At 43.4% G+C, this 144,179-nt stretch overlaps 6 protein-coding genes across 7 annotated transcripts; 1 reads left to right on the forward strand and 5 right to left on the reverse strand.

The window, feature by feature from the left end:
* Nucleotides 1-592: 592 nt before the first annotated feature.
* On the reverse strand, nucleotides 593-25,694 carry LOC311098941 (protein wntless homolog). Its single transcript, XM_084139496.1, has 12 exons — nucleotides 25,308-25,694; nucleotides 22,612-22,884; nucleotides 16,559-16,683; nucleotides 16,142-16,303; nucleotides 15,793-15,929; nucleotides 11,173-11,341; nucleotides 10,308-10,405; nucleotides 10,111-10,174; nucleotides 7,576-7,719; nucleotides 5,614-5,697; nucleotides 5,245-5,398; nucleotides 593-1,825 (listed from the first exon to the last, which is right to left on the reverse strand). Exons 1-12 carry the CDS (start codon nucleotides 25,411-25,413, stop codon nucleotides 1,719-1,721), a joined length of 1,623 nt encoding a protein of 540 aa, XP_083995622.1. The 5' UTR covers nucleotides 25,414-25,694; the 3' UTR covers nucleotides 593-1,718.
* A 1,610-nt stretch (nucleotides 25,695-27,304) lies between these two features.
* On the reverse strand, nucleotides 27,305-56,418 carry LOC311099000 (gelsolin-like). The gene is made up of 17 exons (XM_084139590.1): nucleotides 56,328-56,418; nucleotides 52,198-52,385; nucleotides 50,341-50,495; nucleotides 36,661-36,822; nucleotides 36,137-36,286; nucleotides 35,561-35,650; nucleotides 35,141-35,273; nucleotides 34,771-34,859; nucleotides 34,279-34,494; nucleotides 33,801-33,934; nucleotides 33,363-33,453; nucleotides 32,647-32,817; nucleotides 29,802-29,976; nucleotides 29,329-29,444; nucleotides 29,044-29,121; nucleotides 28,862-28,922; nucleotides 27,305-28,462 (listed from the first exon to the last, which is right to left on the reverse strand). Exons 2-17 carry the CDS (start codon nucleotides 52,376-52,378, stop codon nucleotides 28,302-28,304), a joined length of 2,163 nt encoding a protein of 720 aa, XP_083995716.1. The 5' UTR covers nucleotides 52,379-52,385; nucleotides 56,328-56,418; the 3' UTR covers nucleotides 27,305-28,301.
* A 14,313-nt stretch (nucleotides 56,419-70,731) lies between these two features.
* On the reverse strand, nucleotides 70,732-96,535 carry LOC311150495 (uncharacterized protein; the record flags this gene model as incomplete). Its single annotated transcript, XM_084187990.1, is given in 28 exon segments — nucleotides 70,732-70,776; nucleotides 71,853-72,593; nucleotides 73,631-73,843; nucleotides 76,317-76,454; nucleotides 76,607-76,768; nucleotides 77,173-77,241; nucleotides 77,399-77,515; nucleotides 77,650-77,749; nucleotides 79,459-79,672; nucleotides 79,872-80,035; nucleotides 81,246-81,388; nucleotides 82,243-82,410; nucleotides 82,591-82,707; nucleotides 83,022-83,099; nucleotides 83,329-83,463; nucleotides 83,805-83,936; nucleotides 84,076-84,186; nucleotides 84,753-84,970; nucleotides 85,300-85,387; nucleotides 85,540-85,545; nucleotides 85,548-85,866; nucleotides 94,577-94,698; nucleotides 94,788-94,884; nucleotides 95,142-95,270; nucleotides 95,423-95,532; nucleotides 95,622-95,777; nucleotides 96,015-96,216; nucleotides 96,432-96,535. Coding segments are annotated over 28 exon segments (4,398 nt in total).
* A 14,942-nt stretch (nucleotides 96,536-111,477) lies between these two features.
* On the reverse strand, nucleotides 111,478-119,395 carry LOC311098753 (metal-response element-binding transcription factor 2-like). 2 transcript variants are annotated; one of them, XM_084139305.1, is made up of 15 exons: nucleotides 119,198-119,395; nucleotides 117,470-117,683; nucleotides 117,260-117,341; nucleotides 115,502-115,597; nucleotides 115,198-115,298; nucleotides 114,806-114,942; nucleotides 114,635-114,730; nucleotides 114,451-114,519; nucleotides 114,177-114,300; nucleotides 113,213-113,280; nucleotides 112,883-113,056; nucleotides 112,600-112,708; nucleotides 112,462-112,511; nucleotides 112,250-112,354; nucleotides 111,478-112,083 (listed from the first exon to the last, which is right to left on the reverse strand). In XM_084139305.1, the coding sequence occupies exons 1-15, from the start codon at nucleotides 119,200-119,202 to the stop codon at nucleotides 111,759-111,761; spliced, it is 1,755 nt and encodes a 584-aa protein (XP_083995431.1). In that variant the 5' UTR covers nucleotides 119,203-119,395; the 3' UTR covers nucleotides 111,478-111,758. The 2 variants fall into 2 exon arrangements, with proteins under 2 accessions (XP_083995431.1, XP_083995430.1); XM_084139304.1 differs by having other exon boundaries at nucleotides 111,684-112,083; nucleotides 112,250-112,357; nucleotides 119,198-119,393.
* An 8,369-nt stretch (nucleotides 119,396-127,764) lies between these two features.
* Nucleotides 127,765-136,460, forward strand: LOC311099026 (divergent protein kinase domain 1A-like; the record flags this gene model as incomplete). Its single annotated transcript, XM_084139624.1, has 5 exons — nucleotides 127,765-127,818; nucleotides 133,673-133,807; nucleotides 134,170-134,277; nucleotides 134,886-135,062; nucleotides 135,284-136,460. 5 exons carry the CDS (start codon nucleotides 127,765-127,767, stop codon nucleotides 136,094-136,096), a joined length of 1,287 nt encoding a protein of 428 aa, XP_083995750.1. The 3' UTR covers nucleotides 136,097-136,460.
* A 2,332-nt stretch (nucleotides 136,461-138,792) lies between these two features.
* LOC311150829 (large ribosomal subunit protein uL18-like) lies at nucleotides 138,793-143,752 on the reverse strand. Its single transcript, XM_084188375.1, has 8 exons — nucleotides 143,649-143,752; nucleotides 141,967-142,036; nucleotides 141,476-141,591; nucleotides 141,218-141,352; nucleotides 140,146-140,348; nucleotides 139,619-139,796; nucleotides 139,212-139,300; nucleotides 138,793-138,937 (listed from the first exon to the last, which is right to left on the reverse strand). Exons 1-8 carry the CDS (start codon nucleotides 143,649-143,651, stop codon nucleotides 138,835-138,837), a joined length of 897 nt encoding a protein of 298 aa, XP_084044501.1. The 5' UTR covers nucleotides 143,652-143,752; the 3' UTR covers nucleotides 138,793-138,834.
* Between the last annotated feature and the right edge of the window lie 427 nt (nucleotides 143,753-144,179).

Raw genomic sequence — 144,179 nt, forward strand, 5'->3', positions numbered from 1 at the left:
CAGAAAACATCTGGGGTCCCACCCCCCATCTCCACCAGAGAGCTGCCAGTGAGCTCTGTGGCCCCTCAGGATGGCATGCTTCTGCCTGAGGCCCCAGTGCAGCAGCCTATAGTGATAAGGTGCTGACCACTGGTGGAAACATACACTCCTTCGAAGCAGCCTTGTAGCAGGGGAGATCAAGGTAGCAGAGAAAGAACTGTCCTCCACCAGATTCTCCACTGCTACAGCTGGGAGTTAGAATAAGAAGAACTGGCTGCTTCCAGGGACTTACTATCGCTCTCTTGTACTTTTACTCCGTATTTCATTTCTCTAATATTGTAGCATCACATCCTGTCAACACAGACTATTGAAATGACAAAGTTGTGAATAACAGTTTTTTCCTTCTTTGTCTTTCTCAGGCTCATTGAGTTGCTAAGGCAGAGGATAAACTACTGCAAGCACAAGAGGAATCATTTCCATTTAGGAACAGAAAAATGTTGAGTAAGCTTCTGTAATTTCTTTGCAGAAGTGTTTGTTTTTCATTGAAACTATAAGTAATGTCTGATAACAGTAAGAACATAATCAAGAAAATAAAAAAACGGACAAAAGAAAATTCAATACAAATACTTTATTGAATATACTTAGAAATTATTCAAAGACCAGGCATAAAGTAAAAGTTCTATTTAAAATAGCATAAAAAGCACAAAACTACACTCCCATGTGTAATACAATCTTCAAATCTATTTATTCTGCCAACAGACAGTAAGTGATACAGCATGTCAATCTGTCATACAGTTGAAAATAAGCACTTTATAAAAAATATATATAGATTGTAACAATGAACTTGGTGTTTCCCAAAAAGGCCTTGTGGTTGGTACATTTTCCCCACAATCCAAAAAGGCAAACCCCACTTGTAAGAGTGATAGACAAGTGAATCCAGTAGTCTAGAACTTTGCATGGATGTGTACAGGTGAGAGTGAGTGCTGACAGAAGAGACAAAAAAGCTTGCGTCATTACTGATATTACTGACTACTTGCGGAGATCTGCTTTCTTTTGACAGATCTTCCAAAAGTGGCCATGTTGGACCTTGTACGATGAGGCATATCAACTCTTGTATATCCTAAAGGTTATTCTAATGTAAAACCGCTGAGGTGAAGAGTCAAAAACAGCATCCATACAATATTTGTTCCCTCTAAATAACCAAGTAATGTTGTCTTCAGTGAGGCAACCAGTTACGCCTCAGAATGCCTTGAAAGCCCACAGTGTTTTTCCTGGAGTTGGATGCAGTTACCCCTGGACACTGATTTAAGGTCAGATTTGTACTCCCTCCGCCTAATGGATACATTTTGGATTTGGGGATGATAAACTGATCCTAGATCTGTGCCTGACGGCAACATCCCTCTCATGACCACCAGATGGTGTGCTACATCCTTCTACTCAGTTTCCATTTCAGAGCAGCTTGTCCACAACCTGGACTTCATAAGAAAGAGTACAGTTGTGCAACAACAATATTACAAACACTGATAGTTAACAGACTCTGTCAAATGTCAAAGATGCATATACAATCCGGCCCCATGTCTGCAATGAAATGAAAGGACCGTACAGAAAAGTTGCTTTTTAACTTTTGGGACAGTGACGGGACGGGGGACATTGGGATTTGGTTAAAAAAAGCACAGTCAGGGTTCGAGGGAGAGGCTTTTGTAGGGGAGGAATTAGGTTGGAGGTCCAGGGGAAGGGGGCTACTCTTGGGCCTCTTTGCCCGTCAACTTGTAGATCTCGGTGGGTCCGTCCACGTGGGTGATGGTGGTGGTCAGCTGGATGTCCTCTCCACTGGCTCCTGCATCTCCTGAACAGAGCACAGTGACCAACACACACATCAGTATACAGACAGCAGTACATCTGGGTCATCTGCATTGTGCTCATTAGGCACCAGTGTTTTTGTCTTCTGTTGAAAAAATATATATATTTTTTTTATGTCTATGCTGAGAGCCCTAATGGTTCTGAGCATACCTGTGCTGTTGTGGTTTCCATTTCACTCACATTGTATAAAACTGACTTATTTTGTTCCCTGATGCAGGCTTTAACACCGCAATGTGTTTAAAAAAAAAGACACAGCTTTCATTAAACCTTTTCCTCCTCAATTTGCTCTTTATGTCATGCCATCTGGTTAGACACTATCATTTATTACTTTGTCTTTTGAAACAGTGACCTGATTAAATAAAGAGAGCGAGAAAGACAAGGCAAGAAACCACTCCAGAAAGAGGGAGACAAAAACCATGCCAGGCTAATGCATTTCAGGGAACCCTTCCAGAACTTAAACATGTCTTCTCTCTCCCGGCCTGAGTGACATCAGTGGTACTAGCTAGTTAGTTGGATGGTTTTCATGTTGATATGACAGTAATATTGTAAAATGTCCGCTTTTAACAACCATGAGAATTGGTTAAAAAGAAAAAGGTTATGCACCCTCCGCTTGCCCGTGCCCCCCCCGCTTCTCCTTCACACAAATCCAGACAGCTGATGTTCTGAAAGAGCTGCAAAATCTGGACCCCTACAAATCATCTGGGCTAGACAATCTGGACCCTTTCTTTCTAAAACTAGCCGCCGAAATTGTCGCAACCCCTATTACTAGCCTGTTCAACCTCTCTTTCGTAACGTCTGAGATCCCCAGAGATTGGAAAGCTGCCGCGGTCATCCCCCTCTTCAAAGGGGGTGACACTCTAGATCCAAACTGTTACAGACCCATATCCATCCTGCCCTGCCTTTCAAAAGTTTTTGAAAGTCAACAAACAGATCACCGACCATTTCGAATCCCACCGTACCTTCTCCGCTATGCAATCCGGTTTCCGAGCTGGTCATGGGTGCACTTCAGCCACGCTCAAGGTCCTAAACGATATTATAACCGCGATCGATAATAGACAGTACTGTGCAGCCGTTTTCATTGACCTGGCCAAGGCTTTCGACTGTCAACCACCGCATTCTTATTGGCAGACTAAATAGCCTTGGTTTCTCAAATGACTGCCTCGCCTGGTTCACCAACTACTTCTCAGATCGAGTTCAATGTGTCAAATCGGAGGGCCTGTTGTCTGGACCTATGGCGGTCTCTATGGGGGTGCCACAGGGTTCAATTCTTGGGCCGACTCTTTTCTCTGTGTATATCAATGACGTCGCTCTTGCTGCTGGTGACTCTCAGATCCACCTCTACGCAGACAACACCATTTTGTATACATCTGGCCCTTCATTGGACACTGTGTTAACAAACCTCCAAACGAGCTTCAATGCCATACAACACTCCTTCAGTAGCCTCCAACTGCTCTTAAACACTAGTAAAACTAAATGCATGCTCTTCAACCGAACGCTGCTTGCACCCACCCACCCGACTAGAATCACTACTCTCGACGGGTCTGACCTAGAGTATGTGGACAACTACAAATATCTAGGTGTCTGGTTAGACTGTAAACTCTCCTTCCAGACTCACATTAAGAATCTCCAATCCAAAGTTAAATCTAGAATCGGTTTATTTCGCAACAAAGCCTCCTTCACTCATGCTGCCAAACATGCCCTCGTAAAACTGACTATCCTACCGATCCTTGACTTCGGCAATGTCATTTACAAAATAGCCTCCAACACTCTACTCAGCAAATTGGATGTAGTCTATCACAGTGCCATCCGTTTTGTCTCCAAAGCCCCATATACTACCCACCACTGTGACCTGTACGCTCTTGTTGGCTGGTCCTCACTACATATTCGTCGCCAAACCCACTGGCTCCAGGCCATCTATAAATCACTGCTAGGCAAATCCCCGCCTTATCTTAGCTCATTGGTCACCATAGCAACACCCACCCGTAGTCTGCGCTCCAGCAGGTATATCTCACTGGTCATCCCCAAAGCCAACACCTCCTTTGGCCGCCATTCCTTCCAGTTCTCTGCTGCCAATGACTGGAACAAATTGCAAAAATCTCTGAAGCTGGAGACACTTATCTCCCTCACTAACTTTAAGCATCAGTTGTCAGAGCACCTTACTGATCACTGCACCTGTACACAGCCCATCTGAAATTAGCCCGCCCAACTACCTCATCCCTATATTGTTATTTATTTTGCTCATTTGTACCCAAGTATCTCTATTTGCACATAATCTCTTGCACATCTTCATTCCAGTGTTAATACTAATTGTAATTATTTTCCACTATAGCCTATTTATTGCCTTACCTCCATAACTTGCTACATTTGCACACACTGTATATATATTTATTTCTGTTGTATTTTTGACTTTGTTTTGTTTTACCCCATATGTAACTCTGTGTTGTTGTTTTTAATCGCACTGCTTTGCTTTATCTTGGCCAGGTCGCAGTTGTAAATGAGAACCTGTTCTCAACTGGTTTACCTGGTTAAATAAAGGTGAAATAAAAAAATAAAATAAAAAATATTAGGCAATAACTAAGAGTAGGCAAAGTGATCGTGTCAGGCGAAAGTGAAACGTTTTACCATTGCAACATTTGATGTACAGTCACATTCACCGTGGTTGTCTGAAGCGTGCTATAGATTTCACAGCTGGCGATGCCTCATCGAGATTGTTGCAAATGATGGGGAATAACCAATGTCAATGAGCGTCATCACCATCTTTCCTTTGCGGTACCTCACGGTCGTGATTACCAGCTGAGAAACTTTTATGAGTTGATTTTACTCCTGGCTCAGATTGTCTGGGCAGTGTCTTAACATCATCCTATAAAAAGGGGTAGGCAACCCTGCCGCAGGTACTGCAGGATTTTGTTCCATCAGGACACCTAACCAACGGAGCTAATTGATCAGTCCAACTGAGCTAATTGATCAGTCCAACTGAGCTAATTGATCAGTCCAACTGAGCTAATTGATTAGTTCAGGCCTAAATTCAATTAATTAAATAAAAAACATTCTGTGCCTGCAGCACTCCAGGACCAGGGTTGCCTACCCCTGTCCTATAACCTACTCTGAGCTGGGAGTTTCTTTAGTTTTAAAAACAGGTTTTAAACAGGATTCCAAGGACCGTTTCTGAAATTCTTTGTGGATACGGGACCTGGTGTCCATTAGACACAACCTCCTGAAATGTTCACAAGAAACACACGTCTGAAAGTAACGTTATTCCCACAAAAGGAGACACTGTTGCGTGTCAATATTTGCTCACCACAGTGAAGTGTATTGGGACTCTTATGATGCACTTGAAATAACATTTGACTTCACTTTTGACCTACTGACAGTTGACCATTAGAGGCAGGTGTTAGCTGGACTCACCCCTGGACTGCTCGTCTCCGTAGCGTTTGTGTGAGGGAGCATACAGGAACATGATGGCAAACACGTAGAGGTTCCACATTCCGTAGATCCCTGTGAAGAAGGCACTGTTCACCTGCACCGTGTAGTCTCCCCAGTGCCAGTGGCCCTCGTTCACCTAGACACACACACAATATTGGTTGTATTCAGTAGGTACAAAATGTAAGAAAACACCACGAAACCATCTGAACTTGTCCAATAATAAACAGTTGTTTTCGTTTTCCGGTACAAAACATTTAGCTATGGAGTGACCTAATTAGCATGACCCTGCTTAAATACCTAACCCTCTCCAGAGGATTCTGGGAAACCCCTGGAGGCACACACAGAACTCACCTGACTGATGATGAAGAAGATGACAGTCATTGCAGCGCAGGTCAGAGTGACCAACATGAGGAACTTGAACCGGAAGATGAGCCCCTGAGAGAGGAAGATTAGAGTTACTACTATCCATGAAAAAAGAAAACAAACACCAAATTCATTGAGAAGACACATTTAGGTCAGTGGAGGCTGCTGAGGAGAGGACTGCTCATAATTGCTGGAACGGAGCGAATTAAATGGCATCAAACGTATGGAAACCATGTGTTTGATACCATTCCACTTACTACACTCCAGCCATTACCACAAGCCCGTCCTCCCCAATTAAGCTGCCACCAACCTCCTGTGATTTAGGTACATACGGTACACACATTTAGACAGGGACTTACAGTGCCCTCAGGAAGCATTCATGCCCCTTGATTTATTCCATATTTTCTTGTTACAGCCGGAATTCGAAATGGATTAATTGTTTCTCTCACCCATCTACACACAATACCCCATAATGACAAAGTGAAAACATGTTTTTAGTAATGTTTGCAACTTTATTGAAAATGAAATATATACACATCTCATTTACATAAGTATTCACACGAGTCAATACTTTGAAGAAGCACCTTTTGCGGTGATTACAGTTTTGAGTCGTCTTGGGTCTGTCTGTCTATCGGCTTTGCACACTTTCTCCCATTCTTCCTTGCATATTTTCTCAAGCTCTGTTAAGTTAGATGGAGAGTGGCGTGAACAGCAATCTTCAAGTCTTTCCACAGATTTTCAATGGGATTCAAGTCTGGGCTTTTGCTGCACCTCAAGGACTTTCACATTCTTGTTCTGAAGCCATTGCAGCATTGCTTTGGCTGTACGCTTGAGGTCATTGTCCTGTTAGAACGTAAATCTTCTCCCCAGTCTAAGGTCATTTGCACTCTGAAGCAGGTTCTCATTAAGGATTTGCCTGTATTTGGCTCCATTCATTGTTCCCTCTATCCTTACCAGTCTCCCAGTCCCTGCCGCCGAAAAGCTTCCCCATAGCATGATGCTGCCACCACCATGCTTCACGGTAGGGATGGTGTTAAACGGGTGATGAGCTGTGCCTGGTTTTCTCCAGACATAGCGCTTTGCATTCAGGCCAAAAAGTTACATTTTTGTCTCATCAGACCACAGAATCTTTTGCCTTTTGCTCTGAGTCTTTCGCATGTCTTTTCGCAAACTCCAGGTGTGCTGTCATGTGCCTTTCTCTCAGGAGTGGCTTCCATCTGGCCACTCTCCTATAACGCCCAGATTGGTGAAGTGCTGTAGAGACTTGTCCTTCTGGCAGGTTCTCCCATCTCAGCCAAGGAACTCTGTAGTTCTGTCAGAGTGGTCATTGGGTTCTCGGTCACTTCCTTGACCAAGATCATTCTTGCCCGGTTGCTCAGTTTGGTCGGACGGCCAGCTCTAGGCAGAGTCTGGGTAGTTCCAAATGTTTTATATATTTCCTACTGATGGAGACCACTGTGCTCTTGGAAAAGTTCAACACTCTAGAAATTGTTTTCTACCCTTCCCCAGATATATGCCTCATCACAATTCTGTCTCGGAGATCTACAGACAGTTCCTTGGACAACTGTGGGACCTTGTATAGACAGGTGTGTTTTCTAAATCATGTCCAAACAATTAAATTGGCCACCAATCAAGTTGTAGTGATGTCTCAAGGATGACCAAAGGTCATTGAATGCACCCGAGCACAATTTGGAGTGTCATAGCAAAGGGCTGTGAATACTTATGTAAATTAATATTTCTGTATTGCGTTTTCAATACATTTGCAAAAAAATCTAAAAACATGTTTTCACTTGGGTATTGTGTGTAGATGGTGAGAGAAAAAAAACAATTGAATCCATTTTGAATTCAGGCTGTAACAACAAAATGTGGAATAAGTCAAGGGGTATGAATACTTTCTGAAAGCACTGCATGTACCTTTACACACACATTTATGTACACACAAACACACACCTCATAGTGCAGCCGTCTGGCCTTGGACATGGCGGGCAGGGAGGACCTCTTCCCGCTGATGTTGCGGAACACTTGGAACACCATGAAGCACAGGAAGAGGAAGTAGAGACAGGCACAGATCCCCGCCACGATGATGAACGCCATCTTATCAACCTTAGTCAAGGAGCTAACGTGCATGGAGATGCTAATAAAACATAGCTTAATAAATCGTTACATTACTCAAACAGAGAGGTTAGACTCTTACTCTAACTGTTAGAGAGACAGGACTGACCATAATGGAAGGACTGCCCTTACTTTATATATAGACCCCCAGCTCTAGCTACAGTACAGTAGCAGTAAAAGTACATTTTCCAACAGACTGATAGAAACCCATGGCTGTTTTCAGACATTCCGCTTAATTCTAGGAACACTAAATAGCCCCCACCTCGGCTAAAAGGTTCCAGGCTTGATAGAGATGGCCATCTTTTTACAGGGCTTTTTTTCTCCAACTGGATTGGAGTGCGAGCAAAAACAAGAGCGAAGGAGAGAGAGGGACTGCTAGAGAGGGAGAGCGCAACAGATGAAGCAAAAGACTCTTGCTGCTACTAAACTCAGCAAAAAAAGAAACGTCCCCTTTTCAGGACCCTGTCTTTCAAAGATAATTCGTAAACATCCAAATAACTTCACAGATCTTAAAATCGTAAAGGGTTTAAACACTGTTTCCCATGCTTGTTCAATGAACAATAACAATTATTGAACATGCACCTGTGGAACGGTCGTTAAGACACTAACAGCTTACAGACGGTAGGCAATTAAGGTCACAGTTATGAAAACTTAGGACACTAAAGAGACCTTTCTACTGACTCTGAAAAACAACAAAAGAAAGATGCCCAGGATCCCTGCTCATCTGCGTGAACGTGCCTTAGGCATGCTGCAAGGAGGCATGAGGACTGCAGATATGGCAAGGGCAATAAATTGCAATGTCCGTACTGTGAGACGCCTAAGACAGCGCTACAGAGAGACAGGACAGACAGCTGTACGTCCTCGTAGTGGCAGACCACGTGTAACAACACCTGCACAGGATTGGTACATCCGAACATCACACCTGCGGGACAGGTACAGGATGGCAACAACAACTGCCTGAGTTACACCAGGAACGCACAATCCCTGCACAATCCATCCATCGGTGCTCAGACTGTCCGCAATAGGCTGAAAGAGGCCAGACTGAGGGCTTGTAGGCCTGTTGTAAGGCAGGTCCTCACCAGACATCACCGGCAACAATGTCACCTATGGGCACAAACACACCGTTGCTGGACAAGACAGGACTGGCAAAAAGTGCTCTTCACTGACGAGTCGTGGTTTTGTCTCACCAGGGGTGATGGTCGGATTCGCGTTTATCGTTGAAGGAATGAGCGTTACACTGAGGCCTGTACTCTGGAGGGGGATCGATTTGGAGGTGGAGGGTCCGTCATGGTTTGGGGCGGTGTGTCACAGCATAATCGGACTGAGCTGGTTGTCATTGCAGGCAATCTCAACGCTGTGCATTACAGGGAAGACATCCTCCTCCCTCATGTGGTACCCGTCCTGTAGGCTCCTCCTGACATGACCCTCCAGCATGACAATGCCACCAGCCATACTGCTCGTTCTGTGCGTGATTTCCTGCAAGACAGCAATGTCAGTGTTCTGCCATGGCCAGCGAAGAGCCCGGATCTCAATCCCATTGAGCACGTCTGGGACCTGTTGGATCGGAGGGTGAGGGCTAGGGCCATTCCCCCCAGAAATGTCCAGGAACTTGCAGGTGCCTTGGTGGAAGAGTGGGGTAACATCTCACAGCAAGAACTGGCAAATCTGGTGCAGTCCATGAGGAGGAGATGCACTGCAGTACTTAATGCAGCTGGTGGCCACACTGACTGTTACTTTTGATTTTGACCCCCCCTTTGTTCAGGGACACATTATTCCATTTCTGTTAGTCACATGTCTGTGGAACTTGTTCAGTTTATGTCTCAGTTGTTGAATCTTGTTATGTTCATACAAATATTGACACATGTTAAGTTTGCTGAAAATAAACGCAGTTGACAGAGAGAGGACGTTTCTTTTTTTTGCTGAGTTTAGTTTCTGATGGGGGGGGGGATGTACTGTTGAATCTTGCATCACCTAGACCTGGCTGGGAGAGGGGAAATAAGGAGGAGAGATGGCCCAAGGCAGGAGTAGGCACTGCCAGCACCACTGAATTATTCCTCACTTCAGCACAGAACACAGTGATGAGAGTACCTTGGAGACTGCCTGTGACTGTGCAACTAACAGAGGAGACGTGCTCTGATTAATGTTAGTATGTCGATGTCAAATATTGACACAATCTGGCCCTGTTGCAATGAAATGGAAAAGAATGATAATATAAATTATAATTCCAGGATACACTGGGAACTTGTATGGGGATATACTGTGAAATTGCATGGACACATTCTTTTTCAGACAAGAGGCAATTCATCCCTAATTTAGTCTCCTTTGGTCCGTCAACTTTTAAGGCAAGAAGTCATCAACGTAGTCAAAGGATACAGCCAACTCAGTCCCCACGTCGGAAGCCCAAATACTGTAGAAAGGGTTCTTCAACTGGACTCCCCTGGTGGTAAAAAAAAAAAAAGAAATCATCAGAAATGATCCCTGCAAAACTGTGGTGGTAACCTTTAAGTAGCTCTGAGCATTGTTTTGACAGTGTGGTGAAGTGTGTGTGTGTGTGTGTTTTTCAGCCTCACCTCTCACACATGTCGAAGATGAAGAGGCAGAAGGAACCGAAGACGATGGGTCCCACCTGCTTCCAGTAGATTGAGAAATGGTTCCTCTCCATCTGGTCCTGGGGGAGGGGGAATTATAAAGGTGGGACAGAACAGTAAGACGAGAGAAGTGGATAAAATAATAAAATGAAGTTAAAAATAAATGTATCCACCAGGGATACATTTATATTTTAGTAATTTAGCAGACGCTATTATCCAGACCAAGACCAATTAGGGTTAAGAGCCTTGCTCAAGGGCACAGACAGATTTTTCACCTGGGTTCGAACCAGCAACCTTTGGGGTACTTGACCAAACACGCTTATCCGCTAGAGTAACTGCCGCCCTAATTAAATGAATACGTAGTCATAGTAAGTCAACGGATACTTAGTCGCACCAAGTCAATGGATACTAAAGGTAGATTTATGGAATTGATCAAGAGAGAAAGAAAGACTAAGAGAGAGTGCCCGTGAGCGCACTGATTTAAAGCAATGATATTACTGTAGCCTATAGGCAATGCTGCAGCAAATGTACCTGTCACAAGAAAAAATAAAGTTAGCAGCTGATGAGATACATGCATAGTGAACTGCGCTCCATTTCAAGATGCGCTGTGTCCTGATTTGCTAGTGTCAAACAGACGAGACCATCAGATTCTCCGGGAGAATGTCAACCAACGCCCTCCAACGCACTCGAGACATGCTCCAGATTTGTATTCACGGTACTTAAATCTTCCGAGTTGCCTTAATCTAAATGAATCTTAAGTCAATGGATACTTAGCCATATTAACTCAATAGATAGATACTAAGTCGACATAAGATTACTTGGAGAGGTGAAAAGACCAGCGACAAACCATGAGGTGCTCTCCACAGAAGATGATCCAGAAGGAGAGCAGCATCGCGTAGAAGATGCCCTGCCGGATGTCCCCGAACAGCAGCATCCATGTCCAGTTGAAGCCCACAGAGAACCACTCCACCGGTATGTTGATGAAGGTCATGCACAAGCCCAGGGCAAAGATCACCCTAGAGAGACACAGCAGCATCATCAGCAGCAGCAGTACCACCATTATGTTAATCAACAAATTAAAATACCAATAATCATCATCACCATAATGCACTGTATTAATATAATGCTCATAATCAATATCATCATCATATCAATTAGTTTTATATAATGGTTAGAATTGTTTTTAAAAAATGTTGGACAATAATCTCCTTTGTCATTCAAATCAAATGTTATTCGTCACATGCTTCGTAAACAACAGGTGTAGACTAACAGTGAAACACTTACTTACGGGCCATTCCCAACAATACAGAGAGATAAAATAGAAAAGTATAACACGTAATAATAAATACAACGATAACTTGGCTATATACACGGGGTACCAGTACCGAGTCGAGGTAATGGAGGTAGATATGTACATAACTAGGAATAAAGTGACTAGGCATGAGGATAGATAAACAGTACCAGCAGCGTATGTGATGAGTGAAAAAAGATAATGCAGATAGTTAACCAAATAACTCCTTGGACTGACTATTTAGCAGTCTTATGGCTTGGGGGTAGAAGCTTTACAGAGTCGTGTTGGTTCCAGACTTGCCGTGCGGTAGCAGAGAGAACAGTCTATGACGACTGGCTGGAGTCTGAAAATTTTTGGGGCCTTCCTCTTACACCGCCTGATATAGAGGTCCTGGATGTCAGGGAGCTCGGACCCAGTGATGTACTGGGCCGTATGCACTACCCTCTGTAGCGCTTTGCGGAAGGATGCCAAGCAGTTTTCATACCAAGCGGTGATGCAGCAAGTCAAGATGCTCAATGGTGCCGCTGTATTTGGCCCATGCCAAATCTCCACTAAAGTCCCGTCGATTTGAATGGAGGTGTGCTTGGCCCTCCTTTTCCTGTAGTCCACGATCAGCTAATTTTTCTTGCTGATGTTGAGTGAGAGGTTGCTGTCCTGGCACCATATTACCAGGTCGCTCACCTCCACTCAATATGCGGTCTCATCGTCGTCAGTGATCAGGCCTACCACCGTCGTCAGCAAACTTAAATGATGGTGTTGGAGTCGTGCACGGCCATTCATTCAGTAATAGATTACTTCCATTGAAAAAGCATTGGCTCCATCAGAAATACTCAGACACAAAATCCCAGTGTAGAACAGGATAACGTATACCAAGGGGGTGCAATTGACTCTAAAAACATGAATCACATTCCAGAAGAGTCGGCAGCGAGATCCGTTCCATTGGGCTGGTATGAAGTGAATGTCCTGCGCTCTGCGAATATACAGACGGGAGAGATAGGTGTGCGTTTGTGCGTGTATATAAAGAGCAATTAAACTAAACAAGCTGCAGAGCTAGCTCCATAACTCTTAAGAGAGCCAGATAAGAGGCCTCAACCTACAATCTGGGGAAATAAAAGCACCAACTACAGTATAAAGGAATAGCTTTGGTGGAAACAGACTTCAGACATACACTGCGTGTACAAAACATCAGGAACGCCTGCTCTTTCCATGACAGACTGACCAGGTGAATCAGGTGAAAGCTATGATCCCTTTGATGTCACCTGTTAAATCCACTTCAATCAGTGTAGATGAAGGGGCAGAGAGAGGTTAAATAAGGATTTTTAAGCCTTTAGACAATTGAGACAAGGACTGGATACATCGCATTCGAAAGGTATTCAGACCCCTTGACTTTTTCACATTGTTACGTTACAGCCTTTTTCCCCTCAATCTACACACAATACCCCATAATGACAATGCAAAAACAGGTTTATAGAATTTGTTGCAAATGTACTAACAAGAAAACTGAAATATCGCATTTACATAAGTATTCAGACCCTTTACTCAGTACTTTGTTGAAGCATCTTTGGCAGCGATTACAGCCTCAAGTCTTCTTGGGTAGGCCGTAACAAGCTGGCACACCTGTATTTGGAGAGTTTCTCCCATTCTTCTTTGCAGATCCTCTCAAGCTCTGTCAGGTTGGATGGGGAGCGTCGCTGCACAGCTATTTTCAGGTCTCTCCAGAGATGTTCGATCGGGTTCAAGTCCGGGCTCTGGCTGGGCAAATCAAGGACATTCAGAGACTTCAGAGTCCCGAAGCTACTCCTGTGTTGTCTTGGCTGTGTGCTTAGGGTTGTTGTCCTGTTAGAAGGTGAACCTTTGCCCCAGTCTGAGGTCCTGAGCGCTCTGGAGCAGGTTTTCATCAAGGATCTCTCTGTACTTTGCTCCGTTCATATTTCCCTCAATCATATTTCCCACAGCATGATGCTGCCACCACCTTGCTTCACCGTAGGGATGGTGCCATGTTTCCTCCAGGCATGACACTTGGCATTCAGTCCAAAGAGTTCAATCTTGGTTTTCACCAGAACAGAGAATCTTGTTTCTCATGGTCTGAGAGTCTTTAGGTGCCTTTTGGCAAACTCCAAGCGGGCTGTCATGTGACTTTTACTGAGGAGTGGCTTCAGTCTGTCCACTCTACCATAAAGGCCTGATTGGTGGAGTGCTGCAGAGATGGTTGTCCTTCTGGAAGGTTCTCCCATCTCCACAGAGGAACTCTGCAGCGCTGTCAGAGTGACCATCGGGTTCTCCCTGACCAAGGCTCTTCTCCCCGGATTGCTCAGTTTGGCCGGGCGGCCAGCTCTAGGAAGAGTCCAAACTTCTTCAATTTAAGAATGATGGAGGCCACTGTGTTCTTGAGCACCTTCAATGATGCAGAAATGTTTTGGTCCCCTTCCCCAGATCTGTGCCTCGACACAATCTTGTCTCGGAGCTCTACGGACAATTCCTTCGGCCTCATGGCTTGGTTTTTACTCTGACATGCACTGTCAACTGTGGGACCTTAAATAGGCAGGTGTGTGCCTTTCCAAATCATGTCTAATCAACTGAATTTACCACAGGTGGACTCCTATCAAGTTGTAGAAACATCTCAAGGATGATCAATGGAAACAGGATGCAGCTGAGCTCAATTTATAGTCTCAAAGCAAAGGGTCTGAATACTTACGTAAATGTGATAGTTTGTTTTTGTAAATACATTTGCAAAAAATTCTATAAACCTGAGGTATTGTGTGTAAATTGATGAGGATTTTTATTTTTAGAATAAGGCTGTAAAGTAACAAAATGTGGAAAAAGTCAAGGAGACTGAATATTTTCCGAATGCACTGTATGTGTGCCATTCAGAGGGTGAATGGGCAAGACAAAAGATGTAAGTGCCTTTGAAAAGGGTATGGTAGTAGGGGCTAGGCACACCGGTTTGAGTGTGTCGTCACGAACTGCAACGCTGCTGGGTTTTTCACACTCAGTTTCCCGTGTGTATCAAGAATGGTCAACCACCCAAAGGACATCCAGCCAACTTGACAACTGTGGGAAGCATTAGAGTCAACATGGGCCAGCATCCCTGTGGAACACTTTCAACACCTTGTAGTCCATGACCCGATGAATTTAGGCTGTTCTGAGGCCAAAAGGGGGTGCAACTCAATATCAGGAAGGTGTTCCTAATGTGTTGTACACTCACTTATTATTTCAGTGTGAACTACTGCCATTGATAAATTGATTCTTCCAGTGCCTTATATTCTTCCAGGAAACCTTGCGAAATAGTCCACCAGAAATTAATAAGGCTAATGACTGATAATGACCTTAATGTACTTTCCACAAATAGAGTTTGAGTGCCATTTCCTGAGAGCTGTGCGGTAGAGATGACAGGGAAGATGGAGAGAGGGAGGAAAGGTTGGGGTAGAAGTATTAGTTGAGTGCTAGAAGATTGTGTAACGCGTTTCACACTTGGACGAACGTTCCTGTGGTGTTGAACGCAGCAATGTACTGATATGCTCTCCCAGCACTGCAGGGGATAAACTAAACTGAAGACTTAGCTCTCGGCACAGGGTATCATTCTACATTACATTGGTACATCATTTAAATCTGGCGTTAGTTATTGTTTGAATTAAGTTGTCACCACTACAGGTCTTGAAAAAGCTACATCTGGTTCTCATTTAACAGCGTAGCTGCCCAACTGCTGCTCTAGGATCAGTTTTATCTTTTTAGATCATAATGAATAAGGTTACATGATGCACAGATGGGACCTGATCCTAGCTCAGCACTCCTACTCTGAGACACTTTATGAATACGGGTCCAGGACAGTGCACTGAGAACATCTGACCTCGATGCACAGTTAATTCACAGTTAATCTAATGACACGTCTCCTCCTGTCCTTGCTAATGTTGCCATAAGCACAAGGCCTAACTGGTATCCACTGGAGTTACTGAGTTTTACCCTGGCTGAAGGCCTTACTTGTGTGTATATGAAGCTAGGACAAGGATATCCATGCATTTTGGATTAGAGATCAGTTCTCAATTCACATCTACATGGAACATCAGCTCACGAAGCAACCAATGTCAATGGATGACTGAACTCCATTTTGACACCAAATGTAATATACAACAAAGAAACATCCCATTCACAGTCCAATAAACAATATGGCGGCCTTACTTTTCCAACAGCACAGGGGGTCGCATCATGAGGGTGATGCGTCTCCAGTACCACACCAAGATGATGAGGATGCTGGGTGTGAGGAAGGTCTTCATGGCAAACCACACCTTGGTGAAACCACCGTTCTGATGGATACCCTGATAGGATAGGAAACGAAACATCAGCCAGTCTTTCACACAGTTCACCTCAACATCTCGTTTGGCCATTTTGGCAATCAGTTAGGACGTGAAAAACTAAAAGCATCTCCACACATTAAGACAAAAGTAAAGGACATTCAATGATGGCAGATATTTTACGATTTTACTTTATTGAGTCTCTCTTCCAACACCCACTCACACACACTACTAACCACCAGGCGGATGTCCTTGATCTCTCCAATGCCCACGTTGATCTTCTTGCGTTCGCTGACGGGCAGGCGGATGTTGAGCAGGTAGTACTTGTGGGCCACGTTGCCCAGCTCCATGAAGGGCAGCAGGTCACACTCGTAGTAGCGGCCCTCGTTCTCATATGTCTATAGGACACAGGGAGAGATGAGTTATACACATCTGATGGGACACCAACTATATGGACTTTTTCTAACATAAAAATAAATTTGATCAGCTGAAACCATGGAACTTTGGGAGACTGATTAAAACCTGAATGATCATGTGTGGACTAACCAATACTATAATAACAAAAGCCAGTAGCACAACAACCCTTGAGGACTGGAAGTGTTTACCCCAGAGGGAAGTGAATGGTTGAGCAGTTCACAAAGTCCTGTGTTTACCTTTGTGGTGGTGAAGTTGCAGCTAAGCTTCCTCTGCTCTATGGAGTGGGCCATCTCTGTCCACTCACCGAGCGTGTCATCCCTGTAGGCCAGACCTACGTCGATGGTGGCCAGTGCTCCATCATCTGTAGGAGGAAAATGTCAATACGTCACACTTTAGGGTGATTCTAAAGGTTCAAAGGTTCTCATATTTACCAACTACCAAACTTTATATAGATTCCACATAACAGTTGGGGTGACTTCATTACAATGGCATATATATATATATATATATATATATATATATATATATATATATATATATATATATATATATATATCCTGTTTTGCTCTACGCATGTCTTAACAAGCAGATCAGCATTGAAGGAGGAATTTGCAATTAAATCAAATTATCCACCTGCAATTCCCTATTGCATAGCTATGACATCAATACTTCTGTGTAAACCAGCGGTGACTGGGGTGAAATAAGTCTCTGATGACAGACAGACAGTTATGGCCTTTTGGGAAAAGACCAGAGGGCGCAACGTCTGGAGCTATGAAAAGGATGCATTCACCGCTGCAAATGCACCATCTGGACTGCGACACACCATGTGGTCCTCTGTAGCTCAATTGGTAGAGCATGGCGCTTGTAACGCCAGGGTAGTGGGTTCGATCCCCGGGACCACCCATATGTAAAAATGTATGCACACATGACTAAGTCGCTTTGGATAAAAGCGTCTGCTAAATGGCATATTATTATTAAGATCTGTGCTAAGAGCAACACTGGGTCATTTTCAGGCCGTCAAATGAGCGGACACGTCATTTGCTTTCACTTAGCATGAAATGTTATACATTTCCTACACAATGCATCCACTATAGACAATGAGTGCAATTTTAAACTTTTCCAAAGGCTACGAATGTGGCACTGGGCTCATTAAAGGGATAGTTCAACCCACAAAAAGTTTGTCAGTTAATATCTTTAAATGTGTCCTAAAAAGGTGACTCATCTGGACTTTGAGACTATGTTTGAGGTATGAAAACGTTGGAGAAACTTTCAAGTTGGGGTGAACTATCCCTTTAACTTTCAAACTATGCAGGTAGCTTAGTGGTTAAGAGCATTGTGCCAGTAACCGAAAGGTCGCTGGTTCTAATCCCAGAGCCGAATAGGTGAAAAATCTGTCGATGTGCCCTTGAGCAAGGCACTTTACCCTAATTTCTCCTGTAAGTCGCTCTGGATAAGAGCGTCTGCTAAATGACTAAAATGTAAATATGAAAGAATGCACGTCATGAAAAATACTATCAAGAGAGAACAGATGCACCAAAATCTCACATCTGGGTGCCATGTTGATCCCAAAATAGTCCAAGGATGATTCATGATCTGAAACATTTCCCCGTTGAAGGGCTTAAAGCTAATTTACGTACAGTGGGGAGAACAAGTATTTGATACACTGCCGATTTTGCAGGTTTTCCTACTTACAAAGCATGTAGAGGTCTGTAATTTTTATCATAGGTACACTTCAACTGTGAGAGACGGAATCTAAAACAAAAATCCAGAAAATCACATTGTATGATTTTTAAGTAATTAATTTGCATTTTATTGCATGAAATAAGTATTTGATACATTAGAAAAGCAGAACTTAATATTTGGTACAGAAACCTTTGTTTGCAATGACAGAGATCATATGTTTCCTGTAGGTCTTGACCAGGTTTGCACACACTGCAGCAGGGATTTTGGCCCACTCCTCCATACAGACCTTCTCCAGATCCTTCAGGTTTCGGGGCTGTCGCTGGGCAATACGGACTTTCAGCTCCCTCCAAAGATTTTCTATTGGGTTCAGGTCTGGAGACTGGCTAGGCCACTCCAGGACCTTGAGATGCTTCTTACGGAGCCACTCCTTACTTGCCCTGGCTGTGTGTTTCGGGTCGTTGTCATGCTGGAAGACCCAGCCACGACCCATCTTCAATCCTCTTACTGAGGGAAGGAGGTTGTTGGCCATGATCTCGCGATACATGGCCCCATCCATCCTCCCCTCAATACGGTGCAGTCGTCCTGTCCCCTTTGCAGAAAAGCATCCCCAAAGAATGATGTTTCCACCTCCATGCTTCACGGTTGGGATGGTGTTCTTGGGGTTGTACTCATCCTTCTTCTTCCTCCAAACACGGCGAGTGGAGTTTAGACCAAAAAGCTCTATTTTTGTCTCATCAGACCACATTACCTTCTCCCATTCCTCGTCTGGATCATCCAGATGGTCATTGGCAAACTTCAGACGGGCCTGGACATGCGCTGGCTTGAGCAGGGGGACCTTGCGTGCGCTGCAGGATTTTAATCCATGATGGCGTAGTGTGTTACTAATGTTTTTTTTGAGACTGTGGTACCAGCTCTCTTCAGGTCGTTGACCAGGTCCTGCCGTGTAGTTCTGGGCTGATCCCTCACCTTCCTCATGATCATTGATGCCCCACGAGGTGAGATCTTGCATGGAGCCCCAGACCGAGGGTGATTGACCGTCATCTTGAACTTCTTCCATTTTCTAATAAATGCGGCAACAGTTGTTGCCTTCTCACAAAGCTGCTTGCCTATTGTCCTGTAGCCCATCCCAGCCTTGTGCAGGTCTACAATTTTGTCCCTGATGTCCTTACACAGCTCTCTGGTCTTGGCCATTGTGGAGAGGTTGGAGTCTGTTTGATTGAGTGTGTGGACAGGTGTCTTTTATATAGGTAACGAGTTCAAACAGGTGCAGTTAATACAGGTAATGAGTGGAGAACAGGAGGGCTTCTTAAAGAAAAACTAACAGGTCTGTGAGAGCCGGAATTCTTACTGGTTGGTAGGTGATCAAATACTTATGTCATGCAATAAAATGCAAATTAATTACTTAAAAATCATACAATGTCATTTTCTGGATTTTTGTTTTAGATTCCGTCTCTCGCAGTTGAAGTGTACCTATGATAAAAATGACAGACCTCTACATGCTTTGTAAGTAGGAAAACCTGCAAAATTGGCAGTGTATCAAATACTTGTTCTCCCCACTGTACATGTATGTAAGGCCTTGAATTCGGTCTACTACGCAGTGGGTAATGATACAATAGTGCTGACTTGAAGGTGCAAAACTTTGAGCTGAACCTGGTTTTAAGTGCTTTGAGAAACAAAAGGCCGTCAGAATGCCAACACAGGCTTTAGATCTGTGCTTCACCTTTCCAAAGAGACTTGTGTGGTTATGAAACAAGCTGGAGAACCCTGAAAGAAACCCGGTGGCCTGACCGGGAGAGGGGGAAGAGAGGAAAAGGAGGGGGGGGGGGGTTATTGGCAGTCCTCTCTCCTCTACTGTCTCAACGAACCCCTCTTTCCCTTCCCTCTCAAGCCAACACTGCCAAAGATCCTGAATGTCAGCTTACCGCACACAAACATTCCACCCCAGTGCAGCGCCCATCACCACCGCTACTAAGCCTTCTCAACAGCTGTGTTATTGCTGGACCCCTGCCAGGGGTGGCTGTTGCCTGGGTGGAGTGGGGTGGGGGAGAAAGAAATGGGGACAATTAATCTCAGGGACCAGCTTTAACACCAAGAGGGCAACGTAGTATGCATTCCGCAACGGTCATATGACTGAGGGGTAAAATCCGCCAACCTTTGGCATGGTAACTGTCTAAAGAAAGTGGTTCTGGTTGAGTTATAGACAGGCCGACGCCATTTTGTCACACGGAGGGTTCTGGTTTTCATTGCTTACCTCTCAGAGAGATTTGGATGCTGTGAGAAAGTAAATCACGTCGAGCTCTGTCAATAGTTTGCTGGAACTTCTCTTCTTTGAACAAACTGGAATAAACTAGCACTCTGCTCCTTGTTAATGTTACAGAGGTAGTTTGCAGGGCTAGCCTCAAATGAAGAATATTCCTGCCTGAGACCATCTGACCTCTGTTGAGACCAAAAAGAGACCTACAGCTCAGCGAGCTAATGTGGTCTTGAGTTGCAAGGACAACCTGGATTTGATTTGCGATCGGTTACATTACAGCTACATGTTTCAGCACTGAAGCTGAATGCGGCATTTGATATGCAGCTGCATGCCATTTCTGTGCATGGTGACTCTTAAAAACGTCCAGGTAATCTGTCCATTTCTCCTCCGCGGCTCGGTCATAGACAGCTGTTGACATCAGGGCGATCCTCAGGGCCCGGGGCTACACACAGTAAAACTGATCAGAGGCAGTCTGCCTGGCCCGGTGGCTTAGAGTGGGGTGGATAACAGTCCCATTCCACAGCATCTAGGTGGGTGGAATTCTGGGACGGAGTGGTGAGTCGCTGACTAGTCTGGCAGCGCAAGCTGTAAACAATCCCAACAACGTCCTGCTTGGGACAGGAGTTTTTTTTTATGACTCGACATATAGTTTATATTGGAGTATACAGTATAAACTACACTCAAACAATATCAAACTTAACTTTTAGCTTTTCTATTGTGGTAAAATGTAGCTTCACTGCACTTTGCAACATATCTTTGGTGAGAGGAGGATGTGACAGAGTTCCTCATGCCCTGCTGTACATGCCGTACACCCTGCCCTAGGTTAGCTATAAATCTGTTACACAACAGAAGAAGTTGGTCCCATCTCTGCCCCCTCCGTTCCCGAGGGGCGAGGACTCCTGCAGCTTGAAGGAGCACGTGTTCTGATCACTTTCCCAGGCCGGCACGCAGATCCCCCTACATTAGTCCTCTGTTATCTCTCTAATCCTTTCTTTCACAGCCCCAGACCTGGCGCGGCACCAAGCGCCGATCCGCCTAGTCAGTGCCCTCTCCTTAACAACCATGCACACAGAGATATTCCACTTGCTATCAAGGAAGTCAAGGAAGGGAGAAGCAAGCTCAAGCTTCCATATTACCCCACCCTTAATCCCAGATCAGAAGAGGGTTACCATGTCTGAATCCTTGTCTGAACATAATAACTTCCAAAACAAACCCTCGTCCCTACACCTAGGCTCTTCTGGGAGAAAGGATTGGATTGGTGTAAGAAAGATGGTGACATTTTCCTATGTCTATTACCATAGGTACACAGGAAGTATAATGGTTTCAGATTGGAATTGGGCACAGATCTGACTGATACCATGTTCAGATAAGGACCATGGCAAACCCTTCCTGGTCTGAACATAAAAGATTGTTTAGATGATAGAGGGATATGTGGGATGTCTGCTTTGATGAGCAAATTAAAGGGGGGGAAATGTAGCTTTTATCAGATCAGGTGACAGTTAATTGAGCGAACACCAGCTGTCGAAAATGACTATTTCAGGGCTTTTATTTTCTCATTTTACATTGACCTCAAGGATAAACTACCTTACAATGGAGAGTGAGAAACTCATCCCGAACACGCCGAGTGATGTACCATATTACAATTCGTCTTAGGGATAGCATGGAGAAAGCATGAAGAATTTGCCCAGTAGAGTGTTATTCCACTCCATATTAGGGAATTGCAAAGCTATTGGTGTCCAATTTGAGACAGCCCACCACAGTTCGAGCCTCCCCCAGCTACCTGTTCTATAGAGAATACAAGCCTCTGACATGGAGCCCTGAGCCTTGCATCACTATGGAGAATCAGCAGCACATCCATCATTGTTAGGCCTTTCTCTCAGTGTGAGAAGATCCAATCTACCGAGGAGAGAAAAGGCACATTCCTCTGGGTGCTTATGCATTCCCCACAATAAGCAGGACAAAAGCAGGCAATACCCTGAGGTGACAGAGGGATACTAATATTAACAGCATCTATATATACACACACACACACTTGAATACTTTATCATTGGATCCACAAGGAGTAAGGGCAAAGGACCCAAATATTTCAGCGGTCATACAGATGCTTGTACGAGTGAGTCCTCATGAATCATTGACACAAAGACAGAAAATACATAAAAGCAATTCCCCCTCCCCCAAAAGAAAAAAAAAAAACATTTGAAAGACAGAATAAACACAAAACACAACATAACACAAAAAAAGACTGACACAAAGATCAAAGCTAAAATGTCTTGACACTAAAATAACACTAAATCTAAAATGAAAGACAATGAACGCCAACCCTATTGAGCACAAGCCAGCAGTTTCCCTTACCTATCTGGTTGTACATCTTGAAGGCGATGTCAAACTGCAAGATGACCAGCATGAACTGGAACCAGGGGCTCATCTCCTTGTTGGGCAGGGGGATGTGGACGGCAAACACAATGTTGTTGGCCTCGATCTTCTTGGACATAGCCTCGTCAAAGTCCCGGATCTTGTCGCACTGGTTAGGGCCCCAGGGCATGAACCACTTGGTACTCTGGTGGTGTTTGACCGTGTCCACACATTTGGTAGCCAGGTAGTGGACTGCAGTGGTGGGGCTGGGAGCTACAGGAGAGGGGAGTTTCTAAGTTACTGCCCGATCACTATGGTAGTTCACCTAGATCCATAAGATGTCCTAGTCATCGGTCCTGAGGATGAGACCTTTTGTGTAGAAATAGAAATTCTCATCTAATGCTATGTTTGATGGAATAAGCTATAGAATAATGGAATAAGCGTTTTGGGGGAATCTTTCGTTGCGGACCACATCGTTTGACAATTTTGTTGCGGTTCTCATTTCAATGCTGTATGTGTAACTTTTTATTATTGTTCTGAAATATAATGCCCATGTGCAATCATCTGGAAAAAAATGTAAAGCCCATTGTATTCTTCAATTACAGAATACACTACAGTTAGTTAATTCATAGAGTTAGGCTAATGGTGAAGTTTTAAACATTAATACATTTCCAAACTCATAATCAAAGCGTTGTTCTGGAGTTTAATATGTGTCAGACGGCTATCAAGCTCAACAAAGTAGGCACACATGAAGAAGTTCAGTTTAAGATCAAACCTAGCCAAATCCTGGTTAAACAAAGTGGCAATTCATTCTAACCATGTTGACAGAACACCCTGTAGTAAGGCCCAATCCCTTTGAAGCTGGCTGCTGGGAAAGCCCCCAGCACTTAAGTCATAATACTGTAACCTTATAGAGATTCATGAGCAAGATGAGGTTGGCCACTCTCTAACAGGATTTCACTAGTCGTTGGGAAAGGTACAAAACATTAGCATTAGAAAGCTGAGGATATGGTTGAGGTAAAAACATGGAGGATGCTGTGTGGATAGAGTGAGGTGGCTGACTAGAAAGGGGTATTGACAGGGTAAAAAAGGTCAGGAGTGAGAAAGGGGTTATGTGATTAGACAGTAGTTAGTTTACAGACTCTCTGGGTCACTCAGGGCACCTTTAGTCCATAAAGAACCAGGATGTATTGGTAATAGGTATCAACAAGAGCCAGACCACGCCCTCAGGGCCAGATACCGACATCAGCCATGAACAAAAGAACATGAGGGACTTCAAAACCCTACTATGTATCAGAACCACTACCATTAACTTGTTCACTTATGTTCCCTTTATCTAATATTAGGTTTTGGTTGAAGATCTGATAACATTCAGTATCACAAATATGCAAAAGTAGAGAAAATTAGAAAGGGGGCAAATACTTTTTCATAGCACTGTATCTCTCTGTGTGAGGGTGTCTTCTTAGCTAGGTGCGCCAGTGTCACCTCACAATGGACTTGGGCCTACTCAGGAATAAGCACAGACACACCAAATTGAATTAAACCAGCTCTACGGAACCCCTCAGAGTTCAATTATCCTGGGACCCTGAGATTCTGGGAGCACACCGCTCTTCCAGTCTCCACCCCAGTGTGTCGGCAATAATGGCCGCCTCTCGGCCCAGTGACCTCATGCCGTGTCGGGGTTGTCCAATAACAGGGGGAGACGAACGCCTTTCTACTCAATTACCCTGTCTGGCCCCGGCCACCGAACAAATACAAAGGCATCCAGCTTCATTAAAACTATCTTGGGCAGGAGTAGCCCAAACAAGCTAATTTATCAGCAGACACCCAGCTCTGGAGAGGAGACAGACTGACGGGAGGGTTTTGCCCAAACTAACCAGAGATTGGGATCTGTAACAGGCCTCAAAATACTCAACTATTGAGGCATTGAGTTTGTGTGTGAGTATGTATGTGCGTGAGTTGTGTGTCAGTGGGAAGCAGAATCATGCAAATGTAACCAGCAGAAGGCAAAATATGCAACGCTGAGAGGGGTTTGTGATTTAAGGAGAGGGAGCTGCAAGTGGGAGAGAAAGAGATGGTGCCTGCCTGGGGCTACGGAGCAGACATACATAATGAGGGGAAGGAAGAGAGTAGTGGGGCAGACAACATTCTGTGTTGGATCAGAGTGAAGTTAGACATCAATTCCTATGGTGTTTTACAGTAAAATATGTAATTATTATAGGGAAAACAAAATTATATGCCAATTAAGTGAATTCACTCAATACTTTACAATAATAGTATTATGAAATATAGTAAAGGTGTTTTGTTGTAGTATTAGTAAAGGAAAATGTTACAAAAACCACAGCGTCAATACAGAGGGAAATATTTTGAGTAGGAGGCATGCGATACCAGTACGTTCTTTTTCTTTCAACTTTGATGAGCTCAGAGAGCGTTTGACACATTGTAACTTCGTTAAAGGCTACATTGTTAATAGTTACATAGACAAACATTTTACATTACAATTCCTAAGTGGTTTATAAACGTTCCGTCCTCTCTAGAATGATATTGACTAAATAATTAAATTGTTTTCATTATTTGATAGGCCTACATAGATTATTCAATATACTCGACAAATTGTGGATATTCAACCGTGGATATCGCATAACAAAGCCAAAGGTTGCAACAAAAGAGAATACAATTGGGAAAACCATGCTTACCAATCAAGCCACCGACCATAAAAGAAAACGCTTGGAACACAAGCAGAATCACTCCCACGATCACCAACTTTTTGGTGCTCATGTTTTCAATAATTGCCCCGGCCATCTTAAAAAGTTGGTGAAAACTACGCCGACTGAGAAAAATAAGGTGAGTCGGGACGAAAATCACCGCATCTAGTTAGTACTCCAGCTGCCGAGATTGAGGAAGGCTGGCACGGCACTGTCTCGCTTGCATTTCAACTTCGAAGGAGGACGATACGTGGAAAAAAGGAGAATCACATGACCGAATAGCACCCCTGCCTATCCCTTCCGAACACTACACTGCAGAGTGATCTGTGGAGCGCCGCAGTATAGCAATAGTGGTTCGAAATGCCAGGTTACCTTGTCATTGAATGCCGGAACAATAACAGCCTCTATTATGCCAGCCAAGGGCTATGCAAAGGAACGTTTTCAGTGAAGCTTGAAGTGTTTTGATCTTGACGTGATTTTCCCCTCATTGGCAATGTTAAAAACTCCATAAAACTCCATAAATGTCCAAAGCCTGAATATGTGTGATATTTATGGATCAGCCTATACAAAATGTATTCTATCACGTTTCTTTATTTAGAGAAATGAGTGTGAAGGAGGAAGGGATTTCATGCAAATTAATTGAATGGAAATTATGGACTCAAATATTAAAGCCTACGCACACTTTAGCCTACTGTTTTGTTGTGTGATCTCATCTCTGTCTGCGGTGCCCAAGATAGCCTACTATTTAGAGGCTACAACGAACTATAAGCCACTCAATCAATTTTTTAGATAGTGTTGGAGGGAGGCGAGCTGGAGCACGCGCGCAATGAGTGGGCGTATTTGGCACGTGCACAAGCGGTTACAGGACAAATGTTTCATTTACTTGGTGAAAAGAGAAGGAAGCCTAGTCAAAGAAACAGGTCAAATTATGATATATAGTGACTGCCATGTTCACAGTGACAAGCTTGCAAGGATAATCTATGTTGTTGTTGTTTTTTCACTTTAGCATGTGGATTTTGGGAGGTCTAAACTGTAAGGAGTCCTAGGCCTAGCTACAGAAGCCTACACCTGTAGTAGAATACATTCTACATGCAGTTCTAATATATTATTTTGATGTAGCCTACTGAAGATTAAAAGCCTAGCTACAATATCAAATACGTATTAGTCTGAGGCCTAACCAAAAGATTTCAACCTATTAAAAGGCATATCTTACCAGAATGTCTTCCCTACACAGGCCTGCCATGTGGGTCACTCACTCACATGGGGCATATAGGCCTACCCTATAGACTTATTCCTCTCTTGCAGAAAAACAGAAAGCTTTCAGCTCTTTGTTTCTCTATAAACCTTTCTCAGTTTCAAATGAAGTCCCTGTAGGCCTGTACAGCTGTGAAAGCTAATGTAGAAGAAGCTTTCACGTCATTTCTTCGAGCAATGGCAAGCAACAAACCGTTTTCACTTCAGAAGAGTGGCGGGAAAGAGCTGCCCACCCGGGGTGACGTGAGAGAACTTGGGAAGGTTGAACACCAGACGGGCTGCGGCATTCTGGATGAGTTGTAGGGGTTTAATGGCACAGGCAGGGAGCCCAGCCAACAGCAAGTTGCAGTAATCCAGACGGGAGATGACAAGTGCCTGGATTAGGACCTGTGCCGCTTCCTGTGTAAGGCAGGGTCGTACTCTCCGAATGTTGTAGAGCATGAACCTACAGGATCGGGTCACCGCCTTGATGTTAGCGGAGAACGACAGGGTGTTGTCCAGGGTCACGCCAAGGCTCTTCGCACTCTGGGAGGAGGACACAATGGAGTTGTCAACCGTGATGGCGAGATCATGGAACAGGCAGGAAGAAAGAGGTTGTGCTGATGTTAGAAGTGTGATACACTGGTCTGCTGACATTCCTATCCATGTGGCCTCCTGTCAACATAGAAAATGGAGGCTACCAACATATCCTAATTTCTAGAGTTGTTCTACCACAGTCCACAGAAGAAACACAATCCTTTAAAACACTAGGAATTTATTTAAAATCCATCTGTACTAGCATTTCAGAATCATCAAAAATCATGTAAAAAAGAGATGACATATTTATTCAGCTAGATGCACTACATATACAACAGTATGTGGACACCCCATCAAATGAGTGGATTTGGCTATTTCAGCCACACCCATTGCTGACAGGTGTATAAAATCGAGCACACCGCCATGCAATCTCCATAGACAAACAGTGGCAGTAGAATGGCCTTACTGAAGAGATTAGTGACTTTCAACGTGGCACCGTCATAGGATGCCCCTGCCACCTTACGTCAAATTTCTGCCCTGCTAGAGCTGCCCCGGTCAACTGTAAGTGCTGTTATTTTGAAGTGGAAACGTCTAAGAGCAACAACGGCTCAGCCGTGAAGTGGTAGGCCACACAATTGGGATGAATTGGAAAGCCGACTGCGAGCCAGGCCTAATCGCCCAACATCAGTGCCCGACCTCACTAATGCTCTTGTGGCTGAATGGAAGCAAGTCCCTGCAGCAATGTTCCAACATCTAGTGGAAAGCCTTCCCAGAAGAGTGGAGGCTGTTATAGCAGCAAAGGGGGGACCAAATCCATATTAATGCCCATGATTTTGGAATGAGATGTTCGATGAGCTGGTGTCCACATACTTTTGGCCATGTATTGTATCTTGTTAAAATGCAGCATGCATCACATACCAAGACGAAGTGCAAAAAATACATTTTGGATTCAATACACTAGGCCTACTGGAGTGAGAAAGCTCCCAAATATATGCTCTAACAGGAAATTAAAAAAAACATGCTAGGCAGACGTTTCATACAGCTCTAAAAACGACAACATTATGGCATTTTTTCAAGCTAGAGTTACAGAGCAGTGTACTGCACTGCACTGGTACATAATAGAGGCAGAAACTCCCAAACAGCAGTGCAGGGGAGTGGCAAGGGAATGGGTATGGGCAAGTGGCAGATAGGTAAGGGGGTGGTGGAGTTTGGCATTTAGAAGAGGGCATGGATTCTCCCCAGAGGGTCTGTTTCCCACATTTTAGGGTCCCAAGCCTGGAACCAGCCAGTGAAGGTTGGGGGTTCAGCACCCTGTTTGATGGTGGCGATGGACAGCCCTCTGCGTCCAGAGGGGTCTGAGTCCACATAGTCCTTAGCTAGAGAGGGAGATGGAGGGAGGGAGCATAAACATTATTCCTATATATTGACAGTCCAAGTCTCTAGCTAAAGAGAGAGACCAGAAATACAGTACTGTTATGTTATTAACTCACAAAAGGCACTCATATGGTTTGATGCAGAACATATTTGTATGAAGGCCACAGAAAGTGGAGCTTTAACCATAGGCTGAAACCAATGTCCAAGTTCAACTGTATACAATGGTGAGCGTCGGAGGGAGAAAACAACCTTTTACAAATATAAAGGTCATCCTTTGATTATATAGCTAGATACAGTGGGAGTCATAAGGTAACTTATGTTCTTCTTAATCAGTTGTGACCCCTGTCTGGGTCCTGAGTAGGGACCACTGTAAAAGTTTGTTTCCCTGCGTGTTCTCGTACCTATTTTGGGTGCTCCAGTCCTCTCTTCCGCATTCGCATCATTGCCGATCCAGAGGAAGATCTGGTGGGAGGCCACACATGCTGTTAGCTTATAGACTTTCAGATTCACTCTGCATTGTTTTTTGAGAGCAGAAGATGAACAAGCTTGTGAATTATGATGATGATGGGGGAGCTTCACTCACCTGGTCCCAGGTGTCCAGCAACATGACATCATCAGTGGCCAGGTCAGACTGTTGGAAGTCTCCAGGAACCTCTTCCACCTGATGATTGGAGGATTACAATACAGCACTGTGGAACATGGGCACATTGGACTTTTGCTTTGTAGTATTCTACTTTGTATTACCTATGCAATTTTCTCTCCTTCTGAGTGACACTGAATTTCTGATTGGGGTTGAATTAAGTAGTCATCAATCTATCCAAGAGTGACACGCTATGTAAGACACACTCAACAACACTCCATCACTTACGCTGAGGCATCCGGTCTTGTTGGAGCAGCCAAACAGGCGTGGAGGTTTGACCATGTTCTGCAGACTTTTGGAGGTCTGGTACTCCTTCTTTCCTCCAAGGGCAGACCAGAAACCAGCTAGCACAGGAAAGACCAGCATAGATTCATTTCACTAGTTCTTTGGAACTGTAGTGTTTTGTTGTGATATATTAGGATGTGGGATGTTATCTATTTCCTGTGTTATTTAGGGGCACATTTCAATTGTCTAAAGTTGTTTCCTCTCATTGTAACCTTTCCTTCATCAACACTGATCTGAAAAAGGTAGATTGTCAAGCAAATACATGAGAGGAAGCCACCACCAAATAGCCTTTACCTATCCTGTGATTTCAGCCTAGTGTAGATGAAGGAGATAAGGCAAGAAGAGGAAGACACGTTGGACTATTGAGATGCACCCCACTAATACAATAAAGATGGAACACTTCATGAAATCCTTACCTGGCTCCTTGCCCTCGGACACATCACTGGCACTGCCACCCAGGATGCCCACCACATGCTTGGCGGCGGCCATTTCCTCCTCGCTGGCGCCCACCCCCCTCCACACAAACATGGCATCAGGAGATTTGAGCACAAACACGTCATTGGCATTCAGGAAGGAAGCGGACGGCTCTACCTGACAGGGAGAAAAGACAAGAGGTGATCAGAAGTGGTCTGGTAAAAGTAGAATCGTACTTCTTATACTACACTGTTTCTACACTTCTACTATATTACACTCTTAGATGTTCTTCTAAGGGCCTGTCCAGCCTCCACCCACACCGATGGTTATTATCTCCCATCTTTTTTTTGTGACCAACTGTCATAAAATTCTGTCAGCCGGTTATTGTCATGCAAAAGTAGGCCGGTCTCACAGTAATTGACCGTTAATTAACATAAACACGTTTAGCATCTCCAGGCCTCCACACATACAAGCCACTGATGCGCTCCTTTGGAACATCTACATTGAAAAAAGTCTAATAAATCAATTTAATATACACCATAACAATAAATCCATTATTTATTTTAGGCAGGTCTAAAGAAACATTATGATATGAAGAAAATGTATTCCAGAGGAACAGAATATGAGTTGGCCTACTGTAGGCCGTAATCTTGTTCATTTAGCAGACAAGATATGCTTATAAATCCCATGCCATTATTTTATATTATATGACTTTATAGTAAGCTGAATAAAATAGAAAGGATATTTTTCCCATTCCATTGTGAGTGTGCATATGAAGTGGCTATGTTGAGCATAAAAGTGATCATTTGAAACAGGTCCTATACACTAGATTTAGAGTTATTTGGTAACTTTAGTTGTGAATGATAAAAACCTTAGAATGTCTTAGAAATCAAAACATATATGGGCTGCATGATGTGACTATTGGCTATTTGTCACGTCTCCTCCCGTTGCTCCCCTCCGGCGCTCTGATTCGCCGGTCTACTGAGCCACCGGTCTGAGCGCACCACCTCGGCAACACCGGAATGGAAACCCAACGCACCCTAATCACCTCCAGCGCACCTGCACCTGCAAAAGCTTGCACTCTGTTTCTTGCCTCAAAGCTGTGCATGTTGTTCTCTCATCAAGTGATCATATTTTCACCCATCAGACTATTTTCAATTTAATCTTGTCTTTACTAACTCACTCGAATAGCGAATGGAGGCCGCTTTCATGCCTGTTCGTTTTTCAATCGTGCCAGGTAGGCTACTCCGGTTATTTCACTCCATTCATCAAACACTGTTTGAGGAGCATGCAGCCTCTCGCTGCGCGACAGGTGATATTCCGTACAAACTCTGTATGCCATGGAGACTCCAACATTGTTCCTGAAGGTACCCAGTGCTTAATTTGGGAAACCAAGTGAAATCTGTTTTGGAACATCAATAATAACATGTTTTCACAATGAAACATATTTCATTAAACTTGACAGCCCTTCTCTCTGCGCACTCGAGAAAGGAATGAAGGAGAGAGGGGATGAGATGGAAATGCACGGTGGTGAGATATTCTGTAGCTAAAGGTAATGTCAGCCTATTAATTAATAAAAAATATAAAAAATTCCCTATTACTAGGCTATTCCAAATCAAATACAAATTCACTATACTTGTAGGATAACTCTATAAGCCGCCCTGCACAATCAATGAACCAACAGCATCGCCTAGGCCTATACAGTATGTTCTCTCCCAGACTCATGGATATAACTTTTGGAGCATAGCATAAGGTAACCAGTCCATCCAGTATGCATAATAATATAGTCCACACTCAAAGGCGATTACTCAAATTTGTTTAATTTTGGAGTATAGGCTAGACCAATTATGTACCAAGGACATCTTAAATCTGTTTTTTAAATGTTTTCCTGACATGCATAATATGCGGTAGGCTATTTATTGTACAATGGCACAATCAATATTTTAAATCAGGTATTTTTCCAGGCTTGGGCTCATATATAGGCCTATGCGTATGCATAAGCTCTAATATGCGTTTGGATGTTTTGAATTAATCATCACCTTAGAAAGTGCTGTCCATTTCGTTGTGTTAGGCTTTGAAACAACATCCACAATGACCATGTTTTCCACTCAGTTTCAACCTGTTTTTGAACTTCTTTCTTCAAATTGATCAAAAGCATGATACTGTTTTGCTGATAAGTGTTTGATGTGATTTTTAATTGAATTTGCATTGATGTCAGAGTGGTTAGAGGGACAATAGAGCCCTAAGTACCAGGCCATTAGCAACCTGATGGTCGTTAGCTGGTTGGGTACTACCAAGCATGTCCAGAGTGCATAAGAGGAGATTACCGTTACTCAACTGTCACATGGAATTTTACTGCAGTCATGACTCATGACTGCTGGTGTGGCAGTAATATGATTAACCCAACAGCCCTAGTTACAGCCCTAGTTACGGGTACAGGTATAACATTCAAAGTCATATTAATTCAGATATATTCATATATTCAGTTATCATATTTGCATTTCATATTTTCACATATTTTCTTGTACCCGTGGGCTGCCGCTCAAATTATTATTTTTTAAATAAGGAGAAATGCATACAAAGATAAAGAACAGTATCAACAGTTTTGTAATATTTTGCATGCAAGGAAAATAAACAAAAAAGGCTCCCCCTTCCCAACCCATTCCCCCCAACCCCCTCAGTCCCCATCCTCCCTCCCCACCCGGAAACCATGTTTCCCACCCCTTCCCACCCCGCCAAGCCCCCCTCTTCCATCTTAATAGGTAATGGTATCATAATATACCCCTGTTGAACCCGACCTGACTTATCTTTCCCTCTCCCTCACACATAGACACACTGAGAACTCACCTCTACAGCTCGTGTAGCACGGGTGGAGGACTGGCGAATGTGGAAGAGGCGTGTGCTGCCAGTTCCTGTCTGTCCCCCTTTACGGGACGTCCCTCCAATGTGGACCATCATGGGCTTGTCCTGGAACAGGCTCATCAGGTGGGGGGGTTCCTGGCCCTGGGTCACACGCACCTGTAGGGGGAAGTAGATGAACATGGACACTTAATGATAATGATGTAGATTAACAAAACCCATTCTAAAGTGATGGGTCATTCTGTTGATTTCATGAAAATTGAGGCAAAGATTGCTTTCCTTAATATACTGAACTGTCATGATGTAACATTTAGTGCTAATATGGTGGTACCCATTAAAATGTTTAACACAAAACTGCTTGAAAAACCCAACTGGAAGCAAAACAAAGAGTGACTGCCCTCTGCTGGTCAGTATCAAAACCTTTCCACACAATTATTCAGTCTATAAAAACAGGACAAAATGCACAAGAGGTTCAATAATATGACCTCATTTGTTAGAGACTTAAATGACTGGATACCAACGCAGCAGCTGCCCTTGCCCTTTATGAACCACAATAAATGCAACGGCTTGACAACCTTTGGTCTATTAACGTACAGTGCTTTGTCCTGTGCCCTTTCGAATAAGAACTTCACACCGCCATAGCTATTGACTGTGCGTGGGAGTGTTGGGGACAGGAAGATGAGCTGGAGAGGATAGAGACCCACCTGAACAGGGGCTCCTCCCATAGAGTCATCCAGCTTCACTGTCATGAAGGCAGAAGCAGCCAGCTCATCCTGGGTGCACTTCAGCCCCTGCCTGATATATACACACACACACACACACACACACGGATACAGATAAAAAAAACACACACAAACCAACAAACATGTTAACCACACCTTTTTTGTCATGCTCATTTCAGATACATCTTTCTTTATGAACTAGATCAAGGTGGACACGTGGAAGTGTTTCAGAATAGGGTTAGGTAAAATGCCCCCTTTGTGTAATTAATTTGTTGTACACAAACCTGGTGTCGATGTCATTTGCACTGACCAGGTGCACAGTAGATAATTAGGTGTAGGTGATGTCATTTGCACTAACTAGGTGTAAATAAATGACGTCATGTTTACAGCATAGTTGTGGATGATGTTTAATGTACTGACCAGGTGTAGATGATGTGCTGCTCCCTGCCTCCCAGTCTGTAGCTGTAGAGGATGAGGTAACAGTCTCCTCCATAGAACTGGCCGTAGGAGGAGGGATCCACAGCCACTTTATCACCATCCTCAACACGCCAGATCTGAAACCAAAGCAATAGTTAGGGGTGCTCACTCACAATATAATTTTCAACGTTTATGTTTCTGCCCTGATTTGTTATGAAAGTGCCCAGCACCCTGACTGCCACTTCAAAACGTTGTATTTTCCTGGACGTTCCCAAATTTAAGATGATAGAAACACAGTAAAGTCCAAAGACTTAGTTCAGGGGTCTGAAACATACGGGTGGTGGGCCACATCTGGCCCGCAAGTCGATTTAATACGGCCTACAATTGTCTTTGTAAAGATAAACAGCCAGACCCTGGGCAAAATGAGTTTGAGACCCTTGACTTAGTTATTTCCATTGTAGTCCAGTATTATGTGTTTTACCTGGACTTTGCCTTTGCCATCATCCACCATGCCATGCTGGGCGGCCATGTTGTTGTTGGAGTGGAGGGAGGAGGCGTCGAAGGGCACCTGCTCCACCTTGGCAATGCGGCCGATGCTGTAGGCCTTACTGGGGCCCGTGGTCTGGTCCTTGTCCTTCCAGTCACTGAAGAACTGCTTGAACAGAGTGGTCTCGCCTCCTGCTGGAAGTACCTGGATCTGCAGGGCCAAAGAAGAAATAAGAGTTTTGTTCACCATAAACCACAATTTCATCTCACGTTCGTTCCAATAGCCGAGTGATAAATGACATTTGGAAGTATGGTTACGTGAGACTATCAATCTTTTTTTATATTCATTATTTATTTTTTTAAGTGGACATGGCTAACAAAATTTTGAGCATTGCCTGGTAGTGCCTGAGCAAGACCTGGCAATGGTCAAAATGTTTTAGTCCATGCTCATTTCAAAATTAAACTTCACGTTATTCCATCAGTGTACCTGTGTCTTATTGGAGTAGCCTTTCTCTTTGATGAACTGCTGGGCTGCTGACATGGCTGCTTTACGCTCCGATGTGTTGGCCTTGGGTCCTGTGATGGGGGGACAGATAGGGATGCTAAATTATCAACACAACTCAACAGACAATCGCTAAAACAAATACGTAAAGAGAGAACTCTGAAAAGAATGTTGTGAAACATTACATGTTGAGGTAGCCATATATGCCCCAAAACTATTTTTGACCAGATGGAGCTGTTTCCAGAAGTTGCATCTTTTCCGACAAACGACTTGCTTTGTCGAAGTGCGTCACATGATGATCAATATCCTGGCAAATGTTTTCAAAAGCAGAGTGGAGAGGAGAGGAGTAGCCTACCTTTCCATATAAAGACGTTCTTGTCCACTCCGTTGTCCAGGATGTAGCACTCCTCAGCGGTCAGCATGGCCTGTTTGAAAGGGCTGGAGGAGGCCACCACTGATGACTTCATAGAGCCAGAGGCATTGGAGATCTACAAAACACAGGGATTAGATATCAATAGATACATACATTTATCCTGTACATATATTGACAGTTCTCCCTTGAAAAATAATGTATTCTTCTCTATGAATTCCCATGTATAAATAAGGGATCAATATGGAATCAACAAATAGATACAACATCAGAGATCAACAATATGTGAGAACTGAAATGGACAACACCATTATCAAGAGAAGAGAACAATGAGATAGGAACAACAACAACGATAACAAATCATGATGCTGATGCTAAACAACAAAGTGCAGTAAAATCAGTTACCATGTAGAGGGCACCCTTCTTCCTGTTGGAGGTGTCCACCTTCTCATCATCGGGTGTGCCAGGGGGGATACTGGGTTTGGGCCCCAGAGCCTAGGAGGATCCAACATGGAGGATTAGCTTCATACAGAAACACAGAGCAGCCCTGTTCCAGGCCCCATACACATGCATGGCCAGTCTCTCTTTTCTCTTCTTATTCACTTTCTCACTTTATCTTTCTATTTTTTCTCTCTCATTAGTCTGATTAGAGACATTGCCATATACTTGTTTGGGGGGGCCCAGTTTAGCAAAAGGCTATGGCACAGAAGTGGTACAGGGCACAAAAAAGGCATTTGTACCCATCTGCATTCCCACGGTGAGGGCGATTTCAATAACCAGGAAACTCCTCAAAAATGTATAGCACCATTTTATGATATGTTATACAGTAATTCCCACATCCAATGATGAATATTTGAATGCTGTTTGAATGTTACTGTACGTGTATAAGTATGTGTGTGTGTGTGTGTGTGTGTGTGTATGTGTGTGTGTGTGTGTGTACGTTGGTACATGCATGTGTGTGTGTGTATCCCTATCTTTCACCTCAGTAAGTGCCTGTGGCTCAGCCCCTTCCTCCACCATGTGGAGTTTGGCCCTGCCGTTCCTCTCATTGTCCCTGATGTCAATGGCCACCTGGGAGGCCTTCAGACGCTCAAAGCGGTTACACTCACTGCCACACCACTGGTAGATATCCTGGGGAAGAGGTAGAGTGGAGAAGATTCAGCTATGTGATTTCTGGTGTACATCATTTTTGCTTCTCATGTTACTTAGCTATAGCCCTTCAGGCGTGAACTCCTATTTTGAGATGCCTAACTTGAAATGTTATGCAAATAATAATTGACATCAATGCATGATTTACACAGAAATGTGAGGTGCTGTAAATATGAGTTCATGTTAATGATGATCATTTCACCAATTCTACAGACTACAGAGTCCCTTCAATGGTGTAGCCACATCATTTTGCTCATCATATAACTTAGCTAATAGCTCTGACTCCAGCTTTCAAATCCCTATATCTATATACACAGGTGTACATTTCACGAAGGCTGTACTGTGTAGAGTCTTACCTTTCCCAGGTCCACGATGAAGCAGTCTCCCTGGTTGAAGCTAGCCCAGGACAGGGCCACCTCTGTGGCTCGGATGGCCCGCCTCCCCTTGATGTGCAACAGGCGCTTCACACTCACGTCATTGGTCACAACGTGCTGGAAGCCGGAGGCCACGCCCCCTTGCTGTGATGGGAGGGGTCAAATTAGGGGAACGAGTAAAGAGGAGATCAGAGGCTTTTTTTTTGGTGTTGGGTCTTTCTATAAACTAGGGTACCAGTGAACTGTTTGGAGCTGTTACAAAGTCATTAGTGATAATGTACCTTTTTTTTCTCATGTGAATACATTAAGATATAAAGGGGGAACATAGATACATTCAATATAATTCATGAGTTGAATAAAAACCTATGTTTAAACACTACCTTTCTTTCCTTACATTTATGATACTGCTGTTTGTCGTTCTATCATATACTAAGCATTTAACAATTGAATTACATATTGCACTTGATCCTGTAAAATTCCTGGATATTGCTGTTGGACTCCTTTTTGTATGGAGATCTCGGAAGTGCACTGTAACGTGTAACATTTCGTATATCCCTATGTTAAGGTGTGAAAACAGTTTTCATGGGCACACATATCCCAAATAATGTATGGGTTGCAAAATAAAATGCTTCTAACAGAAAGAGTACTGTAACTTTAACAAGATGAATCATACAAAACTCAATACTGTCATTATAGGGGTTCTTTAATAATTATGCATAACAGTTGTTTGATGCGCTTTTGATGTCTAGCTGTTTAGTTATGTGGGGAAATTATCGTGCAACATCAGCTGATTCAAGAAAGGATTTTCTGAATGACAGTCAAGTGATAAAGAGCTGGTGTGATACTGCAGGCGATTGATGTTGATTAATGTTGACCTGGAGAATTGACAGAAGATTTTGGTGTCTATGTTGTTAAGGCAGTCAAGATAATTAGCCTATGTTGTGGACAACATTTTGTCAAGATTCCTGAGGTAAGATTACGGTCCGTGTACATTTTGATAGTTTGCATATAAAACCAAAAAACTTGATGTTTCGTTTTTCACATGGGTGGGTTTAAATATGGAATTCCTGTCATTGGTTAAGTGCACAGCCAACAGTTCCTGTCCTTTCAAAGTAGGATGTCACCCTTCTAACGCCATTCTATTAATCTATTATCTATAAATTATTTGATTAATAGCTGCCCATACCGTGCCACAGTGCCAAGATAAGGTATGATTTTTACATTTCTGCAGAAGATTTAGTGTGTATTGACTTCTTAATTAACTGTTGTTACTGTAAATGGTTAGCTGACTGATATAGCCTATCTACCTAGCTAACCATTGGTAATCTTATTCAATGATGCTATACAGCCAAAACAACAGTATCTATTGCTAGACTAGAGATATTCCCCTAGCTATAGTTAGTCAGTGGTTGCACATCTAACTAGCTGGAATGAAGCAAGGGTGTGAATAGTACACATGTAAATATATCCTTTCACTGTTTACAGCAGGTCTCCAACTACCCGAATTACCGCCACACCGGCAGTCATGAGTCATGACTGCAGTAAAATTCCATGTGACCATTGAGTCATGATAATCTCCTCTTATGCACTCTGGACATGCGTTGGTAGTACCCAACTCAATAATGATCATCAGGTCGCTAATGGTACTCAGGGCTCTATTGTCCCTCTAACCACTCTGACATCAATGCAAATGCAATTAAAAATCACATCAAACACTTATCAGCAAAACAGTATCATGCTTTTGATCAATTTGAAGAAAGAAGTTCAACAACAGGTTGAAACTGAGTGGAAAACATGGTCATTGTGGATGTTGTTTCAAAGCCTAACACAACAAAATGGACAGCACTTTCTAAGGTGATAATTAATTCAAAACATCCATAGGCCTTTATAATATATAGGCCTATGCATAAGCTCTAATATGCCTATGAGCCCAAGGCCGGAAAAAACTATACATAGCCTACCGCATATTATGCACAGCAGAAAAACATTTCAAAAACGGATTTAACCCCCTAGAGCAAATCTAAGTTACATAACAAAAATATCCCCATCAAAATCTGTCAGTTTAAGATAGAGAGCTAGAGCTGTGTTTGTCAGACCATGAGACATCCCTAAAATCGGTCTTCTCACAAAAACGCCTGTAGTGTCCGAACGATTAGTATCAGGAGACTCGTCTAAAGTTGGTACCGTCGATGTGCCAACTTCTGTTTGGTAGCGTCCAAACCGTTTGGGCTACAAACTAATGGAGCCCCACTGTGGAAAGGGGAGATTCTCACGTTTTGCTCTACGACCCCCCACAAGTGTCACGGGTCTGAAGGTAACCGGTACCGGTTTTAAAAAACAAACGGAAGTATGAAGGTACTTTTGTGCCTACCCAAAAAAAGGGGTTAAATACTGTATGTGTAAAAAATATATATATATATATATTTCCAGAGTTTTTTATATGTCCTATATATATTTTATATATTATTTTATACCTAAAGGGGTCCTACATTTCCAAATCAAATTGCTAAATTATCCATAGTATGACCATCTAAAAACAATTATATATGTCAAGCTTTATCTCTTTGTTCAATTAATTAATCAGTAGTAAGACTCACCACTCTGGACGTTGTGTCACGTTCGCTTAAGGAGGAGGACCAATGCGCAGCGTTGAATGCGTACATATTATTTATTAAACAGATCACCCGATCAAAACAACGAACGAAACGTGAAGTCCTTCGATACACACCAACCAAAAGGAACAAGAAACCACAACACAAAGTGAAAAGACCGATAGTTAAATATGGCTCCCAATCAGAGACAACCAGCTGACACTCGTTGCCTCTGATTGGGAGTCACTCAGGCCAACATAGATATACAAAACATAGACTTACACACCCTGGCTCAACATAACATAGTCCCCAGAGCCAGGGCGTGACAGTACCCCCCCCCAAAGGCGCGGACTCCGGCCGCGCCAAACAACCACAACAGGGGAGGGACCGGGTGGGCACTCCGCCTCGGCGGCGGATCCGGCTCCGGACATGACCCAGGCACGGGTTGTGCTGGACTGACGACACACACCCCTGGCTTGATGCGTGGAGGAGGAACGGGCCGGACCGGGCTGACGAAGCGCACCCCTGACTTGGTGCGGGGAGCAGGAATGAGCCGGACCGGGCTGACGACGCGCACCACTGACCTGGTGCGGGGAGCTTGGATGGGCCGGACTGGGCTGGCGACGCGCACCACAGACTTGGTGCGGAGAGCAGGAATGGGCCGGACAGGGCTGACGAAACGCACCATAGACTTGGTGCGGAGAGCAGGCACGGGCCGTGCCGGACTGACGACGCACACCACTGGCTTGGTGCGGGAAGCTTGGATGGGCCGGACTGGGCTGGCGACGCGCACCACAGACTTGGTGCGGAGAGCAGGAACGGGCCGTGCCGGACTGACGACGCACACCACTGGCTTGGTGCGGGAAGCTTGGATGGGCCGGACTGGGCTGGCGACGCGCACCACCGACTTGGTACGGAGAGCAGGAACGGGCCGGACAGGGCTGACGACGCGCACCACAGGCTCGGTGCGAGAGGCAGGAACAGGCCGAACCGTACTGGGGACACACGCCACTGGCCCTATGCAGGGATCAGGAACGGGCCGGACCGGACTGGTAACACACCCCAGTACCTCTCGCCGTGCCTCCACACTTTCCCTCTCCTCTGTGACCAGTGGCCCCCTTAACCTGGCGGCCTCCTCTTCACACCCGCTGGACCGCTCCATCGCGGCCTCCGGCTGCCCCGTCGTCCACGTCGTGAGCCCCCCCCTAAAAATCTTCTGGGGTTCTCTCCTCCCCGTGGACCAGGCCTCCCTAGCTCTCGCCAGACTCTCGATCCATTGCTTCATAGACCAGCCTCTCTCCTCTTCACTTAGCGTGGCCCAGCCGAAACTCCTACTCCCCTGATCCAAGGTCCTTCCTCTCTCCTCTTCACGCTGCTTGGTCCTGTCTTGGTGGTTTCTTCTGTCACGTTCGCTTAAGGAGGAGGACCAATGCGCAGCGTTGAATGCGTACATATTATTTATTAAACAGATCACCCGATCAAAACGTGAAGTCCTTCGATACACACCAACCAAAAGGAACAAGAAACCACAACACAAAGTGAAAAGACCGATAGTTAAATATGGCTCCCAATCAGAGACAACCAGCTGACACTCGTTGCCTCTGATTGGGAGTCACTCAGGCCAACATAGATATACAAAACATAGACTTACACACCCTGGCTCAACATAACATAGTCCCCAGAGCCAGGGCGTGACACGTTGGTTAATTTTAACAGTGAATTTGAACAGTGAAATGTTTTGACTAGGGATTATCTATGCATCCAACAACAAACAAAACAACAGGATATTATTTCAAGAATATGAAGAAGAGATTAATAGAGTTAAAGGTGTATTTCAGGATATCAAAAGGATCTTAGGTGGAGATTTTAATTCTGTATCTAATTTGATGATTGACAGATATCCCCCTCCTAACAGATCCAGCATTGTTAATCCTGAGTTTAATAATCTATGTCTTGGTCTTGGATTATTCGATATTTGGAGATCTAAATATCCTGATGAAAAGGACTTCACTTGGTATAACAAGGACATGTCCAGACAGTCAAGAATTGACTTCTGGTTGATTTCTAATCATTAGATAACACTGTAGTCAAGGTATCCATTGAACCATCAATTCTTACTGATCATAAAGCTATATTCTTATCTTTAAATATTAATGGCTCTGAAGTTAATCAACCGAATCGGAGTTATTGGAAATGCAATAGTAGACTGTTGGAAGATGATAATTTCAAGATGGATGCCAAAGATATTATACAAGAAAATTGGAGGAAAGCCCAGCTATTTAAGTCTTAAGGGAAATATTAGGAATTAATGAAGTATGAAATAAGTCAAACAGCCATGAAGAGAGGTAAAGAAATTGCTGAATTTAAAAGATTGAGGGAAGAGAAACTTGTTAAGGAAATACTTTCTCTAATCTTTATGGAGGACCTTGATGAAGAAGGAAAGGGTCAGTTATTTTCTTTACAACTAGAAATGGACTGAATGTATGAAGAGAGAGAAAATTGAGCATTTGTAAGATCAAGAAGGAAATGGTTGGAGGAAGGTGAAAAAAACACAAAATACTTTTACAATTTAGAGAGAAAGAATTCTGAATTTACCTCTGTTCATAAGCTTAATATACCCAAAGATATTTCAAAATATGTTTCAGAATTCTATGGTAATCTTTACACCAGTAATGTCTGTCCTACTAGTGACATGTCTGCCTTTCTAGACTCTGTCAAAGACTATGCAAAATTCATAGATGAAGACTTCCAAAAGTCTTGTGATGAATTTATTTATATTAATGAAATAAAACAAATGTATCAGCAAGTTAAAAGAGAACAAATCTCCAGGGAATGATAGCCTTACTAGTGAATTCTATAAATATTTTCAGGAGGATATTGTTGAATTTATATTTAATGTTTTTAAGGAGGCAATTGATTTAGGGGTCCTGCCTGTTTCTTTATGACATAAGGCCTCATTTCTGTAATCCCCAAATCAAACAAAGATCCTGTGATGTTAGAAAATTGGAGACCAATCACATGAATGAACACTGATGGAAAGCTACTTGCATCCATCTTTGCTGAAAGACTTAAAAAGGTCTTGACCAAATCATTGATGATACCCAGTCTGGTTTTATGAAGGGCAGACATACAGTGGGGAAAAAAAGTTTTTAGTCAGCCACCAATTGTGCAAATTCTCCCACTTAAAAAGATGAGAGAGGCCTGTAATTTTCATCATAGGTACACGTCAACTATGACAGACAATTTGAGGAAAAAAAATCCAGAAAATCACATTGTAGGATTTTTAATGAATTTATTTGCAAATTATGGTGGAAAATAAGTATTCGGTCACCTACAAACAAGCAAGATTTCTGGCTCTCACAGACCTGTAACTTCTTCTTTAAGAGGCTCCTCTGTCCTCCACTCGTTACCTGTATTAATGGCACCTGTTTGAACTTGTTATCAGTATAAAAGACACCTGTCCACAACCTCAAACAGTCACACTCCAAACTCCACTATGGCCAAGACCAAAGAGCTGTCAAAGGACACCAGAAACACAATTGTAGACCTGCACCAGGCTGGGAAGACTGAATCTGCAATAGGTAAGCAGCTTGGTTTGAAGAAATCAACTGTGGGAGCAATTATTAGGAAATGGAAGACATAAAAGACCACTGATAATCTCCCTCGATCTGGGGCTCCACGCAAGATCTCACCCCGTGGGGTCAAAATGATCACAAGAACGGTGAGCAAAAATCCCAGAACCACACGGGGGGACCTAGTGAATGACCTGCAGAGAGCTGGGACCAAAGTAACAAAGCCTACCATCAGTAACACACTACGCCGCCAGGGACTCAAATCCTGCAGTGCAAGACGTGTCCCCCTGCTTAAGCCAGTACATGTCCAGGCCCGTCTGAAGTTTGCTAGAGTGCATTTGGATGATCCAGAAGAGGATTGGGAGAATGTCATATGGTCAGATGAAACCAAAATAGAACTTTTTGGTAAAAACTCAACTTGTCGTGTTTGGAGGACAAAGAATGCTGAGTTGCATCCAAAGAACACCATACCTACTGTGAAGCATGGGGGTGGAAACATCATGCTTTGGGGCTGTTTTTCTGCAAAGGGACCAGGACGACTGATCCGTGTAAAGGAAAGAATGAATGGGGCCATGTATCGTGAGATTTTGAGTGAAAACCTCCTTCCATCAGCAAAGGCATTGAAGATGAAATGTGGCTGGGTCTTTCAGCATGACAATGATCCCAAACACACCGCCTGGGCAACGAAGAAGTGGCTTCGTAAGAAGCATTTCAAGGTCCTGGAGTGGCCTAGCCAGTCTCCAGATCTCAACCCCATAGAAAATCTTTGGAGGGAGTTGAAAGTCCGTATTGCCCAGCGACAGCCCCAAAACATCACTGCTCTAGAGGAGATCTGCATGGAGGAATGGGCCAAAATACCAGCAACAGTGTGTGAAAACCTTGTGAAGACTTACAGAAAATGTTTGACATGTGTCATTGCCAACAAAGGGTATATAACAAAGTATTGAGAAACTTTTGTTATTGACCAAATACTTATTTTCCACCATAATTTGCAAATAAATTCATTAAAAATCCTACAATGGGATTTTCTGGATTTTTTTTCCTCGTTTTGTCTGTCATAGTTGACGTGTACCTATGATGAAAATTACAGGTCTCTCTCATCTTTTTAAGTGGGAGAACTTGCACAATTGGTGGCTGACTAAATACTTTTTTTCCCCACTGTACAGTACCAGTCAAAACTTTGGACACACCTATTTATTCAAGGGTTTTTCTTTAATTTGACTATTTTCTACCTTGTAGAATAATAGTGAAGACATCAAAACTATGAAATAATACATATGGAATCATGTAGTAACCAAAAAAACGGTTTAAAAAACAAACATATATTTTAGATTCTTCAAAGTAGCCACCCTTTGCCTTGATGACAGCTTTGCACACTCTTGGTATTCTCTCAACCAGCTTCACCTGTAATGCTTTTCCAACAGTCTTGAAGGAGTTCCCACATATGCTGAGCTCTTGTTGGCTGCTTTTCCTTCACTCTGAGGTCCAACTCATCCCAAACCATCTCAATTGGTTAGAGGTTGGGTGATTGTGGAGGCCAAGTCATCTGATGCTACTTTGAAGAAACTCAAATATAAAATATATTTTGATTTGATATGAATCCTGTCCCAGCGGTTCCTCACGGATGGTAAGACTCACCCCTGCGCGTTTTTCTCACGACGGCTGTCCTCGGCGGAGCGGAATTACGACGTGGGGAACTGTGAGCTGCTAGCGGTCAAGCTCGCCCTGGGGGAGTGGAGGCATTGGCTAGATGGGGCCGCCCATCCATTCGTCATATGGACTGACCTTAAGAACTTAGCCTACATTCAGGAGGCCAAGAGGCTCAACTCGAACCAGGCCAGGTGGGCGTTGTTCTTCCCCAGGTTCCGGTTCAAGATCTCATACCATCCGGGGTCGAGAGGAACGACCCCATTGTCCCCAAAACCCTGATTCGTGGGGAATCAATAGGCTGGTCAGAGCAGCGCTACGGCGGGAGCCCGATCCGGGTGGAGGTCCATCAGGGAGGATGTACGTACCTAAGGCTGCGCGCTCACGACTGCTTCAGTGGGCGCACGCATCCGACCTCACCAGCCATCCGGGGGGCGCCAGGACGTTGGAGTTCCTGCGTAGGAGGTTCTGGTGGCCATCAGCTGAGGGGGATACGCGCGTCTTTGTGGCTGCTTGCCCGGTGTGCGCACGCACGAAGAGCTCACGTCAGCCCGCGGCAGGGCTGCTCCGACCCCTGCCTATCCCCAAGCACCCCTGGTCCCACATCTCGCTGGATTTCATTTCTGCCCTACCACCCTCTGATGGATACACAGTCATCCTGGTCGTTGTGGACCGGTTTTCGAAGGCTGCCCACTTCATTCCCCTTCTCAAACTCCCGTCGGCCCGGGAGACAGCTAAGTTGGTGGTGCAGCACGTTTCCCGGGTCCATGGCCTTCCCCAATATGTGGTGTCGGATCGGGGCCCTCAGTTCGCCTCCAGGTTCTGGAAGGCGTTCGCCATGTGCCTCGGCTCCTCCGTCAGCTTGTCTTCCGGCTTCCTTCCCAAGTCGAACGGGCAGACGGAGCGCGTCAACGAGGATCTGGAGGGGGTGCTGAGGTGCTATGCCTCCAGCAACCCAGCTACATGGAGTCAGCGACTGGCATGGGCGGAGTACACCCACAACACCCTTCTCTGCTCATCCACCAGCCTGTCCACCTTCCAGTGCCAATACGGGTACCAACCCCCCCTATTCCCAGAGCAAGAGGAGAAGGCGGCAGTCCCCTCAGTCCAGGCCCACATCAGTCGCTTTTGCCGCACCTGGAGGCAGGTACGGGCGGCGCTTAAGCGGGCCTCGGTCAGGTCTCAACATCAGGCCAACCGCAGGTGTCGCCCGGCCCCGGTTTTTCACCCGGGACAGAGGGTGTGGCACTCCACGCGGGATCTTCCCCTTCGCGTGGAGTCCCCCCGGTTTGACGGGCCATTCAGAGTGGTCCGGCGAGTCAACCCAGTGGCCTACCGCCTGCAACTTCACCCCACCATGCGGGTGCATCCCACGTTCCATGTGTCCCTCCTCAGCCCGTCGCCACCTGTCCCCTGACTCCCCCTCCTTGTCCTGTTCCCCCACTGCGCCTTCGTTGGAGGGCAGCCGGCTTTTACTGTGGACAGGATCCTGGACTGCCGGCGGGTGGGGAGGGGTCTCCAATTTCTGGTGGACTGGGAGGGTTATGGGCCGGAGGAGCGCTCCTAGGTGCCCAGGAGGGACATGCTGGACCCATGGCTGATAACAACATTCCGTCGCCTCCACACAGAGGCGCCGAGGTGAATGGATGGGGCCGTTCGTCGGGGGGGGGGACACTGTTACAGGAGGGGTTCGCAGTTCCGGAGCGACCCACTTGGTGTCATCCTCCAACAAACTTAGGCACCTCCTCACTCACAGTCTGGACTAATCGTGACTAATCCTATTGGTGTAACCTGTGTCTACCTGTTCACCTGTGTATTTATGCCCTCACTTCCCTGTGTTCCCTTGCTCAGTTTTCTCTGCTAGTTTCTCGATGCCAAGCAGTACGAATCAGTGTCTGATCGCGAGACGAATGTACAGGTACTATTTTATCGTGACAAGTCCGTTATTTTGTCACCTGGCTTTGGGACCACCAGTAAAGATCCTTGTTTCACCATCTCTGCCTACTGCCTACTGTCTATCCTGCACCGCACCTGGGTCACACCTCACACCAACCCTTACATTTTTCATGGAAGATTCTTTATCTATAAAATGAAGTGGGCGGAGAACAAACCCCTCTTCACATTGTTTAAGATAGAATTAAAATATTATTTTGAAATTATCATTAAGTGTAAAAACAAAAAAAGGAATAAAACGTTTTGACAAATTGAAAATGTATCTTGATATGTAATACCCCTGTCTGTTAAGTTTATGTACAGTTGAAGTCGGAAGTTTACATACACCTTAGCCAAATACATTTAAACAATTCCTGACATTTAATCCTAGTAACAATTATCTGTCTTAGGTCAGTTATGATCACCACTTTATTTTAAGAATGTGAAATGTCAGAATAATAGTAGAGAGAATTATTTATTTCAGCTTTTATTTACTTCATCACATTCCCAGTGGGTCAGAAGTTTACATACACTCAATTAGCATTTGGTAGCATTGCCTTTAAATTGTTTAACTTGGGTCAAACGTTTTGGGTAGCCTTCCACAAGCTTCCCACAATAAGTTGGTTGAATTTTGGCCCATTCCTCCTGACAGAGCTGGTGTAACTGAGTCAGGTTTGTAGGCCTCCTTGCTCGCACACGCTTTTTCAGTTCTGCCCACAAATTTTCTATAGGATTGAGGTCAGGGCTTTGTGATGGCCACTCCATTACCTTGACTTTGTTGTCCTTAAGCCATTTTGCCACAACTTTGGAAGTATGCTTGGGGTCATTGTCCATTTAGAAGACCTATTTGCGACCAAGCTTTAACTTCCTGACTGATGTCTTGAGATGTTGCTTCAATATATCCACATAATTTTCCTTCCTCATGATGCCATCTATTTTGTGAAATGCACCAGTCCCTCCTGCAGCAAAGCACCCCCACAGCATGATGCTGCCACCCCTGTGCTTCACGGTTGGGATGGTGTTCTTCGGCTTGCAAGCATCCCTCTTTTTCCTCCAAACATAACGATGGTCATTATGGCCAAACAGTTCTATTTATGTTTCATCAGACTAGAGGACATTTCTCCAAAAAGTACGATCTTTGTCCCCATGTGCAGTTGCAAACCGTAGTCTGGCTTTTTTATGGCGGTTTTGGAGCAGTGGCTTCTTCCTTGCTGAGCAGCCTTTCAGGTTATGTCGATATAGGACTTGTTTTACTGTGAATATAGATACTTTTGTACCTGTTTCCTCCAGCATCTTCACAAGGTCCTTTGCTGTTGTTCTGGGATTGATTTGCACTTTTCGCACCAAAGTACATTCATCTCTAGGAGACAGAACGCGTCTCCTTCCTGAGCGGTATGATGGCTGCGTGGTCCCATGGTGTTTATACTTGCGTACTATTGTTTGTACAGATGAATGTGGTACCTTCAGGTGTTTGGAAATTGCTCCCAAGGATGAACCAGACTTGTGGAGTTCTACAAAAAAAATTCTGAGGTCTTGGTTGATTTATTTTGATTTTCCCATGATGTCAAGCAAAGAGGCACTGAGTTTGAAGGTAGGCCTTGAAATACATCCACAGGTACACCTCCAATTGACTCAAATTATGTAAATTAGCCTATCAGAAGCTTCTAAAGCCATGACATCTTTTTCTGGAATTTTCCAAGCTGTTTAAAGGCACAATCAACTTAGTGTATGTAAACTTCTGACCCACTGGAATTGTGATACAGTGAATTATAAGTGAAATAATCTGTCTGTAAACAACTGTTGGAAAAATTACTTGTGTCATGCACAAAGAAAATGTCCTAACCGACTTGCCAAAACTATAGTTTGTTAACAAGAAATTTGTGGAGTGGTTGACTCCAACCTAAGTGTATGTCAACTTCCAACTTCAACTGTACTCTTATTTGTATATTTCTGTTTTTGTATTTGTTTTGTTCATAATAATAAAATAAAAATATTTATTTAAAAAATAAGATACTAACGAGTATCGCGATACTGGTATCATCCCAGCCTTACTATGAGGTCGAAATAACACTCAGAAATAGTGAAAATTATGTCCTTTTGTGTAAGAGCTGTTTGAAAAAGAAATCTGGAATATCAGCCTGTTCAGGTGGGATGGAACTTCTGGCCCACATCATGACATCACAATGTGATCTGATTATAATAGACCAATGACTGTTCATCTGGGTAAGGGGGTGGGCTCTAGACCATCTTATCAGCCAATCAGGGCTGTGTATGTAAATACTCTTAACAATTGTTTCCTAACGCCCACACGATCAAACTGAGCATTTCAAGGCCCAAAGGAGGCTCTGGGAAATAAATGATAAAAAATATATTTTGGCATTATTTTCATTAAATAAACACGCACAGTGATTTATTAGACATACAGCGATGATTTAAAAAATGTTTTACAAAGACTGCATGGGGGCTGTAATAGCTGTCCTTGGGAGAACCTCAATTGCATTTCCTTGATTCAACGCATCCTCTCTCCTCTCCATTGGATGAGAAGGTCAGAGGTCCTTCCCTTGTTTCCCCCATTCCTCACCTCCCTCTGAAAGCACATTGGGGGAGAGGAGTAAAGGTCCCTCCCCTCAGACTGCAATGCACTTTGAAGGAGAGGCAAGGAGTGGAGGAAACAAGGACAGAGGAAGCAATACATTTTTGTTTTTAGACACAGACTTTGCCAGATATGAATATGAAACCAGATTTCCATTTGCAAACCAGAGATATCACTGTCCAAACTACAATTGAACTCAAATAATTTTAGGTTTCCACCATTGATAATTCCTGGTTTTACTTTTCCTCTAAAGCTTGTTGTTACGTTATGTGGCTATTTATGAAATTCCCAAAATGAGAAACAGATCCACTCTCAGGAAGAGAGGTTATCCTGAGAAAAACAGAGAACTTTCCATGGCAGAGAAGCAGCAGTGTTTATTTTCATGGAAGGAATGTTTTATGACTAACAAAGGCTCGCTCTCTCTCTCTCTCTCTCTCTCTCTCTCTCTCTCTCTCTCTCTCTCTCTCTCTCTCTCTCTCTCTCTCTCTCTCTCTCTCTCTCTCGCTCTCTCTCGCTCTCTCTCTCTCTCTCTCTCTCTCTCTCTCTCTCTAGTGTGCAACTCTAAAATAGAAGGAAGACAGTTTCCAGTTTCCAATGGCAAACAGAACTGGGTTAATTACTGTGATCTTTACTGTGGCTTTTGTGGAAACATAAAACAGATGGTGAAAGGAACAACAAGGGGCAAAACTCTCAAACCCCATGGTTGTAGTATTTATGGAGATTTCAAAATGGCTGCCATTGACATGTTAGTTGCAGTGATTACAGTGGCTGTCACGTCTTTAGATGTAAATGAGAAAGGGGCTTCTGATTTGAAGCATTGGAGGAAACCGCATCCAGTTTTTCTATCCACCTGTCCTGTTCAATCTTAATCTCTGATCAATAATGACCCAGTAGCAATAGATGGGTTAGCTGACATCATCACAAAAACGATGCGCACGCTTCAATGGAGCAGAAGTCAGAGTTGTTGTGATTCTGGATGGCCAGATACAGTAGCTACCAGCAATGACAAGAAACTGCCATGTGGGGAATCGTAGGGGACTCGTTTCAGCTAGTTTAATCTTGTTCTTGATACCATGTCTTGTTTTGAGGCATTTTGGCTGATTTAATGCTAATATGGCTCAAATTCGCTAGCTAGCTAACCAACAAGTGTTATGACCAACCCCTCTTGCCCTAACCCTTACCTTTCTAAAACTACTTCCTTATCATCAACTGACTGCTCTCTTTCAAATGACTGCTCTCATTCAAAATGTCTTTAGTGGACCATAAATTGAAAAATAGTTGCTCTCCCAACTCATATCTTTCTGTTTGTTAGTTGAAAGCGACTGACCTGGTACTTGATGCCAGACTTGAAGTAGCCCATGAAGGTGATGGACTCATTGTTCTGGACCTCTCTGAACTGGACCGGCCCTCCGCCCAGGAAGTCATCCAGCTGGGTGGCAAAGATGGCCGCCGCTCCGCTCTCATCCTGAGAACACTCATCACCTGGAGGGAAGAAAGAGAAGAGAGGAGAAAGTGACATCATCCACAGAGAAAGTGACATCCTCCACAGAGAAAGTGACATCATCCACAGAGAATCCTGCATATACGAAAGACTTGCTCCCAAGCATTTGTTAAAAGTGTTCTCATTTGAAATGTGGAGTACAATTCTTTAGCAATTGCTCCAAGCTAACGGAATGAGACTTCATCCCAAGGTTTACATACAAATAATGAGTACAAGAAAATTATTATATTAGAACTGGTTTGATCAGATCCACCAAACACTCCACCAAGAACCAGTCAATCCTCTTGATTAAGGGTAAACATTGCTGTAGTTGGGCCCTAAGGCTCCAACATGGGGTTAAACATGGTTAAACCGTGGTGGGTGGAGTTGTTTGCAATTTTACATTGATCAGATCTGGATCGGGGATGATAGAGCATGTTAGATCTGTAAGGCCGCCGCCACAATAGAGAACTTAAGCCTTGTTAGCAAGGCACCACATAAACATGTCCAGACCAGGCTTGTCTGTCTATTGTGGGTGGGTAAAAACTACCCCAGAACTGGTATGCCATGTGTGTGAGCACAGCTCAGCACGCACATTGGGTTCACTCAAGTTTGTCTTGTTGTAAAGTCAAACTGACAAACTAGAAGTTTATAGAGAGGAGAGATGGAGGGAAGTGAATACAGAAAGAGAAAAAAGAGACAGAGAGAGAGAAGGAAGGAAATGAGAGGAGAGAGTCTTCTAATTTGGTGTTGGCTTTCTTTGAAGATAAGTGCACTTGTATGTAGCCTACCATGCCCAGAAAGATCTTTAGCCAATTGAATTAAGCTAATAGACTAGACAAAAAAAAGGGGGCAAATAGAGTTACACAAATACATTTCAGTAAGGTACCAGGAAGGGGAGTTTCAACATCACTGTTATCATTGCCAAAGCATCATAGTGATGTGTGTTGCTGGAAACGCTTTCTCATGTGGTCTCTTCACTTCAAACCAAGTGTGAGAAAACGGAACATTCTCTGCGCAAGCAATACCTGCTATATATAGATTTACCACAGTGTCTACGTGTAGATTGACAACAGCTATAGGGTGTTAGTGTTTACACACATACACACTCTGAAAAAGTAATGTTTTCTATAAGTGAGTATAACTGATGATTGGGAAAGAATGCAACTTCCACTCTTGTTGAAATTAATAAGGGTGTATTTCAGAGGAGGCTGGTGGGAGGAGCTATAGGAGGACGGGCTCATTGTAATGTCTGGAATGGAATCAATGGAATGGTACCAAACACATCTAACACATGGAAACAACGTGTTTGACTCCGTTCCATTGATCCCATTCCAGCCATTACAATGAGTCTGTCCTCCTATAGCTCCTCCCACCAGCCTCCTTTGGTGTATTTGTCTGTGGGCGTATCTCTACCTCATCCATATGTCCATACTAGTCTGTCTATGTAATGTCTGCCAGTGACCCAGATCCAATATAACCAAATAACTCCTCTCTTTCTCAAAGTAAACATTGATCTAAGATGACTGGATGAAAGCAAGGTCTCCACTACATAGCTTTCTCAAATCCAGTCCATGTCTGATCAGTGGTTACTTTCAGGAATGTGAGTATTATCAAAGCATTTGAATGGGAGTCAATGACATTTCTTCAACATGTAAAGAAATGGCTGTCAAGAGCCTAGTGTATGTAGTGTGTGTGTCTTACCCATCCACATGTGTATGTAGTGGGATGGGGCTGCGGTGGTGTAGAGGAGGATGTATGCGTCTCCTGTGAAGAAGTTGCCGTGTAGGGCCTTGGGGACTGGCTTCAGGTCCATGTTCTCAATACGCCACACCTGCAGCCCTGGCTCCTTCCCCGCAGCCTCAAACTCCTTGTGGGACACCATGATGGCTCTGAGAGAGAGAGAGAGAGAGAGAGAGAGAGAGAGAGAGAGAGAGAGAGAGAGAGAGAGAGAGAGAGAGAGAGAGAGAGAGAGAGAGAGAGAGAGAGAGAGAGAGAGGGGGGGGGGAAGAGAGAGAGGGAGAGGAGGGACGGAATAAAGGAAAGAAAAGAGAGAGGAAGAGAGAACATGATCATATCTCAATGTTCCTCAAAAATTGTGACAGTTTCTAATTTCTAACCTTTATCGTCACTGTATTCGTCATTGTATTGTCTGTTGTAATTTGACTGCATCTGCCATCTTTTAAATTAAAAAGACAGGCTGTAAGAGAGAAATGGACAGAGAACGAGAATGAGAGTGAGAGAGAGAAAGAAAGAGAGGCAGACCTGTCATAAATTTTGTATGGGGAAGCAAAGCTATCGCCTATCTCAACAGGGCCGCGGATAGGGTTTGTTAGTCTAGGGTTGTAGTAGTCGACTAACTAGGTTATAACTGAGGTTATAAATACCCATGTTATCTTGACCAGAGGACCATACCTCTAATCTAGGTGATCACTTTGTGAGAAGCGATTATATTTGAAGCACTAGATACCGAAATCATGAACATACTGTAGCTCTGTATGTGAAAATGTGCTACTTCCTCTGAAAGTAGTGGTGGCCTACTACAATGAAATTAGATTTGGCCCACAGGACAAGATTGTGGTGACATAAACCCATGACTGTGTTTGTTAGTGACAGAGACATGGTTGTTGCATTTAATAACTTATATTCCTGAAGCCTTCATCAAGTGACTCCCTAAGTGAATGTGTTTCAATTAAAAGTAAACCTTTTATGACCACATATTATACGTTTCATAAGGTCTTTAGTTATGGCCTAGTTATCCTCGACATTGTGGTCTGAAAATCCTGGCTCATGGGCCACATCAGACCTGGTTTGTGAAGTGATTATTAATTCCTATCGGAATCCACCCAGAGGGAGGATAGCCAACAATTAGAATATTTTATCACTCAGAATGAATGCTATGGTGAAGGACTTAACAAACAAGACTACCTAAACCATCTAAACTGGAACAACCATCTCAGTAACAGGTGCAATAAGTCCAACTACTAACAGATTGGATTAGTTTAGAAAAAAGTAAGTTATTCATCTTTGTATAATGTATAGTATAAGATAAATTAATCAATCAATGTGCATGAGGAAACATAGATATTAAAACAAACTATTTTTTTAAATCTACCTGCAACAAAGCATGCTAGGAAATATGAGAGGCCCCTCCCACATGTTTTTTACTCTGAGAGAGTTAACGGAAATGAACTCAACACAGTCGAGTAACAACAACACTACGCGATTGAAAATATTTCTTCAATCAAATGTCCTGTTCAGTTGTGCTGAAATATAGGTAAGGTGACAGACATTCCTAACACTGATCTGAATAAAAGGCATGGAAAGTCACATCAATTTCTAATGACTAAATACACTCTAGACAGGACGATGGGAAAGCAAACACTAGTGTTTAAAATCGGAACACTTCCTGGTTGGAAACTATCTAGAAAAAGCTGACTGTCATGTTTAATCTTGCATTCTCAACACCTGTGTTTAAGATGAGAACACTTATTGGCAAATATAAAATGCCTAATATTTAAATTTTAAAGACTGAGATTTAGGTTATAAACATGTCACGTTTCATGGTTTTATAGTGTAGAAATAGTGCACTCCTCTACCAGTAACCTCAGCTAACTGTACTTGCCTATGTATGAACTAGCTGTCTGTTTCTGCTCTGACTGAGATAGATGAGAAACTATCTTTGCACTCAATCAACAACACCTTGGGATGATGCAAATGTGTTAGGTGAGATAGTTATCATACACTCTAAAAAAGTAGGTGTTCTACAAGGGTTCTTCTAAGATCTTCAAAGTTCTTTGAAGAACGTTAGGGTTCTTGGCACTGAAAATTGCACCCAAAAGGTTCTTCCAAGAACCCCATAGGAGGTGGGGTTCATCGAGGAACCTCCTTAGTTGGTGGGGGTTCTTGCAGGAACCTAACTGCCCAACTGAAACATTTGGATTTGAATTTGAAAGGACAGCAGGTGCAGGCACTCAACTGAAAAATGTAAAGATCTCCTCAATTTAAGGTAAGGTTTGTCCCTTGTATGATCTAAATTGATATTGTTTTCTGATGACACTATCAATCTTTTCCTATTTGTGCAAATCTTTCTAAAACAGAAAATGGACACAATTCAATGGATATCAATCAACAAAGAGTTAAGAATATGTATGCTATAAGAATATGTTAAAGGCTAGCTGTATTGGGTGCAGATGACTGAACTGCTCACTTTTGTGTCTGTGTCTGCAGGTATACATATGAGGAGGCATAAAAAGGTATATCAATTGGTATTGGTATGTTATGCAGATCAGATTTACCATGCTCCTCCCTTACCTCTACAATGAATATCCCAAGGTATGTGTATGAAAACCATTATTAAAACAGTTTTTTCATTCACATTTACCACAAAACCAAGGTATGAATACTGTTGTGTGAATGTTTTGTCAATCATCTGTATAACTACAATTTTTTGGATTCACAGACTTCACCCTCCCTACACCTCTGATGAATATAACAGGAAACCTGCTCGATCACCATGCACTGCAAAATCACTCTGGCTATGGATATGGAGAACATCAACACATTAGTAGTTAAAAAATTTACCCCAAAAGGTTATTCAAAAGGTTATTTGAGGATCCTTTAAAAGGGGTTCTTTGAAGAACCCTTTTAAATAGTTATTCGAAGAACATATAGGGGTTCCCCCACTGTTTCAGTTTGAAGAACCCCTAAAGGATCCTCCAGGAACCTTTACTTTTTAGAGTGTATCTACTGAATATAAATTTGGTTGTCACTGTGCATGACCAAATATTAAAATACCTTTCTCTCTCACACAGACAGAAAGGCAGACACACACGCACACACAGGCACACAACTCAATGATGACATTTTTCTCTTCGCAGGGAATGTGTTACATAACAGAAGTAGCCTATGCCTGGAAATGTTATCAAGCCTAGTAACAACTTGTCCCTGCACGACTCTCTTCCACTATGATCGGCCTATTTACACTTAATTGACACAGCTGGTAAAATAAAGGCATTAGTTTGGCTTTTAGACAAAGTAAGCAGCTGAAGAGATCATGTTTCAGTCGATTTCGGTTCAAACTTGGGCTACACTCACCCTCCCTACAGACTTCACCCTCCCTACACCTCTGATGAATATAACAGGAAACATGTTCGATCACCATGCACTGCAAAATCATTCTGGCTATGGATACAGAGAACATCAACCCATTAACATCAACACGACAGAGGATGTACCCATTGGACTTGGGGCTCTGCTGGGAGTTTACCTCATATTTAGATTTTTTTATTCTGCGTTGCCGCTAAAATCATAATAAACACTGACAACTAAAATATTGTGTTATTGTAGTTATTGTTATGCATATTATTATTATTAATAATAATAATGGGGGGGGGGGGGGGTAGTTCAGAAACGTACCCCAAAAGGGTCTTCGAGGATCCATTAAAAGGGGTTCTTCGAAGAACTTATTTGGGTTCCCCCACAGTTTAAATGTGAAGATCCCTAAAGGATACTCCAGGAACCTTTTCTTTTTAGAGTATACAAGAGAGGAATAGAGCGAATGCACTGTAAGTCACACATACGAAGTCACGTGAAACTTTGAGCAAAACTGTTGAAGAATAAACGCCAAACTTCAACAGGTCTACAATATATATTGCGCACGACAATTTTGACAAAGCTCGATATAAATGTAGGCGTAATAAAGTTTCCATAGGGACTATTGCAGGATCAAACAACAAGGTCTCGCAACAATAATAAAAATGTATTGCAACAACGAATGAAAGTCAACCAAATTATAATGCAAAATTCATTAATGAATATCAAAAGTAACTCACAGCTTGACAGATGTGTAACAGAGGATAAGATAATGTGTGTTGAGCGAGCAGAAGCAGATGTGGACGCGAATGCGACTTCTCTTTCAGATGCAGAGTGCCTTGATGAGGAACTTCTCTTTCAGATGCAAAGTGCCTTGATTGTGGGAGGGTTCAGCAGTTTATGGGAGCACCCTACTGATTGTTCAACAATCAAAGCCACGACATAAATGACTTGTACTATTCTATAAATGTAAATGTATAGTAGGCTCCACACAATAACCAGTTCAGTTCGTTAAACAAACAAGCAGAAACCATTCCCCCAAATCAAGTTACCAGCTCTCACCCACTGACCTCTCTCTCTCTGTGCACACCCTTAGAACAAAGGGTTCTAAAAGGGTTATTCTGCTCTTCCCATAGGATAACCCTTTTTGGTTCCATGTAGAACCTTTTTTGGTTCCAGATATAACCCTTTTGGGTTCCATGTAGAACCCTCTGTAGAAAGGGCTATACATGGAACCCAAAAGGGTTCTACCTTGAACTAAAAAGGGTTATTCAAAAGGTTCTCCTATGGGGACAGCCGAAGAACCCTTAAAGCACCTTTTTTTCTAAGAGTGTAAAGAGATGTTTACACACTGTAAGATTCCCCAAGTTCACACTAGAAGTGAATAATAGGAGAGATATGTGCCTTGCACTGGTTGGGAAGTGCTATATAGCATGTGTTCTTGTGAATGAGGGTACACAACCCACAGGAGGAACAAACTCATACTAAGGCATGGTAAACTAAAACAGATGCTATGGGAAAGTAACATGGCCAATGCCAGTTTCAGTGCCCTGCCTTAACCAAAATACATTCCTTTCAAAATGGCCTCTGATGATGCTAAAAACTCAAGGAGCTGAAGGCTTCACTGTGAGAGGATGACTCACCTAATTTAGCACCAAATTCAATTTAACTTTTATTTCTGAGAACTGACTGTTCACTTCTTAAAGACTCCCTCATGATCTGCAGTGATTACAGTCAGTCTGGTAGAAACCACCTCTGAAGTAAAAAATGGACCAGTTGATTTGACAACTCTGCAAAATAGTCAACATCTGCTTTTACCAGGGTAATTTCAGGACCATTGGATTGCATTCCTATTCAGAAATTCGATGTCCAATTCAACAGACAGGAATTGTGGTAGAATTGACCCAAACTGTTAGTGATAAGAGATGTACTGTACAGAAGTTTGATGGACTGATAACGGGTACGTATGCAAATCCTATTGTTTCAGTGAAACCACAGAAAAACTAAAGTCCCAAAACAACCCAAAACATGAAAGACCCAGGAGTTTGTGAATTGTATCTACATAGCAGCCAGCAATAGGGAAAACATCTGTTCTACTGTCGTTGTGTTTGATATCCAATTGCAAGAGGAAGTACTCTTGTCTCTCACGATAGTCTCACTATGACAGTGATGGCTGTGGAGCTATCACAGTGAAAGCTCACAGTCTTTGAAGCCTGAGGGAAAAGTGATGTCACCGCAGGACTGGATGGCAGTCGTCTGCCTGATGAGAATGTAGCGTGCCACACATTGATAGGACTTGCGTCCCAAATAGCACCCTAGTCCAAAAATAGTGCCCATAGGACTCTGGTCAAAAGAAGTGTTTTATATAGGGAATAGGGAGTCATTTGGGATGCACCCAGGGAGTTGATACAGAGTATTACAGACCCTGAGGGCCAATGCAACCACCTCACCACTCTAGCTTTAGGGAACCCACCCACTGTCTGTCATAATATGGTCTGATCGAAAACATGCTCACACTCAATAAAGATGTTATTACACATCACTTCACAAACAGTACTGAAGTATGTGCTTATTTGTAATCCTTGAAGTTTTGTTTGTAATAGAATACAGTTAAGTAGCTAAAGCCTCCTGAATATGATTTATATACTCAAAATGAACATTGTGATGAGTCCAATGAACCCAATGAACTTGAAAACCAGGAGTAAAATGCTGAGTTGTCTGAGGTTTAAGACTAGGAACCATGGGTAGCATAATGACACAGTAATGAATATTCTGCATTCTCTTCAGGCCTCGACTGCTCAGACAGCAATGTGGCTGCACCACAAGCACAACCGGATAAGCGTCCTCTTCATCCAAAGACCACGCCGTGGAAGTGTCCAAAACAAGGGCAAACGACCATGATAAGGCTTTTTAGATAGAGGGTCAATGGGGTCAACGACAATACTAAGGGAACACAGAGCAGGCGCACTCGCACACGCACACGCACACACACACACACACACACACACACACACACACACACACACACACACACACACACACACACACACACACACACACACACACACACACACACACACACACACACACACACACACACACAGTGACCCCTGATGGCCTTCCCTTTTGAAAAGTCACTTTAATGAGAAGTGTGTTTAAAGACCTGAGTGCTGTAGCTAGGAGATTGGAGAACTGGGGGAGGATGAACAATGACCTCTACCATCCTACGCTAGAGTTTCCATTGAGAACATGTCACAGACATTGTCTGGACATTGTAAGACCTTCCATTGTGTGAAGGCTGTGATAACAGATACCTACTTTAAGCAGATTAAGAGATCAAACATTAAAAGCTACAGGTAACTGCCAAAATAAAAAAAAGCACCTACATAAAGTGTCTTAATAGGGCATTGGGCCACCACGAGCCTGAACAGATTCAATGCATGTAGCTACAAGTGTCTGGAACTCTATTGGAGGGATGTGACACCATTCTCTCACGAGAAATTCCATAATTTGGTGTTATGTTGATGGTGGTGGAAAACACTGTCTCGGGTGCCGGTCCAGAATCTTCCATAAGTGTTCAATTGGGCTGAGAGCTGGTGACTAAGACGGCCATGGCATATGGTTTACATCGTTTTCATGCTCATTAAACCATTCAGTGACCACTCGTGCCCTGTGGATGGGGGCATTGTCATCCTATGGGGGCATAGCCACGGTAGCCAAAATAAGGGCCAAAATAATGGCCTGCCCAGCATTTTTATACATGACCCTAAGCATTATGGGATATTAATTTCTTAATTCAGGAACCACACTTGTATGGAAGCACCTGCTTTCAATATACTCTGTATCCCTCATTTACTCAAGTGTTTCCATTATTTTGTAGCTTGAATAGGTGGGTATTTAGTTGTGTTTTAAACAAGGAAATTGAAGTTGCCTCCTTGACATGTGTAGGTAGAGCATTCCAGAGCTGAGTGGCCACATGTGAGAAGGCCCTGTCACCCATGCTGCACAGGTTTGTGGCTGGTGTGACCACGTTGTTTGAGTCTGATGATCGTAGTGTGTCTCTAGAAGTTGGCATATGTATTTAGGTGCATCACCCTTGAGGGCCTTAAAGGCAGTGGTGGAAAAAGTACTAAATTGTCATACTTGAGTAAAAGTAAAGATACCTTAATAGAATATGATTCAAATAAAAGTGAAAGTCACCCAGTAAAACACTACTTGAGTAAAAGTCTAAAAGTATCCAGTTTTAAATATACTTACAGTACCTTGCAAAAGTATTCATCCCCTTGGCTTTTTTCCTATTTTGTTGCATTACAACCTGCAATTTAAATTTATTTTTATTTGGATTTCATGTAATGGACATACACAAAATAGTCCAAATTGGTGAAGTGAAATGAAAAAAATTACTTTTTTCAAAACATTATAAAAAATAAATAACGGAAAAGTGGTGCGTGCATATGTATTCAGGGTTGGGTTATAAAAAAATATCAGAAACTTTGAACATCCCACGGAGCACCATTAAATCCCTTATTAAAAAATTGAAAGAATATGGCACCACAACAAACCTGCCAAGAGAGGGCCGCCCACCAAAACTCACGGACCAGGCAAGGAGGGCATTAATCAGAGGCAACAAAGAGACCAAAGATAACCCTGAAGGAGCTGCAAAGCTCTACAGCGGAGATTGGAGTATCTGTCCATAGGACCACTTTAAGCCATACACTCCACAGAGCTGGGCTTTACGGAAGAGTGGCCAGAAAAAAGCCATTGCTTAGAGACAAAAAAAGCAAACACGTTTGGTGTTCGCCAAAAGGCATGTGGGAGACTCCCCAAACATATGGAAGAAGGTGGTCCTCTGTAGCTCAGCTGGTAGAGCACGGCGCTTGTAACGCCAAGGTAGTGGGTTCGATCCCCGGGACCACCCATACACAAAAAAATTATGCATGCATGACTGTAAGTCGCTTTGGATAAAAGCGTCTGCTAAATGGCATATCATATTATAAGGTCAGATGAGACTAAAATTGAGCTTTTTGGCCATCAAGGAAAACGCTATGTCTGGCACAAACCCAACACCTCTCATCACCCTGAGAACACCATCCCCACAGTGAAGCATGGTGGTGGCAGCATCATGCTATGGGGATGTTTTTCATCAGCAGGGACTGGGAAACTGGTCAGAATTGAAGGAATGATGGATGGCGCTAAATACAGGGAAATTCTTGAGGGAAATCTGTTTCAGTCTTCCAGAGATTTGAGACTGGGACGGAGGTTCACCTTCCAGCAGGACAATGACCCTAAGCATACTGCTAAAGCAACACTCGAGTGGTTTAAGGGGAAACATTTAAATGTCTTTGAATGGCCTAGTCAAAGCCCAGACCTCAATCCAATTGAGAATCTGTGGGATGACTTAAAGATTGCTGTAAACCAGCAGAACCCATCCAACTTGAAGGAGCTGGAGCAGTTTTGCCTTGAAGAATGGGCAAAAATCCCAGTGCCTAGATGTGCCAAGCTTATAGAGACATACCCCAAGAGACTTGCAGCTATAATGGGGGGGGGGGGGGGGGGGGGTGTTGAATAGTTATCCACATTGAAGTTCTGTTTTCTTGTGTTATTTCTTGTTTGTTTCACCCCAAAAAATATTTTGCATCTTCAAAGTGGTAGGCATGTTGTGTAAATCAAATGACACAAACCCCCCAAAAATCCATTTTAATTCCAGGTTGTAAGGCAACTAAACTGGAAAAATGCCAAGGGGGGTGAATACTTTCGCAAGCCACTGTAAGTACAGTGGAGGAACAAGTACTCAATTGTCATACTTGAGTAAAAGTAACAAGTAAAATTAAATGCTATGCATGGAATTCCTTATATTAAGCAAACAAGACGGCACAATTTTCATTTTTTTATTTTACGGACAGCCAGGGGCACACTCCAACACGCAGACATAATTTACAAATGCATTATTTGTGTTTAGTGAGTCCGCCAGATCAGAGGCCGTAGGGAAGACAACGCATTATATTGATAGGTATGGAATTGGACCATATTGCTGTCCTGCCTGAGCATTCAAAAGGTAACGAGTATGTAGTGGAGTAAAAGTTATAAAAAATATAAATACTCAAGTAAAGTACAGATACCCCTCAAAAAACGACTTAAGTAGTACTTCAAAGTATTTTCAGTTTTACTTTACACCACTGGTTAAAGGTGAGCAGCAGAATCTTACATTTGGTCCTGTATTGAACAGGAAGCCAATGGAGGTTGAATAAAACAGGGGTGATGTGAGTTTTTTGTGTAGTTTGTGAGCATCCTGTCAGCTGCATTCTGGATCATCTGAAGTTGGGACGTGCCTTACTGAGATTCCAGTCAGCAGTGCATTACAGTTGTCAAGCCGAGTGTCACGGTTTCGGCCGGGGCGGCCCCTTCTCCTTGTTCGGGCAGGCTTCGGCGGTCGTCGTCTCCAGAGTACTAGCTGCCACCGTTCGATGTTTCATGTTTGATTGGTTTTGTCTGTTTGTCACACCTGTTTAGTGTTTAGTTTCATTAGGCACCCTATTTAGTTCCCTTGTGTTAGGTCAGGTGTTGTGTGTAATTGTTCTACTGTCGTGTGGTTGTTTGGTCCTCTGTATTTTTGTTCTCTCTTATTTCGTGTTGTAATAGAGAGTCCTGCACGTTGTGCACACTTACTTTGGACAGTTTAGTGTGCGTTTGTTTTCGCCTGTGGCCTGTTGCCGTGTTTGGCGTGTACTACGGACTTCACTAAAGACCTTTGGATTTATATCTCTGTGTCCTGCGTGTGATTCCACATCCCACTACACTCCACCCCTGACACCGAGACATGTTACCAGAGCATGCACAAGCTTCTCAGCATCCGCAGTGGACAAGAAGGACCTGATTCAAGCGATGTTACGCAGGTGGAAAAATAACACTCATGATGTTGCAGATGTCTGCTTCAAATGAGGCTAGTCTAAACACCAAGGTTTCTGCAGTGGGGGAAGCTGTGATGGTGTCATCATCTAGAGAAAGGGAGAACGTGCTCATCTCGCTCCGTACACTCTTAGAGCCAAATAAGTACAAGCTCTGTTTTGCTGCAATACATTTTTAGGAAGTTCAACTGCATCCATCTCTTGATTGCATCTAGACAGTCTGTCAGTTTGGTTGTTATGGTCTCAGTGTCCACTTTTGTCCTCACATACACTGAGTGTACAAAACATTAGGAACAACTTCCTAATATTGAGTTGTACCCCCTTTTGCCCTCAGAACAGCCTCAATTCGTCAGGGCATGGACTCTACAAGGTGTCGAAATCGTTCAACTTGACACAACTGTGTCTGTACAGGGCTGTCTCTGTACTGTGCTGTGCTGTGCATGGCAGCCGAACTAGAAGGGTTCATGCAGATTGTTGGTTGAAAGGTACAGTAGTTATGCAGCTGTATTGAGACCACACGTTCAAGGACCTTTGATAGACAGGGCAGGTTGGACATTGGTCTGTAATTGCTTAGGGTGTTGGGGTCCAGTCCAGGTTTTTTCAAGGTTGGTTTAATGGAGGCAGTTTTCAGGGAATTAGGCACAGTGCCTGAATTAAGAGTCATTTATATGATTTTGGTTATAGTTGGACTGAGAAGAGTGAGTCTGGATTTTATGAGAGCTGTGGGGATAGGGTCCATGGGGCAAGTATTTGACCTCATATTCTCTACAATTTAGGAGAAAGCTGTTGGGGGTGTCAATGAGAATTTGTTGAAACTGCAGCTGGGAGGCTCAGTATGAAGCAGAGGGGCAGGTCCCAAGCAAGGGGCCGTTTGTACAGTACATGTCCTTGATTTTGGATTGGAAAATGTCAAGAAAACTGTTGGATTGATCAATGGAGGAGTTATCTTGGGGTTTAACATTTATTTCCAACAGAAAATAGCATTCTGGGGTTCCCCTCACCATTTGCAATGAGATTGGTATAGTATAATTTATGTGCAGTGCCTCTTTGTATGCAGTCTGATGATATGGCATGCACAGTTAGGTTTGTTTTCCTCCATATTCTTTCCAGTTTACACTCAGCAGCTTTCATAGAATGTAGATCACTATTAAACCAAGGTGCAGAGCGTTTGAAGGAATCTCCCGAGTTTTTAATGGGGCAATGTTATTGAGAACTGTGCACTGTCCCATACAAAAAAAAAAAATGCATGCACGCATGATTGTAAGTCGCTTTGGATAAAAGCGTCTGCTAAATGGCATATTATTATTATTATTATATTATTATATTGTTCAACTGCCATTTCAAGTGAGGTTGAGGATGAGGGAAGTAATTGCACATCAGATAATGCTTCTACAAATGAGTGGGGGTGATAGATTTCAAATTGCGGAAGGATATCAGTCTATATATATCATATTATTTATACAGTGCTGGAATTGGGATGGAGGCAGTCATGAGAAGGGCCCTATTGTCAGATAAGCCCAACCCAGCTAGCACATTTGGTTCCTTGGAAGTAGTGGGAACATAAATTCCCAATGGTTTCCCATTGGTTCTGAGATTAAAAACAGGATCAAACGTTCTGAGAACGGAAGTGAAAATTTTGATTGTTCTGGGAACAATTCCGAGAATGGAAATTATAGGTTATTTGAAGGTAATTAAATAACTTCCTTAAAACTTTCTAAATGTTGTGAATGTTTTGAATGGAATTTCAAGGTTATTTGGAGGTTTTTGAATAACTTCCTTAAAATGTTCACTGAATGTTTCAATAAGAATTTTAAAAAACACTGCTAGCTTAGGTTAACTGTTTAGAACACATGGACATTCATTTGCTTAGGCATTAATCATGCAAACACATTTAATGTTTTATTGTGGCACAGCATCAGTGAGATTTGAACATATGATATTCTGTTCTTTATCCACGGAATTAGTCCACTGCGCCACCAGGATGGAGCTAGCATGCCATGTTTTTTAACTCATAAAAAGCTGTTCATTTTAGTCTATTCAAACAGACCCCATTTCAAAGGAAACAAGCACTCATTAAGATCAGGTGTGGCCAATTAGTAAGTGCGGCCAACCCAACTGAACACACTTAACATGATAAAGGATAGAGAGAGTTTTGTTGACGCTGAGAACGGAATGTATATGTTTTGAATTAACATTCTTAGAACGTTCTTTGAATTTTACAAATGTTTTCTTGTGGTTTTTATGAAAAAATATCTTAATGTTCTGAGAACATGACTTTAAACAGAACCATGAGGAAACCTGTAGAAATGTTATGCTGAAGTACTGAAAATCCCACATAAGAACGTTGTTCCTAATGTTGTCGGAACAATTTGACAACATTACTTTAAATAGAACCATGAGGAAACGTTATGCTGAAGTACTGAAATTCCCACCTAGGAAACATATGGTTCTCAGAACATTGTGCTAGCTGGGTCTCCTGCACCATTCCCAGAAAGTTGTAGGAAGGTTGTATGTAAAATAACCATTGGACAACTATGCTCTCACCAAGGTCTAATAAACATGGTTCTCAGAACGTTATGTGCTAGCTGGGAAGTCGACTGAGGTCAGATCACGGAGGACCACTCCAGGGGCCTCATTTATAACCTTTGTAATTTTCATACAACATTTCTGCAAGCGCCATTTCTGATAAGTCTGCGCACATACAAAAATATTGAGATTTCTAAACTTGGCTCACGCCATACATACGCATGTTTCCTGTTATAACTCAGACCTGTCATAAAACTGTGCACGCGCGAACAAGCATTAAAACTCCGCCTGGAAAACGCCTCCATTCCCCTTTTATGGTGACAATAACGCTCTTTATTTGCTGTATATTCTGCTGTATAATTGTTCAATATTTAATTTATCAATAGATTATTGGGTTTATATGTCCTGCCTTTGTGCAGGCTCTGAGATTAAATAGGTAACGATGTCGCGCTCCTATCGAGTAGCAATAGGCCTACTGTAGCCTCACCATACTGGCAAATATTTTACATAAACTACCGGTCTATTTACTGTGTTGGCTGAATGTTTTCATCTTTAGTAGTAATTTATACTGTATCTGGAAAAGGACTGTAGGTTTCTGAAAGATAAAAAATTTGATAATTGTCGTGGACGTGTCATCAACTTTTCCCCCAACCTAAATACTGCATGATGGACTGCCCGCCAATTCTGAAACATTGTTGGGCACGCTAGTCCAAAAATTGCTATTACAGTTCTATTTCTCGTGTGTTTTTGTTCTACTTTACTTTGTTATAATACTACTGATATTCATTACTGCATTGTTGGGAAAGAGCAAGCAATAAAGGAATTTCACTGTAGCCTACTTGTGCACATGATAATAAAAACTTGAAACTTGATACATAGGCCTTCTTCAATGAAGATCAACTGTTAAATTCGACTGAATACCAGTATTATAAACCACACTACCTATGATATTGCAAAACTTGAAATACATATAGCCAATCTATTTACTAGGCTACTAGGTCCAATTAAATGAGAGATGTGTATGGTCATTTGTTGTATGGCTCCTTCAGGAATATGAACCCATCACAGCCAGAAAAGGTGAGGAATACATTATGCAATGGTTATGAAAATAAAATAAATAGGAAAGATTCCTATGTATAATTATTTTAGCTCAGGCTCTGAGCTGGCAAATGGTTGCATTCTTGTTAATATGTTTTCCTGTTTTTACTTTTTTATGAAAAAGCTTTTCATCATATCCCCCATTTGCACAAAATACTTACTTGCCAGTTTGCAGTAGCCTACAATATTTCAACCACTAGCAGATGTGCATATGCATGGTCTAAAGTTTGCAGGGAGGTGAGCGCATTCTCATGTCTAAGAACAGCCCTTAGCTGTGGTATAGTGGCCATATACCACACCTCCTCGGGCCTTATTGATTAAATATCCATGATGAGTCCTCTATCTATCTCTATGACAATATATGGGCATTATGATCATATTGATGATTACTTGGGTGCTGCCAGCTGTCGGCATGTGGGCAGGATTAAAATAAACCCAACCCATGGAAACGGTTACGGTACCCTTCATTCCGTGACATACCATTTTTTCCTATCATCTCATAAATCTCAGTTTTGGACGAGACTGACTATATTACCAAAATGATCCTATTTACACTTTGTAGTCAATGTTGACACTAGAATAAATGTCTGACTCATATCGATGCCACAAGCCATTTTCAAAACGAGACGTTGCTTTTTAGGGGCAGTCGCTCTTTAAAACTACACATTCAAATGAGGTTGGGTTTTCTATTGAAATAGGCTTTACTTTCAATTCTGAGTGACAGATATTTGCCAACCCACCTCCTCTGTGGCCAGTGTTGCGTGGCTGAGCATTGTGCTGAAAGCCAAGGGGTGCGGCCTGGTTAAGTAGCATGTAATCATTTGGCTGTTGCCAAGTTCCTGTCAAGCATAGCAAATCAATATTTCTATTTACAGTGAAATCAGCTAAACAGGGAGCTTTGTCACTGAGAGATCTTGTGTTATAAAGTGCTATATTAGCAGAGGGGATAGTCCGTATTAACGCAGGAAAAGGGTAATCTGCAGTTATTGGTACTCTGGGTCAAATAGATAGCTGTGTGAAGTTGGGATGGCGCCATCTTTGACGTCTTCAGTGTAGAATTTGTCATTGTCAAAACAAAATCTACAGAGTTCTGCTTGATCATATGGCATCCTGTCAAAACCATATGGCACCTTAATAGTCAACATTACAGACTTTGGAGTGCTCATCACAGAATGGTTCAATACGATTCAGCTACATTTAGTTTGAAAGAGTAAGGTCTTTTTCTCATTAGAATACCTCCATTCTAAGTAGGATACAGATTCCTTGTCACGTAGAAAACAATGGTGCCATCAACTGAAGATGTTCTTGTGTTTTAGAGCTGTAGTGTCACTGTTGTAACCGGGACAACCAGTACCAGATGTGGTGAGTAGGCATGTGGCACAGAAACCACCCACACTCTTTCACTTCTTCCTCAAATCACCCCAGGCCTGCACAAACCACTGCACCCATGCATATTCAATCAACTCTGCACCCATGCATATTCAACTATCTATGAGCTCAATGCAAAAGGGTCCTTTTCTCCTAAATGTATTGCTACATAAGCTAAATGTCAGCATATTACAAATGTCTCTCAAATTTAAAACGTTACAATACACACAGTCAATGAATGACAATAGTGGGAAGTTCGAAGCAGAAGACTGGGGTTTTTCTATAGAATTTAAATAATAAACACCTAAAGGTTGCTTCTGCAACACCCGCAACTGTCAAGTGAGACCACATCCTCTTTCTTTACTGAGAGCTGCACACGCACATCCTCCACGTTAGTAATCCATGACAGTGAGAGAGGAAGAGAGGAGGGGAAGAAAAGAGAGAGAAAGAGACACATCTACATTTACGTCATTTAGCAGACGCTCTTATCCAGAGCGACTTACAAATTGGTGCAATCCCCTTATAGCCAGTGGGATAACCACTTTACAATATATATATATATTTTTTTTTTTTGGTGGGGTAAGGGGGGGGGGGGGGGGGTAGAAGGATTACTTTATCCTATCCCAGGTCTACACTACAATCAAGTACTAAACAGCTTGTTAGGGGTGGCTGGAATAAACTTTTCAGTACAAAAGATTCACTGATCAAGAGCACCAATGAAAATGCTTCACAGTACTAACATGAGAGTCATTGTAAAAAAAAAAAAAAGGGCCAGTGCTGCTGCTCTTGGAGAAGAGGTTTTGTTTTCCCACAGAGAAAAACATGCTTGCCAACCTCCACATTTTCCCCCCTATTACCTTCAGAAACAATGGTACAGGCCAACAGGGCCCGAGTCTGTTCAAACACATACAGGCAGACAAACACACAGACACAAAGGCAGACAGACAGACAGCTTTGTGTGGAGCCTACTGCATCCTGTCCAAATAGCAAACCCACATTTGTACACCAAGTATTGTGTTTCCTGTAGCGGTATCCTGCGGCGTGTATGTGTTAATTAGTTTTTTTTGCTTGTCATGATATTGATGTTATTAATTACTCTGCTGCAATTCATTAGGCTTGTAAACTTATTCGTTTCATAGGTTGCCTATCATCAGTGGAATCAATTTTAATTCAGTAAAATCTACTTTTTCCTCTTTGTAAAGAAATAAGTAGGAATATCATATGTATTCAATTAGTGTCCATGTGCTGAGCACAGAAAAATCACAATAATGTAGCTTATGATCTTGTTACCGAAAATCAAATTTTTCCCTAGTTTGAACTTTCCATCGTCTCTAACTTGAGTATATAACATTTGGCTTATCGACAAGAGTTTGGGATCCTATAAAGACTAATTCTACATTACTTTTGTTCTTGTTATTTAAACCCCTCTGGGTGCCAAATCAAATGCAGCAAGTTGGGCTGTAATTTTGTTCCAACATGACCACCGTCCAGACCAGAAATTCCTCGCTGGGCCTTGCAAGTTCCCCTTGCAACATGACTCCACAGTCCCGCACACAGATGCCAAAAACATCAAAGTGAAGGTCAAGTTTAAAAAATAGCCTTTTCTTTCGCTAAAATAAAATGAGGAACCACACCTCACACAAGAAGTAATATTTAAATATCAAAAGTTTATTCTACTAAAAATGATTTATTTTATTCAGATTTAAAATAGATAACATACACATTTATACTTAAAATATATACTGTGAGCTCCAAAAGTATTGGGATAGTGACACATTTTTTGTTGTTTGGGCTCTGTACTCCAGCACTTTGGATTGGAAATTATAGAATGACTATGAAGTCACTAGAGATCCTGGTTCGAATCCAGGCTCTGTCGCAGCCGGCCGCGACCGGGAGACTCATGGGCGGCGCACAATTGGCCCAGCGTCGTCCAGGGTAGGGGAGGGAATGGCCGGCAGGGATGTAGCTCAGTTGATAGAGCATGGTGTTTGCAACGCCAGGGTTGTGGGTTCGATTCCCACGGGGGGCCAGTATAAAAAAATATATATATATATGTATTCACTAACTGTAAGTCGCTCTGGATAAGAGCGTCTGCTAAATGACTAAAATGTAAAATGTAAGTTAAAAGGGCAGACTGTCAGCTTTAATTTGAGGGTATTTTCATCCATATCAGGTGAACCGTTTACAAATTACAGCACTTTTTGTCCATAGTCCCCACATTTTAGAGGACCAAAAGTATTGGGACAAATTCACTTATGTGTATAAAATTAGTCAAACATTTAGTATTTGGTCCCATATTCCCAGCACACAATGATTCCCAGCACACAATGATTACATCAAGCTTCTGACTCTACAAACTTGTTGAATGCATTTGCTGTTTGTTTTGGTTGTGTTTCAGATTAGTTTGTGCCCAATAGAAATGAATGGTAAATAATCTATTGTGTCATTTTGTGGTCACTTTTATTGTAAATAAGAATAGAATGTTTCTAAACACTTCTACATTAATGTGGATGCTACCATGATTACGGATAGTCCTGAATGAATTGTGAATAATGATGAGTGAGAAAGTTAGATGCACAAATATCACCCCCCCCCCCCCAATTCATTCATGACTATCCGTAATCATGGTAGATGTCATCATTGCGTGCTGGGAATCATTGTGTGCTGGGAATATGGGACCAAATACTACACTTTTGACTACTTTACATTTACATTTTAGTCGTTTAGCAGACGCTCTTATCCAGAGCGACTTACAGTTAGTGAATGCATACACTTTAATATACATAAGTGAATTTGTCCCAATACATTTGGTCCCCTGAAATGGGGAGACTTATGTACAAAAAGTGCTGTAATTCCCAAACGGTTCACTCCATATGGATTAAAATAGCCTCAAATTAAAGCTGACAGTTTGCACTTTAACCTCACAGTCATTGTACCGTTTCAAATCCAAAGTGCTGGAGTACAGAGCCAAAACAACAACAAATGTGTCACTATCCTAATACTTTTGGAGCTCACTGTATATACAACATGTGTCTAGGTAAAAGAGCATGAAGCTTGGCAGCCATATCCAGGGCAAGCCTGAGCTGGAGTGAAATGTAATGAAACCAATTCCTACCAGACAGTAGTGTGGCCTGATGCTTCATTCACAAACACACACTAAAAAACACTCACACACACACACACACACACACACACACACACAATGTCTTCAAAAACGACAGTGCAAAAGTCTAAATGGATCCCACTGTTACACGTTCCCTGTAGAACAGCATCCACCATCTTTAAGGTCCCCCTGAAAATGAAACACCGATATGGATTAGTGAAATAACAGAGGTGTCCATTGTGTCACTAGGAGCAGATATTCTGTTGTTTAGAGCCTAAACGTAGGACAGCATTACTATACTACTGTGAAGGACTGAGCTCTTCACTACAAGGATATTGTTTAGTTAATGTATTTATTGCTTATTTATCGGATAAACCAAGTTGTTTGCAGAATCCCTTTCATTTCAACCATTCCTCATTCCATGCAATTAATACTATAGCTGCAATGTCAATTACGCAGAATTGTATTAGTGGAAACATAGGGCAGGGGTTCCCAAACTTTTTTGCTTTGTGACCCACCAATTGAGGTGTCTTGAGTAGCGACCCACCATAAGGGTTGAGCAGTAAAAAAAAAAACGGACAGATCAAAGAATAAGTAAAAAAGATTGAAATGTTAACACCAATTAACACCCACCCGCTTAACCCGGAAGCCAGCTGCACCAATGAGGAAACACCGTTCAACTGACGACCAAAGTCAGCCTGCAGGCGCCCGGCCCTCCCCTAACCCGGACGACGCTGGGCCAATTGTGCGCCGCCCTATGGGACTCCCGGTCACGGCCGGTAATGACACACGGCCGGTAATGATCGAACCCCAGGCTGTATTGACGCCGCAACACTGCAATGCAGTGCCTTAGACCGCTGCGCCCCTCGGGAGGCCCCTTTCTTTGAGTGGATGTTTGAATACAGGTGTGGTCCCTCTGACCTAATTATTGAAGGAACTATTTTAACAGCAGGTGTGTCATTATTTGAGAGATCCTTGTGTGTGTGTGTAAGGTTAGCCACAGTTTTCTGTCTGTTTTCAACGTTTTCTTTGTTAGAGTGTCGGCCAGCTCTCAACTACCTATACAAAAGTAATTAAACAAGCATTTACATTTACATTTTAGTCATTTAGCAGACGCTCTTATTCAGAGCGACTTACAGTTAGTGAGTGCATACATTTTCATACTGCACTAACCATTTCATCAATCATCACAATTACCAATGCTAAAACTACAGCTATGACCTCATTTCATCCTTTGTACCCCAGAGAGAGTTGCTCATGCTTACCTGCAGTGTGAGGGTGTGCTCAGCCTCTGAGAGGCCCGTGGAGCCCCAGAGGGATGGGTCCTCCTGCAGGGCCAGTGTCTGGTTGACAAACCTCAGCATGCCCGTCAGGGAGCTCATGTCCATCTCCTCCTGGGTCTCCTGCCTGAGGAGGGACTCTCTTTCTGGGTCTCTCCCCTCCCTCTCCTCCGACATTTTGTCCACCATGTAGGTGAGGGGGTTGAAGGAGAGGTCTGAGGCAGAGGCGGCCTCCAGGCGGCTGAGGCCCTGCCAGCTGTGGTCAGGCTGGTAAGGGGTGGGGGACAGAAAGGAGGTGTCCCAGGGGAGGTGTTGACCCAGGGCTTCGCGTAACGTGGCCTTCAGGTTCTGAGGGAGATCAAGGGAGGAGTCCACACTGCTGCCCTCCACGGGCCAGTCTGGAGTGTGGGTTTGGGGCGGGCGAGGAGGGGAGTAGTGTTGTATGTGTGGGGATGGAGGGGAACGGGTGTGAGAGTGAGTGGGTGGTGGAGAGTGATGGGAGAGTTTGTGAGGGGTGTGGGTGTGTGTGGGTGGGGAGGAGCGGGTGTGTTTATGAGGAGAGTGGGTGCATGAGTGAGTGTGTGGGGGAGAATGGTGGTGTGTGTGAGGGGGTGGAGGGGATGAGGGCAGGGTGATCTCTGGGTGAAGGTGGAATGTGGCATGGTGCAGCTCTGTAGCTCTCTCCAGACTGGAAATTCTGGCCTGTAGGCGGGTGACTTCTGACTCCTGTAGGAAGGGATGAGAAGAGTCAGTCATTCAGTAGCTAGGTTTTATTTTTCCACCAGAGGTGTGTTTCCATCAAACTGACTTGTTGTGGATAAAAAGCTGTGTGTGTTACATTAAAAGCACTTTTATGCGTAATTTCCCATGTTCAACCTTTCATCACATTTTCAACTCTACCGATGGTTTTGTCACAAAAACTGTTGGGATAAATAGCAAACTTGCCCAATCTGGTTTTGGGGCATGCTCTCTAGACAAGGGGTAGGTTATATGATGAGATACGGATTAGAGCAAGATTATTTGATTTGATAATTGGCAGCCAAGCGCCAGCATTCAAATAATAGTCTACCCTCGATATTTAATGAAAATGTGCATGATCACTGTGCACTGAATAATGTGAAGTTCATCATAACTAATTTAAATCTGCCTATAAACGTAATGCTTTTCTACGTCATGGTGGTAGGCCTACAACGTAACATATCATTGCATGACTCCAAGTTTATTTTGATATGATGGTTATTATATAAATATTTGTGCATAAAAGGTGTTTCCACCGCAATTGTCGCATAATCAATTTCACAGACAAAAAAACAATTATCCGCCCTTGTCCAGTGTGTTTTGTTTTGTCAACATTAGGAATTTTGTTCCCATCAGGCCTGTTGTGAGTTATGCGTCAGGTAATTCATCCACATGGAATGTTTGGATGGAAACCTGGTTACTGACAACGAGGTAAAACTATCAGCTAGGCCAAAAGTTAATAGCACCAAATAAAATTAAGGAGCGCCAGAAAAATTTATTTTTAAATCTACGAACCAAAGTGTTGGTCAGTGTTTCCCAGGGGACCCTAATCACATTTGAATAGAGGCTGCCCTGACTCCTTCACCATTTCTTAATACCTTATAGGATGAGGCAATTATTTCCTCTCTAAAATGTCCTCCATCTTGGAGGAAGACAGCACAATGAAATTGGAGTATATGTTCATGCCCAGTAGGGTGTGGGGGGGGGGGGGGGCACTTCACTAGCCCAGTCCTCCTGTACTCTACCTTGATGAGCAGGGCCTCGCGGGCGCTCTGCAGGCTGGTCTGGTTGGTGTGGAGCTGGGCTTGCAGGTGGGCCACCTGGGCCCTGGTCTGCTCTAGCTGCAGCTGGCTCTGCTGCAGTCTGGAGGCCAGGTGCTCCTGGGAGCTCCGCAGGCTGCAGCTCATCTGCTCCGACACCTTCAGAAGCTGGCCCCGCGTCTGCTGCAGGGAGCAAAGCTGAGGGAGGGGCAATGGAGAAAGGGGAAGGAGGAGAGAGAAGTTACAGCGCGTACTCTAGGAACTTCAGCAGTTATTACATGTGTAAAATAACTGGTGATTAGGGAAATGAAGAGAAACAAAGAGGTGAAAGAGGAACTGGGGAAGAGATTGATCCAAGAGCATGGATGAGGTGATATACAGTGGGGGAAAAATGTATTTAGTCAGCCACCAATTGTGCATGTTCTCCCACTTAAAAAGATGAGAGTGGCCTGTAATTTTCATCATAGGTACACGTCAACTATGACAGACAAATTGAGGGAAAAAAATCCAGAAAATCACATTGTAGGATTTTTAATGAATTTATTTGCAAATTATGGTGGAAAATAAGTATTTGGTCACCTACAAACAAGCAAGATTTCTGGCTCTCACAGACCTGTAACTTCTTCTTTAAGAGGCTCCTCTGTCCTCCACTCATTACCTGTATTAAATGGCACCTGTTTGAACTTGTTATCAGTATAAAAGACACCTGTCCACAACCTCAAACAGTCACACTCCAAACTCCACTATGGCCAAGACCAAAGAGCTGTCAAAGGACACCAGAAACAAAATTGTAGACCTGCACCAGGCTGGGAAGACTGAATCTGCAATAGGTAAGCAGCTTGGTTTGAAGAAATCAACTGTGGGAGCAATTATTAGGAAATGGAAGACATACAAGACCACTGATAATCTCCCTCGATCTGGGGCTCCACGCAAGATCTCACCCCGTGGGGTCAAAATGATCACAAGAACGGTGAGCAAAAATCCCAGAACCACACGGGGGGGCCTAGTGAATGACCTGCAGAGAGCTGGGACCAAAGTAACAAAGCCTACCATCAGTAACACACTACGCCGCCAGGGACTCAAATCCTGCAGTGCCAGACGTGTCCCCCTGCTTAAGCCAGTACATGTCCAGGCCCGTCTGAAGTTCGCTAGAGTGCATTTGGATGATCCAGAAGAGGATTGGGAGAATGTCATATGGTCAGATGAAACCAAAATGTAACTTTTTGGTAAAAACTCAACTCGTCGTGTTTGGAGGACAAAGAATGCTGAGTTGCATCCAAAGAACACAACACCTACTGTGAAGCATGGGGGTGGAAACATCATGCTTTGGGGCTGTTTTTCTGCAAAGGGACCAGGACGACTGATCCGTGTAAAGGAAAGAATGAATGGGGCCATGCATCGTGAGATTTTGAGTGAAAACCTCCTTCCATCAGCAAGGGCATTGAAGATGAAACGTGGCTGGGTCTTTCAGCATGACAATGATCCCAAACACACCGCCCGGGCAAAGAAGGAGTGGCTTCGTAAGAAGCATTTCAAGGTCCTGGAGTGGCCTAGCCAGTCTCCAGATCTCAACCCCATAGAAAATCTTTGGAGGGAGTTGAAAGTCTGTGTTGCCCAGCGACAGCCCCAAAACATCACTGCTCTAGAGGAGATCTGCATGGAGGAATGGGCCAAAATACCAGCAACAGTGTGTGAAAACCTTGTGAAGACTTACAGAAAACATTTGACCTGTGTCATTGCCAACAAAGGGTATATAAAGTATTGAGAAACTTTTGTTATTGACCAAATACTTATTTTCCACCATAATTTGCAAATAAATTCATTACAAATCCTACAATGTGATTTTCTGGAAAAAAAATTCTCATTTTGTCTGTCATAGTTGACGTGTACCTATGATGAAAATTCCAGGCCTCTCTCATCTTTTTAAGTGGGAGAACTTGCACAATTGGTGGCTGACTAAATACTTTTTTCCCCCACTGTATACAGTAGAGCCCTCAAACTCAACTCTGGATCTCGAAGCCAGTTCCACTGTGTTTTTTTCCATTCTTCCCCTCTAAATCAGGGACTGATTTAGACATGAGACACCAGGTGGGTGCAATTAATTATCAGGTAGAACAGAAAAACATCAGGCTCTGGTAGAATACCCCTACAGTAGAGGATGACAGAAACAAAGAACAATGGAGAAAGAGGAAGATGGAGTGTGCGTGAGAGAAAGAGACAAGACAAATGGACAGACAGAGACAGTGACTGAAACAGAGACAGACAGAAACAGTGACTGAAACAGAGACAGACAGAGACAGTGACTGAAACAGAGACAGACAGTGACTGAAACAGAGACAGACAGATACAGTGACTGAAACAGAGACAGTGACTGAAACAGAGACAGACAGGCTGTACTACAGAGACAGTGACTGAAACAGAGACAGACAGGCTGTACTACAGAGACAGTGACTGAAACAGAGACAGACAGGCTGTACTACAGAGACAGTGACTGAAACAGAGACAGACAGGCTGTACTACAGAGACAGTGACTGAAACAGAGACAGACAGGCTGTACTACAGAGACAGTGACTGAAACAGAGACAGACAGGCTGTACTACAGAGACAGTGACAAACAGAGACAGACAGGCTGTACTACAGAGACATCCACAGTTCTTGGGCCCTGTTGTACCTCCTTGCTGTGCTGTTCCCTCTCCTGCTCCAGCTCCTGCTGTAGGGAGGAGATGGTGACTTGCAGTCTGGCCTCCCCCTGGACCCAGCGGCCCTCCCTGGCAGACAGCTTCTCCTCCAGACTCCTCACCTGCACCTCCTACATGAGACCCAACAACACAGTTAAGGTCATCATCTGACCATAAAAGAATTGACAGAAATACCACACTTTGTTATTATGGATAAACAGCAAGAATACATGGATTTATTGGGCATGACCTTTTATAAACAGCAACAAAATGAAGGTTTCACCTTTTCCCTGGCATGTTGAGTGATGCTGTCCAGCTCTCTTATCAGGCTCTCGCAGCGAGTCTGTGTGTCCTGCAGCTCTTGCGTCGTCTTCTGGAGCTCTTGCGTTGTTCTCTGCAGCTCCTCCCGACACACACGCAGGTTCTGGCCCTGCCCCAGAGAGTCCTGGAGCAAAAGGTCAAAGGTTAATCAGACGGAGCCTAGATAGTCAGTCCATAGATTTTTAAAAGCATTTCCTCTATGGATTACTCCAAATAGACTTGAAGCTTGTCATGGTTCCTTCTGTGGTTCATTCAAAAGGTTCCAAAAAGGAAACACTGAACAATGCATGATATTCCATTATGAGGTTATGATCCAGAAGCATCTTGCCAATTGCTATAGTTTCTAAGTTGTATGCTGTTGGTGGCGTTTTATTCACACCATAATTGAGGTATATAACAACTTCTCTGTTCAACGATAACTTTCAACCATTTATCTGTCCCTCCATCAGTATAATGATACCATAAGTATTTTCCCATCTTTCCAACTTATCCCTCTATCGATCAATAGATCCATTCCTCCCACCATACCTTCTCAGAATCCTCCTTCCCTTGTAGTTGTGCTTTTAGCAGGTCTAACCTCTCACTCAAAAACTCTACCTGTGGAGCCAAAACATGAAGTGGTAGTCAACAACAACAGTACTTCAGCTATATCACTATAGCAAAATGGACAGTACTTGTAACAGGAATATGCTTTCCAGGGGCAACAATGATCCCAAATGAAGAATAGAAGTCTGTGTGTAATGGGGCCTTTTACCCGTTTGTCTCGGTCTTTGATCTCTCTCTCTCTCTGGTCCAGAGCCTGCTGTAGGGACTGAACCTTCTTGTCCATCTCCAGCTTATGGTCTCTGATGGCCACATCCAACTGGCCCAGCTGAGGAAGAGGAGGGAGACACAGAGAGATAAGCTCTAAATCTGTTAGCATTCCATCCATTCAAGTTAAATAAACCTCATGTAGCACGCCATGCAATCAAATGTTGCCTCGGTTTAGTGTGTGTGTGTGCATACCAGCTGTGCTCTCTGTTGGAGCTCCCCCTGTCTCTCCTTCAATGCTGTGTCCATGTCCAACACCTCGTGGTTCCTCTCCTCCAACTCCATCTGGCTTTCCCTGTAGCACAAAGCCACACGTTACACAGGGATAGGACATCTTCAAACACACACTAACACACACCAACATGTGGATCTGGAATCATGTTTCGTGGAGCTGGGAAACCTACACACACTAAATGTTCATACATATTTGGGCTGTGAAATCACTGTACACCAGGGGCATGTTCTATTTCACACAGAAGATCTCAACATCTGATCCCAGCTGTGTAGCAGGCATTTTGTTTCAGTCACACACACACACACTGGGGGGAATCAAAGGAAAACTACTTGAGACTGTAATGCAGAGATATTGTGAGTGTTTGAGATCAACTACATTGAAGTCTAAATCACTGATCTACAAATCCCCTTGCCTCCCAAATAACTACTCATTATGTGGCCAAGACTAGTGATTCTGCGCCTTGCCTTGCTCAAACTGATCCCCTCAGCCTTTTTTAGGCCTTTACTTTTACATACATGTCTTTAATTATATTGTATCAGTGGTTGAGATGGTGGGGTTCAGCACTGTAGCTGCTCAATAGGATTTACAGATCTTCATCAGGTGTTACTGTACTTGTTTTATGTTTGATTGACAGTGAGAGATAATTGACATGTAAAACTGTCAAAGCTTCACAATAATACCTAGCCATTACATTCACCTGATTAGAACGTGCCGTTAGAAAGTTTGTGACACTGTCCACTTGTCAAGTCATATTGGCTGGGGGCATGCTGGGTGGGGGACAATTGTGTTTTTGACAAAGACGTTTACCAGATATGAACTGGTTGGTATCAGACTGAGGGTTTGAAACCATAGCAGACAGATGATATTGTATTTGGAATGGATGTAAAATCCTGTTGTGCTTGGTATCAGTGTGGGTTGTGTGTCTGTCTCTGTGTGTGTGTGTCTGTGTGTGTGTGTGTGTGTGTGTGTGTCTGTGTGTGTGTGTGTGTGTGTGTGTGTACCCAAAGCAAATGCTGTTTGTTCACTGACTGCAACAAAGCCTCAAAACAATACACAATTTATATATTATAAAAATATATTATGACATATATCAACAACATAATATAGCATGATACATATTATGAATGACAGAGACTAACTCAGCCAGAGACGAACTACACATGGATAGCCTATCCTCAAGTCAGGTTTTAGTGCAAAGAAAAGTTATGCTTTCAACATTGCAACTAATTCTCAACAAATAAAATATGCACAGTACATAATATTTACTTTACAAATAGGATACATATTACATACAGTATATTATATTTACTTTTCATATAATCAAAAGTCACAGTTAAAGAAAAACAAGGTAATCCAAAATCAATTCTTCTTAAATCTGACCCATATCTGATTCAGTCTTCCCAAATCGCCTGTCAACGACGTCTCAGACAAATCCCCAGCGCTCGACCGGTCAGTGGTTGCCATGGTTACACAGGCCATTGAAGGTGCGTGTGACTTCCGGTGTGCTGCCAGCGCTTCTTCAATTAAACGTGGGATGAAATAGGTTGCAAAAATGAACTATGAATACCTTTACCTTCAAACTAACCCTGCATTTTCCATAAAAAAATGTACTTGGGGTGGGGGACTTTTATTTATGTTCTGAGTTTATTTTGTTTAGGAAGCATTTCCTAAAGATTTGAGGGGAGATGTGTTTTGTTCAGCAGAGCAACAAATGGACACCACTGGTCAAAGGTGTGTGTCTGTCGGGTGGTTGGCAGAGAGAGGCTCACCTGAGCTCGGCGGACAGTTTCTCCAGTGATGTCTGTCGTTCGTCTGCGCTGAGCTGCGTGCGCTGTAACAGGTCTCTCAGCTCCTGTAGGTTCTCTAGGGTGTCGTGCATCTCACCGCGCACCCCCTGTAGCTGTCCCTCCAGAGTCTGCGCCCGCTGCACAGAGTTCCGCCTGTCCTCCTCACAGCGGTGGAGCTTCTCCTCCAAGTCCACAACTGCATGGAGGGGGGGAGGAGGAGGAGGAGAAAGGGTTTCCACAATGACTATAGATGTGATAAAGAGGTCAATGGAACGCAGACCGTGGGGGATATATACAGTAATCACGAAAAATCTAAATAAAATTGAATGAATGACTGAAGGTTTGAAGAAATAAAGACTGACATAAATAAATTAAATCCCCCCAGTTTGTCTTACCCGCGTCATTCTTCTTCTCCAGTAGGCCCTGGGTCTGCTTCAGGGTCTCCTCCATGCAGCTGAGCTGGGAGGACTTCATGCTGGCATCCCGCCGCAGCCTTTGCAGCTCCTGCTCCATGGATGACAGCTCCCCACGACACTTATTCATCTCAGACGACAGCTGACTGGAATACACATGCACACACAGTTAGTTAGCATACAAGTATCCTCACACAGATAAAATACATGTACAGGTACAGACATGCAGAGATTCACACCCTGCACTCACACACATCCTAGACACCCTCCATCTGGCGCCTACCGAACTGTGCACAAATGTGCCCCCATTAGGAATCCTCTCCGCAACCTAGACCCCTGCACGACCCGCAAGAAAATGGAGCCAACTCAGGCTCTATATGACTTGGACCGAACTAGAGTACTAACTGAGTAATAATAACTAGAGTACTAACTGAGTAACTATAACTAGAGTACTAACTGAGTAACAATAACTAGAGTACTAACTGAGTAACAATAACTAGAGTACTAACTGAGTAACAATAACTAGAGTACTAACTGAGTAACAGTAACTAGAGTACTAACTGAGTAACAATAACTAGAGTACTAACTGACTAACAATAACTAGAGTACTAACTGAGTAACAATAACTAGAGTACTAACTGAGTAACAATAACTAGAGTACTAACAGAGTAACCTGACGTAGAGTACTAACTGAGTAACGAGAGTTAGAACTGAGTACGATCCGAGTATCGATCCTTCCTAAGTAGCGACTTAATAGACAAAGCAATGTGCTTTCCTAGTCAAAGTGCTCCTCTATGCTTTGCTACGCTCTTTTAATAAGTGTTCAACTCCACCCTAAGTGAAGCTCCCTAAGCGCTCTCTCTAAGGAGGATGCTTCAGAGAGTGGAGCGCTGTATATATACCCATGACAAGGGAGAGTGTGGCGTGGGGGACAGTAAACCCTCTGGTTGTAGAGGCACTAGAGTCATGGGACTGTCTTATTCTGTCAGCACTATGCCGATGGGAACATTTCTCTCCTTCTCGCCCTTTCTGTTACAGGGCAGGAGCTGCTCTGTCTGGATTGAACTCCAACAACTTCCATTGAACAACAGTACGGTATGGTTCAGTGTGGCACAATGGCTTGAGGGTTATTTTAAACTAAACTTTTCATGGATCAGATATCAAAACATGTGTTTGTTTTCAGGGTAAACAAACAAATAAGCATATTTGAATGGCTTGATTAACGAATCAGACGTTAATGCAATGTCTGAATTAAATTACATTTAGTGAATTGTGTGACTGAAGCGTTCTATCACAAACTAAGTATAGACAAATATGTTTAATTTGAATGAATAAAAATCTTCTGTCTAGTCTTACGTGACAGAGCCAGAGAGCTGTGCAGCCTGTCTCCTCTTCTCTTGCACCTCCTTGTCAGCCTCCTGCACCTCCTTCTCTCTCCTCCTCAGCTCCTCCTCCAGAGACAAGCGCGCACGCTCCAACTCCTGCTCCAACGCAGACACCTGGCAACAAATATCATTCATATTATATATTAATATCCCATACTCAATTAGTAATATCATGTTTAAGCACTATCCTGAACATAGGCTACAAATACCGTAATACAACTGGTTTTACTTTACAGTAAGTTGCATTTATACCTGTGTATAGTAGTCATGGAGACAAACATTTTTTGTTGTTGTTTTGCTATGTGTTTTTCTTACAGTAAAATACCCAATTACATGATTCACCTTAAAACAAATGGAAGACTTGATGATAACCTAGTTGACAAAGGTTTACACAGAAAGCATGTTGCCTGTGGGAAGTTCAGCTCTCATGTCCCCTGTCAAGCCACACTTTGTAGACAGAAAAGTCCTGCCCGCAAGTTCATAGATTTATATCGGCTTTGGTAAATGGAGTCATTGTACTATGTTCTTGTTGTGAGGGAAGTTTGAGAAAGAAAAAGGAACACTCTCACACGAACAATGTTGCAAGAACATGTGAAATGATTAGCTCCCATGATTATAACCACATAAAGGTCCCTGATAAGTTAAATACTCAAATGTATTGAAGTGAATGCATTGAATATATGCATTTGCTTTTCAGGGGATGTTATTGGAAGCACTTTAACACTGAAGTCAATAGAATAGGCTGTGTCCTGCTTATTCAGTTGCATGAAGACCCATGAAGACTACTGACCATTGACATACAACCTGGGTCTCTCCATCAAATGTCCATGTCCCGGTAGCTAGCTCCATGAAAAATGTTTTACCTTCGGTATCACTGCAATGTCAGCGTTCTCCCTGTCTACAAGACACATATTCCTACCTGCCGTCTAGGTAGAGTATTTCTCAGTCTCTCCAGCAGGCTTCCGTACCTGTCCCTGTAGCTGGCTCTGGCTTTCCTCCAGTTCGGCCACACGGGTGCTGCTCTCCTGTAACATGCTCTGCTGCCGCTGCAGGGAGTACTGGAGCTGGACACACTGCTCACTGGAGCGACTACACACCAGAGTACTGCCACGCAACTCCTCCCGCAGAGACGACAGCTGTGGAGTATAGCGGGACAGGGGGTTACACACACACACATGGACTGTCACACACGCACACACAACAAAGTGAGACACACGCACACACACACACACACAAGCATGGTAGCAGAGACTGTCAGACAGTCACAATGGAGTATAAGCAACAGGTAGGTACCAGCATGTAACACAGACACACACCTCTTGGATCTTGACGTCCAGCTGTCTCTGATAGCGCTCCTTAGCGTCCTCCATCTGCAGTAGGTAGGAGCTCAGCTCATCTCTGCAGGACGACAGGGCTGTCTCCAGCTGCCTCACCTGAAACACAGACACACAACATACTCATGTCAAACGGTCATGTTATATGTTCTGTATTGATGTCAAACATACATGTTATTTTTCCTTGCCACCTTGCCATACATCCTTGTCAATGATCTACGGTAAGATAACAGTAAGACATTCGATTTGATTTTGATATGTCATCACCAAGCACAAGACTGTTACTGTAGTAATTGTTCAATCACACGTGTTTGTAGACTACAGTACATACAGTTGATATGCATTTAAACTGAGGGCTAGAAAAACCTGGGTATAGCATTCAGTACAGTATTTTCCATGTATTGTGCACCAACCTTGGTGGAAGACTTTGTGGCCTGCTCTTTGACACTCTGTAGAGCCTCCTCACTGTGTCTCACTGTGGTCTCTCTCTCCTGGTGATGGGTACATTGAGGTTTCATGAAAAGGTACAGAGCACACAAGCAAGACATTCAAGGTCGCCAATCTCATTACATTAACGCTATGGATTCATGTACGGTCATGAAATGTCATTTAATGAGTGTTCTGGCACAAAATGGCTGCCGGGCCATGCATCCCAGTTACATAGTAGTGGTGGATGAGAGGATGTGTAGTCTGAAACTGTATAGCTGTGGTGGCTCTGACCTGCGTGAGCTGGTCCAGGGAGACCTGCAGCAGGTGGGCTGTGCTCTGGGCCTCGTGTCTCTCCCTCTGGGCACAACACACAGCCTGCTCCAGCTCTGAGACCTGGGCCCGGGTCTGGTCCAGAGAAAACTGCAGCTAGAGACAGGGAAGGAGCAAGAGCGAGAGACAGGGACAGAGGCAAAGAGTTAAAAAGGGAGAAAGCCAATACTACTGAGAGAGTCCACAACTACATTTGACTTTTGCTTGATTCCATTATTTGATCTCCAGCACATGTCCAAAAACATTGGGTGTGCATATGTTGTTCTCTTTCCTAGAACGATAAAGGAAATGAGATAAGGGAGAGTGAGACTGTCAGGATGATAAAAGTCACAAAGATAAAGTGACACAGGAAGTTGATGATAAATCAGGAACTGTCTATAAGAATGAGGAAGAAAGACAGTGAAATTAATAAATCCACACACAAACACAAGACTCACCACTTTCACTCTGTCCTGCAGCTCCTTGCACTGGTCAGCACAGTCCTTTTTACTTTTGTCCAGAGCCTGCTGGAAGTCCCTCTGCTTCTTGGTCATCACAGACTGGTAGTGCTGGATACCACTTGTCTTCTCCTGGGGTGAGAGAAAGAGAGAAGTAGAGAAAGAGAATGAGAGAGTAGCTCATTACAATGAGCATCCTTTATGAGTCACTTAATGTGACGTGTGTGTGTGTGTGACGTGTGTGTGTGTGTGTGTGTGTGTGTGTGTGTACCAGCAGCTCCTGCTCCAGCTGAGTGTTCTTCAGGGCGGCCAGCGAGTAGGCAGAGCTCTTCTCCTGCAGCTGTTTCTCCAGAGCCGCCACACGAGCGCTCTTCTTCTTCAACTGTAGCAGGACAGCAAGACCACCATAGGGAGACAGTCAGAATTCAACAGATACGACTCACACCTCAGACACACGCACCCTATCATGCGTACAAGCGCGACAACAAACAAACACCGACAAAGCTAAACATTCGCTAGTGCAGGTCTACACACTCAGACTACATGTTGTTGTGTAAAACAAAGCCAAGCTCTAGTCCATCTGTGTTGGCAGATCTGACAGAACCGCTACGTCCACTGGAAGGCCAGATGAACCATCACTACTACACTTATCCATTCACTAGTAGCTTAGTGGTAGCTTAGTGGTTAAGAGCGTTGTACCAGTAACCGAAAGGTCGCTGGTTCTAATCCCCAAGCCGACTAGGTGAAAAATCTGTCGATGTGCCCTTGAGCAAGGCACTTAACCCTAATTGCTCCTGTAAGTCGCTCTGGATAAGAGCGTCTGCTAAATGACCAATTTAATTTTAATTTAACTACAGATCTGCAAACTCAGAAGGGATAAGGGAAGAGGCAGCGGCTGGTGGTTTTGGACTCGGCACACCTCTCCCCTTCCCAACTCATTCTCCTCACCTCCTTCTCGGCATCGGTAGCCTGGCTGGCCCTCTCTAGCAGCTCGCTGTGGACCTGCTGGTAGTGAGAGGCCCTCTGGGCCATGGAGCTGTGCAGGGAGGAGACCTCCTCCTGGGCTTTAGACAGCCTCTCCTGGAGCCTGGAGGCCAGGGAGCTTTGTCTGCCCCGCTCTGCCTCCACCGCCTGGAGCACTGGGAGCAGCTGCTGGTAGTGCTCACCTGGAGGAGTGGGGAGAGGGGGGAGGGAGGGGTGTAGAGGGAAAAGGGGGAGATGGATGGATTGGAAGAGGGGGTAGGTAGAAGAGAGCGAGATAAAGAAAAATCACTCACAGCCCAACAACCACAGGCAACCAAATAAATACATCAACTTAGCTCAAAGATATACATCTGGTTCACAAGAGGACGGCTCATAATAATGGCTAGAATGGCGTGAATGGAACTGTATCAAACGTGTGTGCTACCATTCCATTCTAGTCATTACTATGAACCCGTCCTCCCCAATTAATGTGCCACCAGCTGCCTGTGATTTGGTTGTACTGTACACACACCTGGCTTGGGTCGGAGTAGGTCTGTAGTTCCTGTGTAATCCACTGGGGGCAGCATACAGGGCTTCACACAGAGCGGTCCCTCATCGCCCTGTAACAACACAACCCCATCAAGTGTCTAAACAAGGATCTCCCTATCGCTTTGAGATGCCCCCCAAGTTGTTTGTCTGTGTTTGTGCATGCAAATATATGTCTGAATGGGAGTGAGTGTGTGTGTGTGTGTGTGTGTGTGTGTCTATGTACGTGCGTGTGTATGTGCGCGCGTCCCCAATCCTCCATACCTCTCGGAGATGCAGCAAAGCCAGTATGCTCTCCAGACTAGCTAATTCAGCCTGGCTCTGCTGGGCCTCTCTCTGGCATTGGGCCAGCCTGTGTTCCTGGCACTGGGTGAGGGCCCGGAGGTCCTCTGTCTCCCTGTGGAGAGAGGTCAGCTCCCTGGCCGCCAAGGCCCGCTCCCCCAGCTCCATCTCCAGCCGCGAGGCCCGCTGGGTAGCCTCCTCCAGACGTCCCTGAAGCTCAGAGGTTTTTGTGTTGAGTGTGCGTGCCTGGGTGATCTCCTCCTTCAGCTCACTGGAGAAAGAGATGGTTTTAATTACATATATCGTTAGAAATATTTGCTAATATATTGAAAATTAAATACAGAAATAACTCATTTACATACACTACCGTTCAAAAGTTTGGGGTCACATAGAAATGTCCTTGTTTTCCATGAAAACGTATATAAAATTTGTTTGAATAGGAAATATAGCAAAATGAATAGGAAATGTAGTCATTGACAAGGTTAGAAATAATTATTTTTAATTGAAATAATAATTGTGTCCTTCAAACTTTGCTTTCGTCAAATAATCCTCAATTAGCAGCAATTACAGCCTTGCAAACCTTTGGCATTCTAGTTGTCAATTTGTTGAGGTAATCTGAAGAGATTTCACCCCATGCTTCCTGAAGCATCTCCCACAAATTGGATTGGCTTGATGGGCACTTCTTACGTACCACACGGTCAAGCTGCTCCCACAACAGCTCAATAGGGTTGAGATCCGGTGACTGTGCTGGCCACTCCATTATAGACAGAATACCAGCTGACTGCTTCTTTCCTAAATAGTTCTTGCATAGTTTGGAGCTGTGCTTTGGGTCATTGTCCTGTTGTAGGAGGAAATTGGCTCCAATCAAGTGCGGTCCACAGGGTATGGCATGGCGTTGCAAAATGGAGTGATAGCCTTCCTTCTTCAAGATCCCTTTTACCCTGTACAAATCTCCCACTTTACCACCACCAAAGCACCCCCAGACCATCACATTGCCTCCACCATGCTTGACAGATGGCATCAAGCACTCCTCCAGCAGCTTTTCATTTGGTCTGCGTCACACAACTGTTCTTCTTTGTGATCCGAACATCTCAAACTTCAATTAGTCTGTCCATAACACTTTTTCCCAATCTTCCTCTGTCCAGTGTCTGTGTTCTTTTGCTCATCTTAATCTTTTCTTTTTATTGGCCAGTCTGAGATATGGCTTTTTCTTTGCTACTCTGCCTAGAAGGTCAGCATCCCGGAGTCGCCTCTTCACTGTTGACGTTGAGACTGGTGTTTTGCGGGTACTATTTAATGAAGCTGCCAGTTGAGGACCTGTGAGGCGTCTGTTTCTCAAACTAGACACTAATGTATTTGTCCTCTTGCTCAGTTGTGCACCGGGGCCTCCCACTCTTCTTTATATTCTGGTTAGAGCCAGTTTGCGCTGTTCTGTGAAGGGAGTAGTACACAGCGTTGTACGAGATCTTCAGTTTCTTGGCAATTTCTCGCATGGAATAGCCTTCAATTCTCAGAACAAGAATAGACTGACGAGTTTCAGAAGAAAGTTATTTGTTTCTGGCAATTTTGAGCCTGTAATCGAACCCACAATTGCTGATGCTCCAGATACTCAACTAGTCTCAAGAAGGCCAGTTTTATTGCTTCTTTAATCAGCAAAACAGTTTTCAGCTGTGCTAACATAATTGCAAAAGGGTTTTCTAATGATCAATAAGCCTTTTAAAAGGCATGGATTAGCATGGATTAGCAAACACAACGTGCCATTGGAACACAGGACTGATGGTTGCTGATAATGGGCCTCTGTACGCCTATGTAGATACAGTGGGGAGAACAAGTATTTGATACACTGCCGATTTTGCAGGTTTTCCTACTTACAAAGCATGTAGAGGTCTATAATTTTTATCATAGGTACACTTCAACTGTGAGAGACGGAATCTAAATCAAAAATCCAGAAAATCACATTGTATGATTTTTAAGTAATTAATTTGCATTTTATTGCATGACATAAGTATTTGATCACCTACCAACCAGTAAGAATTCCGGCTCTCACAGACCTGTTAGTTTTTCTTTAAGAAGCCCTCCTGTTCTCCACTCATTACCTGTATTAACTGCACCTGTTTGAACTCGTTACCTGTATAAAAGACACCTGTCCACACACTCAATCAAACAGACTCCAACCTCTCCACAACGGCCAAGACCAGAGAGCTGTGTAAGGACATCAGGGATAAAATTGTAGACCTGCACAAGGCTGGGATGGGCTACAGGACAATAGGCAATCAGCTTGGTGAGAAGGCAACAACTGTTGGCGCAATTATTTGAAAATGGAAGAAGTTCAAGATGACGGTCAATCACCCTCGGTCTGGGGCTCCATGCAAGATCTCACCTCGTGGGGCATCAATGATCATGAAGAAGGTGAGGGATCAGCCCAGAACTACACGGCAGGACCTGGTCAATGACCTGAAGAGAGCTGGGACCACAGTCTCAAAGAAAACCATTAGTAACACACTACGCCGTCATGGATTAAAATGCTGCAGCGCACGCAAGGTCCCCCTACTCAAGCCAGCGCATGTCCAGGCCCATCTGAAGTTTGCCAATGACCATCTGGATGATCCAGAGGAGGAATGGGAGAAGGTCATGTGGTCTGATGAGACAAAAATAGAGCTTTTTGGTCTAAACTCCACTCGCCGTGTTTGGAGGAAGAAGAAGGATGAGTACAACCCCAAGAACACCATCCCCACCGTGAAGCATGGAGGTGGAAACATCATTCTTTGGGGATGCTTTTCTGCAATGGGGACAGGACAACTGCACCGTATTGAGGGGAGGATGGATGGGGCCATGTATCGCGAGATCTTGGCCAACAACCTCCTTCCCTCAGTAAGAGCATTGAAGATGGGTCGTGGCTGGGTCTTCCAGCATGACAACGACCCGAAACACACAGCCAGGGCAACTAAGGAGTGGCTCCGTAAGAAGCATCTCAAGGTCCTGGAGTGGCCTAGCCAGTCTCCAGACCTGAACCCAATAGAAAATCTTTGGAGGGAGCTGAAAGTCTGTATTGCCCAGCGACAGCCCCGAAACCTGAAGGATCTGGAGAAGGTATGTATGGAGGAGTGGGCCAAAATCCCTGCTGCAGTGTGTGCAAACCTGGTCAAGACCTACAGGAAACGTATGATCTCTGTAATTGCAAACAAAGGTTTCTGTACCAAATATTAAGTTCTGCTTTTCTGATGTATCAAATACTTATGTCATGCAATAAAATGCAAATTAATTACTTAAAAATCATACAATGTGATTTTCTGGACCTCTACATGCTTTGTAAGTAGGAAAACCTGCAAAATCGTCAATGTATCAAATACTTGTTCTCCCCACTGTATGTGTGTGTATATATATATATATATATATATATATATATATATTTTACATACATACACACACACACACACACACACACACATATATATAAAACACACACACATACATACATACACACATATCCTTTTTTAAATTAGATTTCCCTTCATTACTTTACAACCCCACCACCCCTTCCGCAATTGGAGTAAACTAGTGAACAACAACGCTTAGGCCTCTACTTCCAGCCCAAACATACTATATACAGTGGGGGAAAAAAGTATTTAGTCAGCCACCAATTGTGCATGTTCTCCCACTTAAAAAGATGAGAGAGGCCTGTAATTTTCATCATAGGTACACGTCTACTATGACAGACAAATTGAGAAAAAAAATCCAGAAAATCACATTGTAGGATTTTTTTCAAAATCGGCAGTGTATCAAATACTTGATCTCCCCACCGTATATACTTATTATGGACACAGTATGCTTTACATTAGTTATCTTGTTGTTATTAGTTGTTGTTATTAGTCCCATCTTTCAGCTCCATTCAACACCTCCCATCTACCTCTTAACACCATCCATATTGGATTTCTATTTGCCATATATTTTTCAACTGTACTGTGATGTGATGTTTTACAAAAGTTCTGAACCTTTCTATTCTCATTGTTTCTACAGATCGTAAATTGAAAATTAAATGTTTTGCTTAAAGTATTATTATTTTATTGATCGATTGACTATGACTTTTCAGATCACCCAGTAATGTTATCTGCAGGGTTAGCTCCAAGTAAATATTGCAATCCTTTAGCCATTCCTGGACCTGTGTCCAAAAACAAGCTACAAATGGACAGTACCAAAACAAATGATCTAATGATTCTGTCTTTCGCAGCAAAATCTGTAGAGCTGGGAAGATTGTACCCCCCATATAAATAACATTCTATTGGTAGCAAGAATTTTATATAATAATTTAAATTGAAAAATTCTAAGTTTTGAATCCGGCGTCATTTTGCGTATCAATTCATAAACACTATGCCATGGAATCGGTACGTCAAAAATCTCTTCCCAACTATTTTGCAATCTATATGGGACGTCCTTAAATGAAACTGGTATACTTTTTTATTTATCACAATTTTCTTTAACCAATTATATTCTTTAATGCAAGGCCGACAGACAAGTTCCTTACTTTTTCCCCCTTCCACTTTCCTTTTCCATTTTCGCGGTAATGCTGCAATTATTTGGTTGTAATTTTGGGTAGAGCAGACATTTCCATATGTTATTGTTAGCTGCATGTGTGACATAACTCCACCAGTCCTACCGATTATATCATTTACGAAGATTATAATTTTTGTTGTAAATTTTGTCAACAATTTTTTTTTTTTTTTTATCAATTAGTATAATTGAGTTTAACCACAATATTTGTTGCATTATTTGTTCTGTCGTTTCTGGAGGATTAAATTGAAATTGCAACCAATTTTCTATGGCTTGTTTTAGAAATAGTGATATTTGGGAAATTATTTCCTTTTCAAATAACTGAAAGTGAGAGGTTGTAATCTGAATAAAGGGGAAAAGGCCATTCTTGAACATTGGGTGAGACAATCTTACTAATTTGGTAGAGAACCAGTTCGGATTTAAGTATAACTTTTGTATGACTGAAGCTTTTAGTGATAGGTCTAATGCTTTAATATTTAATAATTTCTGTCCTCCGAATTCATATTCATTATATAAATAGGCCCATTTAATTTTGTCTGGCTTGCCGTTCCAAATAAAATGGAATCTTTTTTTCTCATATACATTTTTAAAAAACTGTTCGCTAGGCGTAGGCAAGACCATAAGCAAATAGGTAAACTGGGATAATACTAAAGAGTTAATCAGGGTGATTTTTTTGCATGTAGTCCTCTGTAGCTTAGCTGGTAGAGCACGGCGCTTGTAACGCCAGGGTAGTGGGTTCGATCCCCGGGACCACCCATACACACCAAAAAAAATTATGCACGCATGACTGTAAGTCGCTTTGGATAAAAGCGTCTGCTAAATGGCATATTATTATTATTTTTCCACAAATAGACAGGTATTTACCTTTCCATGGTAGCAAGATCTTATCTATTTTGGCTAACTTTCTATTAAAATGTATTGGAGTGTGATCATTTATTTCATTTGGGATATGTATTCTGAGTTAATCCACATCACCATCAGACCATTTTATTGGTAAACTACATGGTAAAGTAAAAGTTGTATTTTTTAGTGATCCAATACGTAATATAGTACATTTATCATAATTTGGTTGTAATCCAGAGAGGTTAGAAAATGTATCTAGATCCTCTATTAGGCTGTGGAGGGATTCAAGTTGTGGATTTAAAAGAAAACATGAATCATCAGCGTACAATGACACCTTTGTTTCTAAGCACTGGATTTCTAATCCCTTGATATTATTGTTGGATCTGATTTTAATAGCTAACATCTCGATGGCAATAATAAATAGATATGCCGATAGCGGACAACCTTGTTTCACTCCTCTTGACAGTTTAAAACTTTCTGAGAAATAGCCATTATTTACTATTTTACACCTAGGGTTACCCCAATGGTTTTAACCCAATTTATAAGAGATTCTCCAAAATTGAAATGCTCCAGGCATTTATATATGTTATATACGAAGTCTCCCGAGTGGCGCAGTGGTCTAAGGCACTGCATCGCAGTGCTAGCTGTGCCACTAGAGATCCTGGTTCGAATCCAGGCTCTGTCGTAGCCGGCCACGACCGGGAGACCCATGGGGCGGCGCAAAATTGGCCCAGAGTCGTCCAGGGTAGGGGAGGGAATGGCCGGCAGGGATGTAGCTCAGTTGGTAGAGCATGGCATTTGCAATGCCAGGGTTGTGGGTTAGATTCCCACGGGGGGCCAGTATGAAAAAATGTATTCACTAACTGTAAGTCGCTCTGGATAAGAGCGTCTGCTAAATGACTAAAATGTAAATGTAAATATATAATCCTCAGTCGTACTTTATCAAATGCCTTTTCAAAGTCTGTTATGAATAGTAGGCCTGGTTTCCCAGATTTTTCATAGTGTTCTATTGTTTCCAGTACTTGCCTTATATTATCTCCAATGTATCGTCCATGTAAAAAACCTGTCTGATTAGAATGAATAACGTCCAACAATACCTTTTTAATTCTATGCGCTATACATTTTGCTAGAATTTTTGCATCACAACACTGAAGAGTAAGGGGCCTCCAATTTTTTTAATGGACTGGATCTTTATATTTTCCACTTGTATCCTGTTTCAGTAATAATGAAATCAGACCTTCTTCTTGAGTGTCTGATAATCTACCATTTACATAGGAGTGGTTAAAACATGCTAATAACGGTTCTCTGAGTATATCAAAAAAGGTTTGGTATACCTCGGCTGGTATGCCATCCAACCCTGGAGTTTTCCCGGACTTAAAGTCTTTAATTGCATCCAGAAGTTCCTCCTCTGTAATTTCACCTTCACATGAGTCTTTCTGTATGGCTGTTAATTTTACATTATCAATAGAAAAAAAATCTCTACAATTAGCTTCAGTTAGAGGAGATGGAGGCGACTGAAACGAAAACATATGCTTAAAGTACTTTGTTTCCTCCTTCAAAATATAAATTTGGTGAATCATGGGTGACTCCATCATTTGTAATCAGTTTCAGTACATTCTTTTTGGTAGCATTCCTATGTTGAAGATTAAAAAAGAATTTGGTTCATTTTCCCCCATATTCCATCCAGTTTGCTTTAAAAATCAGTTATAAATTCCTCTGTCCTAGTTAAAAACAAGTTATCATCCAATAGGCTTTGATAGTAGTCAAGACGACTAGCTTGATTGAGTCTCCGCCATGTATATCTCACTAGATCAGGATATTTAAGCCTCCATATATCTACATGACATTCACGATTTCCTTAAGAGCATGAGGGTGATTGTTTGTAGTGTGATTTCCTTTACGGTCCATTGAGCTATTTAAAACGGTATTATAATCTCCCACCATAATAATAGAGTCTTGAATTGCTTACAGAGTTGATCATTTATTATATATATTGTCAAAGAAGTGTGGATCATCATTATTTGGTCCGTAAAGGTTAAATGAGCCATATCTGTTTATGGTCCAATAACATATTTAAAATAATCCATCTACCTTGCGTATCTGTTTGCACAATTTGCACATTCGGATCGAAATTACTGTTAATTAATATCATCACCCCTTTTGAGTTTCTTTGCCCATGGGAGAAGTAGATTTGGCCCCCCCCATTCCTTTTTCCACGCAACTTCATCTAGAATTGTTGAATGAGTTTCCTGTAAACAATAGATATTATATTCCTTCTCTTGGAGACATGTAAATATTGTTCTTCTTTTGTTATTATCTGCTAAGCCATTACAATTATAACTGGCTATACTTATTTCACCACATACCATAATGGGATACAAGTTTCAAATCTATTTATCATTATATATGTTTGTAAATTTACCAATAAAAAATACCATAGCGATTGACTGTCCATATAGCTGTACCATGATAATTGCATTGCTACTAAGTAACCCTCCAATTGTTCTCCACTAATTCCCCCGCTAAAGCCCCTCCCCATCCCAAGTTGGGCCATCATCCCAGTGACCAGCATACCACCCCCGTCCCCCGAGAGGCCAGGACCCATCCATCGAAAACAGCACACAGTGCCACCCACAAAACAGAAGCAGGTCAACCACCAAAAGCATTTCCAATGCTCTCACCTCAATATATATATGTGGGATAAACATACACGCACATACTCTAACACACTCAACCCCTTTCCTCCACAATAAGATCAGATGCTCAACGGTTGTTACATCCCAGAGCCCAACTCAAGAAAGGACCTGATTTACGAATGCATATACAGTTACAGCTGTTTGAGAAAGCATGCAAGATTGAGCAAAAATGGACAACAATGTGAGATTTGATTAATCTATTTAATCTATGTCAAGTCCTAGGTGATGGAGATCAGATCCACCCTATTCCCCTGAGACACAAACACTCTGGTCCCCCGTTGTAACCATTTTCCCCAAGCATCTCCGTGCAGTCAGACCTTTGATTATTTTGTGCCACCTGGGCCACAATAATAAGCCCCCTCTCTGATTGTCTGAGTGTGACCCCCTCCCCATGGGTTACTGCAGCCAGTGTTGCCAGCACTGCCACTACCTGGGTGGGGGTACCCCACCGGCTAGGTACAAGGTCGTCAAGGTTCTCATTAGCAGCTTAGTGACCGTTTCTTTTAGTTTTTTTGTATCTTTCTCCATTATCGCAGCTTTTCCGTCACTCATTTCAAGACTCGTCTTCAACTCTTTTACATCATTACTGACCAACTCTAGTATGCATGCTTTGTAATGTTTCTAAAACAAATGTATAACTAGTAAGTAGTGGTATATTGAAACAAAACGGCAGAAATACTTTGAAAACAGCTACTGCAGAATGTATTTAGCTATAAATGTGATCATACGCAACTATTTTTATTCACAAATGCGAGTGAAACGTGTGCACTGTGGAGCCCTGACCACCCACCAACGTGGCTGGTGAAATATACATATTACCCGCCAATGCCAAAATCTACCCGCATTTGGCAGGTGGTACTTTTAGGCCCTGGTGATGATAATGCCCACACCCACCTGATGGTTTGGCCCTGCTCCTCTCGCACTCTCTCCATCACGGTGCACTTGCTCTCCAGCTCCTCTCTCTCTCGGTCACACACTATCAGACTCTCCTTCAGTTTGCTCTCGCTCTCCATGACCTTGGAAACACAGTCAAGCCATAATGTCAAAGGGTCGGTCACTACTAATTATTTACTCTGCTGAACTAAGTAAGGCTTCAATGAGATACCTTTTTCAGCTTAATGGAAATATTTGTCTTGTAGTCTTTGAAAGCGTCTGTGAGTTTCTCTGCATTTCGAAGGGCTTGGTTCCTTTGTTGCTCCGCTCTGTAAGAAACGAGACAGCTCAGTGCACTGTCGTTATTTCACACTAAAATACATGGTTATGACCGTGAATGAGCAACAAGTGTCAGTGTTTTCCTTAGCTAGATTGTTGCCTATGTCCAGGCACAAAGGGCCTGAAGGAACATCCTAGGATGCCAGCACCAAAATCCATTGAAAACAATAGGGGGCAAATTATTTTAGATGGGGAGAAACAAAGCTAAAACAAAGTAATGCAAGAGGAAACAAGTGTCAAGTGTTACCGTTTTCCTTGTCTGGTTGTGTCGGTAAGCTCTGTTCTGAGCATGCTCAGTTCGTCTCTGAGCTCGGCTACCTGTCTGTCACTCTGGGCTGCTGCCTGCTGGCTCTGCTCTGCCTTCAACTCTGCAGTCCTAAATCAACAACAAGTCAACAACAACTACAACATTCAATTCAGTTCTATTTTCATTCTGAAAAAGATATTGGAAAATACAAATTCAGTGAGACTTAACTTAATTACAATCTTACATTTAAGGACACGGCAATAAAAAAGATGCCAACTGACCGGAGTTCTTTGGCCTGGGCCTCCACCTCGGCCTCCAAGCCCAGGATCTGCTCCCTCATGACGGTCACACTGGAGGTCTTAGCCCCTACTGTGGAGCCCAGGAGACGGACCTGAAGGAAGAGCAGATACACAGACCATTTAGCATCTCTCCTAGCGAATGTCAATGATCTTTACATTCATGGTTGTTCTCACTTAGTACCTTGGTTTTAGAGCTGGCCAGTTCAATCTGGGCCGCCTCCAGGTCACTGATGAGCTGTCTGTTCTCCACAGCCAGGGAAGCATTCTCCTGACGCAGGCAGCCTAGCTTCTTCCTGAGGGGGGCAACCTCCATCTCCACTGCCCTGGATGAGGAGCACTGCTGGATACAGAGGTATAGACAGGTTAAGACATGAACCACAAACCCAACACACACACACACACACACAGACAAGAAACACACTCAACTCACAATAATGTTACGCAAACAGACAAAGTCTGTGACATTATAGCTAGAGCAGAGTTAGTGCACAAACGACCACACACATACATAGTGACATACAGTAACATATACTGGTCCACCTCTAAATAAAGGGGATGTCTCTCTCTCTCTCACCCTGGAGTCAGTACTGGGTAGGCTTTCACAGGCCTGTCTCTCAGCTGTCCTACTCCTGTGGAGGGGTCGCTCAAGATTTGGGTTGCCAGGTGGAGGATGAGGGACATCAGGCCGCTGCAGGTCCTCTAGAGACAGAAGACCTGGCAACCCATCGACTAAACTCTTCTCAGAGCGCTCACTGTGACTTTCATGTCCTGAGTGACTGGGAGGATGGAGAAAAGACATGTCAAAGTAAGTGTTACACCTGTTGGACTTTCAGAGGACCTAACAGTCTGTTTGTCAATTGGGCTATGTGCGTGAGGAAATTACATTTTCCTGGCTTTGGCCACCATGACTGGCACCTACCTGTGACTAAGTGGGGAAATCACGTTAGCCATGTCTATTGTGATAGTTAGCAGCTAAATTAGCGTCGCTTACCTTAATTGTTCTCCCAAACTTTGCAAACTAATCTCAGTCAATCGTAATTGATTCCTTAAACTTGCCACATCTTCGACAAGATCCTCATCGTTGTTATTAAACATTGGTGGGTGTCATTTGCACACGCTAACGTTAGCTAGCTAGCTAACATCAACAACTCGCTAGCCAGTTTATCAATCACCAGGTTGCTAGGGTTCTTGTTAGCTAGCTAGTTAGCTAACTGACGCTGTATAGCAAAGATATGCAGTGGTACTCTGGATAAAGTTAGTTAGCTAGCTAGTGTAATAGGTAAATACGCGGTGATCTTTTAAAAGGAAAGGTTCATAATGTTTAAAAATCGTTTACTGCTTGACAGTTCAATCGGCTCACTGCCAAAATCTAAACATTCGCTCCAACATCGCGTCATCTGATTGGACGAGAGGGAACTGTGTGAAAAGTGATTGGTTGCACAAAGAGGTCGTGAACTGCAAAGGCCGCGAATGGTGGCGCGTTTTGACTGCCCAATTCAAAGCATATGTATCCTGGCCTCCTAGATTAGTCATTTTTACGTTGTTTCTTTTAGTGTGTTGGTTTCTGTTACTCCTGGCAAATTGTTATTCATCTCAATTTGTGGAGCAGAAATATGCAGAATGACGAAATATAGTGGATAATTTGAAAAATCATGCATAGAGATGTTTACTTTTGATTCATGAAGTTGACAACAACATATGTCATGAGTCATAGCTGAATAAATTCCCTTCAAAATGTGAGACTGACCCCCAGACATCTTGATATAGAAAACATTTCTCACAGGAACATTTTGACACAATTAATCATTGATAACCCAATAATAAAAAATGCATTTACTTTTAAAGTAATTTAAGAGGAAGGGAAAAAAACGGCATACGGGGATTGTATATACAGTTTCATTAAACATCCCATTGAATGCTCCAATATGCCATAATGTATGAGTGCCATTTCACATACCTATGTTTCTATCACGTGTGGCTTCATTCGTTAGACATGCAATATACAGCTTGATTCCAGGGAACCGACTACAGTCGTGGTCAAGTTTTGAGAATGACACAAATATTAATTTTCACAAAGTCTGCTGCCTCAGTTTTTCTGATGAATCCCTTTTCCGATTGTTTGGGGCATCTGGAAAAAAACTTGTCCGGAGAAGACAAGGTGAGCGCTGCCATCAGTCCTGTGTCATGCCAACAGTAAAGCATCCTGAGACCATTCATGTGTGGGGTTGCTTCTCAGCCAAGGGAGTGGGCTCACTCACAATTTTTCCTAAGAACACAGCCATGAATAAAGAATGGTACCAACACATCCTCCGAGAGCAACTTCTCCCAACCATCCAATAACAGTTTGGTGACAAACAATGCCTTTTCCAGCATGATGGAGCACCTTGCCATAAGGCAAAAGTGATAACTAAGTGGCTCTAGGAACAAAACATCGACATTTTGGGTCCATGGCCAGGAAACTCCCCAGACCTTAATCCCATTGAGAACTTGTGGTCAATCCTCAAGAGGCGGGTGTACAAACAAAAACCCACAAAATCTAACAAACTCCAAGCATTGATTATGCAAGAATGGGCTGCCATCAGTCAGGATGTGGCCCAGAAGTTAATTGACAGCATGCCAGGGCGGAATGCAGAGGTCTTGAAAAAGAAGGGTCAACACTGAAAATATTGACTCTTTGCATAAACTTAATGTAATTGTCAATAAAAGCCTTTGACACTTATGGAATGCTTGTAATTATACTTCAGTATACCATAGTAACATCTGACAAAAATATCTAAAAACACTGAAGCAGCAAACTTTGTGAAGACCAATACTTGTGTCATTCTCAAAACTTTTGACCACGACTGTACCTACAGTGCCTTCAGAAAGTATTCACACCCCTTGACGTTTTCCACATTTTTGTTGTGTTACAGCCTGAATTTAAATGGATTAAATTGAGATTTCGTTTGACTGGCCTACACACAATACCCCATAATGTCAAAGTGGAATTATGTTTTTAGATATTTTTACAAATTAATAAAAAATGAAAAGCTGAAATGTCTTGAGTCAATAAGCCTTTGTCATGGCAAGCCTAAGTAAGTTCAGTAGTAAAAATGTGCTTAACAAGTCACATAATAAGTTGCATAGACTCACTCTGTGTGCAGTAATAGTGTTTAACATAATTTTTTTAATGATTACCTCATCTCTGTACCCCACACATACAATTATCTGTAAGGTCCCTCGGTCAAGCAGTGAATTTCAAACACAGATTCAACCAGAAAGACCAGGGAGGTTTTCCAATGCCTTGCAAAGAAGGGCACATATTGGTAGATGGGTATATAAATTACATATAAAAAAGCATGCTGAAGTTATTAATTACACTTTGGATGATGTCTCAATACACCCAGTCACTTCAAAGATAGGCGTCCCTTCCTAAGTCAGTTGCCGGAGAGGAAGGAAACTGCTCAGGGATTTCACCATGAGGCCAATGGTGACTTTAAGACAGTTATATAGTTTAATGACTGTGATAAGAGAACTGAGGATGGATCAACAGCATTGCAGTTACTCCACAATACTAACCTACTTGACAGAGTGAAAAGAAGGAAGCCTGTACAGAATACAAATATTCCAAAACATGCATCCTGTTTGCAGCAAGGCACTAAAGTAATACTGCCACACAAAAAAAGCAAAACAATTCACTTTTTGTCTTGAATACAAAGCGTTATGTTTGGGGCAAATCCAACACGTCACTGAGTACCACTCTCCATATTTTCAAGCATAGTGGTGGCTGCATCATGTTATGGGTATGCTTGTAATCCTTAAGGACTGGGGAGTTTTTCAGTATAAAAAGGAAACAGAATACAGCTAAGCACAGGCAAAATCCTAGAGGAAAACCTGGTTCAGTCTGCTGTCCATCAGACACAGCGAGATGAATTCACCTTTCAGAAGGACAATAACCTAAAACACAAGGCCAAATCTACACTGGAGTTGCTTACCAAGAAGACAGGGAATGTTCCTGAGTGGGATAGTTACAGTTTTGACTTATATCGGCTTGAAAATCTATGGCAAGACTTGAAAATGGTGGTCTAGCAATGATCAACAACCAACTTGACAGAGCTTGAAGACACATTTAAAGAATAATGGGCAAATGTTGCACAATCCGGGTGTGGAAACCTCTTAGAGACTCACAGCTGTAATCGCTGCCAAAAGTGATTCTAACATGTATTGACTCAGGGGTGTGAACACTTGTGTAAATGAGATATTTCTGTATTTCATTTTCAATACATTTGCAAAAATGTCTAAAAACATGTTTTCACTTTGTCATTATGGGGTATTGTGTGTAGATGGGTGAGAGAAAAAAAATAATTCATCTTGAATTCAGGCTGTAACACAACAAAATGTGAAATAAGTCAAGGGGTATGAAGGCACTGTACATGGACTATTGAATATGGATCAAGTGCATTACACATGAGAGAAAGTGAGATGGGTGTGTTACACTCTGCTAAGTGCTAACACACATCTCATAATATCCCCCAACACACGTTGAGACTTTATGCTCCAGTCTCATGACTCCCACTGGACTCTGATCAAGGAGACACCATCTAATGGGAAACACGCTTTAGAGTGGGTTTATAGATTTAGCTATTTCATTTTTGTCATTTAGCAACTTTCAGTAGTGAGCGCATACATTTTCATACTTTCATACTTCATACTGGTCCCCCATGGGAATCGAACCCACAACCCTGGCGTTGCAAGCGCATGCTCTACCAACTGAGCCATATTGGCCAATGGGTGAATAGAAGACTGCGCCATCAGTAATAGTGACATTTGGGGCCTCTGTGTAACCTTTGAGTAATCAATACAGTTATATCATCTGTTACAACCAACTTAATGAATGTGTGATTGAAGCCAGGATATTATGGACAGCCTTTGAAATGGTAACAATGTTGACTAATGTCCTATTTATTAGAGATGGTCAGCTTGCCTCATGCTTTGCAGCGGTGTACTCATACTTATAGCCAATATTCTTGTCAGACTTTTCGTGTCACACGCTAACCTGATTTCCAGGGACTTTAAAATTTGAGTCCAAAGGGGAGAATAGACTAGAATAGGATTTACAGGCTTGGCAGCAAGCGATGGGTAACTGGGGGCCCCCTTTTGAAGGCCCTGGTGACATCACCAGGCAGTAAATTAGTTAATAGACCAATAAGAAAGAGAGTTCCAAACCTCTCTGCCAATGACAGCTAGTTTTCAGTTTTCCCCTCCTCACTCAGAACACGCCCAGACAGTCCTAGCAAAATTCTTGCTTGAGAAATTGCTCTTAACTAATAAGTTATTTTTGACCGTTTTAATTTAAACAAATCACAGTAAGGTACTTAATTGTTACCCAGAAATTATTGATAATGAGATAAAAACAGCCGTGTTGGACCTTTAAGGGATATCATGAATTAAGGAAATTACAGTTTATTGAAGGAAGTCGAAGGACGCTTAATGGGCCACTTTTCCCTCATTGGGGAGCAGGAGGCAAGATCTTCCTCTGGTGGTGGTGTAGGACACTGTGAACTAAAGGATGTTGTTAGAAAATAGATAAATACTGATCATGCACAGCACTACCTGTATGCTTTATGTCTCACCCTGGATGGTCAGAAGTGCAACAGAGGATCCTTGGTGGTCTCACCCTGGATGGTCTGAAGGGGAGCGAGATCCACGTACCTTTTTGTTGAGACAGATATTTGGAAGCTTCGTGAAGGAAATTAAATAGGTGAAAGGAGAGTTTTTAAATGAATGTTTTGAAAAGAGTTCAAAGAACTGGTTGACAAAAACCTATAATTGGGCCTCTACCTTGTTGGGGAGTAGAACGCAAGATGGTCCTTTAATGGAGTTGCCAAATCAGTGTAGAACACAGCAAATGTCAGAAGGACTGAGTTGAAATGATTGGTTATGGCAGTGAGCCTCTCCTTCCTCGTGGAGTTTGAGGCAAGATGGTACTCTGGTGGTGTTGCCATAACCAAAATGACATTTCCACTGACATTTGCTGCTGTCAGATTTCAAAGGCCTAGTCATGACAGAGAATACCTTGATTAAAAATGATTGGTTCTTTGGCCTCTCCTTCCTTTGTCAGGAGCAGGAGGCAAGATCTTCCTCTTGTAGGTACATACCCTTATAGTTGACATCAGCAGGATCCTTGAGAGATCCTTTGGGAGCTTAGGAAATGAAAATGTAAAGCTCTTGACTTTCTTTGTTGATAGCATGGTCACCAAAGATCTGTCGCGATCACTGTTGGTCGGGGGGGGACAGATGTGGTCGAATCACTGGGCAGAGAAGCTGTGTTACTACAAAGCCCATCATCATTGTTCTCTCTGGGGGGAGACATCCATTTCACTGGCGGTCTCAACCACCTGTCTTGTGATCGTAAAGACATCTATGGTCACACAGCAAATCATTAACAGTGGGTTGCAGCACCCTGGGCTGACTTGGCCAGTGACCTCAGAACTGATCACCTGAGAGGAGGAGTGACTAGTCTGACATTCTCCACCACTGCAGATGGAGGGAGGAGGGCAGTGAGCAACTGCTCCAAAAGGATCTTTATAGATATATGGTGAGAGTGGATGGTATCTCTAGTACACCCTCCCTTGAGATCTCCCTTTGGAGTTCCCTTGTCATTCTGGACTTAGGCAGAGCAGATTCAGATTTTGACCTGCCAGATATTATTTATTATAATTAAAATGGTTCTGTTGACCATCAAAAGGCTCTGCAGCTGGTCGACTAAATTGTTGGTTTGAGGGCGGAGAATGCCAGAGGAGAGGAGGATATCCAGGCTCCACTCTGTTTCATCCACCCGGCTGCGTCCTCTTCTCTTCAAGCCCTCTGCGTCTGACCAAGTCGCAGGGCTGTTTGTGCCACTTTCAGCCACTCTTCTCCCTGAGGAGACACGGCTGTCCAGTCCACCTTCCTGGTGGTTCAGACTCTGCTGTGGCGTTTCTGGGGTAGTGATAATGCTACTACCCCGGTCACTTCCAGAAGTGGTCATAGTAGCGACGGTCTTCTGGGTCTCGTTTATGGAAAAAGTGGTGTTGGTTGAAGAGGTTCTCCTGGAACAAGCCTTGGACAAGCCTTCATCAACGCGTCCTTCCTGCGGCACCCAACGTTGAAGAGCATTGCCCTGATGAGGGTTAGGGAAAACAACTCATCTCTCTAACCCTGGGAAGACAACTTATCTTTGCAAGAGTGACCTAAGTACCTTTTTGTCTTTCAATAAGTTGTTGGTATAGTCTGGCTAGGGCAATTCTAGTTAAGTGCTGTCCCTCTACCTAGTTGCCTACTACTTAATCATTGCTGTCTGAATTGCTGAATTCTCAGTACTTGTGGCTGTGAAGTGTTGAAACATTGACAGACTGGTTTCAGGTCAATTTGTGTAGTAACTGTCTGATAATCGGTGGTTGTGTCTGTTGGAGGGGGTATTTCTCTTCACCTCTGCAGGGCAATCATCAATCAGTGCTGAGAGGCGTGTTCTTCCTCTGCTAGGCAATTAGCAATTAGTGCTGAGAGGCGTGTCCTTCACCTCTGCAGGGCAATCAACAATCAGTGCTGAGAGGCGTGTCCTTCACCGCTGCTAGGCAATTAGCAATTAGTGTTAGTACTTCAGCGTCCCCTTTTTTTTTTTTTTACGCCAGCTGTAAGCGGCAGTCTTGTCGCCGAAACAAAGATGGTTCAACCTAGTTGTTCTAATGCGTTGGAGAGGAAAGCTTCACACCACTCTCTCACTTACATAGTTATTTTCAGATTATCTAATTTTGCTCTTTTGTGGCTTCGTCAAGTATGTGTGTTTTCTATGCCTGTTTACTCCTCTCCCTGTACGTTTTACAGACGCTCCCCACACCTTGGCTGCAACCCTTCTAATTTAGTGTATTCTACGCGCACAAACCATGTGGAATTCCTAGTCTCCGGCAGCCCTTGGAACTGCTAATCAGCGGTCAACAAGGCTGAGTTAATCTTTTTCACCCTGACGGAGACATGGATTACCCCAGAAAACACTGCTAGGGCTGAGTGAAAATGGAGGAAAACTAAACTTCCAGTGTCCTTCCGTCCCAAAACACTGGAGCGAGCTGTCTATAAAAAACGTGTTATCTCTCTCAGAATTATCTTCTTGACCCTAACCAGTCAGGCTTCAAGACGGCTCACTCAACTGAGACAGCCCTCCTGTGTCACTGAGGCTCTCCGCTCTGCCAAAGCTGATTCTCTCTGTTCTCATCCTCCTAGATCTATCCACTGCCTTCGACACTGTGAACCATCAGATCCTCCTCTCCACCCTCTCAGGAGTGGGCGTCTCAGGCTCTGCACACTCTTGGATTGCATTCTACCTGGCAGGTCGCTACTACCAGGTGACGTGGAGAGGATATGTCTGCACCACATGCTCTCACTATTGGTGTCCCCCAGGGTTCGGTTCTAGGCACTCTCCTCTTCTCTCTATACACCAAGTCACTCGGCTCTGTCATATCCTCACATGGTCACTCCTATCATTGCTATGCGGATGACCCTCAACTATTTTTCTCCTCCTCCCTTCTGACACCCAGGTGGCACATATCTCAGCTTGCATGTCGGCCCACCACATCGACAAAACTGAGCTGCTATTCCTCCCGGGGAAGGCCTGCCCGCTCCATCACGGCTGACAAAGCTGCAGTGTCCCCGTCCCAGAGTGCAAAGAACCTTGGCGTGACCCTGGACCAGGGACGGCTTGTTCAATAGGGCGATATGGGCGACGCACTGCCAAACGGGAAAAGGAAGGGATTTTTTTTCTAATCAATTATATCACGGCAACAGCAGTTATCAGTGTTCACGTCTGATCTGCCAGCCACTAAATGTCAAATCAGGCTAAAGTCGTGCTTCAAATGGCCCCGCCCGTTTTTTGGGCGATTTCAGTCAGGTTGAAAATCGCCCAGAAGTCTCTCATAGCCTGTCATGTAAAATCTATTTTTTTCAAATTTCAAAGCTTTCAATACATTCTCTATGGGTGTCTGTGGGCATGCACTTACGCGCTTTCGTCATACGTGACGTAACGTTGAACGTAACTAAGACAATGGCGGCTAACAGCGTCTATGTTGCGACCTGCAGTGTGGCGTTATTTTATGTTTTTAATTTGTAGACTTAGTTTACAAACATTCTGCAAACATTCTGCTTTGGACTGATCTTCGGTTTTGGACTGATCTTGTTGATCGTGTACATACCCGCTACGAACGGACTAAATAATGAAAACGCTGCTGGCAGCGGAATCCCAATACAGCTGGGATACTTGGCTGGATGACAGAGTCCCGGACAGAGAGGTGGAGCCGGCCGGCTTCACCCTGGTCAGAGCGGACCGCGATCCTGGTAAGAGAGCGACTCTGTACCCCGACATTGAACTGCTTTCTGTGTCATTGAACCTTACTATTGTTGATAAAACAAGTTTACTGGAGAACGGAGACCAAGTAGAGACTTTTGGACAAGGTGGATAATTGTATAATATAAGGCAGTTTATTCAGAGGTAAAGATATCTGGAATCGCGTGCACGGACCCGTTCGTCAAACTCGTAGGGAGTTTATCAGAAGAGCCCCTAAACATTGTGTGCTGACATTTTATACAATAAAATGAAGTAGGTTGAATCTAGTAGTTCTGATCTTCTGATTGGTCCTGATGAGTTGGGCGAGGTCACCTCCAGGCTAGTGTCACTGTTGCATTGGCTCTGAGTCGGGTTCTCTGTCTTCAGATGTTCAGCCTAAGAGAAGAGGATTTGTGTGTGTGTGTGTGTGTGTGTGTTTGTTATCAGTGTGTGTGTGTGTGTGTGTGTGTGTGTGTGTGTTTGTTATCAGTGATGATGTGTGTGTGTGTGTGTGTGTGTGTGTGTGTGTGTGTGTGTGTGTGTGTGTGTTTATCAGTGATGATGTGTGTGTGTGGGTGTGTGTGTGTGTGTGTCCTCAGGGCAAGAACTCGTGAGTTGGAAGAACTGAGAGACCTATGGCGTGGGTGTTATCCTTAGCCACCTGCTGACAAGGCTGACAAGATAGGACTCTTGTTCATTGTATTGAATACAAAGGCCCAACACAAAATGGGTCATGCACAAGATTTTAGTCAGACCAAGCTATAACATTATATATTTACTACGACAGTACATTCAACCAAAAGCTAATATAACAAAGGCATCAGAGATTATTTATAATCTGTCACAGAAACTGGAATCCATCTCCCCAGATCAGTCAATAAATGCTTCTGGTATTGACTTATATGCTGCCCCTGTCTTCATGTTGTTGCTGGACATATCTTTTTTAAAATGTGTGTAGGTCACCTAAATCATCAGAAAAATTGCCCCTCCTGAGAATTTTTTCAGGAGCCGCCACTGCCCTGGACAACACCCTGTCATTCTCTGTAAACATCAAAGCAGTGACTCGCTCCTGCAGGTTCATACTCTACAACATCAGTACGACCTTTCCTCATGATTACTACAAGTTTAGGTAGTCTGGCCAGCTAATTTACCAAACAAGCCCAAAATAAAAAAGTCCAATGCTGCGTTTTATCAAAATATCAAATAATTTCTGGGTAACTATTACAGTGCATTCGGAAAGTATTCAGACCCCTTGAATTATCCACATTTTGTTACGTTACAGCTTTATTTTAAAATTGATTAAATACAGTTTTTCCCTCAATCTACACACAATACCCCATAATGACAAAGCAAAAACAGATTTTTAGAAATTTTTGTAAATGTATTAAAATAAGAACTCTTTAAAAGACCCTTTACTCAGTACTTTGTTGAAGCACCTTTGGCAGCAATTACAGCCTAGAGTCTTCTTGGGTATGACGCTACAAGCTTGGCACACCTGTATTTGGGGAATTTCTCCCATTCCTCTCTGCAGATCCTCTCAAGCTCTGTCAGGTTGGATGGGGAGCACCGCTGCAGTTATTTTCAGGTCTCTCTAGAGATGTTCGATCGGGTTCAAGTCCGGGCTCTGGCTGGGCCACTCAAGGACATTCAGAGACTGGTCCCGAAGCCACTCCTGTGTTGTATTTGCTGTGTCCTTAGGGTCATTGTCCTGTTGGAACGTGAACCTTCGCCCAGTCTGAGGTCCTGAGTGCTCTGGAGCAGGTTTTCATCAAGGATCTCTCTGTCCTTTGCACCGTTCATCTTTTTCTCGATCCTCACTAGTCTCCCAGTCCCTGCCACTGAATAACATCCCCACAGCATGATGCTGCCACCACCATGCTTCACCGTAGGGATGGTGCAGGTTTCCTCCAGACGTGACGCTTCGCATTCAGGCCAAAGAGTTAAATCTTGGCTTCATCAGACCAGAGAATCTTGTTTCTCATGGTCTGAGTGTCTTTAGGTGCCTTTGGCAAACTCCAAGCGGGCTGTCATGTGCCTTTTACTGAGGAGTGGCTTCCGTCTGGCCACTCTACCATAAAGACCTGAATGGTGGAGTGTTGCAGAGATGGTTGTCCTTCTGGAAGGTTCTCCCATCTCCACAGAGGAACTCTGGAGCTCTGTCCGAGAGACCATCGGGTTCTTGGTCACCTCCCTGACCAAGGCCCTTCTCCCCCGATTGCTCAGTTTGGCCTGCCGGCCAGCTCTAGGAAGAGTCTTGGTGGTTCCAAACTTCTTCCATTTAAGAATGATGGAGGCCACTGTGTTCTTTGGTACCTTCAATGCTGCAGAAATTTGTTGGTCCCCTTCCCCAGATCTATGCCTCGACACAATCCTGTCTCGGAGCTCCACAGACTATTCCTTCGACCTCATGGCTTGGTTTTTGCTCTGACATGCACGGTCAACTGTGGGACCTTATATAGACAGGTGTGTGCCTTTCCAAATCATGTCAAATCAAATGAATTGACCACAAGTGGACTCAAATCAAGTTGTAGAAACATCTCAAGGATGATCAATGGAAACCGGATGCACCTGAGCTCAATGTCGAGTGTCATAGTAAAGGGTCTGAATTCTTATGTAAATACGTTTTTTTAAATATAGATTTGCAAAAATTGATAAACCTGTTTTCGCTTTGTCATTATGGGGTATTGTGTATATTGAGGAGGGGGGGGGGGGGGTTATCCATTATAGAACAAGGCTGTAACGTAACAAAATGTGGAAAAAGTGAAGGGGTCTGAACACTTTCCGAAATCATTGTAAGTACTTTACTGTGATTCTTTTTTTTAAAGTCTAAATCAGCAAAGAGCAATTTCTCAGGACTGTCCTGTGTGGAGAAATGAAAACTAGCTTTAATTGTCATAAAATAATACATCTAACTGGCATAAACATGCAGTGGAAACCATGTTATTTCTACCAAAAGTGCCAATTTGACAGACTGCAAGTTTTTGAAAAAATAAACAATGAAATCAGAACTAGGCTTTTAAATATTTATTATGTGGCTGAAGAAGCCTGAGAATAACGTAGCACATCCAACACCAAGCGGCATTAACTGCTTGAACTCTTAACATGAAACAATGAACTCAACAGAAGAAACGTATTTTCCAGATAAGTGGATGAAAATGTTCTTGGATAAACAAATCAACATTTTTGACACTGTAGCATAATGGACTGAATTTCAGCCTTTTTCAAAACAACCAGTCACATAGGAATGTCTAAATTAATGCTACGATTTTCTTTTTCTTTTTTTTATGAACATATCAATGAAATACTGGCACCACAAATGTTCCATCCCATCAATACCTCCATTTTACATTCCACATCTTTGCTGGAGTTCTATGAGCACTTTATACATACAGTGAAGTTGCTGAGCATATCCTGAGTGGGTTCTAGGTGAGCTTGGCTGTACCAGCAGAAGTCTAAGTGCACAGTTGAGGAGAAAAGGTGAAATAAATAGCACCTGAAATAAAATCAACAAAGTCTGATGTAAGCTAAATATTGTTGCTGATGTGAAAGTTGCAGTTAAGTGATTGAAATACAAAAGCAACCATTTTTAGGGTTGAGTTGCATAGGTGGCTATAAGAACTGAATTCGGTTTTAAAAGTAAAAGGTCCAAGAGGTTTTTGTATTCTGTGTTCTAACGAACTGATCAATGTCATAAAATATAACTGCACACAGAGATTAATGAAGGAACAAAGTCCTATTTGAGGCCTTTATAAATGTAAGCGGTAGATTGCATATACAAAATGCAGCAACAATTTATATCTTCAGAACATATTGAACACGTGTACAGTTGAAGTCGGAAGTTTACATACACTTAGGTTGGAGTCATTAAAAAACTTGTTTTTCAACCACTCCACAAGTTTCTTGTTAACAAACTATAGTTTTGGCAAGTCGGTTAGGACATTACTTTGTGCATGACACAAGTAATTTTTCCAACAATTGTTTACAGACAGATTATTTCACTTATAATTCACTGTATCACAATTCCAGTGGGTCAGAAGTTTATATACACTAAGTTGACTGTGCCTTTTAAACAGCTTGGAAAATTCCAGAAAATGATGTCATGGCTTTAGAAGCTTCTGATAGGCTAATTGACATCATTTGAGTCAATTGGAGGTGTACCTGTGGATGTATTTCAAGGCCTACCTTCAAACTCAGTGCCTCTTTGCTTGACATCATGGGAAAATCAAAATAAATCAGCCAAGACCTCAGAAATACAATTGTAGACCTCCACAAGTTTGGTTCATCCTTGGGAGCAATTTCCAAATGCCTGAAGGTACTACGTTCATCTGTACAAACAATAGTACGCAAGTATAAACACCATGGGACCACGCAGCCGTCATACCGCTAAGGAAGGAGACGCATTCTGTCTCCTAGAGATGAACGTACTTTAGTGCGAAAAGTGCAAATCAATCCCAGAACAACAGCAAAGGACCTTGTGAAGATAGAGGAAACGGGTACAAAAGTATCTATATCCACAGTAAAACGAGTCCTATATCGACATAACCTGAAAGGCCGCTCAGCAAGGAAGAAGCCACTGCTCCAAAACCGCCATAAAAAAGCCAGACTACGGTTTGCAACTGCACATGGGGACAAAGATGGTACTTTGTGGAGAAATGTCCTCTGGTCTGATGAAACATAAATAGAACTGTTTGGCCATCGTTATGTTTGGAGGAAAAATGGGGTCGCTTGCAAGCCGAAGAACACCATCCCAACCGTGAAGCACAGGGTGGCAACATCATGCTGTGGGGGTGCTTTGCTGCAGGAGGGACTGGTGCACTTCACAAAATAGATGGCATCATGAGGAAGGAAAATTATGTGGATATATTGAAGCAACATCTCAAGACATCAGTCAGGAAGTTAAAGCTTGATTGCAAATGGGTCTTCCAAATGGACAATGACCCAAGCATACTTCCAAAGTTGTGGCAAAATGGCTTAAGGACAACAAAGTCAAGGTATTGGAGTGGCCATCACAAAGCCCTGACCTCAATCCTATAGAACATTTGTGGGCAGAACTGAAAAAGCGTGTGCGAGCAAGGAGGCCTACGAACCTGACTCAGTTACACCAGCTCTGTCAGGAGGAATGGGCCAAAATTCACCCAACTTATTGTGGGATGCTTGTGGAAGGCTACCCGAAACGTTTGACCCAAGTTAAACAATTTAAAGGCAATGCTACCAAATACTAATTGAGTGTATGTAAACTTCTGACCCACTGGGAATGTGATGAAAGAAATAAAACCTGAAATAAATCATTCTCTCTACTATTATTCTGACATTTCACATTCTTAAAATTAAGTGGTGATCCTAACTGACCAAAGATAGGGAATTTTTACTAGGATTAAATGTCAGGAATTGTGAAAAACTGAGTTTAAATGTATTTGGCTAAGGTGTATGTAAACTTCCGACTTCAACTATAGGTACATTACTCAACCTTTCAAATGTAATAATGCGACCTTAAGTCTAACTAAGTTCCCGCTTTACACTTGAATTCAGTCTAACATTCCTTCTCACAAGCTCAGCCCTCAAAGCAAATTCAACTAGTGTTATTAATGAATCATGTTAGAAAAAGTATTTGACCCCTCTAAGTAAATCTGGACATTTTGAACTATAACACAGTGAAAAGAATACTATTCATAGTGAGATGATTTGCAGAACATGAAGCAGAGGTTACACACTTTCAGCTGACAGACTGAAAGGAGACCCTTCATATCTGCGGAATAATGAGCTCGGCTATCTCGTGTTTAGGAGAATAGTTGTACAGTATAACAGGCTGAACTTAATATGTGCAATCAAATCCAAATATTGTTTGTTTTTTACTGTGCCTTACTGGACACTGACATCAGTAAATACAAGTAGAAAAGTAAAAATACATAATAAAACGGGTTTGCAGCAGCACAACACATCTTTGTTGTTTGAGTCCCTCTCGAACGTCAACTACTTGCAAACAGGCACACTTTCAACATATCAGGTCAGGCGCCGAGGCACTCAAACACCATTCAAACCCTTTTACATTCTGCCTCAACTGGTCTCTCACCCCCTTCAGTTTACAAAATCTAAACAGATCTGAAACACAGTCAACGAATCACAGACGAAAATAAAGGAAAAACAAAATAGGGAAACTCAAGCTCCCTTCCTGACCTGGCAACACGGAGAGGCCCGATCTCAGAAGGCGAGCGTTATAATTAAGTGATAATGCCCGAGAAGCCAGTGTTTGGAGGATATATTGGCATGGGTGTTAGGCCCGAGACAAGATATAGTCCCGACACAAATCTAGGGTTGCTACCCAAGCTGGCTGGTTCGGTTGCCAGAGACGCGACCCAGTCGTTCGTTCTAAATGTTCTATTGCCATACTGGTTGGTAACATTCTTATCCCTTGCTTGCTAGCTAGCCAACTATGGCTAATTTACAGTCACATCCAACAGTGCAGCCAGAATAACAAAGTAGTGGCATTGGCATAAGCTGTTTCCTAGTGACATTTATTTGGATACATCCATAACAATGAGCTAAGGATGCGCGTTTTCACCTGGCATAGAAAATGTGGTCTCTCGTCAGGACATTTGTTCAGAGGAGCTAGCCAACAACACAGCTAACACAATCACTTAACTGAAGCTGGAAAGACTAAACTAGCTGCACATTCATTTGACCTGTTTTCTATTGATATTTCTTTGTATATATCCATAAGAATTATGCTGATTCATGATTTCGAGTCTCATCCCGACTCCCGACACGCTCATTACTATGCAACAGCTGGAGATCGAATTTGAATATTGAAACAATGTTGCAAATGTCGGAGAGACAGACAGCAAGGTTTATACACATCTTGTGGAATAGACACTGGCTGGAATGCGGTTTAAACCAATCAGCATTCAGGATTAGACCCACCCATTGTATAATGCTTTATAAGCGCTGTGTAAACGCGTAATAAACTACGTAAGCGTTGTGAGACGCTCAGGAGGCGGTGACACCCTCCCATTCTACCAGGTACTGGACCTTGCCGTCCAGGGTGACCCGGCGGGCCAGGACACGGTACTTCTCCCCGCACTCCAGGCGGCCTGCCGCCCCAAAGTAGCTGGTGATAGAGCTCTTGAGGTGGGACAGCTGGCCGCCTGGGCCCAGGCCGTGCACTATGTCCGTGGAGTGGAGCCCCGGCAAGGTGTTGGGGGGCTCTGGGTGGTGAGGGGGGACCCGTCGTGGCCGGCCCCGTCTCCTCTTCAGGGGGGGCTTGGCAATGGGCCAGTGGCGGCCCGTGCGCGTCTTAATGGAGCTACACAGGCTGGGGTGGAATAGAGGAGGGAGAGAGATTAGTAAAACACTTAGAGGTACTCCCAATTACCTACCATACAATGACTACAATACAACGGTACAATTACTTTCCATGTGAATGTGTGAGAGCCTGAGTGTGAATATGAGTATTTAAGGTGCGATAATGCAGAATGTACCTGGACTGTCTGGAGAGGTTAGTTGAGGTAGTTTCAGTGGTGCTGACGGCACCGATGGAGTCCACGTCTGATGTACTGGAGGATGGCAGAGATCTGTCGCTCCTGCTGCTGGAAGTAAAGGGGACACTTGTAACAACAACATTCAACAGTTTTCACAATTTGAGCAAAAGTTTCACAAATACTTTTTTTTTGGGGGGGGGGGGATAACTGACCTAGAGGCTAAGAGATCCAACGAGTGGGAATGCAGTGGTGGCTTCACATCCTTCAGGGGGGATAAAAATACATTAAACAACATGACTCTCAAATGCTTTAACTTTGGGTTAAGGTGTTAACATCGAATACACACACACCTGTGCCAAGAGTTCACTGGAGCGTCTTAGCTTGGCCAGAGTCTCCAGGGAGTGACCTCCCTGCTTCTTCCTCTTCTTGGCTTTCTTCACCACGCCATTGGTTAATTCACTGGAACAAGATTCAAATTCAAACCGTCAAATTGAGTCATCATAGTTTCCTTTTCTGCTACTTTAAACCTGTGGCCACCCAAACAATATCCAGCATATTTGTTAAACAAATCAGCCTTACCAGGATATATAGAATGCAAAAGTGTTATTAAATGAGTTAGTTTTTGAGTCCCACCTGGTGTTGGTCAGGGGTTTGATAGCCTTCCTGCCTTTAATCTTGATCTCATTGGAGGCCCTCTCTGGCTCCCCTCTGTCGGCCAGCAGCTCAGAGCTCTGGGGACCCGGAGGAAAACGGATCCTCAGCCCAAAGAGGTGCTTCTTCTTCTTAATCTCCTTCCCCGACATGAACCTGGGAGGAAGGGAGAGAGAGAGATGGGGAGAGGAGGATGGAGAAGGGGAGGACATGAATGAGAGAGGAAGGGAGAGGGGATGGACTGTCAATGAGTATAGTTATGCTGACATGATGGGAACAATCATGAAATCCTAGGGAGTGTGTGTAACTCACATGCTGTGGTTGCTATTCAGTGCTTCCAGAATACTTTCATATCGGTCCGATTGAGGAGTAGCTGAAAGCTGGAGTTGGAAAAATGCAATTGTACGATTAATTTGAGAGGTTGGAATTCAATATATTGCTGTGTGAAATAAAATATACTGAACAAAAATATAAACGCAACATGCAACAATTTCCCAAAGATTTTGCTGAGTTACAGTTCACATAAGGAAATCAGTCAATTGAAATAAATTAATTAGGCCCTAATCTATGGATTTCACATGACTGGGCAGGGGCGCAGCCTTGGGTGGGCATAGGCCCACCCACTTGTGAACCAGGCCCAACCAATCAGAATGAGTTTTTCCTCCACAAAAGGGCTTTATTACAGACAGAAATACTCCTCAATACCCCCCTCCTCTGACGATCCTGCAGGTGAAGAAGCTGGATGTGGAGGTCCTGGGCTGGCGTGGGTACACGTGGTCTGCGGTTGTGAGGCCGGTTGGACGTAGTGCAAAATTCTCTAAAACGACGTTGGAGGCGGCTTATGGTAGAGAAATTAAGATTAAATTCTCTGGAAACAGCTCTGGTGGACATTCCTGCAGTCAGCATGCCAATTGCACGCTCCCTCAAAACTTGAGACATCTGTTGCATTGCGTTGCATGACAAAACAGCAAAACTGTCTTTTAGTGTCCCCAGCACAAGGTGTGTAACCTGTGTAATGATCATGCTGTTTAATAAGCTTCTTGATATGCCACACCTGTCAGGTGGATTGATTGTCTTGACAAAGGATAAAATACTTACTAAAAGTGTTGTAAACAAATTTCTGCACAACATTTGAGAGAAATAAGCTTTTTGTGCGTATGGAACATTTCTGGGATCTTTTATTTCAGATCATGAAACATGGGACCAGCACTTTACATGTTGCATTTATATTTTGGTTCAGTGTAGAAAGAGCAAAAAAAAAAAAGGTTTGTCCTACCTCCAGGAGCTGCAGTTGTTCCCAGTTGTCGTTGATGTAAGTCATCAGCTCCAGCTCAGAATCAAAGTACTTCTTCTTGTGAATCACACTCAGATTGTAGAGGCTCAGGTGTGCAACGTCCACCCTATTGGAGAGAAACAAGGAAGGAAGCGCATAACAGTCAAGAGTCTATATGATTCGTTATTGGATTCATGTGCAATAGAATTTAATTGCTCCAATTTTCCTAGAGGGAACCATTGCATACACAAATCTCTTCTACACGTGTTTCACTCACCATCTAAGAGGCAGTCGTTTGAGGTACTCCGGTCCACTATTGCAAACTGAACAAATAAATAGATAGAACCTGATGAGAAAGAAGCACAAGAGCATATTTATTTTCTGCCACAGCATTTGTAGCCAGCACATACTTCCTGAAAGATGACACATCATGAGGCTTTAAAGGGGTGGTTGTTTTGTACCTATCTCCATAGAGCATGGGCGTCTTAAAACACTGGATACACGCCTCGTGGAACCACTGCTTACACCTGTTGCACTGGAGCATCTTCAGGTACCAGCTAAGGGAGAGAGGGGAGAAGGGTTAAACCAGAGTATGTATGGGAGTTGTGTGTGTGTGTGTGTGTGCTACTCACTCTCCAGGCCCTCCACAGTAGCAGTAGCATTGCTGGATGTTAGTCTTGTGGCCCTGGTCCCACACCAGGTCCTCAAGGGCATAAGGCAAAGAGTGGTTCATCTCCTGCTGGGCTTTGGGACCCTTCAGTGCACCCTTCTGTCAGAGAACACACACACCTGACTGTGAGCTCAATTGGTTGGAGCGTCCCCTTACCATTTATTACAACCTTTTCACACGGTGGTTCTGTGTCTGTGTATGGTCAAGTCATGTGAATGCGTGTGCTCACTTTCCAGTGTTTTCATATTGCGTTATGTTGTATTGTATTATAGTGTGTTGGTTTGTGTACCTTGCATGCTGAACTCACAAAATGAATTTCCATCTAAATATAAGTTATTGTATAGTTATAAGTACATTTGTTGTTGTGGCGAACACACACTCCCCACAGAGCCACTTCTCATCGGTGTCAATCAGACTGGAGTCGATGATGGGGGAGTGGCAGAGCTGGTGGTATCCTGAAAGGGAAAGATGGATCACAGTTAAGAGAGAATTACTATTGTATCAATGAGTGTTTCCAGAGGTGGGACCTCTATTGACTAAATAACAAACAAGGACTCCTTAACTTGGATATGAACCAGCAAACATCTGGTCCCAGGTGTCATTTCCAAACCTTGTCAGGTTAAAGAAGGAAGGGGTTAGGATGGTGATTGTGCCCTACCTTGTCCACACTTGTCGCAGATGACAATCTCGTTAGGCTCCTCAGAGCACTCATCCTGGCATATTGTGCAGACCATGTCCTCCCCTCCTTCGTCCCCTGAAAACAGACAAGACGGGATGGGTCACTCCTCTAGACAACCACACACTGCCCTTTAATTCCTACTTGGAACAACCAGGCAACCAGCATCACACATCCAAGGAAAGAAGGATAGAGAGATCAATAACGCAGAACAGTTCACTCTTGTGCTTTATAACTGACAAAAAAAAGTATGAGACCAAGGTAGGAAATCCCCATTTTACTAACGTGATGTGCAGAGTGAGTGAGGCTATATGGGGTCATATCTCCACAAACACATCCCAATTAGCTTCCAATCCAACATAATCAAATAAGCTGTTGCTTTCACCCAAAGTCGACAAATTAAAATCTGTCATTCATATCCAGCCCAAACAGGGAAGGGAGATATTTTTGAGAAGGCTGCCTTTTTATAAAGAAGTAAAACACGTTTCTTTTTTTTTTTTTGCACCACCTGCAACCTTACAGAGTAAAATTACATAAGCTAAACACCAGTGACAAAAACTTTTTAGGGCCTTATAAAATCTGTTTTTTTTGTTGTGGTAATTAACATTTAATTTAGAACGTTTTAGGGAAAGCCTTTCCATCTACCAGAATACTTTTCATTAGCATCATCGCTAACGGCTACACACAAAAGTGGTAGAAGCGTGCGCCACACATACAAAGACGGGAAATTCTCGTTGCCTCTTCAGAAAGTTGCAAGAAATATGAATCACAGATGCATTCTGTTCATGTCTTATGATAAACTTCGGCAAATTAATAAAATGTTCAATACATTTGGTTGATTCCCTACTAAGTTCAATAAAATGTTTGAATTTGTTTGAATTCCGTTTTAATGTCTGGATTCCGTGATTCCGCCTGCACCGCGGATTATATAGGGCACTAACCTTTACTACTTTGGAGGACTTTAGTTGAGGGGCCTAACTTCATATGAATTCATACTCAAATACCACTGGGGGTGTCATTTGAGGTTCAACATAACACGTCACAAGATCCCATTTCCTGCCACTTACACCAAATAAGATTGCCCAATTCCAGTATGTCAAACATCAGTCATGTGTCATCTAACTGAAATAGGCATGCCCATCTAATGTCTAGGCACCTCACTGAAGTGTAACCAATTAAACATGTATAAAATTAACTGAATGAACATGTATGAACACAGTAGTAATACAGGCTGAGGAGTACCTTCCCTATGCTTGTCTCGCGGCTCCGTGGGGAACTTACGTTTGGCGTGAGCCCAGAATCTCTGTGGTCTGTTAACTGTCAGGGACAAATTACAAAAGATAAACCCGAGCTGAACGGAGGAGATAGGAGGAGAAGGAAAACTCAACCAAGGATATCAACCCAACTGGAGATAGAATGAATGAGGGCAAGCCAAACTGAATTAATGAACACGTTTAACTGAAAACTGTACAGCCCGGAGAATAAATCATACACATTCTAAAAGCAAAATTCAAAGGATTCTGCCCATCATCTATTGGAAAACTCCTTTAGAGAAAATAGAAAGGCATGTATTTTACTTAGTAGATGGCATTTTTATTAAGAGTGTAATACAAGCATATTACACAAATGGCAAATATCCAACAAGTTGCACGTTCAACATATCAAGTAAGAATAAAACTGTCCATAAAACTGGAACTTGACATGGCAGCATGTCTTGGGTTGGGCACGAGAACTACTTGCCTGTCTGAATGTCCTTCCACAGAACCCAGGACTTTGACCGATCTTCAAAGACCACAAAACAGCGCTGCTTCCCCTTATTTATCTGAGGGAGGGAACATTTTTTAGTATATGATCCTTTACTGCAAAATGACATAAGATATGGCATTTTATAGAACACGTGAACACTAACACCAAATTGAAACTTTCCACCTATTAGCAACAGCTACTTACCTTAGTGATAATCCCCAAATAAAACAGGCCATCCGACCATCGGGCTAGGACCTCTTGTCCCTCTTTAAACTTGTCGCCGAGCTTGGTGTCCATGTCCCCTCCATGTCTATCCTCGGCAGGGTCGACGCTGGTCAGGGACACTGGCGTCTTGTGCTGCCGATGGGAATGTGCTTTCTGCTGGTGGACCGGCAAGTGCTCTAATGCTGTTGAGTCTCTGTCATATTGGAAGAGAGGGGTGAATTAGCCTAATTCCTACATTGTCCAAAAAATAGGTGTCACTGTCAAACATTGTCATTGTATTAAAGCTACAGGCGAGTGGAGTCTCACCATAGCAGCATATCTGACATTTCCAAAATATTCAAGGGAGACACAGAATAAAGGAGGATTATTTCAACAGAAACACAGGACAGACAATTCACATATTTTTGAGCAACTGCTGCAGAACAGAATAGCATAGAATTTGAAAGGCAGTCAACTCAGCTGCCAAGTAACTCATCATACTAGCTGTTTGTCTGATTAATCAGGCTGTAATACACAATGAATTGGTATATACAGCCTGAAACTAATACCTGCAAAATCGTGTAAATGTTCCTTACAAGCCAGAATGTTGAATAAATTACATTTAAAAGCTGCAATATGTAACTTTTTGGGCAACCCAACCAAATTCAGATAGAAATATGAGTTTTAGATATGTCATTCTCATTGAATACAAGTCTAAGAAGCAGTAGATATGTTCTATATGCTATTTATATGCTTCCCATTAACTTAAAACAAGCTGAAAATACAATATTTTTGGTTATTGAAAATATATTATTTCACAGGGGTTTAGATGGTACAATGGTTCTCTATACATTGCTTGTTTTGTCACATCAACTGAAATTAGGCGAACTATTAGAATTTTAGCAACCAGGAAATGGCAGAGCTATTCCTGCATATTGCACCTTTAAACTTACTCTATCGGTTGTCTGTGCAGTTTGTCCTTCAGCTGCTCGAAATTTGAGACAAATATCCACAGGAAGGTATAGTTTACCCTACTTTTTAGCTAGCTAGTCGGTAGGTATGTGGTTCAGTTTATATTGGATATTCGGTTCTCTGGTCAATAGCTATTGAAGCAAGCATGATTGAAGATATAAATCTTTTTTTTTATTACACAAAAAGTGTCGATTGTTCTCCATCCTCCCCTGATTCAGAATAGACTATTTTCATTGTTGAAGGGGTAACCACACAGACAACCGGTAGAGTAACTTTAAATGTAATTGTATTCAACATTCTGGCTTGTAAGGAACATTTACACGATTTTGCAGGTATTAGTTTCAGGCTGTATATACAAATTAATTGTGTATTACAGCCTGATTAATCAGACTAACTAGCTGTGAGAAAATTCACCGAGTCTTGGTGTATGATGTCCTTCAGTAAAAGGCATTAATCTGTTGTAAAATGGGGTGTTCAATTCGAACCCTACCCACTGTGCACCGTCACCGTTTCCTTTTGTTCGTGGGCTAGCTGTCTGGACATTGCATCCAGGATGAAATAATGAATGGATACATTTAGCTGCACATACGTTTTCAGTTCAACGACTAAGTTTAATGCATCATGCATGCAATTAGTCTTAGCGGTTGTCTAGGCTAAAAACAAGTGACAGACAGGTCTCGATCTATCACAGACGGAATGATTCTGGAGCTCACCCACACCCCCAAAAGAAAAACATGGTAATGTTTGATAAGGTACCTCATTCGGTCAGTTCGGAGGGTCAAAATGCCACATATATTGAAATACTCGGTCGTGATTGGCCTCGTGTCCGAGTAGCGGTAAGTCTCTTTGAAATGCAACTCTCTTAAAATGACACACTACCAAGGTTTTTTAGAAAATAACAAACGGGTCATTTTCCCCTAATACATTCGCCATTTTGGTTTCCCGCTGATCTGGGAGTGCATTGTGGGAATCGTTCGCTCAACCAGCCACTAACATCCACTTTTTTTCATACATTTGAAAATGAAGGTAGGACACGTTTCCACCCACGACCCACTTGAACCTTTTTTTTATGATTTAGACTAGAGTCGGAGGACCAATCCAATGTTTATGATCTACATTCATTTTATAGTCTCACCTAGACTGCATATCCAGGTCGTGAGCCCACAACTTTATTCTAATGTGTATAGTGGACATGCAACCTACTTTTCTGGAATTTGGGGGAGAAGTTTGGGGAAATGTAGAGCTGTAGTAGACTAGCCTATAATTATTATTAATAATACGGTTGATTCATCCATATCTTTGATGGGAATTAAAAAATATTATTATTTCCCATCAAAGATATGGATGCATCAACCGTCCACTTGTCGGCGCTTGAGAACCACAAACTGCACCATTTTCACCGCGGTGTTACAATGTAACAAAGTAGTAACATTGATATATTGTAACAGTTCCATATTTGTTAAAATTAATAGCTGTTTTTTATAACTGCGAGCTGCTGTAGGCTATCCTGTTTCAAACATTTACATTTTATGGCAAATTCCAGCATTCGTGAAAATCTGAATTAGTGACAGAGAAAAATAGTTATCATTTATTAATGTATGATTATTTCATAGTTATTATTATAATGATTTAATATGACAGATTTCATAGGGGAAATGATGGCTATGCATTGCTTTGCACAGAGGGGATGAAAGCGTTTGCGTCGGCAAAAAAAAACGTCCATCTGCCTTTATTTTCTGCAGTCCTTGTGAGATAAAGTATGTGGCTGGCTCCTAGTGGTAAAATCCTTTCTCCTAGTAGCATAATATTATGCTGGCAGCACGGTCGCGGATAATTTTTTTCTCAAAATAAAAGTCCCCCTGCAAAGACATGCTAAACTTTGGGAATATCGAATTTATTTTTTGCACTCAAAAAACTGTTATAAAATAAATGTATAATGTAAACTATTTTTGTATATAATGTTTCCGTCATCTTTTCCTATGACCGAAAAGAGCTTCTGGACATCAGAACAGCGATCACTTACCTCGATTTGGGTGAAGATTCCTACTTCAAGGAGTCAGAGGCACAGGACATGCTGCTCACCCTGGATAAGGCCCTAATCCCAGAGACTCGAAAAAGACAAAGGCGGCGTAATAGAGGCCGAGGTGGCGGAACCTTAACGAAACTACGTCGTTGAGTACATAAACCGCCTCTACCCTCCGTTCTATTGGCCAAAGTACAATCACTGAAGAACAAACTGGACGAGCTCCGTTCGAGACTATCCTATCAACGGGACCTGAAGAACTGTAATATCCTATGTTTCACGGAGTCATGGCTGAACAAGGACATGGATAATATACACTGAGGAACACCTATGTGAGAATGCCGTTCATTGACTACAGCTCACCGTTCAACACCATAGTGCACTCCAAGCTCATCACTAAGCTAAGGACCCTGGGACTGAACACCTCCCTCTGCAACTGTTTTTTCCTTTCCCCCTGATAACCAGGTGGCGAATCGCATCACTCCATGTCTGGCAGACATATCAGTGTGGATGTCGGATCACCACCTCAAGCTGAACCTCGGCAAGACGGAGCTGCTCTTCCTCCCGGGGAAGGACTGCCCGCTCCATGATCTCGCCATCACGGTTGACAACTCCATTGTGTCCTCCTCCCTGAGTGCAAAGAACCTTGGTGTGACCCTGGACAACACCCTGTCGTTCTCCGCTAACATCAAAGCGGTGACCCGATCCTGCAGGTTCATGCTCTACAACATTCGCTGAGTACGACCCTACCTTACACAGGAAGCGGCACAGGTCCTAATCCAGGCACTTGTCATCTCCCGTCTAGATTACTGCAACTCGCCGTTGGCTGGGCTCCCTGCCTGTGCCATTAAACCCCTACAACTCATCCAGAATGCCGCAGCCCGTCTGGTGTTCAACCTTCCCAAGTTCTCTCATGTCACCCCGCTCCTCCGCACACTCCACTGGCTTCCAGTTGAAGCTCGCATCTACTACAAAACCATGGTGCTTGCCTACGGAGCTGTGAGGGGAACGGCACCTCCTTACCTTCAGGCTCTGATCAGACCCTACACCCAAACGAGGGCACTACATTCATCCACCTCTGGCCTGCTAGCCCCCCTACCTCTACGGAAGCACAGTTCCCGATCAGCCCAGTCAAAGCTATTCGCTGTTCTGGAACCCCAATGGTGGAACAAGCTCCCCCACGACGCCAGGACAGCGGAGTCACTGACCACCTTCCGGAGACACTTGAAACCCTACCTCTTTAAGGAATATCTGGAATACTCTAACAGTAAACCTTCTACACCTCCCTCCCCCAGTGGTGGTTGTCCCACTGGCTATCCTAAGTTGAATGCACCAATTTGTAAGTCGCTCTGGATAAGAGCGTCTGCTAAATGACTTAAATTTAAATGTTTCAAGTTTTAATGTCTCATGCACAAGTACAGTGAAATGCCTTCCTGACGGGCCGCCCCCAGGTGGTAAAGGTAGGCAACAACACATCCGCCACGCTGACCCTCAACACGGGGGCCCCTCAGGTGTGCGTGCTTAGTCCCCTCTGGTACTACCTGTTCACCCACAACTTACGTTTGCCGATGACACAACGGTGGTAGGCCTGATCACAGACGACGATGAGACAGCCTAAAGGGAGGAGGTCAGAGACCTGGCAGTGTGGTGCCAGAACAACAACCTCTCCCTCAATGTCAGCAAGACAAAGGAGCTGATCGTGGAATACAGGAAACGGAGGGCCGAGCACGCCCCCATTCACATCGATGGGGCTGTAGTGGAGTGGGGTTGAGAGCTTCACCTTCCTCGGTGTCCACATCACTAAAGATCTATCATGGTCCACACACACCAACACAGTCGTGAAGAGGGCACGACAACACCTCTTCTCACCCTCAGGAGGCTGAAAAGATTTGTCATGGGCCCTCAGATCCTCAAAATGTTCTACAGCTGCACCATTGAGAGCATCTTGACTGGCTGCGTCACTGCTTGGTATGGCTGCTTGGCGTCCAACCGCTACAGAGGGTAGTGCATACAGCCTAGTACATCACTGGGTCCGAACTTCCTGCCATCCAGGACCTCAATACCAGGCGGTGTCAGAGGAAGGCCCTAAAAATTGTCAAATTTTTACGAAGCATGTGATTAATAACATTTAATTGTTTATATTGTTTTATTCATACCATCATTTCTTTTGAAAGTTTACACACATACTGGTATGCCTGCGATCCAAGATGGCGTAGTAGTGCAGTCCTGTTTTTGTTTTGTGTCTGTTTTTTTTCGTACATATTTCCCTATCAGACTTTTCATCCTTCTACAAAATATACTTTCATGCAACCCGCCTCACTCAATGTGGAACGGATTCTATTATTGACTTACCTTTTATCTAGAATCTCCAGTTGAAACTAGCTAGCCAGCTAACTAGCTACTTGCTATTAGCCACAGTTAGCGGTATTTCACCCAGAACATTTGATTTTTCTGCCGGAATAATTTAATCACTGGACATTAATCACCGGATCGCAACTAGCTAGCCGCAACCGAATGGATGTTGCTGTTTGGCTTATCACCACTGCCCCCGATGCGAGCACCAGTTAGCCTCGAGCTAGCCTAGAGCCAGGCCCATATCCCGGCTATCTACCTCTCGGTCTACCCGACGGGAGTAGCCAGCTAACTAGCTACTTGCTATCAGCTACCGTTAGCGGTTTTTCACCATTGTCCGTGGCCTGCACCACCTACCAGCCAGCTCTAGCCTGGACTATTATTCGGCCAGTCTGCACTGTCTGCACAGCGCGTTATCGACCCAGAACATATCAGTTTTTCTGCCGGAATCACTGAATCACTGGACCTTTAACTCCGGATTCATCGCTACCAGCTAGCTGCAACAAAATCCCCCAGCCCAGCTAAACCTGCCTTAGATAGCTCCTTTGTCCCACCCCCCATACACGCGGAGACCGACTCAATTGGTGCCTCCAGTGATGTTATCTCTTTCATTGTTACCCAACGCTTAGGTTTACCTCCACTTTACTCATATCCTTCCATATCCTTGTCTGTACATAATGCCCTGAATCTTTTCTACAACGCCCGGAAATCTGCCCCCTTTATTCTATGTACCCAACGCACTAGAAGACCAGTTCTTAAAGCCTTTAGCCGTATCCTTATTCTAGTCCTCCTCTGTTCCTCTGGTGATGTAGAGGCTAACCCAGGCCCTGCAGCCCTCAGTATCACTCCTACTCCCCAGGCGCTATCATTTGTTGACTTCTGTAATCGCAAAAGCCTTGGTTTCTTGCATGTTAATATCAGAAGTCTACTTCCTAAGTTTGAGTTATTCACTGCGTTAGCACACTCCACCAACCCTGATGTTCTAGCAGTGTCTGAATCCTGGCTTAGGAAGGCCACCAAAAATTCTGAAATGTCCATTCCCAACTATAACATTTTCCGTCTAGATAGAACTGCCAAAGGGGGTGGAGTTGCAATCTACTGTAGAGATAGCCTGCAGAGCTCTATCATACTATCCAGGTCTGTGCCCAAACAGTTTGAGCTTCTACTTCTAAAAATCCACCTTTCCAGAAATAAGTCTCTCACTGTTGCCGCTTGCTACAGACCCCCCTCAGCCCCCAGCTGTGCCCTGGACACCATATGTGAATTGATTGCCCCCCATTTATCCTCAGAGTTCGTACTGCTTGGTGACCTAAATTGGGATATGCTTAACACCCCGGCCATCCTACAATCCAAACTAGATGCCCTCAATCTCATACAAATTATCAACGAACCTACCAGGTACAACCCTAAATCCGTAAACATGGGTACCCTCATAGATATCATCCTGACTAACTTACCCTCTAAATACACCTCCGCTGTCTTCAACCAGGATCTCAGCGATCACTGCCTTATTGCCTGCGTCCGTAACTGGTCCGCGGTCAAACGACCACCCCTCATCACTGTCAAACGCTCCCTAAAACACTTTAGCAAGCAGGCCTTCCTAATTGACCTGGCCCAGGTATCCTGGATGGATATAGATCTCATTCCGTCAGTAGAGGATGCCTGGTTGTTCTTTAAAAGTAATTTCCTCTCAATCTTAAATAAACATGCCCCATTCAAAAAATACAGAACTAAGAACAGATATAGCCCCTGGTTCTCCTCAGACTTGACTGCCCTTGACCAGCACAAAAACATCCTGTGGCGTACTGCATTAGCATCAAATAGCCCCCGCGATATGCAACTTTTCAGGGAAGTTAGGAACCAATATACACAAGCAGTCAGGAAAGCAAAGGCTAACTTTTTCAAACAGAAATTTGCATCCTGTAGCACTAACTCCAAAAAGTTTTGGGACACTGTAAAGTCCATGGAGAATAAGAGCACTTCCTCCCAGCTGCCCACTGCACTGAGGCTAGGAAACACTATCACCACCGATAAATCTACAATAATCGAGAATTTCAACAAGCATTTTGCTACGGCTGGCCATGCTTTCCACCTGGCTACCACTACCCCGGCCACCAACTCTGCACCCTCCGCTGCAACTTGCCCATGCCCCCCCCCCCCCGCTTCTCCTTCACACAAATTCAGACAGCTGATGTTCTGAAAAAGCTGCAAAATCTGGACCCCTACAAATCAGCTGGGCTAGACAATCTGGACTCTTTCTTTCTAAAACTAGCCGCCGAAATTGTCGCAACCCCTATTACTAGCCTGTTCAACCTCTCTTTCGTAACGTCTGAGATCCCCAGAGATTGGAATGCTGCTGCGGTCATCCCCCTCTTCAAAGGGGGTGACACTCTAGATCCAAACTGTTACAGACCTATATCCATCCTGCCCTGCCTTTCGAAAGTATTTGAAAGCCAAGTTAACAAACAGATCACCGACCATTTCGAATCACACCGTACCTTCTCCGCTATGCAATCCGGTTTCCGAGCTGGTCATGGGTGCACTTCAGCCACGCTCAAGGTCCTAAACGATATTATAACCGCGATCGATAATAGACAGTACTGTGCAGCCGTCTTCATCGACCTGGCCAAGGCCAAGGCCATGTCGATTCTGTCAACCACCGCATTCTTATTGGAAGACTAAATAGCCTTAGTTTCTCAAATGACTGCCTCGCCTGGTTCACCAACTACTTCTCAGATAGAGTTCAATGTGTCAAATCGGAGGGCCTGTTGTCTGGACCTATGGCAGTCTCTATGGGGGTGCCACAGGGTTCAATTCTTGGGCCGACTCTTTTCTCCGTGTATATCAATGATGTCACTCTTGCTGCTGGTGACTCTCAGATCCACCTCTACGCAGACGACACCATTTTGTATACATCTGGCCCTTCATTGGACACTGTGTTAACAAACCTCCAAACGAGCTTCAATGCCATACAACACTCCTTCAGTAGCCTCCAACTGCTCTTAAACACTAGTAAAACTAAATGCATGCTCTTCAATCGAACGCTGCTGGCACCCGCCCACCCGACTAGAATCCCTACTCTCGACGGGTCTGACCTAGAGTATGTGGACAACTACAAATACCTAGGTGTCTGGTTAGACTGTAAACTCTCCTTCCAGACTCACATTAAGAATCTCCAATCCAAAGTTAAATCTAGAATCGGCTTCCTATTTCGCAACAAAGCCTCCTTCACTCATGCTGCCAAACATGCCCTCGTAAAACGGACTATCCTACCGATCCTTGACTTCGGCGATGTCATTTACAAAATAGCCTCCTGCCAAACATGCCCTCGTAAAACGGACTATCCTACCGATCCTTGACTTCGGCGATGTCATTTACAAAATAGCCTCCAACACTCTACTCAGCAAATTGGATGTAGTCTATCACAGTGCCATCCGTTTTGTCTCCAAAGCCTCATACACTACCCACCACTGTGACCTGTACGCTCTTGTTGGCTGGTCCTCACTACATGTTCGTCGTCAAACCCACTGGCTCCAGGCCATCTATAAATCACTGCTAGGCAAATCCCCGCCTTATCTTAGCTCATTGGTCACCATAGCAGCACCCACCCGTAGTCTGCGCTCCAGCAGGTATATCTCACTGGTCATCCCCAAAGCCAACACCTCCTTTGGCCGCCATTTCTTCCAGTTCTCTGCTGCCAATGACTGGAACGAATTGCAAAAATCTCTGAAGCTGGAGACTCTTATCTCCCTCACTAACTTTAAGCATCAGTTTTCAGAGCACCTTACCGATCACTGCACCTGTACACAGCCCATCTGAAATTAGCCCACCCAACTACCTCATCCCTATATTGTTATTTATTTTGCTCTTTTGCACCCCAGTATCTCTATTTGCACATAATCTCTTGCACATCTAGCATTCCAGTGTTAATACTAATTGTAATTATTTTGCACTATAGCCTATTTATTGCCTTACCTCCATAACTAACTCTGTGTTGTTGTTTTTGTCGCACTGCTTTGCTTTATCTTGGCCAGGTCGCAGTTGTAAATGAGAACTTGTTCTCAACTGGCTTACCTGGTTAAATAAAGGTTAAATAAAAAACAAACAAAAAAATGTTGAAAGCTATTGTGTAGACTATATTTAAATAAATACACAGATGTATGTTATTGGAATTACTCAGTAGAGTCTGCAAAACTTAGAAAAGTACTCTCTACAAGCAAATATGTATCCCATGTACAGTCTATTACAGTGTATTGCATTAGGGGCTATGGAGGGGGTGGAGAACGAAGTGTTGAATATGTATGACACAGTCCCCCTCCAAAACGACACATATTTGGTTAGTAGAGATCGTACTGAGTATTTCCCACCACACTTTAGCTGAGAACGTTAGAACAGTTCTCTCTACAGCTCAATATCCTCAACATACAAGTGCCAACATAGTATTTTTTCATTATTGGTGTTAAAAATGTTTTTTTTAACCACATTTTGTATTTGTTTTCATAAATTACTTATTGCCTTTTCTTGCTGGCCCAATACAAGTGGACGTTGATTAAAATGCAATATCTTTTGAATGAGTTATCCACATTGCAATGTTGTGAAATGCGTGGTTTTATTTTGAAGGTTTCAGCATTACCATACGATCGTGGCGTCATATTGCTGTTGCTGGCAGAATACTAGTCAGCAGCGCTGCCGGACCCGTGAACTGCGTAAAGAGCCGGTCTTTGGCTGTAGGCTATCTACACGAACGGAGAACTAAGAATAATCGTGTAACGGGACATTTTCCGTGTTAGAATATATTTTGTGAAATCTAGACTGTGCTTCGAACGCATTGGAAACTGAAAATTGTGTAGCCTACGAACACGGACTGCCTCTTCATGAGCTCCAGCTTCACTCCATTTATTTGGATTCTCTTTCGCAGTTCCACGTATTGAGATGATCTATTTTTGTGATGGCGAGAGGTCTGTTTCCACGGGCCTGGATAAAGAAATCATTCTATTTCCAGGTAACAATGCTATTTTAAAGCGTTTTACACATTTTATATTGACAGAGCCTGCAGTCAATAACATTGACACCGTGTGGTTACTGTCATTGACAGTTGTAGTTAGTGTATGCATTTTGTCGTGCAATATTACGTTCGCTGGACTCCTAAAATTCGGATGGGACAACATTTTTCATTTAATAGTAGCCTACATCTGGCTGCAATGCAGATTCTTCTTGCATGCTGAACTTGTTGATGCTGCAATGGAGTGCGTCAATTTGGTTTGGAAAAATAGTCCCTAAGAACTGACAGAAATAAATGAGGCACGACTCCATTATTATGTTATGGGACTAGGGCACTAGGCTACACTTTATTGAATATAGCTTAATACACTCTTATTGAATGTAGGCAAATTCATTGGCTCAGGGTGGTCCTGCTGTCCAATTCATGATATTGTTTTATTCATATAGTTCATTAAGTTACAATAACGAGTCACCTCAAACAGTGGGACTTGGGCCACCACCTTTGTCCTTGCCTGAGGCTACCAGTGGCATATGTGATTCTGCAGCTGCAACAGTTTGTTTATCCAGTGCAACAGAAGGAATGATCCACTGTGCTGGAAAATAAGGCTGAACCAAGGGTATTGGGCACTGGGGGCCTGCAATTCCCCTATACCAGGGATCATCAACTATACTGAACAATAATATAAACGCAAAATGCAACAGTTTCAAAGATTTTGCTGAGTTACAGTTCATATAAGGAAATCAGTCAATTTAACTAAATTCATTAGGCCCTAATCTATGGATTTCACGTGACTGGGAATAAAGATATGCATCTGTTGCTCACAGATACTTAAAAAAAATAGGTAGAGACATCATGCAGCGCGACACATCTCCTTTGCATAGAGTTGATCAGGCTGTTGATTGTGGCCTGTGGGATGTTGTTCCACTCCTCTTCAATGGCTGTGCGAAGTTGTTGGATATCCGTGGGAACAGGAACACACTGTCGTACACGTCGATCCATAGCATCCCAAACATGCTCAATGGGTGTCATGTCTGGTGAGTATGCAGGCCATGGAAGAACTGGGACATTTTCAGCTTCCAGGAATTGTGTACAGATCCTTGCGACATGGGGCCGTGCATTATCAAGCTGAAACATGAAGTGATGGCGGCGGATGAATGGCACGACAATGGGCCTCAGGATCTCGTCACAGTATCTCTGTGCATTGAAATTGCCATCGATAAAATGAAATTGTGTTCGTTGTCCGTAGCTTATGCCTGCCCATACCATAACCCCACCGCTACCATGGGGCACTCCGTTCACAACGTTGACATCAGCAAACCGCTCGCCCACACAACGCCATACACGTGGTCTGCGGTTGTGAGGCCGATTGGACGTACTGCCAAATTCTCTAAAACGACATTGGTTGAGAAATGAACATTCAATTCTCTGGCAACATCTTTGGTGGACATTCCTGCAGTCAGCATGCCAATTGCACGCTCCCTTAAAACTTGACAAAACTTCACATTTTAGAGTGGCCTTCTATTGTCCCCAGCACAAGGTGCACCTGTGTAATGATCATGCTATTTATTCAGCTTCTTGATGTGCCACACCTGTCAGGTGGATGGATTATATTGGCAAAGGAGAAATGGTCACAAACAGGGATGTAAACAAATGTATGCAAAATCTTGAGAGAAATTCGCTTTTTGTGCGTATGGAACATTTCTGGGATCTTTTATTTCAGTTTATATTTTTGTTTAGTGTAGATTCAGCTGCAAATAGTTTGTAGACTGCAAATTGACCACAAGAAGCCCAAACAGATATAATATCTATCTAAAACATAATCATTTCAAACCTTGCTTAACATTTTATAGGATCACGTGTCTCTCAATTATGCGTGGAAATACGAACAGATTTCCAAAACAAGTAGAACAAGTATTTGATACACTGCCGATTTTGCAGGTTTTCCTACTTACAAAGCATGTAGAGGTCTGTAATTTTTATCATAGGTACACAAAAATCCAGAAAATCACATTGTATGATCTTTAAGTAATTAATTTGCATTTTATTGCATGACATAAGTACTTGATACATCAGAAAAGCAGAACTTAATATTTGGTACAGAAACCTTTATTTGCAATTACAGAGATCATACGTTTCCTGTAGGTCTTGACCAGGTTTGCACACACTGCAGCAGGGATTTTGGCCCACTCCTCCATACAGACCTTCTCCAGATCCTTCAGGTTTCGGGGCTGTCGCTGGGCAATACGGACTTTCAGCTCCCTCCAAAGATTTTCTATTGGGTTCAGGTCTGGAGACTGGCTAGGCCACTCCAGGACCTTGAGATGCTTCTTATGGAGCCACTCCTTAGTTGCCCTGGCTGTGTGTTTCGGGTCGTTGTCATGCTGGAAGACCCAGCCACAACCCATCTTCAATGCTCTTACTGAGGGAAGGAGGTTGTTGGCCAAGATCTCGCGATACATGGCCCCTTCCATCCTCCCCTCAATACGGTGCAGTCGTCCTGTCCCCTTTGCAGAAAAGCATCCCCAAAGAATGATTTTTCCACCTCCATGCTTCACGGTTGGGATGGTGTTCTTGGGGTTGTACTCATCCTTCTTCTTCCTCCAAACACGGCGAGTGGAGTTTAGACCAAAAAGCTCTATTTTTGTCTCATCAGACCACATGACCTTGTCCCATTCCTCCTCTGGATCATCCAGATGGTCATTGGCAAACTTCAGACGGGCCTGGACATGCGCTGGCTTGAGCAGGGGGACCTTGCGTGCGCTGCAGTATTTTAATCCATGACGGCGTAGTGTGTTACTAATGGTTTTCTTTGAGACTGTGGTCCCAGCTCTCTTCAGGTCATTGACCAGGTCCTGCCATGTAGTTCTGGGCTGATCCCTCACCTTCCTCATGATCATTGATGCCCCACGAGGTGAGATCTTGCATGGAGCCCCAGACCGAGGGTGATTGACCGTCATCTTGAACTTCTTCCATTTTCTAATAATTGCGCCAACAGTTGTTGCCTTCTCACCAAGCTGCTTGCCTATTGTCCTGTAGCCCATCCCAGCCTTGTGCAGGTCTACAATTTTAACCCTGATGTCCTTACACAGCGCTCTGGTCTTGGCCATTGTGGAGAGGTTGGAGTCTGTTTGATTGAGTGTGTGGACAGGTGTCTTTTATACAGGTAACGAGTTCAAACAGGTGCAGTTAATACAGGTAATGAGTGGAGAACAGGAGGGCTTCTTAAAGAAAAACTAACAGGTCTGTGAGAGCCGGAATTCTTACTGGTTGGTAGGTGATCAAATACTTATGTCATGCAATAAAATGCAAATTAATTACTTAAAAATCATACAATGTGATTTTCTGGATTTTTGTTTTAGATTCTGTCTCTCACAGTTGAAGTGTACCTATGATAAAAATTACAGACCTCTACATGCTTTGTAAGTAGAAAAACCTGCAAAATCGGCAGTGTATCAAATACTTGTTCTCCCCACTGTATATATATACACAGTACCAGTCAAAAGTTTGTACACACCTACTCATTCAAGGATTTTTCTTAATTTTTTTTACTATTTTCTACATTGTAGAATAATAGTGAAGACATCAAAACTATGAAAAAACACATATGGAATCATGTAGTAACCAAAAAAGTGTTAATCAAATCAAAATATATTTTATATTTGAGATTCTTCAAAGTAGCCACCCTTTGCCTTGATGACAGCTTTACACACTCTTGGCATTCTCGCAACCAGCTTCATGAGGTAGTCACCTGGAATGCATTTAAATTAACAGGTGTGCCTTGTTAAAAGTTAATTTGTGGAATTTCTTTCCTTCTTAATGCATCTGAGCCAATCAGTTGTGTTGTGACAAGGTAGGGGTGGTATACAGAATATAGCCCTATTTGGTAAAAGACCAAGTCCATATTATGGCAAGAACAGCTCAAATAAGCAAAGAGAAACGACAGTCCATCATTTCTTTAAGACATGAAGGTCAGTCAATCCGGAAAATGTCAAGAACTTTCTTCAAGTGCGGTCTTAAAAACCATCAAGTAGGTGAACGGATGATCTCCGCATGTGTGGTTCTCACCGTGAAGCATGGAGGAGGATGTGTGATGGTGTGGGGGTGCTTTGCTGGTGACACTGTCAGTGATTTATTTAGAATTCAAGGCACACTTAACCAGCATGGCTACCACAGCATTCTGCAGCGATACGCCATCCCATCTGGTTTGCGCCTAGTGGAACTATCATTTGTTTTTCAACAGGACAATGACCCAACACACTTCCAGGCTGTGTAAGGGCTATTTTACCAAGAAGGAGAGTGATGGAGTGCTGCATCAGATGACCTGGCCTCCACAATCCCCTGACCTCAACCCAATTGAGATGGTTTGGGATGAGTTGGACCGCAGAGTGAAGGAAAAGCAGCCGATATTGTCAAAACGATACGATATATCGTCAAAATAATATCCCGATATGTAACTGTTTCAATATTTTTTTCCCCCCCATCTCTTACTGTATTCTGTTCCCATGTTTAGCTCTACTCAATAGTTGTTCTACCATCTGGGGTGTATTCAGTGACGTAAAATGTTCTGAACATTGCAGATAGAAATAGAACAAGTTGAGCAGACACGATTAAATCGCTCCATACGATTCCATGTTCTATCTGACAGACAATCGTATCAGTTTTACACTACACATTTTTATCTGAACGTTCTGTAACGTTACATCCTCCTGAAGAAACCCCCTGTTGTTAGAACAAGACTTTACTGCTCACTGTAGAATGTGGCCTGGCTTGTGACTCAAACAATAGTGACTTGGTCCTTGGGCCTACCTCTGGAGGCCCCTCTCTCTCTAACCCCTTTAAGCCATAACTCCCTCATGGTTCAAGCTTTTTCTTCTCAGCCCAAAACAACACTGCTCTAAGCTCCAGGCCTGATCATAGAGTCCTGATTAGAAATACTAAGTCAGAGAAAATCAAAGGTGATTTGTCCCGTCCCTTTTCCCTCACAAGTATCTTATTGGTCACAGTTTACCTTTCAGACATACTCTGATTCCGTTTTAATATCCACACATAGTATGAAGCAATTTATTGGCAGAGCAGTGGGGCAGTCAATCTCTGATTAGGCATGCATTCTAAGTAGTATGCTAGTATGGACATTGGAACGTAGCCTCCTGATTGCATACTGCATGTGATATGAGGCCTGTGACATAGCCTATAGCCTAGGTCGTAACTCAATTGATTTAGAACCATATCAAGAGTCTTCTATTACATTAAGACCAAACCAACACTTAACCCCAGAACTGTTGTTTAGTCTCAAAGGGCCATTGTTGGGCTACTGTGGTTGTGAGATCAATAGCTTGATTATGTGACCCCACTGTCACCGTGGAAACTACAGTACCGCTGGTTGTCTGTTGTTGGTCACATGAAAGTGTTGATTAGGAAGCGCTAATTAGTATACCGCCATTGACCAGGCTGGCCTCATTTTTTACTGTCATGGCAAAATAGGGGTTTATTCTCTCTCTCACTCCATTTGTTTGTAGATTCATGTGAATGTATACCCTTAAAAGTCCAGAATATAACAGAATACCTCACCTTATCCAGATCATGCCGTTAATGAAAAATCCATTGTTTCAGATACATTGAAAATCGAATGCTTACTGACAACTGAACTTTAGATATTAGATGGAATGATGTTTACTATGTAGGGTAGGGACTCAGCACACTATTTTACAACACGGTGGTAGATTGAACATGGTGGTTAAACATTGTGCACTTAATGCACTACTCATTGATGCATTGGTGCATGCTCATGCATTTAAAGGGAAGGTGTAGAATAAAGTAACCAACTAACCCTGTTTGTTTTGTTTGACCCCTGTAGGCTCGCATCTCCTTTGTGCGGGTGAAATACCTTTTCCTCACCTGGCTGACAGTGTTTGTCGGGGGCTGGGTGATCTACGTCCAGTACTCCAACTACACCGAGCTGTGCAGAGGACATGAGTGCAAAAACACCATAGTGAGTACGGACACATCTGTCATATCCATGGTCCACTTTTTTATTTATTACATATTTTTATGTATTTATTGAAAGACAGTCAGTAGGGGGTACAGTAAAGACAAGGCGTGTGTTGAACAGGCAGTGGGCCAGATTGGAATGACAACACTGTGGGGAGGCGGCAGCACTAACTGCTAGTTACAACCCAGTTCTACTATGGTAGTGGTGGTAGTAGCACTGCTATAGAGCATCACCCATAGCATCTCACCCATCTTCACAAGTGGTCCGCCATCTATGGTTCTCACTTTGTAAAATCTGGTGTATTGTAGAGTAAAGCAATGGAGAGATAGACTAACACCAACCCATCTCCACTTCTCCCCCAGTGTGACAAATACAGGAGAGGCATCATTGACGGCTCGGCCTGCAGCGGCCTTTGTGACAAAGACACCCTCTACCTGGGCAGGTGCCTCTCTACCAGCCCCAACAACCAGGTGAGGTAACAGACCATGCCCCTACCTCTGAGCTGCAGGGGTTACTGTACTGTACAAGTTGTCTTGGTCTGTACCAAGTACAGATCCAGGATCAGTAAAACCAACCTTAGATCGGTGCATCTAGGGACAACCTCCTAGGACCCGGACCTACAGCCCTAATGTTGACTCAAGGCACTTCAGCAACTTCCAGTATGTTGACAATGGTTTTATTGAAGGGCGTGGTGTCTTTAGTAGAAGTTCACTACAGTATTTCCATGCACAGTCAGTCCAGAATAATAATCCAGTACATTTTACGTCATTTAGCAGACGCTCTTATCCAGAGCGACTTACAGTTAGTGCATACACTATTTTTTTCCAATACTAGCCCCCCCGTGGGAATCGAACCCACAACCCTGGCGTTGCAAACGCCATGCTCTACCAACTGAGCTACATCCCTGCCGGCCATTCCCTCCCCTACCCTGGACGACGCTGGGCCAATTGTGCACCGCCCCATGGGTCTCCCGGTCGCGGCCAGCTACGACAGAGCCTGGATTGGTTGTTCTTATCGACTGTAGGTGTATAATAATGTAATGCCACTATCTGGTTGTCCCCCTTGTCCGGGCCCTCAGGTGTACACAGGTGGCTGGGGTGACCTGGACGGGGTGATCCGCTGCCAGGTGGGGGAGGTGCTGCACTATGAGCTGGGAGAGGAGCCGAAGCCCAGGAGAGAGGCTGCGGTCTTCGACAAACCCACCCGCGGAACGTCTGTGGAGAAGTTCCGCGAGATGGTTTTCAATCACCTCAAGGTATTGGAACTATTGCTGCTTTGACTTCAGCAGATGCTGTCACAATAATCAGCATAAGTTTTAACAAGGATTTTTGTCTTCATCGAAGGCATTTGTTGCTTTGGTTATTTATTTCACCAACATTTTTACTGAAATCTCTGCATAGTTTATAGAGGATATCAGCTAAACTGCTCTTCTTCTCCTTCCTCCCCCTTTCTCTCCACTTACTCCCCCATCTCCAGTCAAAGCTGGGCGAGCAGGCTAGTCTGGCCAGCCTGGTGACCCAAATCCTCAGCGTCGCTGACGGCAACAAGGACGGCCACGTCTCGCTCCCAGAGGCCCGTTCAGCCTGGGCTCTTCTCCAGTTGGATGAGGTGCTGCTGGGGCTGCTCCTCCAGGAACGGGGCCACACCCCCCGTCTGATGGGCTTCTGTGGAGACCTGTACATGACCGAGAGGGTACCCTATGGCCCCCTTTACGGTGTCAGCCTCCCCTGGCCCCTGGAGGCCTGGGTCCCCAGTGGGGTCCGACGCAGCATGGACCAGTGGTTCACCCCCTCGTGGCCCCGCAAGGCCAAGATCTCCATGGGTCTCCTGGAGCTGGTAGAGGACATCTTCCACGGCAACTATGGCAGCTTCCTCATGTGCGACCTGAGCGCCGACCACTTCGGCTACACGGACCGCCACGACTTCCGCCTCACCGACCCGAGGGCCATCATCTCTGAGGACGCGTTCAGGCGAACCATGCGCGCGCTGCACTGCGAGAAGGACGACGACTGCGTGTTGGGGGCGGACTGCCGTACGCCATGCGATGTCGCTCAGAGACGATGCAGGGAGGAGGTGACCCAGCCCAACCTGGCTAAGGCCTGCGGGGCGCTGAGGGACTACCTCCTGAGGGGGGCACCATCGGAGCTGAGGGAGGAGCTAGAGAGGCAGCTGTATGCCTGCATGGCCCTCAGGGGCTCGGCGGGACAGATGGACATGGAGCACTCCCTGATCCTGAACAACCTCAAAGCGCTGCTGTGGAAACAGATCTCGCATACTAAAGACTCATGATGCTCAAAGAATTAAGACTGATTGACAAGTCTGCTACTGACACAGTGGCTTAGGAAGAAGAGGAGCCTTTGGGGAGATGATTTCTAAAAACTCAACCGTTCATTCAAGATGTACTACATTGTTTTATTTACCACCTGTTTTATGCTGCATAGCAGTTGGTTTGGCGGTGTCGGAGGTGTAACTGCATTAGAGCTGTGAAATCCACAAGTGGCTCCTGGCATTATACCTATTTGAAAGGAAATTACTGGTATTCGAAATATGGTGGAACTCCCTTTAGTCCATACCTTGACCAATCCAATGCTTTTCGATTGATGGGAAAATGCTAGTTTCTATGTTTTTTAGTAAAAAAGATGGAGGAAGATAAGTGTTTCCATTTACATTTTTACATTTTAGTCATTTAGCAGACGCTCTTATCCAGAGCGACTTACAGGAGCAATTAGGGTTAAGTGCCTTGCTCAAGGGCACATTTACGTCATTTAGCAGACTCTCTTATCCAGAGCGACTCACCAATTGGTGCGTTCACCCTATAGCCAGTGGGATAACCACTTTACAATTTTGGGGGGGGGGGGGGGGGGGGGGGTAGAAGGATTACTTTATCCTATCCCAGGTATTCCTTAAAGAGGTGGGGTTTCAAATGCCTCCGGAAGGTGGTGAGTGACTCCGCTGTCCTGGCGTCGTGAGGGAGTTTGTTCCACCATTGGGGTGCCAGAGCAGCGAACAGTTTTGACTGGGCTGAGCGGGAACTATGCTTCCGCAGAGGAAGGGGAGCCAGCAGGCCAGAGGTGGATGAACGCAATGCCCTCGTTTGGGTGTAGGGACTGATCAGAGCCTGAAGGTACGGAGGTGCCGTTCCCCTCACAGCTCCGTAGGCAAGCACCATGGTCTTGTAGCGGATGCGAGCTTCAACTGGAAGCCAGTGGAGTGTGCGGAGGAGGGGGGTGACGTGAGAGAACTTGGGAAGGTTGAACACCAGACGGGCTGCGGCATTCTGGATGAGTTGTAGGGGTTTAATGGCACAGGCAGGGAGGCCAGCCAACAGCGAGTTGCAGTAGTCCAGACGGGAGATGACAAGTGCCTGGATTAGGACCTGTGCCGCTTCCTGTGTAAGGCAGGGTCGTACTCTCCGAATGTTGTAGAGCATGAACCTGCAGGAGCGGGTCACCGCCTTGATGTTTCCAATGACATCATCAGTGTGCATCGTGTGATTTTAACCAACTATAAGTAGACATTGCCTATTAAACCTTAGCTTCCTCTATCTTTTTTACTACGTAGCATAGAAACGTGCCATTTTCACATATTTTGATGTTGGGGTGGTGCTGGAGATCAATATGAAGTTGTTTTTTCACATATCCCTTTAAGAGAAACTAAAACAAATTTTACAACTTCAAACACTGGAATGTGAGATGTAGTCTACACCTCGATTAGGCTGATAGAAATCCTCATTATTTCATTTAATGATTTTCAATTTGAGCGTCATTATTTCTATATAGCCTACACTTTCTCGTTCTGAACTTCTAATGGGAGTGGCTTCGTGACAATTATCAAAATCAGCTGCTCACCGATTTGACAGCTCCAACAGTTACACCTCAGACCCCGCCAAAACATTAGCTATGCGGGTGTCGGCTATCACCGATTAAAGCTTGATCTGATTTAATCTAGGCATGAGTCATTGGAAGAATAATGGACTACTACGATTCATATTCAGCATGCTGGAAAATAACTGTAGAGATATTTGCTGTTTATGAAAAGGCTCATGGAACATTTTGAAGTGATAGTAGTTGTATGAACTACACATTTGAAGAACACTTGCACGTTACATGAAGACAATGTGACCAAGAAATCTAACTGAAGAAACAGAGTATTATAGAAGTCTATGGCTTTGTCCCAATAATCTTTCCTTCCTCCCAAAGTGTGCACTTGTTCCCTTCCCTGATTTGAAAGGAAACGACTGGTATTAGTACATACCTCAACCAATCCATTGCTTTTAGATTTATGGGAAGTAGTGGAACAAGTGTACACTTCAAGAGATAAGATATTATTGGGATGCATCCACTTTGCTGGACATTTCACCACCCATTCTAGTACCATATACTGTACAAGATAAGAGATCATGCTGAAAATACCAGACTTGGAATTAGTTTCATTTTTTTATGGATGTTTGTCTACCACTTATGAAGGAGTGCTGTACATGAACTGCTTGTTGCATTTTTGACTTGCTGTTTCTACAGCTCAACCTTTTAAACATGTAGGTCACACTTTTAAAAAGGAAACCCAGTCCGATGTCGATTCTGAAGGTGTTAAACCGAAGGTCATAGCTGCATTTGAGGGATGAATTGCAATGTAGATGTATGTTTTCATGTTTACCTTGAAGTTTGAACCAGCATGATTTTGCACAATAAAAACCACATACCACTCACTGTGGTCTAATCTTAGGGTTTTTTTTGTCAGTTGAGTTGAAAGTGGATTATCCTGACTGCCTACTGTGCAGTGAGTATGAGGAAATATACCCAGACTAAAAAGGTTAGTAAAGGATGTTAAAAATGGAATGCATTGGAGAACCTGCTAATCAAGTCCATCATTCAATCGCACCAGAATTTCCCTCAAATATAAAAACGTCAGTATACAAAAAGCCATTCTCGCAAACTGCCAGGGCAGTGTTACCACAGGGAGCAAAGTGATGGTGAAACACAGTAATGTCATTTGCAATACATTTATTAAGCCAATGTGCAGTGGTCCCTCTAACCGTCCGCCGCCTCTGCTTCCTGTGCTCGTAGAAAGCTGGCCTTTTTCTGGGCGACGCGGTCCTTTCTCTGTGCCAGCGAGAGTTTGGCACGGTTCCACCTGCGACAGAGAAAACAATCCCCCATTAACCATCAGCACAGCAAACAAGATTAATGGCCGATCGCTCAATGTTTTGATGCTACCAGCAGATCTACAATATTCAGTCGCTTCTCTCAGCCCCGTCTTGAAAGGACAATGGACATCAGCTGTTGCAAATGAAGGACCAACTACATTTTGCTCAGCATACTTCGTATCATCATAAAGAAGCACTACCCCAATGCACAATTTCTAAATGTTCCCAAATGAAAAGCCAGCAACTGTGTACCAAACCCACCTCTTCTTTTTGACGTCTTTTTTGGGTTTCTTTTCGTGGACTGGGTTCTCTCTAATGGCGGCGTGTGCTTTCTTGTACATCTCCTCTACCTGAAAGAACAACACATTGCTTATACGGAGGTAAGGTAACAAACAGGTCAGGACAAGAGTCACAGAAAACCACCAAACAGCCCTTCAGCACTATCTGGTCATTCATCTCGCTTCTCTCAGCCCCGTCTTGAAAGAACAAAAAAACATCAGCCGTCGCAAATGAAGGACCAACTACAATTTGCTCAGAGATCTTGGAATCATCATCAAGAAGCAGCGAATTTAACAACTTAAGTGTGTGAAAAAGGAGTTGCCAAACCAACTGATCCAGGATCAGGAGTGCAGGCTGTCTGACTCAGTGGGCTGTGTAAACGGCCTTACTGTGTCTGGCGTGACTCCGTTCTTTATGAAGCGGGAGAACTGTTTCTTGTAGGCGTCTTCGTCCTCCTCCATCAGGTAACTCATGTAGTCAGACACGTTCATGCCCATGATGTGTTTGCGATGCATCTCTGCGTTGAACTCTTTGCTTTCCATGTCATAGCCTGGGAAACGTTTTGTGCTGAGGAGAGAGAGAGGAGATGGTGATACCACACTGGATTACTTTGGTTGATTTGAATAGTCAATGTTTTTCATAATCACATTATTTGAAAACGACAAAGGAAATGTCTTAATACAGAATTGATAGTTAGTCTTGGGCATTCATTATACAAAAATTTTCCGATGAAGGGCAAGAGAAGAGACATGGACACATTGTATCTCCCGACAGGATCCGCAGTGAGGAGTTCAGCCTTCACTGCAGGTTTATGAGAGAACTACAATAATTTACCCCTCTGTGTTGGTCATATAGGACACTTCAGGTCCTAGATGGGCAATAAAGGGGATACATATTCTGCTTGCACTTAACTAACCTGTGAGGAATTGAGAGGCCACCGTCGACAGCGCCCTTTAGTGCTCCGAACACTTTGTTTCCCGTCGACGTCCTGGCGAGCCCGGCGTCTAGAAAACACGTGAAGGCCCCCGGCTGGCCGTCTATACTCTCCACGTTGAACTCATCTCCCGTCACCTCCACCTGGCCCTCGTACACCTGGTCCAGGCTAAACTTGTTCAGCAGCTGAGGAGGAGCGAAAGAATGCATTTCTCTAATGAAAAATTGGTCTAAGATTTGGCAGCAATCTCTGTTGCCAATGTATATCCTCAAATGAATAGAAGCTTGATACACTGAAAATTAATTGCATTCACTGCGCTTTCACTGAGTCTACACGACTGTAAAAGCAGGTAAAGAATATCCCCATACCAGCATAACAGGCATTAGGGTGTGTGTGTGTAAGCATGCATTAGGGTGTGTGTGTGTGTGTGTAAGCATGCATTAGTGTGTGTGTGTGTGTAAGCATGCATTAGGGTGTGTGTGTGTGTGTGTGTGTAAGCATGCATTAGGGTGTGTGTGTGTGTGTGTGTAAGCATGCATTAGGGTGTGTGTGTGTGTGTGTGTAAGCATGCATTAGGGTGTGTGTGTGTGTGTGTGTAAGCATGCATTAGGGTGTGTGTGTGTGTGTGTGTAAGCATGCATTAGGGTGTGTGTGTGTAAGCATGCATTAGGGTGTGTGTGTGTAAGCATGCATTAGGGTGTGTGTGTGTAAGCATGCATTAGGGTGTGTGTGTGTAAGCATGCATTAGGGTGTGTGTGTGTAAGCATGCATTAGGGTGTGTGTGTGTGTGTGTGTAAGCATGCATTAGGGTGTGTGTGTGTGTGTGTGTAAGCATGCATTAGGGTGTGTGTGTGTGTAAGCATGCATTAGGATGTGTGTGTGTGTGTAAGCATGCATTAGGGTGTGTGTGTGTGTAAGCATGCATTAGGGTGTGTGTGTGTGTAAGCATGCATTAGGGTGTGTGTGTGTGTGTAAGCATGCATTAGGGTGTGTGTGTAAGCGTGCATTAGGGTGTGTGTGTAAGCGTGCATTAGGGTGTGTGTCTGGCCCTTACCCTGCGGGCCAGCAGTAGGCCTGTGCAGTAGGCTGCAGCGTAGTTTGTCAGTCCCACGGTGATGCCGTACTTGGGCAGTTCATGGGAGTAGGCAGCACTGACAATCTGGTCACCCTCAATCTTGGCGTAAGCGATCTGAAACAGAGATAATAGAGATAGAAGTGGTGAGGGTCGATGTGGTAAAAAAAAAAGTTAGCAAGATTCTTAGTGCTGGGCTGTTACAAAAGCCTGCACACAGCAGCCCTCCATAGCACTCACCTGGCAGCAGATGTCTCTGTTGGAGAACCTCACGATCATCCTGTACTTGGGCGTGTTGTACTTGTTCTTGTCTTGTATGACCAGGCGCTTACGGGCAAAGTAGTCAGTCTTCCCCTCTGTCAAAGACAATCACACAACTGGTTAGTATGCCAGAATTCGCCAATAGGATATAGCCAATCACTTGACTGTTTATCTTCAGCACTTCTAGAAGTTAATTCACCTCGCTTCTCTCAGCCCCGTCTTGAAAGAACAAAAAACATCAGCCGTCGCAAATGAAGGACCAACTACAATTTGCTCAGAGATCTTGGAATCATCATCAAGAAGCAGTGAATTTAACACAAATTCACACAACTGGTTAGTATGCCAGCATTTTCCATGAAAATCAAATAGCCAATACATAGTTTATTCTCCAATCTATTGAGTCAGTGGTTGGCGAGAGTATGATATATGAAGGGTGAGTGAATGTGCATTACATATCAAGACAAATGTACCTCGCCTTCTCCTGAATTTCACCTGGTATCTCTTGAAGTAGGCCTTACTTTTAACGACTTTCACAAAGCCCTGTAGAGAGAGAGAGAGGTGAGACAGCTGCCATTGCAGATTTCTGGCGACAGGGTCAGGGGTGTCAGCAAACATGCAATACATATTTCTGCAGTGTTAGCTTCCCATGACACTTATCTAGAGCTGTTGATGTGGAAACTTTCTTAGATTGGTGGCAAAAACTTGCAGCACTGCAATTAGCTACCTAGCTAGTCTGTATCTAGCACTTCCAACAGGAATGTTATCAACTGACAGCTTCATACCTTAACCAGTTTAATTTTTCATGGTTATGAGCAATTAGTAGGATGACCAGTGTTTCCTTTTTTTTTGCTGCAGTGGGGGTAAAAGGGGGAGGGGGGTCCGGGTCCCAAAAAACATGCATAAAAACAGTGGATATAATGTAGGCCTACCGCTACCGCCACCCGGGGTAATACCCCCTGCCTGTGCTCCACCTCATGTCACCATTCCCCCCCTCCCCAACACTTTCCCTGGTTGCCACTACTCTTGCTCAACAAAATATGTACTCTGTCTCATCACAATTTAAGTCACTCCAAAATGACTCCGGTAGGGTGGCGTTTTACCCCCAAGTTAGTCTACAATTGACCCATGTTACATTTAACCCCACTCTCCCCTATGCAATTACTGCACATTGCAAAGCATAATGTGCTTAACATGATGTTGCTAAACATTTCCAGGTTTAAAATGGTACACCTCACGTGGATATTTAGGAGTTGAGAAATAAATACATTAAGAATGGAAAGCTGGGATCCCCATCTTAACAAATGTCATTAAAAATGCTGTTTTCCCAGCGACAGCAACGAATAGCTGTGCATTGACTGCTTGTACGAATGCATGTTTCCCTCCTCATGGGACTCATAATTTGAATGCGCCTCTAGAGGAATATTTCTCTCAGAACACAACACGCCCACTAGGTATCTAATATGGGGTAGTCTGACTTTCTATCCATTACTTGTTTTGTTTGCAGAGGAAAAATAAAATGTAGACTGTTCCATCATATTCAATGTGCACCTCGGCAGACTTTTTTTTATTTTTATGTTCCATTTCTTTTTTGGGCGCAGTGCCACATAAATGACTGCAGCTTAAGACGACAGACGCAAAAACCGTCATACCAGTCGGGACAAGAAAGATTGTGAAGGCAAAAGCAAGTCAACACTACCGTATGCATTACTATGTGGATTTCAGTAAACAAACAGTACAAATCAACATCAGGTAGAAAACAACGCTGCAGTAGACTGCAAAAGTTGAAATATTTTAACTCTGGCGGTAAGCCCCGTTTACCATGGCGGCTGACGGCATTTACCGTCGTGCTCTTATTGAAAACAATGACATCTGGTTTGCCGTCTACCTCGTACCATCTAAACACAGCATTTAGGCTGACATCTACAACAAACATGTTTTTATGCAATTGGAAATGTTGAGGTAGGCCTTTGAGCGCCATATCGCCACGCTGGAACCTAGCCTGCAGCTAACATACAGCTGACCGGCGAAAGTATGCGGCACAAATCCACCATCATCCATTTCCAAAGAAACTCATATCCGACATGACAATGTATATTACAAGTATACACGCAACATGTTTTGGATTGTCAACAAATGATGACAATATACTGACCATTTCTGCAGTTTTTCCAACTTCCCAGTTGAAAGGCTTTCCAAGTAGCTGCAGAGTTGCTCAAATATGCTGACGTTGCAGACAGGATACCGCTTTCTATTAATACAAATGGTAATGCACGCCACCTACTGGATTGGAGGAGAAACTGTATGAATATTAGATTATTCATCGTAGTCTCGGGAAATCCCAGACCAAATCAAATGTTATTTGCCACATGCGCCGAATACAACAGGTGTAGACATTACCGTGAAATGCTTACTTACAGCCCTTAACCAACAATGCATTTATTTCTTAATAAAAAGTAAAATAAAACAACAACAAAAAAAAAGTGTTGAGAAAAAAAGAGCAGAAGTAAAATAAAATAACAGTAGGGAGGCTATATACAGGGGTGTACCGGTGCAGAGTCAATGTGCGGGGGCACCGGCTAGTTGAGGTAGTTGAGGTAATATGTACATGTGGGTAGAGTTAAAGTGACTATGCATAAATAATTAACAGAGTAGCAGCAGCGTAAAAAGATTGGGTGGGGGTCAG

The sequence above is a fragment of the Coregonus lavaretus genome (assembly GCF_964263955.1).
Source record: "Coregonus lavaretus genome assembly, chromosome: 23".
Taxonomy (NCBI): Eukaryota; Metazoa; Chordata; class Actinopteri; order Salmoniformes; family Salmonidae; genus Coregonus; species Coregonus lavaretus.

What these genes read in the sequence shown, in the direction of transcription:
- LOC311098753 (XM_084139304.1), bottom strand. An exon ending in AAACGACTGCCTCTTAGATG is followed by an intron (nt 114,301 to 114,450) that starts GTGAGTGAAACA and finishes TCTCTCCAATAG; the next exon opens with GGTGGACGTTGCACACCTGA. An exon ending in AACCTCTCCAGACAGTCCAG is followed by an intron (nt 112,084 to 112,249) that starts GTACATTCTGCA and finishes ATTCCACCCCAG; the next exon opens with CCTGTGTAGCTCCATTAAGA.
- LOC311150829 (XM_084188375.1), bottom strand. An exon ending in GAAATTCAGGAGAAGGCGAG is followed by an intron (nt 141,592 to 141,966) that starts GTACATTTGTCT and finishes TGTCTTTGACAG; the next exon opens with AGGGGAAGACTGACTACTTT. An exon ending in GGCCTCTCAATTCCTCACAG is followed by an intron (nt 139,797 to 140,145) that starts GTTAGTTAAGTG and finishes CTCTCTCCTCAG; the next exon opens with CACAAAACGTTTCCCAGGCT.
- LOC311099000 (XM_084139590.1), bottom strand. Translation starts at nt 52,378, where the DNA reads ATGGTGTCCCACAAGGAGTTTGAGGCTGCGGGGAAGGAGCCAGGGCTG. An exon ending in AGTCTGGCATCAAGTACCAG is followed by an intron (nt 36,823 to 50,340) that starts GTCAGTCGCTTT and finishes CTCCCATCACAG; the next exon opens with CAAGGGGGCGTGGCCTCCGG. An exon ending in GTCCGAGGGCAAGGAGCCAG is followed by an intron (nt 29,445 to 29,801) that starts GTAAGGATTTCA and finishes TTCCTGTGCTAG; the next exon opens with CTGGTTTCTGGTCTGCCCTT.
- LOC311098941 (XM_084139496.1), bottom strand. Translation starts at nt 25,413, where the DNA reads ATGGCCGGGGCAATTATTGAAAACATGAGCACCAAAAAGTTGGTGATC. An exon ending in GCAACTTCACCACCACAAAG is followed by an intron (nt 16,304 to 16,558) that starts GTAAACACAGGA and finishes TGTGTCCTATAG; the next exon opens with ACATATGAGAACGAGGGCCG. An exon ending in TCAAGGACATCCGCCTGGTG is followed by an intron (nt 15,930 to 16,141) that starts GTTAGTAGTGTG and finishes CTATCCTATCAG; the next exon opens with GGTATCCATCAGAACGGTGG.